At 37.0% G+C, this 144,179-nt stretch overlaps 5 protein-coding genes and 1 long non-coding RNA gene across 7 annotated transcripts in view; 2 read left to right on the top strand and 4 right to left on the bottom strand.

Moving 5' to 3' along the window:
* Window positions 1-45,815: 45,815 nt before the first annotated feature.
* LOC126712437 (uncharacterized) lies at window positions 45,816-46,448 on the bottom strand. The gene has a single exon (XM_050411768.1). It carries the CDS (start codon window positions 46,446-46,448, stop codon window positions 45,816-45,818), a length of 633 nt encoding a protein of 210 aa, XP_050267725.1.
* A 36,249-nt stretch (window positions 46,449-82,697) lies between these two features.
* LOC126712428 (uncharacterized) lies at window positions 82,698-83,567 on the bottom strand. Its single transcript, XM_050411756.1, has one exon. It carries the CDS (start codon window positions 83,565-83,567, stop codon window positions 82,698-82,700), a length of 870 nt encoding a protein of 289 aa, XP_050267713.1.
* A 401-nt stretch (window positions 83,568-83,968) lies between these two features.
* On the bottom strand, window positions 83,969-84,934 carry LOC126712420 (uncharacterized). Its single transcript, XM_050411745.1, has 2 exons — window positions 84,863-84,934; window positions 83,969-84,697 (listed from the first exon to the last, which is right to left on the bottom strand). The coding sequence occupies exons 1-2, from the start codon at window positions 84,932-84,934 to the stop codon at window positions 83,969-83,971; spliced, it is 801 nt and encodes a 266-aa protein (XP_050267702.1).
* Window positions 84,935-105,326: 20,392 nt separating this feature from the next.
* On the bottom strand, window positions 105,327-107,849 carry LOC126690471 (uncharacterized). 2 transcript variants are annotated; one of them, XR_007644641.1, is made up of 3 exons: window positions 107,722-107,849; window positions 106,523-107,543; window positions 105,327-106,386 (listed from the first exon to the last, which is right to left on the bottom strand). It is a non-coding gene; the product is annotated as an uncharacterized LOC126690471 (long non-coding RNA). The 2 variants fall into 2 exon arrangements; XR_007644639.1 differs by lacking the exon at window positions 107,722-107,849 and having other exon boundaries at window positions 106,523-107,646.
* Window positions 107,850-126,444: 18,595 nt separating this feature from the next.
* LOC126690465 (AP2/ERF and B3 domain-containing transcription factor RAV1-like) lies at window positions 126,445-127,744 on the top strand. Its single transcript, XM_050385631.1, has one exon. The coding sequence runs from the start codon at window positions 126,587-126,589 to the stop codon at window positions 127,718-127,720; it is 1,134 nt and encodes a 377-aa protein (XP_050241588.1). The 5' UTR covers window positions 126,445-126,586; the 3' UTR covers window positions 127,721-127,744.
* A 12,987-nt stretch (window positions 127,745-140,731) lies between these two features.
* LOC126690454 (methionine aminopeptidase 1B, chloroplastic) overlaps window positions 140,732-144,179 on the top strand; it is a 14,200-nt gene continuing 10,752 nt past the window's right edge. The window contains exons 1-5 of the mRNA XM_050385621.1: window positions 140,732-140,956; window positions 141,265-141,346; window positions 142,546-142,783; window positions 143,695-143,856; window positions 143,936-143,977. Coding sequence (XP_050241578.1) covers window positions 140,848-140,956; window positions 141,265-141,346; window positions 142,546-142,783; window positions 143,695-143,856; window positions 143,936-143,977 — 633 coding nt within the window. The 5' untranslated portion in view covers window positions 140,732-140,847. The remainder of the gene's footprint in view (window positions 140,957-141,264; window positions 141,347-142,545; window positions 142,784-143,694; window positions 143,857-143,935; window positions 143,978-144,179) is intronic.

Here is a 144,179-nt window from a genome sequence, read left to right as displayed (position 1 = left end):
GGTGTACAAACACAGCAGCTTCTTCAAGAGAAAGATAAACTAGGCCAAATTCTGCCTTCGGTCACAATTTGCATGAACACAACTTTGCTTCACACTTGCGCAACCTTTGACAGCCCTTAAAAAATCCTTATATATGTTTAGGGTTGTGAGAAAGGAAAGCCCAAACATGTATTCATGGATTGAAGTGAAATCAACTTTGAAAAACTGATTTTCATAAACCTCAATAGATAGCTTATTTATCGAGAAGCTGTCGAGCATCGGGCTTTAGCAGCTTTTTAAACCTCGATAGATACTAACTGTCGAGCTTTAAAATCCAACACTTCTTCACTTGATTCTTGGACAGACTTGTATGACTTTAACACGTGTACTTGAAACCTTATTCCTTGAAGCATTAAACACATCCTAGATCTACCCAATTACAAGTAAAGTGCGTTTTGTCAAAGGATTAGCCAATTCAATATTGACATATGTTCCAAACATTGATTCACATATGTCCTAACAGCTCTTTATGATCGAATGAACTTAGTCAATCTCATCTTTTGATTCCTTATTTGGATTAACCAATGTTTTAGGTTTAAAGATTCATTCATTTCAAAACTAGCAAAAGAGATCACATGATACATGTCGTATTTGAATGACCATCTTTATTGAAAGTGAAACAACATTGATTTGAAAATTCAAAAGAATACGACTCAACAACACAACAAGGGAAAGACTCAAATAGACTCAACAAATTGGAGACACGACAATTGAAAAAGACTTAACAAAATTGAAATGGCTTATCCTCTAGCAAAGGTGTTCACATGGATCAAATCTCTTAGGCGTATCCCTTTATTCATTCTTGCTTGTTTCTCACTCGCCTATTTCTTGAGGTTATGGCTTGGCGATCACCCCTTGATCTATTAAATCTTGAACTTCATGCTTCAACCTTAGGCAAGTATATGCCTTTTGTCCTATCCTTTGGTGGAATGTACAATGATCATTTCTATTCCAATTTGGAGGTGGAGGGATTGGATTTGGAAGAGGAGTAGGATCAAGTGGCTTAAGGTGCCCTCCCCCCCCCCCCCCTAGTCAAGACAGCTAGTACTTCTGATAAAGGCATTTAGAGATCATCAAACACCCTTTTTTTGTGGTCGAGTAAGAATAACATTCACATTTTTGAGAGCACCACCCTTTTCTCCTTCATTGAACACTTTCTTGGCTTGAAACATGGCTTCACTTAGGTCTAACTGCCCAGTATTGATGGCATTCTCAATTCTCATATTGCAATCACATAACTCCGCAAAGGAATTGATAGGCGATTAGAAAAGCCTATTATTGTATACTGGAAGCAAGTTCTTGATGATCATGTTAGTTTGATCCTTTTCATTTGGCCTATTAACCATACTTGAAACTTTGCTCTTCCACCTCATCATGTACTTAGAAAATGTCTCGTTGAACCCTTGCTTAGTAATCTCCAAGTCTCTCAAAGTCACATTAATCACGGTGTTGAAGATGAATTGGTCCATAAGCAAATCCACAAGCTCATTACACACCTTAGTCTTGCTTGGATCCAAGTTGTAGTACCATCTTAAAGCATTTTCGATGAGAGACATAGGGAAGGCACACAAAGCTTGCTTCTCAACCAATCCCTTCATTCCAACTAAGCTCAAATATTGTCGAATATGTTGCCTTGGATCACCACTTCCATCAAACTTCAACATCAGAAATCTTGAACTTGGGAGGCAAAGGTGCCAATGGGGTTGAGCCCAATCCACCCATACTATACAAGAAGTCATCCATCCCTTGGGCCCTGTGAAAGGCTTGTTGCATCTTTTCCTTTATCATGGTGGTCTCAACAGCTATCTTGTCTATCTTCCCATTCTTGCCATGATTTGTTAGGATTAGTGCCCTTAAATCCTATTGTATGATGCTATGCATGATATTATGTATGGCATGATGTATGACTTGATATTGTAATTAATAAAGTTGTTTTATTATCATCTGAAATAATGGTAACATGAATATTCGGACATTATCATATAGTCCATGAGATGCATAGTATGTGATTTATGTGAAAAGTTACAGAAGATATAAATCACAAGTTCTTTGTAAACTCAAAATTTAGTTCGTAATTAGTGATGAAATTGGGCATTTCATTTGCGAAGACTATAACATATTAACTAAGATGATTTGTCTTGATCATGGAAGTGTTGACTTCTAGTTAATATGTTGATATGTTTTAAGAGTTAAAACATATTGAACTAGACCGCTGTGAGATATATTATTCTCCTAACGACTGTCAATTGAATAATAAATCTCACGACTTATATTTACATGAACTCTTAATCTTGAGAGAATAATGGACCAAATCATGAAGTGTAGGTTGCTTTGATATATTAGGAATGAGATCTGAGATAACGGTCAAAACCTCAGTATGTTGGGCAGCCACATTTACTGTTGATGGAACATTTATTCTCAAGATGGAATTCATAGTCTCCTAAAGGAGGTACAAAATATTCCCATGAGATAAGTTTAATGGGTTTGTTATTCAAAATGTTAGGCCTAACTACTTTAGTAAATAGTTACTAAAGTATATATTTATGAAATTGGATTTCATAAATATATGATGAATAACTTAAAGGATTAAACTGGGTACTCAAGGATTAAGATGTAGTAATTCACAAAGTGGCAGTCTAAACCAATGTTATCAATTCCGTTCCATTTTGGCTAGAACAGCAGGGAAATACCGTACTGGTAAACAAACCGAAATGGTAACCCCTCCTATTCCACCTCGGAAAAAATTTCGGATCATTCAGGTTCATTTCGGTAAATACCGACCAAAATTCAAGATTCAGCCGGCATGGAGTCTGGATTGTAAAACTAAAACCTCAACCAAAAAAATAGAAGAAGAAAGAAATGAGATAAACAAATGTACCTTACAACAAAAACAAAAGCAAACAAGAAAATCCACGGTGAGAAACTTGAGTGAGAAGTGGAGAAGACAGATGAGATGAGGCAGTGGTACTTTATTGTCATTAGGTTGAACTATTGAAGAAGACGCACAGGGGAAACACAAAGAGGAAGACAACATAAATTGACAAAGATGAGTGGAAATTTAAAATTGAGAAGTGGAAATCGAGGAGTGTGACTAGAAGTGTGTGGATGAGAAAATACAAGAGAAAAAAAAAATTAAAAATGAAAAAAGAGTGAAACAGCTGGTGAGGAAAAAATGAGCAATAAAAAGAATAAAATATTGAAAATACTGAGTGGTTAGGGCCATTGGGTAGTGTGTAAGCTGACTTTCTAAGTTTCATATTTTCATTTTGCTTTTTTTTTTTTTTTTTTTTTTTTTTTGAATTAAAAGAATTAATTAGAATACTTTAATAAAATAATAGTAATTTAAGTGAATAATCAAATTTTTTTTTTTTGAAAATGTGAATAATCATATTAGTTCTAAGATAACAAGTTTTATAAATGTATTAAAAATATAATTTTTTATTTGTAAATAATAGGATATGAAATTGTATATATATATATATATATATAGTTCAGAGGGCACTGGGGGCGGAAGCATAAATAGGTTACAAGTGTAGTTCTAGTACAAGTGTAAACTAGGGGAGAAAAGAGAGCCATTCTGATTACTAAGTATTTCAGAGTACAAAGTAAAGAGCTCTGGAAGAAAGGACTTAGGAGTATTAAGCCTGCTGAATACTGAGGAGAAGGGTCCCTTTTATAGCAGGAGGGAGCCTTGGATCAGATCAGGAGACCCCTGGAATCACGGGAGGTGAAAATGCTTTTACCTTCAGGTGAATATCTTTTCAGCCGAAAGCAAACAGTGATTTCCATGATTCTGTCTGGGTACTGTAGAGTGAACAGTAACTGGTCACTGTTTATAAACAGTATTTTGTCCCCTTGCTTTTCTGAATAGTAACTCTGCATAGTGTTTTGGACTGTGCAGTAAATAGTGATTTGTCTACATGCGGGTACTGTTCTGAATAGTAACCGGCCCTTTGCAGAGGTGATTTCTGAGCTTTTGGAGGCCGTTCTGGGGCTTCAGGAAGTTTTTATGGAACTTAATCGGTATCATGACCAGAAGGATAACCATCATAAGGATCCCATGGAGGATCGTAGTCATAGTTATGCTCATGGTATCTGGCAAACTTGTCACAAACGCCGCAGTACAGGATAGGTTCATAATCTGCTTGTCTCATTACTATCTGTCCGGGCTCTATGTAGTCAATCCCTTCGGTATGGAGAGATTCAGAATACGGCCTGGTGGTGAATACTGTAATTCTTCCAGTATTTCCAACAAAGTGGTAATTCTGCCATAACTCATGGGTGACATCTATAATCTCATTGTTGAAGTAACCACTCCAGCAACTTGCAAGAGCTTTAGGGTCTTCATCATGGAGATAAGAGTCTCCTTCATACCAAGGACCATTGTGGGTGTACCCGTTGATGAGTACAAGGTGGTGCGCAGGTTGGATATCCATCCAATTGTTCCAGTCCTAGTGGGGGAGAGTACTCCAGCATCTGATAGAGACAAATGGACTTTTGATTTTTGAGACAACCTGTCGGATGATCTGTGGGAATTGGTTGATCTGATCATGGCTTGTGAGCTTGATGAGTCGGACGAACCCATATTCGAACATTCTTGAAAGCCAGCTTGGATCTTCTTCGACGGACCAATCTTCATAATTGATTATTAGGCCGGGGAAGGGATGTTTCTTCTCATAGATCCTTTGGCTGCTTCCAAAATATTTTTCCCAGGTTGATAGGATGAAAGCAGCATCTTCTGATTCATCGTAAACTGGAAAATGGGTGATGACCATGATTTTGAAATGTTTGAACCATTGGTCACATGATTCAGACATAGCCTTGCTTCTAAATATACGTTCCTGTATATCAGAAGGCAAGTTGGCAACAACACTTCTTAGCTGGTTTTGAGTCTTAAGACTTAACCTAGCATAATCGGTGCCCATAATAGTCGTTTTATCCATTGAATGGATATCCTCTTTGCCAAAGAGTTGACTAATAGAATTTTTTCCAATCTCGATTTCTGCCTCAAGGTTTACTAGGTGCAATTCTAGTGCTCTGAGGGTTCTCTGGAAAAGGCGATTGTTGTTTTGGGTGAAGGCTCTTTGAAGGTTATCGAGGACAATTTTGATGGAGGGTGGAAGCCCTGTATACACTCCATTTGCAAATTGAAAATTCCTGGATAAAACTTCATGCAAAGTGATAGTTCTATTACCACCTGAAAATGTTATTTGGAGCGGAACATGTTCTAGAAGGGATGTTACTTCTCTGGGTTCTGGTCCAGAGGAAGCGCCTTCATGCTTTTGAGAAGGAGAACCCTGAATAGGGGCTTTTCCTTTGTTCCTGCTTGAAGATGCCATTTCCCCCTTACTAGTGGGGCTAGTATAGAAAATTATTTGCTTATCTTCTTGCCATGTATTAACAAAACGGTTATTTTCTGAAACATATTTGTTAAAATTGGGAGATGTCATGGAGCAAATGCTTTTATATGTAATGTGATGGGATGATAATTCATGAGGTTCATGGGGACTCAATGATTTATCAAATATGGTGGATGGTGTAATTTGATCAAGGTTCTGGGCTTGATTTGGACCAAATGAAGAAGTCTTGACATTGATGAGGTCAAGATTTTTAGAAACAGAAACTTTTTGGAGACTCTCAATCTCTTTAGGTTCTGGGTTTCTAAGAAACTTAAACTTAATTGGTTGGTCAAAAGGATGGGTAGTGATTCCTTCACTATCCGTGGTGAAAGGATACAATAGACACATGAATGGGTTTCCTAGGATGACCCTATCTGTTATATTTTTGACAAGAACAAAGGTGGTTTTGAAACACGCATTGTCTTGGCAAACTTGTGCTTCTGGGATTTTAAATTCAATCTGCATTTTTCCACCGCTTGCGGAGGTTAACCTTTTTCTGGTTTTCCGGAAGTACTTAGATGGAATAATTCCTTCTTGAATGCAGTTGAGATCAGCGCCTGAGTCTATTAAGGCAACTACCTCGAATTGAAAATCCTTTATGACAATCCTGACTTTGGAATGCCATTTCTAAAAGTTAATGCTACTGATGGTTTGTAAGAACGATCCAGTGGATGGTTCGGGCTCCATATCTGCAGTAGGATTAACAGTTTCATCAACTTCATCATCAGAAGGGTTCTGGAATGAGATTCTATCCTCATTACCTTGATGTGAAGTACACTCTAGGTTTTTTACTCTTAAATCCATGAGGCCATGATCAACCCTAAGGATGGTTAATTCCTGCTTAAGGTTTCTCATTTCTGCTTTGTGATCCTTGATCTCTTTCTGGAGGTCTTGGATGGTGATCTCTTTCTTGGATTTGGTAAACCTATTGTAGATTTTTTCCAAATCAACTAAGGGTTCCTGAAACCTAGGTTTGGATGTATTGGCTTCCTTGACTAGGGTTTTGTGGAACTCACTAAGTCTCTGAGCTTTTTCTTCTGGGTCCTTGATCTGTTCTATGAGATCGAGGAGCAGCTCTTCTTGTTTGGAAAGGACATGGACAGTTTTGTTTCTACAACAACTATCCTGACAGGCTAGGATTTCATCTGTGTCACTAGAGGAACTAGAAGATACCCTAGAGGTTTCAGAAGATGTCCTAAACAACTGGTGCTTCTCCTGGTCACTAGACTCACTGCTTAGGTGATCGAGTTCTAAGAGTCTGAAGATTTCTTCTCTGTTGGTTTGGTCACTAATGAGGGTATTGATAAGGGTTTTGGCCTTAGCTTTACACTCTTTTTAGAAATGACCTTTCTTTCCACACTTAAAACATGTTCCTGATGTTTTAGGTATGAATTTACCTATGGAATGGGATCTGCCTTTCTTATAGAAATCATCAGTCTTGAACTTCTGTTTTCGATAATGTTTAGAGGCAGGTTTCTTCCTATGGGATTTTTCAGAGGGTTCTTCGCCTCTGTGTTTGGATTTCCTTTTGGGAATGATTGAAGGTAAGCCATACTGGGTACAGAAATTTCCTATTTCGTACTTGGCTTTGCTCTTGTTGGCCTGACTCTGGATTTTAAGATCTCTACACATCTTCATCCCTTCATTTCGGATTGTGCTAGAGATGTCTCCATAGGTTAGGTTATCATAATCTATGACACCCAAAGATCCTGCAAGAGTTTCTTTAACCTTCTGTCCAAACAGTGTGGGTAAGCCATTGATAAACTTCTCCTTCCAAAATGGAGAGTTGCAATCACTTCTATGCATTACTCGAGTGGTGAATACATCTTCATACCACCGGTATTCCCCAAGGTTCTTACATCTAAGGTTACTCAATTGGTCGTAAATCCTAGATGTGATATTGCTGGGTTTGCCTATGAAGTGTTTCATGATCGTATAGATCAGGGTATTGACTCCATCGAGAACTCCTCTTCCTATGCGTTCATCAAAGATGGGGTTCTCATCCGCATCTTTTTGAACAGCATGCTTAATATCTTCTTTGGAAGCATTTGTTAAGCAATTGTTCCACCAAAGTAGCAATTTTCCAGTAAATCCTAAAACAATGAGCTCTACAACCTCGGTGTTTGGAATACCATCATTTAGATAGTTATTGGCTACCATGGTTATATGCTGGATTTTGTTTTGGATTTCTTGTTCAGATAAACCATCTATGTTCCATTCATAGAGTTTAGCACTAGAAACTGTGAACTGAGTGGTCCTTTCCTCATATTGGAGGTCAGGGGGTGTTGGTCTGGGGTACCAATTTTTGGTAAGGCTGGTTGGGTTTACCTTGGATTGGTAAAGCCTATTTACCTGTAAACCTTGAAATTGGTCTTCTATTTGTTCTATCTCCTTTTCTGTTTCGGAGGAGGTTCTACTAGAACTGCTGGAAGTTGTATGAGCATGCAAGGTTATTAACCTTGAATCTCTGCTGGTTGAGGTGGGATCTAGTGAAGGGTTGACTGGTTCTTTTTTCACGAGATCTTCAAGTTTCTGGGCCACAATTTTTAAGGCTGTTTGGTCCTTAGGTTTGAGGCTGGCTTGCCTGGTTGTGGGGAGCTTGACAAAGGGTTTTTCTAGAATTTGGATTGGTTTGCTAGGGTTTCCTGGTTGAAGGAGAACCTTGTTATCAATACCATCTTCTATCCTATCAAGCTGTTTTCCAATGACTCCTAAACACTGATTGGTATAGTTGTTTTGCTCTATTACCTTCTTGACAACATTTTCCTCCGGGGTAATTGCACATTTGAAGGGAGAGGCAATAAAATTGGTACCACGGTGGTTGAAGAGTAGGGCTTCTTGGGGAGGATGGCTGGACCTAACAATTTCTGGTTTGCTAGAGCTTGGTGCATCCTTTTTGGGTAGGAGCGTCCAGTTAGTTTTGGTAATGACACAGTTCTTTTTATGCCATTGGAAATGTTTCTCAAAGTATTCAAAGAAAGGATAATCAGCTTTTACCTCTTTCATGAATAACTTCCATTTCTCCAAAACTTCAATCTTTTGTTCCTTGGTATGGTTGGCTCTATAGGCTTCTCTTCTAATCCTGTTCTTTTCAGAATTAAATTCTTTTTCAAGAGCTTCCATATCAGGGATGAATTCTTTTGTCAACATTAGGAGCTGATAGTCATATTCAGTTTCCTGCTGAATAGGATTCTTAAAATCAGATCCTGATGGTGAAGGGGGCTTAAGGCTATCCTGACTAGTGCTGTCTTCTTCTTGATCAGCAACTGAGTCTTGTTTGGCTGTGTAACAAGGGGTACTAACCTGGGAGTGGTCTTTAACACCTTGAAACTGCGGACCTAAGTCTCTTCTAGAGGTAGGAGCTCGTGTTCTAGACGAACTACACTGGGATGCAGGTCTATCTTTTAAAAGGATAGTTGGCTACCTAAAGGGTTGGCGTAGATCTATGGATCTAGACCTGTGATGTAGATCTATGGGAGATCTGGGTACATCATAATCTAAGGGTGACCTAAACCTAGACTGATCAAAGCTTAGTCTAACCGTTCCATCGGCTAGCTGCTGGATGATATCTAGATCTGGGTTCCTAACAGGGTTCTGGACCTGTAGAGGATAATTCTCATTTTCTAAAGTCCATTGTGCTGGGAATGTTATTTCAGACCATTTCAGGGTCTTAGGTACCTACACGGTGGATCTAACATCCGAGGTTTGGATAAGAGTAGTTTCTCCTGGCTTTCTCTTATCGAATGCTTGAATGGACATGTTGGTTCTCATGCACTTATAATACACCCTGTATATAAGAGCAATCTGTCTGGTACCATGTAACACAAGGTTTCCATGGGTTTTAATGTTGAGAGTGAGGACCTTCAAGATGTGAGGGTCGTCAAGTGCAACTGTGAGGTTTGGGTAACAATCGAAGTGAACTGGACCATTACTCAAACTGGATTCTATGGTTCCTAGGAGACTATCATTAAACCTGATGAGGTGGGTGTCTCTAAGGGCCATAAGGATTGAGTTGTTCAACCCTTCTCTGATCAATGGTTTTACTCCAAATAACAGGTTTCATTTCCCTGTGAGCTTTCACGGCTGTAGGGGACAACAAATAACAGGTTTCATATTCCTTGTTAATACTGTAAACTTGTTCTATAGTCCTAACAAGGTAGTCTGTTTTGAAAGACTTTTTTAAGGACCATGATGATGACTTATAGACCTGGGTTGTGGGAACTTTGGGTATGTTCCAATCTCCTAACTTCTGATCTAGATCTGAAAGCTGGTACGACTCTGAGTTGATTGTTCCATCTTCTTGTGGAATCTCAGGAGGGTTTGTACTGCTAGATCTAATGGAAGTGGAAGAGTCACTCCTTCTAAACATCCTATTTATCATTCTGGATTGAAAGCCTAAGAAATCAATTACAACCTAGACAATCTTTATCTTCCAATTTCTGGATCTATCCTTAGATCTGAAACAGGGAGTGTATGGACGCCTTCTGTGACTAGTTACCAACTTACTGCCGCTCGGACGCCTCTTGTGTCTTCTGCTACTACTAACCGCCGCTTTTCCCTAATACTAAGTGTATACGAACCTTTACTTTCCCTCAACAACGCCTCAACGCCCTCCTGGCTAACGGCTAACAGGGGAAACTCTCGGTTCACACTTAACCTCGGTACTTTAGACTTACTGGGTAGCAAACGAACACAAAACCGGGCTTACTCCTAGACTTACTGGATAACATTTCTTCACAAGACTTGGCTTAGTACACATCTGCAACAAATTGTGGGGAAAGAAACAAAGAAAAGAAGGAAAAGATAGCTGGGAAGCAAAGGATTAGCTTAAACAGATAATCTCAAAATAATAAACAGTTTGAATGAACGGGAGGCTCAGCCTACCACCAAAAGAAAGAACAGTAAAAACTGACTAAGATGAAGTAGTAGATGTAGAATGCAACATATAGGAGTGGAAGTGCTATCAGAAAATAGATGTAAAACAGAATAATGTTTGTTAGAGATAACATACTTCAAAGTAATGTATAACCACAAAAATAATGGATAACTATGGCGGTATCACCGGCCAACTTGATTGAAAATCAAAATAATTACAGTAGCTTACAACACTTACGATCGGCCAAAACTTGGCTCTGATACCAAATGGGGGGTAAGTTACAAGCAAAGGGTGCCGTTCAGAGGGCACTGGGGGCGGAAGCATAAATAGGTTACAAGTGTAGTTCTAGTACAAGTGTAAACTAGGGGAGAAAAGAGAGCCATTCTGATTACTAAGTATTTCAGAGTACAAAGTAAAGAGCTCTGGAAGAGAGGACTTAGGAGTATTAAGCCTGCTGAAGACTAAGGAGGAGGCTGCCTTTTATAGCTGGAGGGAGCCTTGGATCCTTTCAGGAGACTGCTGAAATCACGGGAGGTGAAATGCTTTTACCTTCAGGTGAATATCTTTTCAGCCGAAAGCAATAGTAACCTCAATGATTCTGCTGGGGTACTGTAGAGTGAACAGTAACTGGTCACTGTTTATGAACAGTGTTTTGTCCCCTTGCTTTTCTTGAATAGTAACTCTGCATAGTGTTCTGGACTGTGCAGTGAATAGTGTTCTGTTTGTAGCTTTGCTGGTGCGGGTACTGTGCATGCAATAGTAGCCGATTTTGCAAAGGTGGTTCTTGATCTTGTCTGGGCTTCTAGGGCTGTTCTGGAGCACCTGGGAGCCGCTCTTCAATCGCTGTCCAAGTTATAACCTTCATAAGGATCTTGAGAATCCTGAAATGGGTCAATTGGGATACGGTTGCAAGAGGCTTCTGAAGAGGCAGGAGAGTTCTTTTCTGCTGACTCTAGCTGTGCGGATTGAAGGAGTAGCTGCTGGGCAAGATCCTTAAGTTCTTTACTAGATTTTCCGGAGATCTGAACGGAATCTAGGCTTGATTGTGATCTTGTGCAATGAGCTATAGGTTTCTGAACTGGAAGAGGAAAGTCTTTATATAACTTGGAGATAGCATCAGTAGGTCTGAATTTATCCCACCATTTTGTAAAGAATTCCCTATCGAGTAGATTTTGATTGATAGCATAACTCCACATGCTAATCCAGTGGATCTTGTATTGAACTGTCATATGCAAGATAGCCGGAAACTGTGAAGAATGCTTATTTGTCTGGAATCTGGAACTGAAATATCTTAGTGCATCCTGTAGGGGTTCTGGGAAGTTCTGTGGAGTTGATCCAAACATTTCCCACCACTTAAGGAACCAAGAAGGTATTTGTCCTTTGAAATTCCTGTCAAACTGGATGAACCATGAGTGATCATAGGTCTCATTTTGAAAGAATAATACCTTTTCAAATGCATCCATGTAATCATAATAATTGTACAGGGGTTCTGAGCCCTTGAGTACTGTAAGTGTTCTGAGAGTGGAGGGGTGTCCTCAATCTTTGCTGCTTACAAAACTCTGGATTATGAACTTATGGTATAAAACTATTGAAGGATTATTCCTGTCTCTGATATCTTCTATTCGGGCAGACTTTTCTTGGGTGAGGATGCCTTTATAGAATTTGATGCTCTTTTCTGGGCTTTTGGGAAAGGAAATGCCATTCATGAGGCAATACTTCCATTGCTAATGCTAGCGGATCCGTTATATGGGCTAAGTGGGGCTCAACATAAGAGATGTTCTGAACAAAAGGTTTCTTGATGTAAGAGGCTCTACCTGTTCTTGGAGGGAGAGTGAAAGAAGGTTGCTTAGGCACAATCGGGCCAAAGGGTTCTTCAACTGCATATGGAGAAGATGCTTTGGAAGGAAGTGTGGCTAAAGCAGAACTATAACTGTGTTGTCCTTGGGGCCTATGGTAATTTGCTTTCGGGATTGTAGAGACCAAATAACGATTGGCAACAACGGATGGTGACACAGGTGAAACCTTTGATGAACTGGAAAAGGGTACTAAAGGGCCAGGGTTCTGTGCCTGACTGGTACTCCTAGTGGTTTTAGGCAATTTAGGGGGCTGGGGTTGTACGGGTTTCTTCTCGGACATTTTGTTCTGGATTCTGCAAAAATTCACGGGTTAGGAAGTCAGGGATGCTATTCTGAGTTCCTGCTATGAATTCAATGTCAAAATCGAAAACTGAAAGAATGGCTTGCCAACGTGCAAAAATCTGTTTTGATGCAATGTTTTGAACATCCTTTTCTAAAACATGTTTTGCAGATTTACAATCAATTCTTAACAAAAACTTTTGATTCAAAAGATCACTTTGAAATTTTGAAATGCACAGTACTACAGATAAAATTTCTTTTTTAATAGTACTATAATTAAGTTGAGTGGGAGTCCAAATTCCTGAATGAAAGCAGACAATCTGTTCAGGGGAAGTGGGACTAGCACGCTGAAGGAGGATGCCACCATAACCAATGTTAGAGGCATCTGTCTGGACTACCTTGAAGGAATTTTCAGAGGGGATTCCAAGGCAAGGGAGTGTCTTGACATACTTCTTGACCTGTTGAACAACCAATGTATGAGTGGGTGTCCAAGGAGGAGGATTGGTTCGGAGTCTATCAAAAAGAGGCTTGCATTGTTGCCTAAGGTTTTGATAGAAATCAGAAATGTAATTAAGGGATCCTAAGAACCTTTAGAGTTGGGTCTTTTCTAGGATTTCATCAGGGAACTTTTCTGCAAACTGGATGGCTCTATCTATGGGTTTAATGACTCCTTGTCTTATATCAAAACCTAAGAACCTTACATTTGTTTGGAAAAGCTTAATCTTCGAGGCCGAGACAACAAGACCATTTCTTTTGATGGTTTGGAAGAATGTTCTGAGATGCTTCCAATGTTTGTCTAGGGATTCAGAGAAGATTAGTACATCATCAATGTACACAATGGTATGGCTAGAGAATGGATTAAAAATCTCATTCATGATGTTTTGGAATTCAGAAGGTGCATTTTTAAGACCAAAGGGCATTACATTCCATTCGTAATGGCCAAAAGGCGTGGTAAAGGCTGTTTTGTACCTATCAGACTCACTGATTTGTATCTGCCAAAAACCACTCTTCATGTCAAACTTGCTGAATACCACTGCTTTACTAAGCCGGTTAACTAAGTCTCTTTTGTTGGGAATAGGGTACCTAATCCATTCTAAGACTTTGTTAAGGGGCTTGTAATTGATGACAAGTCGAGGAACACCTCTTTCTATCTCAGCGTTTTTCTGGACATAAAAGGCTGGACAGGACCATGGTGACCTAGAATTTCTGATGATTCCTTTTTTAAGAAGATCCTCAATTTCTGCCTTGCAAGTATCCATAAGTTCTTGACTCATTTGGATAGGCCTGGCTTTGGTGGGGATGTTCTTTTCATGGAAATCTTTGACATAAGGTAGTGCAACTTCGTGCCTTTTCCTATGCCAAAAGGCTGTGGGAAGATCAGAGCAGACTTCTTGCTTAAGTTTTTCTTCAAACTTTCTAATGTCTGATTGATAACTTTTGCAAGTTAATTGCTCATCAACTCTTTTGTAACTCAGTTCATTACCAAGGTACTTAAGGTGTTGGGTTTTGGCTATAATAAGGTTAAGGGTCTTGGAGATGGAAACCTCTTGAAGACTATTGATGTCTTTAGGTTCTGGGCTCCTGAGAAACTTAAACTTGACTGGTTGGCCAAAAGGATGGGTAGTGATTCCTTCACTATCCGTGGTGAAAGGGTATAACAGACACATGAATGGGTTCCCTAGTATGACCCTATCTGTCATATTCTTGATAAGAACAAAGGTGGTTTTAAAACACGCATTGTCTTGGCAAACATGGGCTTTTGGGATTTTGAATTCAATCTGCATTTTTCCTCCACTTGCGGATGTTAACCTTCCTCTGGTTTTCCGGAAGTATTTAGAGGGAATGATTCCTTCTTGGATGCAGTTGAGATCAGCGCCTGAGTCTATTAAGGCAACTACCTCGAATTGAAAATCCTTACTTATGACAATCCTGACTTTGGAATGCCATTTCTGGAAGTTAATTCTACTGATGGTTTGCAAAAAGGATTTAGTGGATGGTTCTTGCTCCATATCTGCAGTAGGATTAACTGTTTCATCTATTTCATCATCAGAAGGGTTTTGTAATGAGATTCTGTCCTCATTGCCTTGATGAGAAGTAGACTCTAGGTTTCTGACTCTTAAATCTATGAGACCCTGATCAACCCTAAGGATGGTTTATTCCTGCCTAAGGTTTCTCACCTCTGTTTTGGTGTCTCTAATCTCTTTCTGTAGATCGTGGACAGTTATATCTTTTTTGGATTTGGTGAATCTGTTGTAGATTTTCTCCAAATCAACTTTGGGTTCCTGGATCCTAGGTTTGGATGTACTGGCTTCCTTAACTAGGGTTTTGTGGAACTCACTAAGTCTTTGAGATTTCTCTTCTGGATCCTTGATCTGTTCTATGAGATCTAGGAGTAGTTCTTCTTGCTTGGTAAGAACATGGACAGTTTTGTTTCTACAACAACTATTTGTGCATGGTATGGCTTCATCTGGACTACTAGAGGTGTTATCTGTAACTCTAGGAGAGGATGAAGATTGGTAAACCTGACAGATTTCTCGGTTAATAGAACTATTGGGAGACTCACTTTCTGGATGGTCTAGTTCTAGGGTTTTAGAGATATCTTCAGATACTAAGGAATGGGTAGGAGAGAGCTCTGGACATTCTTTCTTGAAATGTCCCTTTTTCCCACACTTAAAGCATTTTCCTTTTGCTTTAGGTTTGAGGTTTTCTATAGGATTGGGGTTCCCTTTTTTATAAAAGTCATTGTTTTTGAACTTCTGTCTTCTATATTCTTTGGAAGCTATCCTTTTCCTGTGGAAATCTTTGAAGGCTGGGTTTCCTCTAAACTTGGATATCCATTTCTTAGGAGGAAGTAAAGGTGTATTACTGAGCTGGTCGTCTAGTGGTTCTTTCTCATTTTCACTTTCTGAGGAGGGTTCATTAGAACTGCTAGAGGATATGTGGGCTTTTAAGACATTTACTTCTGGTGAGGGAAAGACTAGCTTCTCAACTTTCTGCGTTGAATGTTTAGTTTTGGTCGTGACACACTTCTTTTTATGCCATTGGAAATGTTTCTCAAAGTATTCAAAGAAAGGATAATCAGCTTTTACCTCTTTCATGAATAACTTCCATTTCTCCAAAACTTCAATCTTTTGTTCCTTGGTATGGTTGGCTCTATAGGCTTCTCTTTTAATCCTGTTCTTTTCAGAATTAAATTCCTTTTCAAGGGCTTCCATATCAGGGATGAATTCCTTTGTCAACATTAGGAGCTGATAGTCATATTCAGTTTCCTGCTGAATAGGATTCTTAAAATCAGATCCTGATGGTGAAGGGGGCTTAAGGCTATCCTGACTAGTGCTGTCTTCTTCTTGATTAGCAACTGAGTCTTGTTTGGCTGTGTAACAAGGGGTACTAACCTGGGAGTGGTCTTTAACACCTTGAAACTGCGGACCTAAGTCTCTTCTAGAGGTAGGAGCTCGTGTTCTAGACGAACTACACTGGGATGCAGGTCTATCTTTTAAAAGGATAGTTGGCTGCCTAAAAGGCTGGCGTAGATCTATGGATCTAGACCTGTGGTGTAGATCTATGGGAGATCTGGGTACATCATAATCTAAGGGTGACCTAAACCTAGACTGATCAAAGCTTAGTCTAACCGTTCCATCGGCTAGCTGCTGGATGATATCTAGATCTGGGTTCCTAACAGGGTTCTGGACCTGTAGAGGATAATTCTCATTTTCTAAAGTCCATTGTGCTGGGAATGTTATTTCAGACCATTTCAGGGTCTTAGGTACCTGAATTGTGGATCTAACATCCGAGGTTTGGATAAGAGTGGTTTCTCCTGGCTTTCTCTTATCGAATGCTTGAATGGACATATTGGTTCTCATGCACTTATAATACACCCTGTATATAAGAGCAATCTGTCTGGTACCATGTAACACAAGGTTTCCATGGGTTTTAATGTTGAGAGTGAGGACCTTCAAGATGTGAGGGTCGTCAAGTGCTACTGTGAGGTTTGGGTAACAATCGAAGTGAATTGGACCATTACTCAAACTGGATTCTATGGTTCCTAGGAGACTCTCATTAAACCTGATGAGGCGGGTGTCTCTAAGGGCCATAAGGATTGAGTTGTTCAACCCTTCTCTGATCAATGGTTTTACTCCAACTTGGACAAGTCCTATATGGAGGAATTTATGATCTTTTTCCCTGTGAGCTTTCACGGCTGCAGGGGACAACAAATAACAGGTTTCATATTCCTTGTTAATGCTGTAAACTTGTTCTATAGTCCTAACATGGTAGTCCGCTCTGAAAGAATTTTTCAGGGACCATGATGATGACTTATAGACCTGGGTTATGGGAACTTTGGGTATGTTCCAATCTCCTAACTTCTGATCTAGATCTGAAAGCTGGTACGACTCTGAGTTGACTGTTCCATCTTCTTGTGGAATCTCAGGAGGGTTTGTACTGCTAGATCTAATGGAAGTGGAAGAGTCACTCCTTCTAAACATCCTATTTATCATTTTGGATTGAAAGCCTAAGAAATCAATTACAACCTAGACAATCTTTATCTTCCAATTTTTGGATCTATCCTTAGATCTGAAACAGGGAGTGTATGGACGCCTTCTGTGACTAGTTACCAACTTACTGCCGCTCGGACGCCTCTTGTGTCTTCTGCTACTACTAACCGCCGCTTTTCCCTAATACTAAGTGTATACGAACCTTTACTTTCCCTCAATAATGCCTCAACGCCCTCCTGGCTAACGGCTAACAGGGGAAACTCTCGGTTCACACTTAACCTCGGTACTTTAGACTTACTGGGTAGCAAACGAACACAAAACCGGGCTTACTCCTAGACTTACTGGATAACATTTCTTCACAAGACTTGGCTTAGTACACATCTGCAACAAATTGTGGGGAAAGAAACAAAGACAAGAAGGAAAAGATAGCTGGGAAGCAAAGGATTAGCTTAAACAGATAATCTCAAAATAATAAACAGTTTGAATGAACGGGAGGCTCAGCCTACCACCAAAAGAAAGAACAGTAAAAACTGACTAAGATGAAGTAGTAGATGTAGAATGCAACATATGGGAGTGGAAGTGCTATCAGAAAATAGATGTAAAACAGAATAATGTTTGTTAGAGATAACATACTTCAAAGTAATGTATAACCACAAAAATAATGGATAACTATGGCGGTATCACCGGCCAACTTGATTGAAAATCAAAATAATTCCGAAATGGTACATTGAAATGAGCCGGTACCGAACTGGTACCGAAATATTCCATTCTAATAGACAAACCGAAACGAACACCGAAACGGTATTCATAACATTGGTCTATACTCATGACTTTATATTACTACGAATATTTTATGAAGGGTTTACATGTATAATAAAGTCTTGGGATATAATTTATTAGTAAGGCCTAGAGTGCAATTATATTTATATAGTGGTATTAAATATAATTAATGGTAACTTTGGACTTGTCAAGAGTTGACAGAAAAGCCTAAGGCCCATTGGAGCTAGTGTCTTATTTGTTCCCTTTTGGTCTCACTTCAAGCCACATACTAAAGCCCAATTGGAAAGGCCCAAAAGGCTAGCCCAATTAAATAATCAGTTTTAAGGAGAGAAACATACAAAATTTATATAAGATATGAAAAGGTTTGTATGTGGTGTTAGACACTATTCTTATTTCCCTAGAACAAACTGATTGAGAGACCACACTTCTTGGGCATAAGTGGAATTGAAGTGAAGATTGAAAGTATTCTCAAGAACTTCTGATCTTCAGTTTTGAAATTCACCACACCAAGGTACACTCTCTTGCTCTTGAATTTTGAAAATTACATAATACATGTTATAGATTGCGAATGAAGTAGATCCATTATTTTTATTTTTTCCGCTGTGTACACTCATATTTCCATCAAATGGTATCAGAGTGGTCTTCAATTTCGAATTTGTATAACATGTTTTGTGAGTTTTGGAATTAAAGATGATAGTTTCATGATGTTAGAAAATTAGTTTTTGCATTGTTGTTGAAACTGTGATTTGATGAAAACTGATATTAATGTTATGATGTTGTTTAAATTTGAAATTAAGTCTGTTAAATTGATCTTTAAGGCTATAGCATCAATGGAATTCAGTTTTGATATCAAATACTATCTGTCATGTTCATATGGTGGTTGTTCATTCATGAAAGCCGTTGAAAACTGTTTAGTTTTTCCCTTCAAAAACTGAAAACACGGGTTTTTCACGGGTTAGCTTCCCGCGAAGTTACTTGCAAAAAATGCCTCTGAAGCACAAAAACTTTTTGCAGGTAAGCTTTACTAGCGAAATAGTCACGAGACAGTAGCGAAAGTTTCTGTCTGAATTTTGTGTTTTCACAAAACTTTTCGCGGGTAAGCTTTACTCGCGAGTTACTCGCGAGACAGTAGCGAAAGTTTCCGTGTGAATTTTGTGTTTTCAACAATTTCTCTTAACTCATTTTCGCGGGAAGAGCTTAGTCACGAGATTCTCACGAAAATGCCACTGAAGGGAATTTTGAACTTTTTCTATGTGTTTTCAAATGTATAAAGTGCAAGGCTGTGTGAGATTAGTTTACACATGTTTATAAAATAAAAACCTTTAATTTAAAATATCTAGTGGGAGAGAGATACAAGGGTTGGATCTCACGGCCTCCATTGTCGGTTCATAGTAGTGTGAAATATATACTTTGTCTTTGCTTCGAGCTTAGCATTCCATGCAGAGAATATTTATTTCATGGTACTATAGGATTGAATTTATTGGTTTATAGTGGTTTAGTCAAGCACCTTGTCTTATCCTTGAGCTTTGCATTCCATGTGGAGGGTGTTTTGTATCATGATACTACAAAATAAGCCTGTTAAGGGGATGAAATGTGGCTACACATGATTCTAGACAATGGTATACACTAGACTAAATATTATAGTATCCTTTATGCTATAATAGAATGAGCTACACCAATCTTTCAAAATGCATGTTTTCCCCTATGCTTAAAGCCCAATTACATCATTCACACTTCTCACGCTCTCATCTTTCCTCACTTAGATCCAAGCCCAATATTCTTTTTCTTTTTTTTAGGATTTTTTTCTTTGGACTTTGAATCCAATTACAAGTCACTCATCTCGCCCTCTCATTCTCATTTGGGCTTAAGCATAGGTTGTTCATGAATTTTGCAAGGTTAGTCCACATCTTGTGCTCTATTTGACCTTATGAAAATGGTCTTATCAAACAATTTAAACGCAAAGATCAATGCCCCATTTATAATGCAAGCCCATCATGCCTTGGAAAATTTCCTTTCTCATGAAAAACTTATTTGAACTTGTATTTAAAATAAGTCATGACATTTAGAAGTCCACATCTTTTCTTTTCTTTTTGGATTTTGAAAAAAAAAGTGACCAAGTTTTATCTCAACACATCAAAATCTTTTACTTGTCCCATTACAAAGCCGATCTTGAATGTTCACTCCCTCCCCTCATGAGGGCCTTGTCCCTAGTTTCAAAAGTTTGATCCACTTTTATCTTTCATTCTCAAATGGGCCTTGCTCCTAGTTTGAAGAGTTTGGTCAATTGGCTCAAAACGATTTCCCTTTTTAATCCTTACTGGGCTCTTGGTGAGCCTACCCATGTCTTTGGGCTTTAGGGTTTCAAAACTTTCCCAAAGCATGGATTGGTTCACAACTTTTCAATAAAGTCAATAACATACTCATGATCTTGGGCTCTCTTGCTTTTGAAAAAGATTTTTGGATTTTGACCCAAAAGCTTGGGTATGTTATAATTTTATGACACAATGCCTTCCTCCAAAGTCTGTGGTATACTCATGATCTTGGGCCCTCTTGATTTGAATGGGCCCAAAACTTTGGGTATATCATGGCTTTATGTATCATCCTTCATCTCTTTTTTAATTTTTCTTTTCAAAATTTTTTTTATCATTTTTTATTTTTTTCTCAAAAACTTTTCCCCCCTTTTTTTTTTTGAAAATTTCACTTCTTAAAAAAGTTATTTACAAAAAAATTTTTTTTTTTGAAAACTTTTCTTCTTTGCAAAAAAACTTTCTTTTTTTTTTTTTTTTTTTTGAATTTATTTTTTGAAGTAGTCTTCTAGCTAGGATATATTGTAGCCTTCCCCTCAAAGTCCATGAAATTCTCATCATTTTGGGCCTAGGCATGCAACAAAGAGGACCAAGATTAGGCAGTTTCATTTTGGGCTTTAAAGGATGTTGGATGCTAAGTCCATAGCATACTCGTTACCTTAGGCTCAAGGCCTTTTGATTTGGGCTTATGATAGCAATTAGGCTATGGTCTTATGAACGTTTCAAGTTAAGATATATACCTTTGGACTTTGGGATAAGCTTCTCATATGTGAGAACGTCTTTTCTTTTCGTCCCAGTATCTTATGGTATGTCATAACCTTTGGGTCATCCTCCAATTCTTTACATCTATTATTTGTCCTTTAGAATTAGGTGATCACAAGATATGTGATTGAACAAACAAGAGATATCAAAGGGTACCCTCTTATTAATAGGATCTTGGATTTCTCTAAGTGTGGGTAGGCTCCCCAAGGCTAAAGGGATAGATAAATAGGTCACTCACAACTTGGTGGGTTATGATTCCAACTAAGGATCTAAGTGGACCCCATAGTGGATTGGTAGCAAACCTTTAACGTACTCAAAGCCCATTATAGGCGATGGCACCGATTGTGAATTGGTGGGATGAACTCCAGAAGATTTAGGCTCGAATGGAGCCTTCCATATTCCCACTCATCACCAACCACGGTTAAGGGACAATCAAACCATGTGAAGTGTGTGCAAACAAGTATTGAATAAGCCTTTATTAAGGTTAAGGTATAGGACACATAGGAATTAAACTCACAATCCCTATTGGAGTTGCCACTAAGGACACAATGGAGGAGTTGCCACCTAGTATTTGCAATGGCCTAGGAACCATGAATATAGCATCCTTTTGAGGAAGGACCTTTTTGGTCTTACTACCAAAGATATGGGTACGGAGTTAAGGTATGGTCTTGGGAAGGTGTTAGGCATCCAAAACCGCTCAACCCTAAGGTTAGCTTCCCCTCATTATGTCTTATGTTAACCATATTAAAGGCACACTTAATATTGTTATTCTAACTCTCACACACACTAGCATACATATAAACACACAACATGGCATCAATCATCCCAAAAAGACCTAATCATACATCTATCATGGCATAACATAAACCTTAGCATGTTACTATCATACATATCATATCCAAGGTAGCACATAGATATAGAAAGATCCAAGCAAACATGTGATTGCATCTACACTTCAAGAAGAACCCAACCAAACAAACATGTTTATCTCCATCATTAAGGCAAAATCCTATTCAAAATAGAGGCATAATATGTGAAACAAATGAAGAAAACAAAGCGGAAAACTCAAACTAGGGTTTTTGGGTAGCGGTATGCGAGCGCATGAACAAGCCTGTGTATGTATAATCTAGCCTACGTATGTAGCCAAGATTATGCGCATGTGGGTTTCAACCCAGAAACCCTAGCCACGAACACAGAAAATAGACTAAAACTTCAAAACTATAAATCTAACAACCTATCATGCTTTAAAATATAAAAACTACACAACCTAAACTAAGAACAAATATATCAAAGATACACAAAGCAAAAAATATTCTTAACATGCATTGGATCTAACAACAAACGAAAGCAACACTTAACATATTAAAACATATTCATCAATATATCAAATCATTCAACTCTCCAATCAAAACATAATGAGACTCAACAAAACAAAACATATCTCTAAGAACATATAATATATAAATCAAATATGAACAACAAGAACACAAGTTATACAAAACCAAAATTAAGGAAGAGCCATAAAGAGAGACTCACCTTGCTTATGGAACACAACTTGTTAGATATTTCACCAGCCCCTCTATGCCTACACAACAAGATTCAATGATAATCAAGGGAATCAAAATATTCAATAGTTCATAGGTAATCACAACTTAAAATAAAAGATGTTCTTGAAAAGATTGTTTGAAAAAGGTTTTTTGATTTGGATTAGAAAATAGTTTCTGCCTTAATGGGTAATAGAGTGAGGTTTTGAAAAGCCAAAAATGTGCCCAGTGCTTGATGTGCAGAAAAATCAGAGTTAGAAAAGAGTTTTGGAGAGGTTTAGGTGAAAAATTCACTCTCTCTTGCTAGGGTTTTAGTTTGGAGGCATAAGGATGTATTTATATGTTAAAGCTAGAGTTTTCAGACTTATTTTAGGGTTTTGGACGTTCCAAAGGATCTAGGGGCTAGGCCCCTTCAAAGAGGGAGGGTTCGGGCCCTAAAACATGAAGTGTTGAGGTTCTGGAATGGGCCCTACGTACGCAAGTTTGTGTATGTGTACACAGATTTGTGCATGCGTACGCATAGCTTTGATGGCCCGACTTCAAATGGTCATAACTCACTCATTTAAGTCCAAATTAGAAAATATTTTTATTCAAATTGAAGCAGTGGATGTCTACTTTCCAATGAAATAAACCACACTAAAAAATTCTTTGTGGATAAAAAGTTATGGTAAAAACAATAAGCAAAGGTCATTTTTTACCAATGTTTTCAAAGCAATTTGAGCACTTTTGAGTTGTGGTTACTTCCAAACAATCAAAATAACTTCAATTACCTTTTGTAGACATGTCAAGCTCATCATTGGGACCAGGGACTAAAGTTTATTAACCGGGTACAAAATGAGGTGTCTACAAAGGCATGACATTGTAGTGGTAATTGCCCGTGGGAGTTATGAAAGAAGTTTTTTCTTGATCTTTGGGGACTAAAGCTATCTGGTGATACCCTTGGAAGGCATCGAGGAAACTCATTCTCTGGTGCCCAAAGGTGGCATCTACAAGCTGGTCAATCTTTGGTACTGGTAAGGGGTCTTTTAGGCAAGCCATGTTCAAATCCGTGAAATCCACAAATACCTGCCACTTTTCATTCTTCTTCTTTACTATCACAATATTTGCCAACCATTCTGGGTAGAAAACCTCATTGACAACCCTTGCCTCTTTTAACTTCTCCACATTTTCCTTAACAGCCTTGAAATGAATAAAGAGGATCTCCTCGGCTTCAACTTCTTTGTGATGCAATTACGTTCCACATTAAGCCAATGGCATATGAATTTTGAATCTAACCCTGGGGCCTAATATAGACTCCATGCAAAAACTTCTATATTACAAGCCAAAAATAGTAGCAGTTGAACCTTTTCCGAAGCCGAAAGGCTTCTGCCAACCTGGAAATACTTATCCTTCGCATCTATATACACTTTCTCCAACTGCTCACTCTACTCTTCCGAGGTGAATTGTAACTGCTATAACTCCCTGGGTGATTCAAACTATGCTAGCTGCTCGTGCCTGATGGTGATGATTAAACATTGTCAGGCTGCACTTTGATCCCCCCAAAGCTCATAAATTCCCTACTCAATAGGGAACTTCACCTTCTGGTGTAAAGAGGAGGGCACGACTCCCAACAAGTGGATCTAGGGGCTACTAAGAATAGTAGTGCATGGTGAGTAGGAATGCACGACTATGAAGTCCACATACTCCTTCCTTCCTCCAATTTCCACTAGAAGCCGAATCTGTCCTGCTGGAGTCACCATGGTTCCATCAAATGCCACTAAGGGGGTAACATACTTGGCCAAATATGCTTATGTGAGTCCCAGGCCTTGGTATAAATCAGGGTACAAAATCTCAACCCTACTCCCCTAATTACCATCACCCTATTTACATCGAAACTGATGATTCTTAAGTTTACCACTAAAGCGTTGTCATGGGGCTGCATGGTCCCCTCTTTATCTCTCCTTGAGAAACCTAGGAAGTCCTCTTCGTACCTAGCTCTTTTAGCTGGTTGGGAGCCCATTTCCACCTCCGAGGTGGGTACCATAGCCAAAATCCTTCGAGTCACTTGTATGGGTCCACCTACGACCTTGATAGCATGTATCACCTAAATAAGGCCTAGCGAGGGAGATGAGGCCTGTGACCCACTTGCCCCTTGTTCTCCTTGAGGTCGGGGGTGATCTTGAGTATGAACTCCTTTAAATGTCTGGCTTTCTCTAATTGATTTAGATGGTCTTTCAAGGTTCTGCATTCTTCCGTGGTGTGACCTCTCTCTCGGTGATAGGAAAAATAAAGACTTTGGTTCCTCTGAAAAGGGTCTCTGCTAATTTTTTTTTTTTTTTTTTTGCCATTAAAAATAGGGCTCATTCTTGATCTTGTCCACAATTCGATAAATCAGCTCCTTGTTCAATGAGCTAACTACCTCTATCGTTGTCCCTGGGGGTAAAAGCCTCTTCCAAGTCGAGGGGGGTGAACTACCCTAGCCACTTTCATTTTTGCCACGGGCGCCTTAGATTTGGACTTAGCATGTAGCTGGTCATCCTCCAATCTCTTATATTCCTCTACCCTTTCCATCAATTTATGCATATCCATAACTGGTCTTAATGTGAGCGAGGCTCTCAAATCGAAATCGATGTGAAGCCCCACCTTTAAAGTACTAGTAGCCACCCCTCCGTTAATCCCCTTGATCTTATTGTACAGTTCCTAATATCTATCAAAATACACCCTGAGAGTCTCCCTTTCCTTCATCAACATAGTAATCAAGGATTCAAAAGGCTTTGGGACTCTACTTTACATGTCATAAACCTGGCACCAAACGCTTGGATTAGCTCATTATAGCTATAAATGGAGCTCTTCTCCAGACCTTTTAACCACTTCATGGCATTGGGTCCAAGGTTGGAAGGAAAAATTTTACACATCAGCGCTTCATTCTTAAAGTAGATAGCCATGCCCTGATTGTAGTCACAGCATCAAGGTACACTTTCTATTCTTTGTTCTAGAATTCAAGGTTACATGTTATCTCTCATGAATGAAGTAGATCCATGTTTGTTGCTTACGCTGTGTGTTTTCTATGAGATGCAAAACCAAATTTTCCAACAGTTTCTGCATTGATCTACATGTCTATGTGCTTTTTGCCTTTTCCATGTGCTCCTTGCCATGTTTATGCCTAGATCTATATGTTCATGTGCTCCTTGCCATGTTTGTGTGTCTAGATCTTTTGGTTAAATGCTAGGCCATGTGCTTCTATAGCCGTTTTGTCTCTTGATATATCTATTTCTTGTGTTTTGGCCCTTTTGGTAGGGTTTAGATCTAGATCTTGTGGTCTAGGACTACATCCATACACCTAGGCCTATATCAAAGGGTTTGGATCATTTCCTTTATGCATGTGCACGCTTGCTTGCTTCTATGCTTTACATCCATGTTTGCTTGCCTAGATCTGGGTTTTACCATGCTTAATGCCCTTTATGGGCCTATGCTTGTCTTTGGGGACACTTGCTTGTGTATGGTTGCATCTATCCTGCATGTGGCTTGTTTGGGTGTAACCATTTGTGAGAACACATCCCCATGATGTCAGTTTGCATGAAGCATGCCCTTTCTCCACTCCGTGCGATGTTAAGCTTGCCTTACTTTCTTTGTGCCACTCGTTTGGCTTTCTTTGCTCCTTTGCATCTTCGCACGCTTACCTACATATTCATGTGTGAGTCCTTGCTTGCTTGTGTCATCAAGCCTAATTCCTACTATCTCTTGTGGGTTTACACCTGTCTTTGATACACGAGACCCCGAGTCCCTTTTGGGAATTTTGTTTGATGGCACATGTGTCATCCATACTCCAATTTCATGAAACTATGGAGACCCAATCCAAACCTACATTTGTCCTTCTAGGACACCCCTTTTTGTTAGTCTTTGTGATTATCTCGATCCATGTCACCAAGTGACATTGGTTTCCCTGTGTATGCGACATGCATCAATATGTTTGATGCTTTAAGGGGGGCTTCAGCTCGTTCTAGCACGAGCCTGTTGGTATGTGCCATATACATAGGCATGAAACCCTGTCAGTGCGCCATAGCGCACCAAACGCGAAACTCTGCTCGATTTTCGTCATGGAAATGGGACATCCCTATTGCCATATTCTCACGACGAAAAGTTAGTGAGAATAGCATTTTGTGTGCTATGATGCACCAAAGGTGAAGCGCTACTGGATTTCAGCCATTAAAATAAGGCAAAATGTTGTCGGATTTTCGTCGTGGAAATTTGGCATCGATTCCAAACACACTAGGGAAGCATCAATCGAGACCACACCCTTTCCAAAATTAAACCTCAAAGCCCAATTCGTTTAAAGCCCTAAAAGCTAATGTTAATAGCTCATTTTTAATTGCCAATGTTCTTAAATTAAGATTTTACCAAAACAAATGACTATCTATGGACAGGCATTGTGGGGTGTCTAACACCTTCCCCACACGTAACCAGACTTCTGAACTCAAGAATCAAGATTTTTTTACCCATCCACATTAGATTAGGAAAAATGCCATTTTTCTTAGCCTAAGATTGGTAATAAAATCAAATAGAGTTAGGTGAGCAATCACACTTTAGAAAAAAAAACCCAATGATTGGTGGAAACTTCACTTACCTTTGGTAATTATCTTAAAATTGAATCATTTTCCAGTCACACACCAGAGTTGTACCCTTCTTGACAGCACCTGAGCTCCCGAGCCAGCAAGCTCCCGTGGGCGCATGCTGAGTGTCGCCGCAATGGGTGGTCGAATTGCCACAAGGCATTGACAATCAATCTCTCCCCTTAGGAAGGAGGTTCCTGCTCCCTACTATAATTCCGTGTGGACTACTCTCGGACTTCCTTCCTCACCTTAGACTGAAGTCACCCATTCTCAAAGATAGATTCCTCTAAAATACTTAACTGAGATGGGTTGGGAGCCCAATTCCTTCTTGGTTTGCCATCTTTCTACCTCTATTGACTCTTAATCCTTCTGCTTGGTGGATATTCCCACAGTTAGCACCAATTGTGGAAGTCAAAAACATCCAAAGATAGAACAATGACAGAAGTTCTTGATCTACACAACTAATTTCTAAAAGATGGAAAAAACAATATCCACAATAGAAGCATTAGACAGTAAATTAAAAGATAGAAATAAACAGAATCAAGCTTTCATATATGGAGGAACATTGTTTCCAAGGTACACGAGAAGGATTCAAGGGTAGAAATCTTTAACTCCCTCTCCCTTTATTTTTCTGAACCTCCAATTATGTTGCTCCCCTCCTTCTTCTATAGCTATTTGTCCTCATCCTCCAGCTGTCCAACTCTTAGCTAGATTTGGGGGATACATGTCCCATCAAACCTCTGCTCTGCCATTTTTCGATCATGAGGAAGGACTTTTAGGGGTGTTTCCACTGTTCAGCCAGTCATTTAGCATTTAATGTGGCTGACATTAGGTAAGGGATCCCATTAATACAAAGGTGGCTGTTTCATTGGGCTTTGCATCTTCTTCGTCATATTCCTTGGGGAAAGTGTGGAAGACGGGTGGTTATAAGGGAGGAAATTGTTATCCGAGATACCTCTGTGACCTTGGGATAAAGGTTTAAGGGATTACCTCGGATATGGTCCTCGGGAAGGCAGTCATCTCAAATTTCCATGGACATAAGCCCAACTAGCTCCTTGCCATTAACAGATTACATCATCTAGAACTATGTCATGGCCTGGCCTCTTGGACTTTGGTCTTTGGGTTGAGTTTAAAGTCCACCCCCCCCCCCCCCCCAAATAGTATCTATCAGTTAAGCACCCACATAAATTTCATACAAGATTCTTTGAATCTGTTTAGTGGAAAATTATTTACCTCAATGCTCAAAGTGAGATCTAATGGGGTTAACACATTTGGCTCAGCAGACTTCAATCTATAAGAAATATTGATGCGGAAAGAAAAAGAAAAAAATTATTTATAATCTTGTTTTTTTGGACATCAATTGTATTTTTATTTTAGGTCCTTTAATTAGGTTAATTAATATATTTATCTAAAGTATAGGGTGTTTTTGTCATTCAATAAGTAGGGTTTCCTACACAATTAGAATTAGGGTTTCATATTATCTATTTAGCAAACAATGTACTCCTATCAAAGGGAGATGATTTTGATGAATGAAAGTTTCTTTTAGTTTTTGGTCTGGTGCCAACTCCAACCAGGCTTAAGTGTTGATTCCTAGTGGTTTTTTTCCGCTTGATATTGACTCCAAGCTAGAGGCAGGGCTACACTTATAAGGTATATCTATTTTGCAATTTTTTTAGATACTAGACCTTAAAATTGATAGCTGGCCCCTCCAAAAAATAAAAGCTGGCCCCTGCAAAAAAGTATTGAATAACTAATTAAACGTTGGGTTCTAAAAAATAATTGTTAAGAATAACAAACTATCTGCCTTGTAACGAAAAAAAAAAAAAAAAAAAATGTTTGTAGTAGAGTTTTGGTTGAAATAGTAAGTTTTTAATAAAATAAATTTCCTAGTAGAGTTATTTTATTTTATTTTATTTGGGATTAAGTTTTTCATTGTTGTTAATTTTCAAATTGTTTGTCAATACTTGATTTAGTCACAAAATGTTAAATGAAAAAAATCTGGTGAGGATATATAAGTGACAATACTTAAAAAGAAATTTTCTTTTGGATGTAAATATATAATTTTTATTTCCCTTTTCAATTTGGGACCAAGTCTTTTGTTGTTATTGCTATTCTTATTAAGTTTCCAATTGTTTGTCAGTGCTTGATTTAGACTAAAAATGTTGAATGAAAAAAATAGAGGATATTTAATGCCGGGTTTTGATAACACTCCAAAAATAAAAGATTTAAAAAATTATAATTAAATAATGGTAAAACGTTTTGTACATATTGGTGGCAAAGTAGACAATTTGCGTATATGCATTAAAGTTTATATGAAATGTATGTATCAATATATGTAGTTGTGTAAATGTATGTATTTATGAATATGTAACTCGGCCTCCCCAAACCAAAATTCCTGACTTCACCCCTATCGAAGCAAATCTAGGTGATGATTCCTAGGTCTGATCCTTTATTTTTGTGTCATTTAATTTTATTGTTGAATCGTTCTAGTTTCTCCTGTATCAAATATTCACGCCAGTAGAGCCAAGAATCTGGTCTGCAAGAAGACAGAGGTCCAAATTTGGTTTTGCAGAAAGACATTCATGTATGTAAAATATAAATGCTGGTCTTCAGAAAAGAGATACAAGTCTGCAGAATATGGAATCCAATCTGCATACATGTAGAAACGCATTTAAGTCTTTAGAATACATAATTCGGTCTGCAGTACATGCAGAAAGGTATTCAAGTCTACAAATCCAGATCTGGCTTAAATGGAGATGTTTAGAACTGCAAAACTCAGATTTAGTTTACGAAAAAGAAAAGTTCTCTCAAGGAAAGATTGGTTTGATAGGGAGAAAATGACATATGAGGTGTGCATGCTTTTGTGTCTAGTACTTAGACACTAAGATAGGATATCTTTGCAATAAGGGGAAAAGATAAAGAAGGGGAGGCTAACACATTATTAGATGACCAAAAGGAGGGTTGTCTCTCTTTTTTTTTTCTCCCCTCCCCCGCATTTCATAACACAGGTCTGCTTCCTTATATAATAGTTTGAGATTTTGTTTCATGTGAGAAAGACATCTCTTAAATGTTTGAAAATTCATATCGGCTTTCCCTTGGTTTTTGCGGTGTAAGCTTTATTATTAGGATTGGTAATATATACAATATTTTAAAACTGAATGTAGTATTTAGTGTTGCTAAACTCCTGTTGAGTCATATTAGCTTAACATTTTGGTGAATTCAGTCCACTTCAATTCTTTCGGTCCACTTCAATTCATTTCACTTCAGTCCACTTTGGTAATGCTTTAGGAGGAGAGGTTTGTGTAGAAAGAGAACTTGCTACATTGACAATTATGAATTATGTTACCTTCTCAGTGTAATGTTGGTAGATTCTTGATAAAATTACATTTTTCTTATGTTATTAAAGTCTTCTTCTTCTTTTTTTTTTTTTTTTTTTTTTCTTTTTTTTTCCTAATATAAGTGATGGATTTACTTATATTTTTCCTCTTTAGGTCATTCAAGACATATAGAAGATGAACCATTTGTAAGGAGTGCTAGAAATAAATTGCAACAACACATTACATTATTTTCAAATTATCTCTCCTTATATAATAATTGAATGTAAAATGTGTTAGGCTCTAAGGAATTAAGAACTAATGTATTAGAACTTCATTATGTATATGTTGGCAAATCATGATCAAAACATTCAATCTAGATTTAGGCTGCTTAAAGTGTGTTTATGTGTAAAGTTGGAATCGAGTGTACTACAGGATTTAATGTGTAAATCTGTAAAGCTCGATTGATCGAAAATTAGACTCAATCGATCGAAGCTTGTGCAGATTGTTTTTCTGCAGAATTTTTCAACGCAAGCCCAAGTCCATATGATGTGTAGGGTTTTATGTTTTGCTTCTAGTATAAAAAGAAAAACCCTAACCACGTTTTAAAGGTTGTTGATATGCTGTGTGTATGAATCTCTTGTGAGATCTAGAGGTGTTTGCCTTCATACATACTTAGGGTTATCAAGATCAAGATTGATGTCGAGAGCTTGGTGATTGCTTCAGTTGCTACATAAAGAGCTTAAAGAAAACACAAGTGGGAATGCTTGTGGTTGCTGTGAATCCAAGAAAGAAATAGTCCATGGACTCGGAGCTGTCACGTGGTCGTGGTAGTAAGTTTTCTACTCGAGGTAACAATAGGATGTTAATGGTCTAAGTCGTTATTGTAAAACTTCAATTCTTTCATAGTGGATCTGTTTTACCTTTAGGATAGATAGGTTAAATCCTCCTTAAGTTTTTTACCAGTTTGGTTTTCCTGGGTTATCATATCGTTGTATTCTTTATTTTCCGCATTATTTACTTGATATGATTTACTTGTGCTAACCTAGACTTGAATAATTTATCTAAGTAATCACTTTGCTAAATAACTAGGTTAATAAACTTATGTTTTAAGGGGTCTAAAAACGTACAAGTGGTATCAGAGCGAGTAGCTCTTGTGTTAGATCTTTTGATCTAAGAGTTGATCCTTGATTCCTGTTATCATGGATAATTTTAAGTGTCTTACTGTTTTTGATTGTGATGATTTGAATAAAAAAGGCACTGTTGTTTCTATTGATCTTATTGATGCCTGTGAAACTCTTCGTAAGGAATTATTGAAATCTATGAAAATTGCTAAGAAATTCAAGGAAGAGTTAAAATTGGCTAATCTTGAAAAAGAGGAATTGGTTGTTAGATTAGATGAATCTAATAAAAAGAATGAATTTTTTTGAAATCAAATTTCCTCTCAAGATGAGAAGATGAAAAGCTTGGAACAAGAATTAGTTGAATCTAAAGCTAAAATTGAAAATTTGACTAGTACCAAGACTGTTGTTAATAACAGAAGTGTTTCTGTTTCTCTTAAGCCTAAAACTGAGAAAGTTTATATCCCTCCTTTCAAGAGGAATAATAAAGAAAAGGCTTATTTTGCTAGGTTAAATAAAGGTAAAAGTTCTGATGTAGACGCTGAAGTTTCTAAACCTATATCTAAACCTACTGGTAGAGAGCATAATAAATATGTTTTTGTGCCTACTTGTCACCTTTGTAATGTTGTTGGTCATATTAGATCAAATTGTTCTTTGTTGAGAAAAAAACCGAAATCTGAGATTAAATTTGTTGTTAGGAATACTGATGTTCCTAAATTTGTTTTTGTTTGTCACTTTTGTGGTGTCTTCGGTCATATCCGTCCTAATTGTCATAAATTGAAATTTAAAAATTCTGTATTTCAATCTAGGATATGTGATGATATTTCTCCTACCATAAGTCCATACAAATTGTTTCATATTCTTTTGAAAAATTTAAGCTTGTTGGCTTGTTAAAGGAATTTACAGGATTTCAGTCTTTCTCAGAAGATTGGTGTAATCCCTCAAATATACTCTGCTTCTCATGGATTTTCACCTACAAAGCCGAAGACTCGTGCTATATGAGAGAGAAAAGATTCTCTAAGGTGAGTGTTGTTTACTTGCCCTTGATTTAATTCTTTCAATTAATTGTGGACATGTTTTCTTTTAGTTTTTGGTTGTTTTATTTTCTTAGGTTGTTTTGATTATTCAAAAATCCAAAAACATTGAAAAATTTCAAAAAGAAAAAAATATTTTATTTTGTGTCTACTTTTATTTTTCTTGAGGATTACATGAATTATGATAACTCTATCTTGATTTAGAACATGCTTGACATTGTGGAGAAACTTGAATAGTATGTGTTATATAAGTGCTAAGCTATTTCTGATTTTGTGTGAGTATGTACTAGTTTGTACATGTACTCGTGGGCTAATTAAGAAATTGATATTTCTTATTTGTGTACCTTCTATAGCTTAGTTTAACACTATCATGCATTTTTTTTGCATTTTATTCATTAAGCATAATGTGTTCTTTTAGTTTTAGTCATAAATTTTTTTTTAAACCAAACAGATTTTTATGTGTTTTGTATTACACATCATGAATATGTAATTGAGGTTGGCCTATTATCTTTGCATAACATGTGTATGTACTTTGTTTAGCTTGGATGAGCTTATTTTACTGCACCTTGCTAGTTTTAGCTTTGTAGTGCATGTTGTGTGGGAGTGTTTATAGTTTTTGATCACATGATTTTGATTTTGAAGTCACATGCTTTTGATTGTAAGGACTAAAAAATCCTAAGAGAAAGACATAAATAACCATCTCACCACTGTTTACTAGTCAATTATGAACACCTTAATGCATATCATATGATTTTGTGCTTGAGAAAGTGTAGCACATGCATAAAAAGAGCATAAGGTGTAGCCTTGGTTTAAATAATAAAATTGATATGTACATTATTGGGCTATAATCTAATAATTTCCAAATAAAATAAAATTGGTGTGTACATTATGAGACAAAACAAGAAACTTACATGATTGCAAGCTTGTTTTCTAGGAGATGTGAGAGTTATATGATGTAACTCTTTAGGTGATAGTCACTTTCAAATTTATGTGATGAATAATGTAGAAATTGTGATTGATTACTATCTATATATCATCTCACATGTATCTTATGCTTTTACTAGTTTGCACACACTTCACAAGTTATTCTTTGCTAAGCTTTGTACATGGAATTGTGTGTGAATCTAGTTTGGCCATCCAAGATTATATTTTCTATGGTGTTTGATGCAAAATATGTTTAAGGGTTGGCAAAAATTGTGTTTTTGATGATTAAAAACCTTGTTTTGAAGTTCTGGGTTGAAAACTCATGTTTTTGAAAAACATTTAAACTCATTCTCATGCTTTTCATTCATGAAATTCTTTGGATTAAGTGTTTTCTGCGTAAAAATTCTGCTATTTTTCAAAAAAATCCAGTTTTCTAGAATTTCAATCGATCGAATGTGTTTTTCGACTGATCGAAAATCCCTTGATTTTTAATCATGACTTTCTGTCTGACTCGATTGGTATTCGATTGATGCTTGATTGATCGAAACTGAAAAATTTTCAGTTTTTAAGTATTTGACCAAAAAAAATTTCATGCATCATTTATGTTTAGGATTCAAATGCATTGCACTGTTTTTTGTATGCATCTTGCAGTTTTGCAGTCATATCTCTCATTGTTTTCACACCTAACATGCATACACTTTGCTAAATTGGGTACTCAACTTGATTTAAAAATTGATTGATTAATTTTTGAGTTCTCTACATTTTACTATATATTTTTATGTGTAAACTGCGGAAAATATTTTTCTTAAAAGATATGATGAATAATCAATGTGCAAATTTTTTCTCTTAAACACATTGCATGCATATGTTTATGGGCCACATAGTGTCAAGTTTGCATTTATTGAAAGAGAGAATATTTTTTTTTGTGTATCCTCAACTTAGTTTTTAAGTTTGGTTTGCGTCTTTATTTTCCCCACCTCCTAAATTTTCCCCAAAACTATTTTTCCCAAAACATGTTTTGTTTTTCCTATTTTTATAGGAGGAGAAAAGTTTTTTTAACCTTTGTTGTTCATAGAGGGAGTTGTTGCTCTTCATAGGGGGAGTTGCTTCTATTCTCTATAGAGTTGGATTCATTTGTTACCTTGATTCTCTATTTTCTCTTGACTTTTGTTGCGTATGTTTTCTGTTTACTCTTTGTTTGAGTTGTCTTTGTCGATACGTGACAAAAAGGGGGAGAAATAGATGAAACGTGGGAATCCTAAGGTTTTTTAAAATGTTTTGTTTAAGAAGAAATAAAATTGTTTTTGAAAGGGGGAGAATATAAAAACTTTTTGATGTATCTAACTTAGGGGGAGAGTTAGAATTTACTTTTGTTTTTATATTGTGTTTCATACTATTTTTTATATGTCTTACTTTCCACACATGCGGTGATGTGTTCTTTTGAGTGCTTTTAGGGAAGACAATTTGTGTGTAATTGGGCTGTTTTGTAACTTTGAGCATTTTTGTTTTGGTATTTGTTTTGTCACTGATGGCCAAATGGGGAGTTTATTAGGTTCTAAAAAATTAGGAACTAATGTATTAGAATTTCATTATGTATATATTGGCAAACCATGATCAAAACATTTGGTCTAGATTTAGGCTGCTCAAAGTGTGTTAATGCGTAAAGTTGAAATCGAGTGTACTGCAGAATTTAATGTATAAATCTGCAAGGCTCGATCGATCGAAAATTAGACTTGATCAATCGAAACTCGTGCAGATTGTTTTTCTGCAGAATTTTCCAACTCAAGCCCAAGCCAATATGACGTGTAGGGTTTTATGTTTTGCTTCTAGTATAAAAAGAAAAAACCTAGTCACGTTTTAAAGGTTGTTGATATGTTGTGTGTATGAATCTCTTGTGAGATCTAGAGGTGTTTGCCTTCATACATACTTTGGGTTATCAAGATCAAAATTGATGTCGAGAGCTTGGTGATCGCTTCAGTTGCTGCATAAAGAGCTTAAAGAAAACACAAGTGGGAGTGCTTGTGGTTTCTATGAATCTAAGAAAAAAGTAATCTGTAGACCCGGAGCTGTCACATGGTCGTGATAATAAGTTTTCTACTCGAGATAGCAATAGGATGTTAGTGGTCTAAGTCGCTATTGTAAAATTTCAATTCTTTCATAGTGAATCTGTTTTACCTTGAGAATAGCTAGGTTAAATTCCCCCCAAGTTTTTTACCGGTTTGGTTTTTCTGGGTTATCATATCGTTGTGTTCTTTATTTTCCGCATTATTTACTTGATATGATTTACTAGTGTTAACCTAGACTTGAATAATTAATAACTAGGTTAATCAACTTGTATTTTAAGGGGTCTAAAAACGTGCAAAATGTATTATGTTTCTTTGGAAAAAAAAATAAAAATAAATAAATAAACTTGCAAAATTTAGAACTTTCAAATAACAAATATAGATAACTTAATTTAGAAAAATCTAATAGGTTGTATCAAATATACTTTGTTAGAAATCATTTTAAGAAGAGTTTGGGAATGATAATTATAAGTCTTATTTACTATTTTCATTTTTCATTTAATAAAAAAAAAAAATCTTTAATTTTTTTTTGCACATCGTGTAGGTCTGCAACTGTAGGTCTGCGACTAATTAGGAGAATGAAAGTGGCATTCAATTTTAGCTGCAAGAGGAAAGGTTGGATTGACTTCCTTGGAAATGAAGATGGTGTTTGGGATCAATTAATCCTTATAGATGCCAACTTGCACTGATGACGGGTTTGAGAAGAAATAAAATGGACAACGCAGGCACACTTAGGCTGAATTGAGCTTTGTCCCTTAGTGTATGTGTATGGGCCCCTTAGTGGACACAATAATCAAAGGGTGCAGTAGACATCCAGCCACTTTTAGAAGACATCGTCCATCCTGCCAAACCAATCCTCCATTAGCTTACTTTTGAAATTGGACCCATCATGGGATTGAGCCATGAGTTTGTGGGCACCATACTCTTATTTATGAGTGGCCATCTGTTTTTACGGCTCCTGTGTTGGGCCTAGCATGCAGATATGTAGTTTTTGCTAAGAAGGCCCATTTTCCTCTGTAAAGAGATTTGCCGCCTAAGTGTCCTGATCCTACTCATTTATGGATTTGGGCTTGTAACAGCATTAGCATTGGGGTGTAAAACCTCCGAGTTGCTAAAATACCACTGACAATCTAAAAAAGAGATCCATATGAGAGGATGTATATCTAAATTTTTTTACAACCTGTGAATATTAAGTTCTTATATTTAGAACTTACTATTCATGAGTTTGTAAACTAAAATAAATTTTTTTTTTCAATCTTTTTTCTCTCTCTTTCTCACTTTGTCTCACTCACATTATATTTATATTATTATTTGATGGGATAGTTTATATTATTTTAATAAGTTATATGTAAAAATAAAAACTGGAATGTTAGGTGAGTTGTAAAATAAGATGGTAAAATATAGATAAGAGCATTAGCATTAGGGGGTGTAAACACCCCCCAATTGCTATTATACACACTAAACTCATAAAAATGAGCTCCATCCTAGTATGGAAACCTAAAAAGATTTTGCAACCTACTACGGTAAGTATTGGTATATACAACCTACTGTAGTAGAGGATGGATAAATAAAATATTATTTTTTCTTTCCTCTCTCTTCTCTTTCTTCCCAATCTCTAACTCTCTCTCTCTTCTTCTTTTCCTTTTCAATCACTCTTAGTCTCTGTCTCTAATCCCTATCTTTTCTTCTCCAACTCTTCTCTCTTCTCTATTCTTTTTTCATCTTTCTCTCTTGATTTGGAGGTATTTTTTTCTTGGTTATGGGTTGTGGGTCAGGTGGGGCTGTGGTGAAGACGTGGGTTGTGGTTTAGATGGGGCTGTGGTGGAGACGAGATTTGTGTGTTTCTGGCGGTCATGCGCGATGCAATGGTGGCAGCGTGGGGATTAAGGGTTGAATGGGCTATAGGTTTTGATGGATCTTGGTGGGCGTGGGATGGGCTATGGGTTGGTGTTTAGGTGGCCGAATCGGTGTTGGTATGGTGATTGGGTGGCCGGATTAGTGGTTTTGGTGTTTGGGTTATCGGATTGGTGGTGGTTTGGTGTTTGGGTGGTTGTTGTGCTTGGTGATTGGTATTTGCTGGTTTTTTTTTTTTTTTTTTTTTATCTTCTTCTTCTTCTTCTGCTTTGTTAGTGGTTTCTGCCTTGGTGGGGTTGTGTTGGTTGCTGCCTTGCTGGGGTGTATGGTGGTGGTGGCTACCTTGCTGGGCATGTGTGGTGGTGCAGTGGTGGTTGTGATTGGTTTGCTTGGAAGATAGAGACAGACTGGAGAGATAAAGACAGAGTAGGAGAGAAATGGAAGAGATATAATTTTTTTCTTTCTTTTTGTATGGTTTATATTATTTTAATCAGTTTAATGTAAAAATAGAAATTGAGATGTTGGAGAAGTTGTAAAATGAGATGGTAAAATAGATAAAGTAGGTTTTTGAGGATGCGAAATATAACTTTTTTGCATCCCGGTTGCTAATGCTCGGTATTTGAGGATGTAAAATAGATTTTTTTTTTTTTTTTTTTTTTTCGCATCTCGGATGCTAGTAAAATCATTTTACCTTAAGATTTAACATGTAAGTTTAATTACAAAGGACAAACCTTTGCATTCTTTTTTCTATTGGGAGATACTGTAGCAATTTATATGTTTTTTATTTATTTATTTATTTTTTTAAATTTCAAAGTGATACATAAGAAGATTCGGAGCATGTTTCAATGTACGACATAAGCTCGAATTCAGAATCACCAAAGTTGCTCCAATAGCTAGTCACTTGAATATGAAAATCAGAAAATAGCCCCAGGTTTCAACCTCTACTACAAACCGGAATTAAAATCTAGAATAATTTGAACACAAAGGAAATAAATGTAAGATATTTGTAATTAAATTTTTTTTTTGTTTTGTTTTGTTTTTTTTTTTCTTGATACAAGATAGAATTTTTACTCTAACTTAATCTAAGTGTATATGTGTGTGAAATTCCCTCCTGGAGTGTTGAACCCCGACCTTTGCCCTTGCACCCCACAAGCGTTTATACTTGTGGAGTGACCACCGCATCAAAGGTGCACGGTGGTTGTAATTAACTTTTTAAAAGATCTTCTTTGTGTGCATTAATTAAAAGTGCACCAACGTCAAACTTTTGACCTTGCTTGGGGCAATGTTGCATTTATCTATTAAGTGTAAATAACAAAGAAGCAAGCCTCCGCATTCCCCAAGTTCTGTGTTGGCATAGGCTGCATCAGTTTCATCTTCACCACTTAGGGGTGTCCAACGGGTGGGTTTGGGGTGGGCATAATTGGGTTGGGTATATAAAAACTCATTTACTCATTTATTACTTATTTAACAAATTACTTCTAACTCAAACCCAACCCAACCCAATTATTATGGATAAACCCCAACCCACCCAATTACCCAATAATCAAAATTACCAAAATGCCATTAAAACTTGAAAATGACCAAAGTACTCATAAAATCCTTTAAATTTACCAAAATACCCCCTAAACTTATAAGAGACCAAATATGCTAAAAAAAAAAACTAAAGATGACCAAAATACCCCGAAATCTAAAAAAAGATCAAAATATCCCCGAAAAAAAGAAAAGAAAAAGAAATTGACCAAAATACCTCCAAAACCTAGAAAAGGACCTAAATACCCTCGAAACTAAAACAGTGACCTAAATACCCCTAAACCTAAAAAATGAGCAAAATAACCCCAAAACGTAAAAATTGACCAAAATACCCGCTAAACCTAAAAATTAATCGAAATACTACTGAAATCTAAAAATGACCAAAATACCCTCGAAGCCTAAAAAATGACTAAAATACCCATGAAGCCTAAAAATTGATCAAAATACTCTTGAAACCTAAAAATTACCAAAATGCCCCATAAACCTTAAAAAATTACCAAAATAACCCCGAACCTAGAAAATGACCAAAATACCCCCGAAATCTATAAAATGACCGAAATACCCCCAAAACCTAGAAAATGACCGAAATATCCCAGAAACCTAAAAAATGACCAAAATACCCCCCCCCAAAACTAAAAATTACCAAAATACCCCCTAAACCTAAAAAAAAAAAAAAGACTGAAATGCTCCTGAAACCTATAAAAGGACCAAAATACCCTCGAAGCATAAAAATTGACCAAAATACCCACTAAACCTAAAAATTAATCGAAATACTACTGAAAACTAAAAATGACCAAAAAAATACCCCTGACACCTAAAAAATGACCGAAATACTCCTGAAATCTAAAAAATGACCAATATTCCCCCGAAACCTAAAAACTTATCAAAATACTCCTGACACCTAAAAGTTACCAAAATATGCCATAAACCTAAAAAAAAGACCGAAATAGCCCCAAAATCTAAAAAATGACCAAAATACCCCAAAACCTAAAAAATAGCTGAAATATCCCCAAAACCTAAAAATTAACCAAAATACCCGCTAAACCTAAAAATTGGCCGAAATACTCCTGAAATCAATGTTCTTTCTTTGCACAATCTAGCCAACATGATGAAACCTTGTTCAGACAACGCTTTTAATTTGGGGTATCGAGTACTAGTACGACCCTGCTCTTCAATTTTTTTTTCCATCAAATTATCTAAGTTTTTAAAACACTGAATGCTATGGTTATAAACTTATACTTCTTTTTACCATAACAATGGAACAACATAGCATACTTTTTAAAAATAATATTTACTCAATAATGTTAATGTTAGAATGGAGTAATTATATAAGTTTATCTTGTATTAGTAAGGTAAAATTTATATCATACTTTAAATAAATGTGTATAATGTTATATACATTTGTAAAAAAAAAAAAAAAAAAAAAATATTCATGTTATGACTATTCTTCAAAATGCTAATATGACATGTTAGGTAATAGTAATACAATGGCGACAAAAGCTAAATATATGTGGATACACGTGAATTTAGCCTTTAAAATGTACTACAGATTACATACTAGAAGGTGAGTTCGATTGAAGAACAACTGTTTGAAGTGTGCACATTTTACCTAACTAGTATGTTCACACAAGTATACCGTATAGGTTAGTCAGACTTTAGTTCTTTACCAGGGTCTTCCACTTTGAAAATGATACAATATTGTCCAAAAATAATACAATATATGTGTATATTTGTTTTTCTAAATAATGCATCTAAACATGTGTATATATAATATACAAAATTCATATTTACTCTACTTCAGGGGTCCTGCCTTTTGGGCTACAGATACAAAATATTTCTTTTTTAATTTGTGTCAACTATAAATTATAAAACCTTTTGGTCAATGGTCAATAATGAGAGTTTAAAGCTATTTCATTCTTGTTCATTGTTATTTAGGGGGTATTTTGGTCATTTTTTAAGTATATGGGTTATTTTGATCATTTTTAGTGGTTTTGGGGTATTTTAGAGTTGGGTGATTTGTAAAAATGATACTTGGATTATAATTGGGTCTAATTGAGTACCCCAGTCAAAACCCAATAAACATTAATATTAATTGAGTTTCATTGGGTTAATACCCATTTAACCCAATTAATAATTATGTGGGTTTGAATCTCATTTAAGTAGATGGGTTCGGGTTGATTTTGCCACCCCTAATCACAGTCCATAGCAGTACCATATGTTCTAGTGCACACACTTAACTATTTTGGGTAAAGTGTAAAGCATAAAATGAAGTATAAAAAAAGTCATGAACCATACTAGTACTCTATAGAACTCTGTGCACTATTCACAAAAAAAGAAGTGCACCTTTTGCTTGTTACCATTGTATATACCTCTAAAAATTTATTTATGGTATATACTAGTACAACTTAGAAATTGTCCAATTATCTCATATGTGGAATATCTTTCAAATAATTCACTATATGAGTTTTTTTTTTTTGGTTAAATATGAGGACCCAATTTAAGTTGTTCTTTTCTATACTATTTAATCCCATCATCAAAATAGCTTCTTACTTGTATGTTGAGGAACTACCATGTACATCTTGTCTCTTATTTATCAAGAGAGATCTGATGCACTTCCTAGTGCCCACAGTTGTGCCATCAAGATGCTTCATCCTTTTAAAAAGTTAGATTTTTTTTTTTTTTTTTTTTTTTTGGGTCTTTTGGTAGCGTATGTCATAGTAAGGCATTTCAGCTTGCTATCAGCATAATCAAAGGTCTCTTCCACTGTATTTAATTTCCAATATAGCAGTTGGATATCTTCTCATTGGTGCCATTAATGATTAAATGCACAATTTCATGTAAGTTTAGGCTTATGCAATACGTAATAATTTTTCATAGTATCATAACAAGTGGTTAGGAGTTCAAACCGCACCTCCATGTATTGCATCCCACTGAAGGAGAGTTAATTAATTAGACTTTCCTCTTAGTTTATGCTTTTAGGATAAGTGTTAGTTTGTCAAACTTACATCACTAGTGATAACTCTAAAGTGGTTAGATTGTGCAAAAAAAAAAAAAAAATTCATTCTTCGGTTGCTTCAAGAATCAATAGACTACAATGCTTGCATTATCCTTGTTTGAGGTAAATTTGGTGTACTTATCTCATCACTGAATACTTGGTTACCTGCACTGAATTAGTGTTTCACATTATGGTCTATTTCCGCTTCTTCCAATCTTAGGCATATGTTTAAAAGTCTTGTGGAGACTAAACTGCTTAAAATGTTTGCCACCTAAGCAATATTTTATAGATAAAACCACCCCATTTCAGAAATGGGTAGTCATTTACATCGATATGTTACTGGATTTTACGGTTGAAAGCTTTTGAATTTTCTTAAACCTGGCCCCAAAAATCAATTTCTTATTTTACGGTGCCTTTCCGAATGTGGGGCTCGGGATTAGCCCAGTGTATCCAAAACCTCTTGTGGTGCCTTGGCACTGTGGTTCTAACCCTACCAGCCCCCTCCCCATATTTGCCTTTCAAAACAAATGATTCCTTTCCGAATGTAAAACTTCAAATTTCAAATTTCAAATTTCAAATGCTCTCTAAACTTATCCAGCCATTTCAGTGTCCAATTGATGACCAACATTCTCTTAATTTATGTAGGTGATGATGCTGAAAAATCAACAATAAGTCACACGGTCCTCACGTGCTCGAAACAACACCTGCACAACACAAAAAGAGAAGACCTAGCAAAGAGCACTGGTGTGGTGCCGGCCAAATACCCTCCGAAGGTTAAGTTAGAACTTCTCACAACTCTAGAGTGCTAGAGCTGTGGTGAATTATGCGTACCTTGGTTAATGAGGGTATTGGGGTTTTTATAGTAGTAGAGGGTTGACATCTTTTCCTTGGTTTAGAAGTATTTTCCTTATAGGAATCCTTATGATCGTATTTTATAGAACCTGGGGCTGTTATTAGGGTCAACTCTTCGAACGGCTGTCTGATGATATTGCTGAACCTTTGACATTTGTCGCAGGTTTTAACATAAGTCTGGGTGTCCTTCTGCATGGTGGGCCAGTAGTATCCTGTTCGCACTAGTTTTTGCACCAACGACCTTGACCCTGAATGGTTTCGCATATCCCTTTGTGCACCTCTCTCATGATGTAGTCTGCTTCTTCATGACCCAAACACCTTAAGTATGGGCGGGAGAAGCCTCTCTTGTACAAGACGTCCTTTGTTAAGACAAATCATGCTGCTTGTACCTTCAGCTTCCTCGCAGCCTCCTTTTCGTTTGGTAAGATGCCATTCTTTAAGTATGAGGCTAATGGTGTGGTCCAGTCGCTTTTAGAACCTATCTCTTACACATTGTTTGAATCTATTAGTGGAGAAAGTTGAACAAAAGAGAGTACATTATCAAAGGCAATCATATATTCTGCTGAAGTGGCTCTAGCAAGGCGGTCGGCTTGTTCATTCTTTCCTCTGGGAATTTGGATGATTTTGGCTTTTAGGTCGTCTACCCTTTTTCTTACTTGCTCTAGGTATTTCTTCATTCTTTCGCCCTTGCACTCATAATCCCCGTTTACTTGGTTAGTGACGACCTATGAGTCGCAATAAAGAACTACATTTACGGCTCCTGCCACTTTGGCAAGGTCAAGTCCTGCCATTAAAGCTTTGTACTTCGCTTCATTGTTGGTGGTAAGGAAATCGAGGCAGATCATACATTCGATCTTGTCTCCTTTAGGAGAAAGGAGCACAACACCTGCATCCCCGACCTGCTTGTTAGACGACCTGTCTGCATGTATACTCCACTGAGAATACTATTCTACCCCTTTATCTTCGCCGTTGGTGAACTCCGCTATGAAGTCAGCGACAACCTGTCCCTTGATAGCGGTACGCGGGTGATATTGGATGTCAAACTCACTCAACTCTATTGCCCATAGCGCCAATGGACCAGCGGCTTCAGGATTACTCATTGCCTGTCGTAAGGGCTTGTCGGTCAAGACAATTACTGTGTGGGCTTGAAAGTATGGTTTGAGTTTGCGGGCTGCCGTAACCAAAGCGAAGGCGAGTTTCTCCATGGGTGGGTACCTTTCCTCTGCATCGAGAAGCGCCCGACTGGCATAGTACACGAGCTTCTGAACCTTGTCTTCTTCTCTGATTAAGGCCGCGCTGACGACCACTGGGGAGACAGCTCGGTAGAGGAAAAGCTCTTCCTCGAGTTGTGAAGGACTTAGCAGCGGTGGGGAAGAGAGGTAAACCTTTAAATCTTTGAATGCATGTGGCACTCATCAGTCCACTCGAAGGACTTCTTCAGTGTGCAGAAGAAAGGTAAACACTTGTCCTTTACCCTCGACACGAACCTGTTTAGCGTTACTATTTTTCCGTTGAGGCTTTGCACTTCTTTCACGTTTCTTGGGGGTGCTATCTCTATTATGGCCCGGATCTTGTTTGGGTTGGCCTCGATACCTCTCTGAGACACCATGAATCCCAGGAACTTTCCTGCTGTTACTCTGAAGGCACACTTTCCTAAATTGAGCTTCATTTTGTAGGAGCGAAGGGTGTCAAATGTTTTCCTGAGGTCTTCTAAGTGATCTTCCTCCCTTCGGCTTTTCAACAGCATGTTATCAACGTAGACTTGGACATTTCTCTCAATCTGCTGTGCGAACATCTTGTTCATGAGCCTCTAATACATCGCGCCCGCATTCTTGAGGCCGAATGGCATTACTTTATAACAAAAGAGGCCTTGGCTAGTCACTAACGAAGTTTTCTCCTGGTATGCTTCATGCATTCGGATTTGGTGGTAACTCGAGAAGGCATCCATGAAACTTAACAACTGGTGCTAAGCTGTAGAGTCAACTAGAACATCAACCCGAGGGATGGGGTAGCTGTCTTTGGGGCATGCTTTATTTAGGTCGGTGAAATCTACGCACATCCTTCACTTTACGCTAGCTTTCTTGACCATTACTACGTTTGCCAGCCAGTCGGGGTAGTAAACCTCCCTAATGAAGTTCGCTTTTTGTAGCTTGCAAACTTCTTCCGCTATGGCTTTATCGCTCCAGAGCGAAAACTCACTTCTTCTGATGGATGGGTGAAAAGGAAGGCAACACATTCAGCCTATGTACCATGACCGAAGGGTCTATTCTTGGCATGTCTTCATGGCTCCAAGCGTATACATCCCGATTATCTCTGAGAAAAGTCATAAGTGCTTGGTGGACTGTTGGGCTAGCAAGGGTTCCAATCTTGGTCGTTTGGCCAGGCTTGGAGTTGTTAAGAAGTATCTCCTCGAGCCTCTCAACGGGCTCTGTCATCGTTCAGTGTTCTTCTATGTTCATAGCCTGGAGGTGGTCGTCCATTCCCATCATAGCTACGTAGCATTCACGTGCAGCCACCTGATTTCCGCGCAGCTCTCCTACTTCGTAATCGGTAGGGAATTTATCATTAAGTGGTAGGTTGAGGTTACAACCTTCCATGTATTGAGGGTGGGTCGTCCGAGGATGGCATTGTAAGTGGACGAACAGTCGACCACGAGGAATGTTACGTTCTTGGTGATCTGTTGAAGGTAGTTGCCTACCGTTACTAACAATGTGACCGCGCCTAGGGGGAATATCCTTGTTCCTCCGAAACCAACGAACGGAGCATCCATCGGAATCAATAACTCTCTGTCAATCCTCATCTCCTGGAATGCTAGGTAGTATAGGATGTCTTCCGAGCTACCATTGTCGACCAATACCTGGTGCATGTTATCATCCCCTACTTGTATGCTATCAACAAGTGCATCTTCGTGTGAGTGGTGAAGACGTCGGACATCTTCTTCCGAGAACCCAATGACGGGGTTGTCTATCCGTGCCATCTTAGGTACGGAACCTGTCAGCTGGACGTTCTGAACCATCCTGAAGTAAGTCTTACAGGTTTTTTTGGACGACCCCATAGTTGTGCCCCCTATAATCATTCTTATATCTACTATGGGTGGTCTGGGACGCTTATTATCCCGTTGGGGGGCCTGCACTTGGGGAGGTGGATCCGTTCTCTCCCTGCTGACGAACTTCTGTAATTTCCCTTGCCTGATGAGGGCATTGATCTACTGTTTTAAGTCGTAGCAATCGACTGTGTCATGACCATGGTCACGGTGGAAGCGGAAATATTTGTCTCTAGATCGCTTATTGGGATCTCCCTTCAGCTTTCCGGGGAAGGTTAGAGCCCCCTCGTCCTTGATTTGCATCAGGACCAGGTCGATCGGGGTAGTCAGTGGGGTGAAGCTCGTGAACCTACTCGTTAAGGGCTTAGAGCGCCTGTTATCCCTTCGTTCTCCCATTCTTGCCATCTTCCGTCCTCTGTCCTGCCGCGAGCCTTCCTGTCTCTCCCTCTTTTTAGGCCTTTCCTCGCGAGCCAACAGCACATCTTCAACATTCATGTACTTAGTGGCTCTGTAAAGTACGCCCAACATGGTTTTCGGGTTGTTCTTGTATAAAGAGAACAGAAACTTACCCTTCCGCAGCCCGTTTGTAAAGGCTGCTACAAGTATCTTGTCGTTAGCCTCATCAATTGAGAGCGCTTCCTTGTTAAAACGAGCTATGTAGGATCTCAGCGTCTCGTCCTCTCGCTGCTTGATACTCACTAAGCACGCAGTAGACTTTTTATACCTATGCCCCCCAATGAAGTGCGAAGTGAATTGGGCGCTTAGCTCCTTTAAAGTACTGATGGAGTTAGGCATTAACTGGCTGAAACAAATTCTCACAAGACCCTTCAGCGTTGTAGGGAAGGCCCTACACATGATCTTGTCTGCTACTCCTTGAAGGTGCATCAAGGTCTTGAAAGTCTCTAGGTGGTCTAGGGGGTCTTTGGCTCCGTCGTAGCTTTCTATTTGTGGCATGCGAAACTTCTGCAGTAGGGGGAAGAAATTGACGGACGTGGTGAACGGTGAATCGGTTTGGTGGACTAAATCATCAAGGTCGTTGGACACCCGTCCTTTGAGGGCGTTCATCATAAAGTCCATCCGTTCTTTCATCATCTGCATCTCCGCAACAATGTGGGGTGGAGCCGTATCAATGGCGGATGGACGACTCATGTCTTGTCGCTCCGGTCTGCTTGGGGCATTACTACCTTTCGACCCCTCTTGGTCTCTTCTCTCAGCACTGATACCTTCTTAGTTTTCCTCTTGGGTACCCATAGCGGCGTTCTTCTGCCGTAGCTGTTCTTCAAGGTCTTGATTCTGTTTGATGAGACATTCCACTGCTGCTGTGAGGGTTTGGACCTGCCTCTCTAGGGCAGTGGGTCGCGACTCGTCTCCCGAACATTATTGGTGGTCGCCATCGAGCGAGTAAGTACCATGCAACTCTTTGTCCGAGAAGTGATAGTATGGCTTACAAGCTACTAAAGTGCTTTCCCACAAACGACGCCAACTGATAATACCAAAAAATCAACAATAAGTCACATAGTCCTCAATTGCTCGAAACAACACCTGCACAACACAAAAAGCGAAGACCTAGCAGAGAGCACCGGTGTGGTGCCGGCCAAATACCCTCTGAAGGTCAAGTTAGAACTTCTCATAACTCTAGAGTACCAGAGCTGGGGCGAATTATGCATACCTTGGTTAATGAGGGTATTGGGGATTTTATAGTAGTAGAGGGTTGACATCTTTTCCTTGGTTTAGAAGTCTTTTCCTTATAGGAATCCTTATGATCATATTTTATGAACCCTTTCCTTGTAGGAGTCTTTCTAAACGTGGGGCACAAGATATTTCCTTGTATACATATGCGTGGAGGCCAAGTTATGTCAGATCCGTCAGTCTCGTGTATACCCTTCAGCTTTATGTCGTCAGCTTTTTATCTTCGCCCCAAGTTGACGCCATCAGCTTAGAGCTGTAGACTCCATACTATTGCCATATGTTAGTGCATACAAGGCCGACGGGTTTTTCTGGAACATTGCTCTACGCCTCTATATCAGTGAGTACATTTATATTTTTATCCTTATCAGTAGGCGTTATCATTTTATGGGCCATTTTTACTTAATAATACTTTTTTTAAAAAAAAAATTTTAGTTAGGACTATTCTAAAAATATTTGGGAATATAGTCTTTTTTTTAAATCTCGTCTCTTTATGAGACGAGTTCCACTTATTAACAATATTAGATAACCCGTGTTATCTACAATACACCTCTAACTTACTCACATATTTTCTTATATAATTTTGATCACGGTAGTTCTTCAAAGACGTCTATAATATTGTTGGTTGCAGTTACTTGTCTAAGCTCACTAACCATAATGTGTCCAACACTACCAAGACACTCTTATATAAGTTAATAGGATATTAGCTGTAAGGACCGGATTTGAGTCCCTAGCCCAAAAGATGGATGGACTTAGGCTCAAAACAATGAATTTGTAGAGAGTGAGTTAGAAAACTGGGCTAAATGAGTTGGACAACAAATAATATGGGTTCAAATGACAGAAACAATAAGATAGATTGATTTAAACTAAAGTAAATCATTCTCGGCACAGTCCGAGGAGAATAGTTCTTATATATTTCTCACAAGTTTGATTACAAATTTGGTTCCCAATTGCTACAGTGTTTCTCTCTTCATTTCTCGATCTCCATTTCTTAGGGGTCTCTTACATTATATATCTCCATTCGATTGATTTTGGCCCTCCAATTGTCGATCGTCCAAGCCACTACTTGAGTGCTTGTCCTATTAGACACCCTCATAAGCTCTCTGTGAGTTGGAGTAACCAAGGCAACACTGTTCAGGAGTCTTCTCTACATAAATGTGGCTAGAGAGTTAGCTGCAGAGTATTAAATGCGGTGGTAACAACTTTTTCTTAGATATTTCTCAACTCCCACTTTATCTTGTACGTTCACTGTGCGTACCCTTATCAACAGAACTTCCTAGAATGTCACTTTGGATAATAGAACTCACCTTCTGACCCCTTTTTTGTTTAGCCGAGGTGATACTCCTCCTCGGCTTACCTCTCCTAGCCTTCACAACCATAGCTTGCTTGTGAAGTTCTTGTTCTTGCTCCTTCCTTACTGTTGGTCTATTCTCGGTCCACCGTGCCTCCTCGGACAAGTCCAAGGCCCAATATATATTTGGGCCTGTGTCCCCACATTAGCAAATCCCCTCTTCTTTCTATGCCATGTCACCCCATAATGGTCTATAGTTGTGACTTAGTCAGAGTTGCACAAGATGCATATGTTGAATGAGATCCTAACTCTTTTTTCCACATGATTTTGAACAATTGGAACTCATCCCTTCTTAAAGCATGTAAGTGTGCTATATAATGAGTACGTTATCTAATATTGCGCTCCATTTACGGCGTCGGTTCAACTTGCTATTAATAATAATATTAGTAAGTGGAACTTGTCTCTTCTACAAACAAGTTTCATGTCTTGAAGAGATTAGTTTCATGTTTTTCAGCGAGTTCACTTGGACTGCACACAATGTCAGCTTACGGGCAGAAATTGTATCTCGTATCTTGAAGAGACGAGTTCAGGCTAGCTAGGACTTGTCTCTCTTCGATAGACAAGATGCCAGAAAAGCTATTTAGTCAAAAAAGAAAAGAAAAGAAAAAAAGAAAAAGTTACTATTTGGGCAAATAATTTTTTAAAACAGTATTATTAAGAGAAAATGGCCTCATTTATAAAATAATCATTATTTCAGTTGATATGATGTTATAAATCAAGCACTTGTTTTTCAATTTAATTTGATGACGTTTTTTTTTTGTTTTTTATTTTTATTTTTTATATATATTTTTCTCAGCCCTTGCCTCAACAAGAAATAGGAATGAGAAGAGGCAGAAATCTTGATGGTTCTTGAAATTGAGAGCCGACATCCCTCACCATTTACTTCCTATATACTTATTGAGTTTACAGAAAAAGGAGCGTATTGACATTGATGGTCTTGCGGTTGCCTCTCCCAAAAGGTGTAGAAAGTGGATCTTTAGTGTGATTATACAAGATGTGAGATATGATGCGAAAGACCCACTGCATGATTTAGAGTTTTTTTGGCGTTTCTTGATTATTTGTCCTGAAATGGGGTCAAAGAATTAAATGCAATGTACCTATTTGTTATTTTTAACTAGAAGAAAGATGTAACCCCACAATGTATCATACCCAATTTGCATCATTTTGATGAATCGATGATGTAAATAAATCTGTAGTGCAATGTATGTAATGGCACTGCTCTGTTATACCGACTGGTCCTGTCTGCATTATTGCTGCATCATCAACTTTGGTCGATTCTTTTCCTAACATTATGTGCTGACTTGCTTAGCCTCAGATGTATACCCTTAATGCCTTGTTTTATATTTATTGTAAATGACAAAAAAAAAAAAAAACTTAGATATTCATAATTTTTTTTTTTTTTTTTTTTTTTTGTGAGGGGGTGGTTGCTTTGATGCTCTAAATTTTGTAGTTGGGTTCATGCTTTATACTGATATTGGTCCTATTACATTTTTAGATGTTCTCTGTGCTTGTAATTAAGATTAGTGGTACTTTAAAGAGCCCCAATTTGTTTAGTGTTCATTAATCAAGAATGATGGTTGTTGACAAAAATTGAAGGTCAAAAAGCCTGCACGTTTTACAAACTTACAATTTTAGAAACTCAAATATCATGTATGCTACGTATTAAGGTTTTACAAAAAACAAATTCTATTGGAGCAGTCTTGCTGTCATATGGACCCTCATGAATAAAAGGCATCTTCTTTTTTCCTGTAAAATAAAGGAATCTCTTTTGCTTTCACATTTGTATGTGCCAAAAATGTCAAAGAACGAACTAGGAACTTTGAAGATAATTACTATCACAGAGAGTGTGATACAGCATTAGGTATTTTGTATGCTAATGACTGAAATCTTCAATTATTTCATAATAATAATAAGTTGTCAACTTGTGAGGGAAGATAGAAACAAATATTGCTACAGGTCACTAGCTCAGTTTTAATAGAAAACCGCGTTCCATTTAATACGCTTCAAAGTTCAACCTTTTACACCAGAAACCTAAAATATGTGTGGCTTACAAAAATATGCATTCAAGTCACAACAACAACTTACATCCAATAATAACTTTGAATTGAGTTTGGACTTTTGACCCTGCCAAACAGCCAATCACCCAAGTTGAATTTTTACTAATAGACTTTCTGTTGGTTTAAACAATAATATTGACTTTTTTTTTTAAAGCGTAATTAATGCAAAATATATTTATATATTGTCTTTTGGAGTGTGATTTTTCCACTTCCAACTCGTGCATCCTCTTTGACCATCAATTTAGACTTTTTAAGTTCATTAAATTTAAAAGTAGTATACTACAACCTTGTGTTCAAAGTAAATCATTTTTTTATTTCCCAAAAAAAAAAGTCAATCATTTAAAAATTAGAGGTAAAACCTTGCAACATTGTATAGGCATAACTGGAGAGATCAGACTTGAGATAGGATTTAAACACAGAACACTACCGTGTTAAATTCAATTTGTTCTGAAAGTTTAAACTAACAAGTGATTACAATTTTTAATCATTTTTGCCATTACTTAAAATGAATTATGTGCCTTATTAAGAGTTAATATAGAAAAAAGAGCCAGACCAGGTGGGGCCCGGGACCCTAGGTCCAAATTTTTTTTTTTTATTTTATATAATAGCTATTATATATTTTAATCATTCTCCTCAATAAACCTAGCTAGCCTCATCTATAAATAGTAATTGTTCAACCCAAAAATTTAACAAAAACAAAAAAAATATTCACAATGGACTTAGGGTCGTAAACGAACCAAGCCCTTCATGAACAACTCAGGCTCAGCTTGATAAAAAACTTGTTCATGTTCGATTGTTTACAAATAAGCCAAACTTGAGCCTTAGTTTTAGACTTGTTTGATAAACAAGCTGAGCTCAAGCAAAAAAAATTATTCGTGAACAATAGGGCTCGATACAAAACATGCCAAGGTTAAGCTTGTTTATAGCTTGATATATGTTTACTAAATAAACTTATTATTATAACATTATACATATGTTTTGAAATGTTAATTTATAGCTTGTTTATTCATATATATATATATATATATATATGTTTTGGAATGTTAATTTATTTAGATTTGTGAAGATTATAGTTGTACAAATAACAAATATGGATGTAAAAATTGTATTTTAAACAATTACTCAAGCTATAGACAATAAATGATGATGGATGGATATAATTATGTAAAGTTGTAATTTGAACAAATTCTAATCACGGGTGTTAGAAGTATGATAAAATGAGTATGTTATATATATATATATATATATATATATATATATATATATGTTTACTTGATTTTTGATGATATAAGCATTTGATGATGCAAGTTTTTTGGATCCCAAGCTAAAAAGCTTGACTTGAGCTCGAGTTTGAGCTTGGTATTAATCTCGAGCTTGGCTTAACTAATTAATCAAGCCAAACCAAGCCGAGCTCAAACTTTTTGGCATTCTCACAAGCTCGAGTTCAAACATTGTTCTTAGGCTTGTCTCAAGCTCAAGCCAAGTTTGAGCATTTGATTTTTATTGACGAGCCAAGCTCAAACACACACTACTCGGCAAAGCTTGACTCATTTACAGCCCTATCTAAGACTATATGGACAATGGTAAAATAAATAAAATAGTTTTTTGAGTTGCTAAATGCTAAAATTTTTAGCACCACCACTGTGAATGCTCCAATTTCAACCAAAAAAAAAAAAAAAATCCTAACCAGCTTAGTATTAGACATGATTGGACATTTTTTTGTGGGTGGGTGGGGGGGTGGGCATTTTCGCCTAATTTTAAAACATTGCAGTAAAATACCATTGTTTTGAAACTATTTAGCAAAATGACCATATTTTTGAAACTCGATTTTGTTAAAATCGAATTTTGTGTAAAACTTGATATTCTCAAAATCAAGTTCTTGTATATTTTTAAGTGTAACTTGACATTAACAATGTCAAATTCCACTTAAATTTTTTTAAAATTTAAGTGATGTTCTTACCTAGAACTTGATTTTTAGAAAATTGAGTTTCAAAACAAAGACAGGGTACTTAATAGTTTCAAAACATGGACATTATGCTAAATATTTTTAAAAATAAGGGCAAAAGCTCATTTTCTCCTAATTTTGTGGTCTTCATTTAGTTTGCTTTTCCTCGACAAATGAAATAAGAAGCGGATTACCATATAGTATACTGATGGTACGTAAGTAATGACAATATGCAGTTTAGTACACAATAATGAGAGCCTCACTTACTATTAAGCAACTAAGAAACCCTTGGTGCTCACATAGGTTCGTCTTAGTTGCTTATTATGATTTAAGGCTTTTCTATTATCATTCTTAGTTGCAGGTGACAAAACCAGAAATCTTCCCTTGTGGGGATCCAAGGACCACAATGATCTTGTATGGAACCCATATCACAAAATGTAAATTTACACAAATACACACATTTGTACGTAGTTATGTATGCTTTTGCCATCCGTTGAAAAGTTGAGCAGATTTTTTATATTTTGTGAAAGGTAACTAAAGAAAAATTATAGAAAATTCCCTAATTCGGATTATTTTTTAGATGTTATAACATCATAAATTTTGTTCATATACTGATTTATTTCCTATTAAATTGAATAAGTCATATGTTATTGAGTAATTGAAAGATCTATACGTTTTATATAAAAATTTGAATTTAAATTGAGCACTTATGTTGTATTTGTAATATATTTTAGTTTTATTCACATGTTATGTTAGGAGATAAATTTCGCTTTAGTGAAGCTTTTAAACATTAATACTAGTAAAAATTCAAGTTTTTGCGGCGGTTTCAAAAACTGCTGCTATATGTCACATATTATGGCACTTTTTTGAACAGTCCCTATATATGAGATATATTGCAGCGAACTATTAGACAGCCACGATAGATAGAGTCTCTTGTGGCACTCTACAGCGGTGGTATAAATCCGCCGCAATATATGTGTTTTAGTGGCATTTCTCTTAGTTATAGCTGTGGTATACTGAACCGCCACAATATATGCCTTTTTGCAACATGTTTTCTTAGTTATAGCGGCGGTTTTAGTGACCACTGCAATAGACCTTTTAATTGCCCAAGCACATTTTAGGTCCAATTTTTTCCCTCTGTTATTTATTTTTTTATTTCCTTTCCCTCGCCTAAACCTATCACTTTAGTGCCCAACCTTTTTCATTTCTCATCCGTTTATCTCCCTCTAAAAAAAAAAAAAAAAAAAAAAAACTCTCTCTCACTCTCAAAATCTCTCGTCATGGACGTACTACCTCTTGCATGGACGTTCTCAAGAGAATATTTTAGGGTTTGAAGAAATTTATGCAATTGTCTTTGAAACCTAAAAATTCTTGCTTACAAAATTCTTAAGACTAAAGCCTCTAGAATCTCTTTAACGTAAAAGAGAGAATATCAGAAAGGGGAGTTAGAAATATGAGAAATTTGGGAGAATCAAAAAGTGTTCTAAATCTTGAGATGCAGACTCTATTTATAAAGGCTAGGAGACTTGAAAAAATAGCTTAGATGATTAAAATACGAATCGGGACGCATCCTTCTGCTAAAAAGTCGAAAATGATGTGTTTTAACGTCACTTGAAGACTGTCGGGCCAAAAACCTAATGTGTGCAATTCAGCACTTTGAAAGTGCCAAATGGCACTTTTGGATGCCAATAGCACTTTCGTATTCGGGTGCGTTTTGGACTCCTTTTTTAGGTTTTCTTAAGCCAGGACTTGCGCTTAGACGTGTTTTTTTAATCCGTATTCTAAAATTTTAACTCTTTTTTGGATAATTCAGGTCTTTTCAGCAACAATTATCTTGTAAATAAATACTATAAAATAAATCTTGATAAAGTCTAGATTATCCACAATTTTATTGTTATCCAATTATCCCATTTATTCCCATGTAAGCAATCCTATTTTAGACACTAACTATCAACCAATCACAAAATTATTTAATTAATTTTAATTGTTTAACCAATCATAATTAATTTAAATTAATCATGCGTGGTTGACTCTATCTAGACACAATGCACGTTGACCGTGCAAACTTGATCATGCAATATCTTTTGATCCGACAGTCCGATTTGGAAACAGGGCATATCGTCGTGACCATTAGAACCTCAAGATCATTTTTATGATATGCAATGAACAAATTAATGCATGTAATGCAATCACGATTTTTGGGTACATGAATGGTCATTCTAATCATTCTCCTTGATTAAATTATGGGTGCAAAATTGAGTGTCTATAGAATGCCTTACATTGACAGAGCTTGGAAAGCAAATGTCAATGTAAAACAAAGACACTGATTTTAGCGGCTATAATTTAATTGAGGTTGATTTTCAAAAATTACCTAGCCCTCAAACCTAAAACTTTGGAACATGGAACTAGTGCTATACCTTTTAAAAAGAAAATGAAAATTCTTGACCTACTTGATAGCTGAGGAACTTTGAAATGATTCTTGATAATTGAGGTGGCTGAAAGGCTTTTCTATCTCAGTCTTGAATGTGGATGGTAACCAAGGGGTTTTTCTACCTTGGATCTTGATGAAACGTAACCAAAGGGCTTTTCTTCCTTGGAACTAGAGTTGTGGTGACCAAGGGGCTTTTCGACCTCGATCTGAATTGTTAAAATGTTGATCAAAGAGCTTTTCTATTTCCATCTAGACTATTGAAATGGCGATCAAAAGGGCTTTTCTACTTCAATCTGGACTGTTGAGATGGTGATCAAAGGGCTTTTCTACTTTAATCTGGACTATTGAAATCTCAATCAAAGGACTTTTCTACTTTAATCTAGATTGTTCTTGAAATGGTGATCAAAGGGCTTTTCTACTTCGATCTAAGTTGTTCCTGAAATGGTGATTAAAGGGCTTTTCTATAATCTGAACTTGCTGGAATGTTGATCAAATGGCTTTTCTACTTCGATCTGAGTTGTTGAAATGTCGATCAAAGGGCTTCTCTACTTCGATTTGAACTATTGAAATATCGATCAAAGGGCTTTTCTACTTCAATCTGGACTGTTGAAATATCAATCAAAGGGCTTTTCTACTTTGATATGGACTGTTGAAATATCGATCAAAGGGCTTCTCTACTTCGATCTGAATTTGCTATTGAAATGTCAATCAAAGGGCTTTTCTACTTCAATCTGGAATGTTGAAATTGAAGGAAAAATGCATGTACGCAGCGGAAAATTAACGGATCTACTTCATTCGAAATTGATAACATGTGCTATGTAAATTTCAGAATATGAGAACAAGAGAGTTTACCTTGGTGTGATGAATTTCAAAACAAAGATTGTAAGCACTTGGGAATACTTTTAATCTTCACTCCAATTCCACTAACGCTCAAGATGTGTGATCTCTCAATCAGTAATATGAATTTGTTCAAAAGAGAATTAGAGAGTGTCCAACACTCACATACACCATTTCATGCAAGTTGTTCTTTTCAAAATTCTGTATGTTTCTCTCCTTATAACTGATTATCTAATTGGGCTAGCCTTTTGGGCCTTTCCAATTGGGCTATAGTATGTGGCTTGGAGTGGGACCAAAAGGGACCAATAAGACACAAGATTCAATAGGCCTTGGACTTTTCTGTCAACTCTTGGCAAGTCCAAAGTTACCATTAACTATATTTAATACCACTATATAAATATAGTTGCACTTTAGGCCTTATCTATAAATTATATCCCAAGACTTTATTGTACATGCAACCCCTTCATAAAATATTCACAGTAATACAAAGTCATAAATGTAGACTGCCACTTTGTAGATTACTACATCTTAATCCTTGAGTACCTGGTTTAATCCTTTTAAGTTATTCACCATATATTTATGAAATCCAATTTCGTAAATATATACTTTAGTAATTTCTTACTAAAGTGGTTAGGCCTAACTCTCTGAATAACTGAACCCATTAAACTTATCTCAAGGGAATATTTTATATCTCCATTAAGAGACTATGAATTCCATCTTGAGAATACATGTTCCATCTCACTCCTGATATATCAAAGCAACCTACATTCCATGATCAGGTCCATTATTCTCTCAGGATTAAGAGTTCATGTTAATATAAGTCATGAGATTTATTATTCAATTGGCAATCGTTACGAGAATAATAAATCTCACAGCGGTCTAGTTCAATATGTCTTAACTCTTAAAACATATCAACATATCAACTAGAAGTCACCACTTCCATGATCAAGACAAATCATCTTAGTTGATATGTTATAGTCTTTGCAGATGAAACGCCCAATTTCATCATCGACTACGAACTATATTCTGAGTTTACAAAGAACTTGTGATTTCTATCTTCTGTGACTTTTCACATAAACCACATACTATGCATCTCATGGACTATACGATAATGTCCGAATATTCATGTTACTATTATTTCAGATAATAATAAAACAGCTTTATTAATTACAATATTAAGTCATACATCATGTCATACATAATATTACATATAGCATCAAACAATAGGATTTAAGAGCACTAATCCTAACAGAAATATCGATCAAAGGGCTTTTCTACTTCAATCTGGACTGTTGAAATGGTGATCAAAAGCGCTTTTTTACTTTGATCTTGTTGTTGCCTGCAAAAAGTCAAAATTTGGGATTGGACTTTTAAATGATGAAGGATTTGTGGTCCCACTGTTTTTTTTTTTTTTGAAATGTGTGCTTTTCATTTGTTTGTTTCAAAATTTTTCATTCTTATCTTGTAGTTCCTTGAAAAAGATTTTATTTTTGAAACTTGAAGCTTGGAATTGGAAATTGGAAATTTTGAATTTGAAACTTTGAAAATTGAAACATTGGAATTTTGAGACTTGAAATTTTGGGTTGAAATTTGGAACTTGAAATTTGAGATTTTGAAATTTTGCAACTTGAGATTCTGAAAATTGAAACTTGATATTTTGAAAATTTGTAACTTGAGATTTTGAAAATTTGAGATTTTAAACTTGGAAATGAAAATTTTGAATTAAAAATTTGGGATTTGAAAATTTTGGAATTTAAACTTGAATCTTTTATCCTTAATCTGCTCTAAGAATTTTTTTTCTCTCTCTCTCTCTCTCTTTTTTGGAAATCGATATGATCCTTCTCTTTTCATGATTTGATTTTTGATTGTTTAGAATAAGAAAAGAAAAGAAAATAAATAAAACAAAAAGGAAAAAACAAAATATATATATATATATATATATATATATATATATATATTGTTTTGGAGTTGACTGAATCAACTCGATTTGACTGAGTTGACTCAGCAACTTGAGTTTTAAGTGGGGGCCGAATTTTGGCTTCCACTTTCGCTTGTCTCTCTTTTTTTCTTTTTGCTTTTGCTTCCTCCTTCATCTTTTCTTCCACCATTAACACTATTCATCTTCTTCTTCCCCTTGATTTTTCTTCTTCACCTCACCATTTCTTTCTCCAAAAAACACTTTTCTAAGCTTCTGAACCTTCCTTTACTCATCTCCCTCAATACTTTTTTAGATCCTTGTGGTCTTGAATACTTTTGCTACACAGCCATTTTTGGTGAAACCCATTTTCAAACCCATCTTTTCATTGCATCAAAATGTCACTTTCTTCCAATGGACCCTCTTTTCTCACTTCTCATGGCAAGAAATATCATCCATCATTTTGAATGGAATGATGAGGGGGGCTCCTTCAAGACCCCAAGACCCATGCTCCATATTCTCACATGGACATCAAGGTGAATTTTTCTTTGGTTTCTTTGTTTGGAAAAATGTTGTTTCATGCTTCATTGAAAGTTTGATGGTGAGACATTGTCATTTTGTTGTGTGATCTTGTTGGAATTCGGGGCATTGTATGATTGATCATGTTGTAATGTTGACTTTGGAGCATTTTTGAAGTGTTGTATTTTTTTTGGTCATGGTATAATTTGGACAATGTTGGTAGCTTATGAAATTTTGGTGATGTTGATAATTTGTGATGTTGTTGGATGAATTTTGGCTTGGATTTTGGGGGCATGGACATGATGAAAATATTGTGTGCTTGGATGAATTTATTCATTATGTATGTGGGAAATTTTTGTTGGCATGTGTAAATTTTACTTCATGAATCATGGCAAAATTTTATGGGTATGAATATGGATAAATTTGTGGGCCCGGAAAATTTTAGCGGATATGGAAGAATTTTGTGGGCATGAAATTTTGGCTATGGAAAAATTTTGTTGGGTATGAAATTTTGGACATGAGGCATTTTTTGTTGTGCATGGACATGAAAGAATCTTTTATGGTTACTTTGGACATGTAGGAATTGGGGAAAAAAAAAATTGTTGGTATGGAAATTTTGGCATGGAATGAGAGATTCTCTTTTTTCTTGGCATGTGATTTTTGGCAGGGAATGATGGGCTAAATTTTTGTATTGCAGAGCTTCAAGAGTCAAGTTAGTCTCCAAATGTTGAAGAGCATATGGGAAGCATTGTCTCCTGACATCAAGATATCATCAATGATGTGGGCTTTGGTACTTTCTTTGAAACTTTATTAAATCACGAGACTCATGAATATAAGGACCTCCAGCTACTCCTTGCCTTGTCTGAGCGCTTCTGGGACACCACGTGTACTTTCCATTTTCTGAGCATTGGTGAGGTAATGTTGACACCTTATGACTTTTCCGTCATCACTGGCTTGAGGTTGGGTGGTGAAAGAATCCATGTCAATGACTCCATCACTCCAAAGGAAATCAAGAAACTTCTAGGCATAGTGCCTTCCAAAATGAGGAGTAAAAATGTCCCTTTGATGTGGCTATGTGAGAGCATTGCAAAATGTGATACTGTGGCAAAGGGTACCCGCATATTCATGCTTCTTTTCATTGGGACTTTCTTGTGCCCAGATTTAGGCAGTACAGTGAATCTGCGTTATTTATGGAGCTTGAGAAGAATTGAGCAAATCAAGAATTATGACTGGGGCAGTATGGCTTATGCTACCCTTTTGCATTTCATGACTCAACTTTCGAGGTGGGGTCTCTCAAGCTTGAGTGGTGCTCCATTCGTGTGGCAAGTGAGGTTTGGAATTTTTGGCTATGTGTCGGTTTTGGAAATTTATTTTGGCTAGATTGTAATGGTGTTGTGAATTTTTCAAGTTTGGATGTATGAATACTTTGGAGTTGGTCCTGAAATTCAGGGGGAGGTTGATGACATTTTTTCTAGATTTCTCCGTTGGTTGCCCAAATACCGTTCGTCAACGCCCTTTAGGCGTTCTTTGAAAATTTGGCATATGGTGATTGACAATTTGACTATTGATGGTGTGAGTCCTTTTCTTTTGTATGGGATCTTTGGTGTATGATTATGGCTTGGTCTTTTTCTCATTCTGGGGTTCTTTTGTGATTTTTCAGATGTCTTTAGATCCTTGGGTCGGATGTGAGAAGTATGATGAGTGTAAGCGGGCTTTGGAGCTGAATAGCCATTAGGCATTGTTTGAATGTGAGCATGGGAGGTATTGGTGTCTTGGTGATCGGGTGTTGCCCCAAGTCAACATGTATACCCTCCTAAAACAATTTTAATAGCTTTCTAGATGTTACACCAAAAGTGCCCTTCTTTGGATTCAACCGCAACTTGTAGAATCGGATTCTTTCAAAGAACTTCTTCAAAGCCGGTATATTCCTTTCACAGTCCTTGGACTTGACTATCATATCATCAACATAAACCTATACTTCTTTGTGGATCAAATCATACAACAAAGTGGTGGCTGCCCATTGGTAAGTAGCACCAGCATTTTTAAGGCAAATGGCATGACCTTGTAGCAATATGTCCCCCATTGAGTAATAAAGGAAGTTTTCTCCACATTTTCTAGAGCCATCTTAATCTGATCGTACCCTGAAAATCCGTCCATAAATGATAGCAAAGCATGACTTGTTGTTTTGTCAACTAGGATGTCAATGTGAGGCAAAGGAAAGTTATCTTTTGGGCTGGCCTTATTCAAATCTCGAAAAATCTACACACATTCTGACCTTCCCATCCTTCTTTGGTACCGGAACCACATCAGCTAACCACTCTGGATAGTTGACCACCCTTAGGAATCCTGCATTGTACTGTTTCTCAACCTCTTCTTTGATCTTGAGAGTCCATTATGGCTTCAACCTTCCTAATTTTTGCTTAACCGGCTTCATGGTTAGATCTGTTAAAATGCAGTGTTGTACTATATCTTTATCAATCCCAAGCATGTCTTCGTATGACCACGCAAAGACTTCTTTGAATTCTGTCAACAGTGCCACTAATGCATCTTTCTTAGAAGTGGTTAGGATATTTCCCACTTGTATCATTTTAGGTTCATCATCAGTTCCCAGGTTAATGGGTTGGGTTTCTTCTTTTATGGGTTCTAGGTGTCCTTGTTTTAATTCCTTATTATTAAGAATTTCTTTACCAATTTCAGAAATTAAAACATTCAAAGCCAACAAATAAGCAGAATCAGAAATCATATTATAAGAAAAGGAGTTCTTAACAGACTCAACAAAAACCGATTCTATAGGAATACTACCACAAACAGACTCAACAGGAATAGAAATACTAGTAGAAATAGACTCAATGGGGACAGAAACAATATTCTTGGCAGGGGTGACTAGCTCGACGGTCTTGATCTTCTTGGCAAGAGTGACTAACTTAACGGTTTTGATTTTCTTCATGAAGTCCTCCATGGGGTGGGCGGCTCCCTCCCATGCCCAATTCTTCAACTCAGTTGTGGCTTCAATGATGGCAGGCGTCTCCTAGTGAGTTCCTTCTTCTCTCAGCATCAGTACCTGGGGGTCTTCATCCATATAGTCCATGCCTCACCACCAATCTCCATATTTGTGGGCTTGTTAGTCTCCAAATGTGGGGGTTTGAAGTGTCTCCCCTTATTTGTGGATGTTGGGTCACTGAATTGTGGTTCGAAGTGCCTCCCCCCGTTTATAGGTGTTTGGTTATTTACTTAGGGTTCAAAGTTTCTCCCCTTATTTGTGGGTGTTTCGTTATTTATTTGGGGTTTGAAGTGTCTTCCCCCATTTGTGGATGTTGAGTAATTTTTGGGTTCTGGTACCTCTTCATTCCATATATCATATCCTATGGTGGTGGTGGTGGTGGATGTCCTATCCATCAGTTTTTCTCATGTCATCATCAAGAATTCGGGTAGGTCATAAATCAGTTCAAATGGGTCTTCTTCACTTTCCTCTTCGGTCATCAGGCAATTAATCCTTGGTCCTTTCCCAAAATTGTGATTGGGTAAGGGATTATTAATGATGCTAGGCCTTGTAGGTGGCACAATCACCTTGTTGTCTATTAGGTTTTGAATTGCATGACGAAGGCCAAAACAATTGTCAGTATTATGGCCAGGGCTTTGGTGGTAGGCGCATTTCTTGTTCACATCAAACCTTGAGGGTAACAGATTTGGAATCGGTCTTGGGTCCAAGGGTTTCAACAACCCTTTTGCTTTCAGCTTGTCAAACACTTGACTCATAGACATATACAACTCATGAAACTCCCTCCTAGGTCTAGGCCCTTGTGATACTTGCACAGGTGCAATGGGAGCAATCAGTTGATAAGAATCATTTTTATGGATATTAGAAATTTCTGCAGCCTTAGAATTAGATCCTACATTCTTTTTAAACCTCAGTGGGTCATCATTCTTTAAACTGCCATTATTTATCATCCTCAATTTGGGTTCCAGCAGCAATCAAAGCTTTAAAATTAGGAAATTATTGTGCAAACAAGTACTTATGGTATACAAGTAATAAATTCTTTACAACCATAAGTTCTTCTTCACTTGGCCTATTCATCATCTATGCTGTCTTGGCTCTCCACTTGGTAATGAAAGTAGAGAATGATTCTTTCAGCTCTTCCTTAGTGGTCTCAAGATATCTTCTTGTTATGTCCACTTCTATATTGTACTTGTATTGCTTGTGAAACTCTCGGCAAATGTCCTCCAAACTCCTTGCTCTAGCATCATCTAGGTTAAGGAATCACCTAAGAGCGGCTCTGATCAGAGTGTTTTGGAACATTTGAGCAAGTACTTCTTCTATCGCTCCTAGGGGCTGCATATCCCTTATATACATCTTCAAGTGGGACTTTGGGCAACTGGTCCCGTAAAACTTGTTCAAGGTCGGCATCTTGAACTTGGGAGGCAATCTCACTTCAGGCAAAAGTGAGAGGGATTTGTAATCCATAAGGTCTTCCATCTTACAAGCTCTTCTAATCACCTCTTCCATTTTGTTCATTCTTTCATTGATTTTCTTTTCACTTTCCATGATTGGTGGATTATGGTCAACCTTGTTCTCCTATTGGTTATTCTTCAAATTATGAACTTGTTACACCATATGGTTCATGTCCTCCCTCAACTAGATTTGACTTGCTACCATGGTGTTAAGTAGTTCTTAAGTGTTCATAGGTTCCTCGGTGTTTGGATGTGTAAGGTTGAATTTAATCAACCATTTTGTTGGCTTTATTCCATGCTGATGTGTAAGGTTGAATTTAATCAACCATTTTGTTGGCTTTATTCCATGCTAATTTGCTTGTAATTTAGCATTTAGAAATCTTGTATTTAGGTGGGAATCATGTAAGGGTAGTGTGTGAGAGAGTGTGAAGAAAAGTTCAAGATTGTGCACTCAGCAAGGGACTCGCGACTGGATCTCGCAGCTTGCAAGTTGCCAAAGGATGCACACAAGTGAAGCATGCAAAGAAGCTAAATAGTCACGCTAGCTAGAGCACTACATGACAAAAAGTCCAATCTGGCTATTCAGTTAGCTCGCGGCTTGAACTCGCAACTTAGTCAAGTCGCGAGGCCAAGTCGCCAGACCACTCTGTTTGGGAAAAACTGACCTTTCGCATTCCAAACACACACCAGTATGTATACCCCTTATACCCACAATATGTAGAGAGCTTCCAGAGAGAATTTTGAGAGAAAAAACCCTAAAGAAACCAAGATTGACTCATCCACAATCTTCATCTTTTGATTCTCCAAATTCCTCTACTCTCACCCTCTCCATTGTTACATCCTTGAGAGGTACATTAGCCAAAAATTTTTCTCACCAAACCCATATCTGTGAGGAGACTGTTTGGTGCTTGGGAAGCAGTTAGGAAGGGACCAATTGATATTGGTTAATGCTATGGGCTATAGCGGAATCTAGTAAGCTAGAGAAGACAAAGGTTCGGCGAAACCTCGTTGGAGCAAGAAGCTTGGAGGGCTTAGGTACACTGGGTAGATTAGGCTTGGAGGGTCTTCTGCTGTTCATGTATCCCAACTTGATTCTCTAGTGGATTATTGACCACTTGGAGGGCGGCAGAGAGGTTTTACGCCGAGGACTTCAATTTCCTTTTCGATAACACATCGCTGTGTTGTGTTTATGTTTGCATCTCTCTTCCCTTAATCTTTGCCATTTAATTTCTGCTATGGTTTAGATTGTTTTATCAATTCTATATCAAGCTTATGTTCATATTCCTCACATACATTGTTTGATAATAAGCTTGAATTGGTAATTTGTAATTTGGGGGTCTAAACATTCAAGGTGTTTTACACACTAATTGAACATTCAAGATGTTCTCCTTCTTCTACCATAGTGTTGGGAGGTTCAGACTTCTTATGGCTTGAACTGTCTTGTAGGTCGAATATGAGACTGTGATGTTGTAGCAGCAAAATATCTTCTATGCTTACGGGCTTTAGTACTGTAATGAGAGTGATAGGCTTGAACTGGAGCTACTGGCTTGAGTGTTGGCCTTAGATTCTCTTTGCAGCCTTCCTTCAGATCTTGACCAAATTCTCCCCTAATGACAGGCTTAGTCGGGTTAATCAAAGCTAAGTCCCCATCCACATCAATTAATCAACCAAACAAACACACACAACATGCAATGCAATTTTAACATGGACCGGCCTAAGGGTAGGTTCTAAGTCATTACGTTGTAGGGTGGGTTTGTTATTTCATTGTTTCCCATAGCTAGGACGTTACACCTCCCAACTTGTAATGTAGTGAACATTGTGTTGGTCCAAACGACATGGTCTGTCCTTTACAGTCAACAAGAAATGATCCAGTGACTTTAGGCTATGAGTTGGTGAGTTCGCCATTGGGTACCTGAATCTAATGAAGACCGGTGATCCATGGTTACTACCACCACAGGTTGTTGAAAGAGGTGCATACATATTGTTTTGATGGCACACACTATGACAATTAGGGAAAGCTTTTAACAAACAATACACACAACAAAATATCATACAACATCTCAACAAACATGAATAAACAAATAAACAACAATATCATGTAAGACCATGCAAAACTAGGGTACATATTTGGTCACTTAAGTCTAATACGAAGCTTAGCCCTCAACATCCCCAGTGGAGTTGCCACTATGAGAGACTTCAAAAGTGCCTCTTAAAAAAGATATTTTTGGGTGCTTTGAAAGACACCTCTCTTTTTGGGTAAGTGGTGTGAAGTCACCACTTATTTATTTTATACAAAAAAAGAAAAAAGAAAATAAAACTAAATACAAAATACATGACTGAATTGTTCCATTCTCATTGATTTAATAAAAAAGAATACATGTTTGATAATTTGAGTATTACATGGCTTTAGGTCCTAGTTACAAACTACCAAATAATTACATGGCTTTTTGTCCTAGTTACAATCTACCCAAAAAAAAAACAAACAAACAAACAAACAAACAAAAACAAAGATAAAGCCTAGGTTTACCTATCCAAAGACACTAAATTCGGAGGCTAGGTTACGGAATGGGAAGACGTTAGGCACCCATTCCGCCCAGACAAAGTCTAGTCTTCTAGACTTTTGTTGTAAGGTTGAATTTTATCAACCATCTTGTTGGCTTTATTCCGTTCCAAATTTGTTTGTATTTTAGCAATTAGTAACCCTGTATTTAGGTGGGAATCATGTAAGGGTAGTGAGTGAGAGAGTGTGAAGAAATGCTTAAGATTGTGCAAGATACAGAGACTCGCAGCTGGAACTCGCGGGTGACTCACGACTGGCAAGCCGCCAAAGCTGGCACATGTGTAAAGCATGTAGGGGAGTTGAAGAGTCATGCCAGCTATTGCACTACAGGACAAAAGTCCCAGGCTGGCCAGGCCGTTAGCTCGTGGCTTGAACTCGCGACTCAACCCAGTCACGAGGTCAAGTCGCCAGACCACCCTGTTTGGGAAAACTGACTTTTCGCATTCCTTCTCACCCTACTATATATAGACCCTTATACCCACGAAATGCAGAGAGCTTCTAGAGAGAATTTTGAGAAAGAAACCCTAGAGAAAAACAAGATTGATTCATCCTCAATCTTCACATAGAGACTCTTCAAATTTCTCTACTCTCTTCCTCTCCATTGTCAAATCCTTGAGAGGTACATTACCAAAACTTTTTCTCACCATACTCATATCTGTGAGAAGGTCATTTGGTGTTTGGGAAGCAGTCAAGAAGGGACCAATTTCATATTGGTTGATGCTATGGTCAAGTAGCGGAATCCAGTAAGCTAAAGAAGAAATAGGTTCGGCGTAACCTCATTGGAGTAGGAGCTTGGAGGGCTTAGGTACATTGGGTAGATTAGACTTGGAGGGTCTTCTGCTGTTCATGTATCCCAACTACATTCTTTAGTAGATTGTTTACCGCTTGGAGGGCGGCGGAGAGGTTTTGCACCGAGGGCTTCGGTTTCCTCTTCGATAACACATTGTGTGTTGTCCTTGTTGTTTACATCTCTCTTCCCTTAATCTTTTCCATTTAATTTCTACTGTGAATGTGATTTTATTTGGTTTAGATTGTTTATCAGTTCTGTTTTAAGCTTATGTTCATATTCTGCACATTAATTATTTGACATTAAGCTTGAATTGGTAATTTGTAAATTGGGGGTCTAAACGTTCAAAGTTTTTTATACACTAATTGAACTTTCACTTGTGACCAATGTACCCTTTATGCATAACATGAATGATATGTTGCACACATGAACAAAACTAAATCACATAAGTTTATTTATGAATGCATCCTCTTCTTTATTAAAAATTCAGATCTATATTGTGATAAAAATTGATTTTGGTTTAGACAAATGAGATCTGTTTTTTATGTGTAGGAAAAAATAGTTTTTGGAGAGAAAAACTTAGATCCATGTTTATTAAATAAATTAGTCTTTTGGTTTTAAAAAATATCAGATCTGTTTTTTAGAACTAAAAATATTGGTTTTTTGGTGAAAGAAAAATAAGATCTGTCTTATAATAAAAAATAAAAAATCAGATTTGTATATTGAAAAAAAAAAAAATCAGATATGTTTTTATATGTGTAAAGAAAAATAAGAAAAAGATTTTTTGAGAAGAGGACTATATTCATAAAATAAATCTATGCTACATGCACTGAACGAAACAAACACAACTATTCATGATCCCTTTATTTTCAAAATCTGCTATGCTAAAAAATCAGATCTACGTCTAAAGAAAATGTAGATCAGTTTTTTAAATAAGAAAATTTCAGATTTGTATCTAAGGAAGATATAAACCAGTTTTTGATTGAAAAAAATTCGGATCTACATCTAAGGAAGATGCAAATCAATTTTTGATTTGAGAAAAATTCAAATATGCATCTAAGGAAAATGCAAATTAGTTTTTTGATTGAGAAAAATCCAGATCTACATCTAATGAAGATGCAAATCAGTTTTTTAATTAAGAAAAGATATGAAAACAAGTAGATTTTTGAAAAAAAAAAAAAATAGTTCTCAACAATAAAAGCATCATAAACATGTTCTAATAAAGAAAATATTGACAACATATAAGATGATCATTGGAAAATCAAAATAAACACATATTTATTCATGCATCACAAAATTAAAAGAAATAAAAGAAAAGTAAAGAAAAGCTACCTCTTGCATGGATGTAATCTTTTTTTCTCAAGAGAATATTTTAGGGTTCAAAAAAATTTATACAATTTTCTTTAAAACCTAAAAATCCTTGCTTACAAAAAAGAAATTCTTAAGACTAAAGCTTCCAGAATCTTTTCAACGTAAGAGAGAGAATATCAGAAAGAGGATTCAAAAATATGAGAAATTTGGGAGCGTCAAAAAGTGTCCTGAATTTTGAGATGTAGTCTCTATTTATAGAGGCTGGGAGACTCAAAAAAATAGCTTAGACAATTAGAATACGAACCGGGACGCGTCCTTCCGCTAAAAAGTCGAAAATGATGTGTTTTAACATCACTCGGAGACTGTCGAGCCAAAACCCTAATGTGTGCCACTTGGCGCTTTGAAAGTGCCATTCAGCACTCCAAAAGTGGCAAATGGCACTTTTGGATTCCAATCGTGCTTTCATGTTCGAATGCATTTTGGACTCCTTTTTTAGGTTTTCTTGAATCAGGACTTGCACTTAGATGTGTTTGTTTAATCCGTATTCTAAAATTTTAACTCTTTTCTGGATAATTCAAGTCTTTTCAGCAACAATTATCTTATAGATAAATACTCTAAAATAAATCTTGATAAAGTCTAGATTATCCACAATTTTATTGTTATCCAACTATCCCCTTTTATTCCCATGTAAGCAATCCTATTTTAGACACTAACTATCAACCAATCACAAAATTATTTAATTAATTTTAATTGTTTAACCAATCAAAATTAATTTAAATTAATCATGCGTGGTCGACTCTACCTAGACACAATGCATGCTGACCGTGCAAACTTGATCATGCAATATCTTTCGATCTAACAATCTGATTTGGAAACTGGGCATACCATCGCGACTGTTAGAACCTCGAGATCATTTTTATGATATGCAATGAACAAATTAATGCATGTAATGCAATCATGATTTTTGGGTACATGGATGGTCATTCTAGTCATTCTCCTTGATTAAATCATGGGTGCAAAATCAAGTGTCTACATAATGATGATGGTATTGTAGACACTGTTATGTATATTGATAATATATTTCTCTATTTGATCTTATGTTAATATTGTGTTAGTTTGGAAACATTTGTGGTGTTGTATTAGTTACATTTGTGGTATTGTATTAGTAGGGCCAAAATTATTATAGATTTTTTGTAAACAAGTTATTAGTATTATAGGTTCTTTGTAAATAGGTTATTGGGGGAAAAAAAGTTGCCTATAGCAGCGGTCAGAAGCACCGCTAAAAGTATACTTGGAATGTTTTAAATGAAACCCTATAGCAGCGCTTATTGCGTGCCACTAAAGGTTGATTTAACCAAATCCTAACCTTATTTGGTAGCGGTGGAAAGCCCGCCGCAATAAACAAAATTCGCTGCCAGAAGGTACCTATACAGTGGCGGTTCTTATTACTACAGCAATAGGTCTATTACGGCACCTTAACTGTGGCGCTTTGAAGCGTCGCAATAGCAATTGCTGCTAAAGGTTAGATGTGCCTTTAGCAACACTTTTATTGGTTTTAGCGGCGCTTTTGGAGTGCCACAATAAACCGTGTTTCTTGTACTGACTTGAATTTTTATTTCAAAAAAATAAATTCATATACCATTTAAATTACTAAGAAATTTTTGGAATACACTAGATACCTAGCATATATCTCACTTATTTTTTACCCAAAAAATAACAAAGCAATACACCAATTAAGAATCATTTTTTGGAACTATCATTCCAATTAATCTCTCAAAAAAAAAAAAACTCATTCTCTTTTCAATCAACATCTTATGTAACTTTGCACTTTTTTATCCCAAGATTAAAAATAAATAAATACTAGAAAATATGAAGAACAAAAATCACAATAAATTGATGGAAAAATAATTGACAAAACTAAGCATATTGAATGCATAGTCTAAAGAGTGCTTTATTGGAATTAGATTGACAAAACTTGAAACTTCTCCGGACAATATTTTATTACTCATACCAAACAAGTATTTTATTTTAGATTTGAAAATGAATTTTATTTAGCCACATGCCTTAAATATAATTGTATTAGAATCACTAAAGAATAGTTATGTATTATTTTCACAAAAACATTGAATTTGAGTGGAATGTTTTATACAATTTACATAACCTATTTGAAGTCTCACTATTTTTTTTAATGAGATACTACAATTTTTTCTTTGGGGAGGGGGGGGGGGAATTCATATTTTTTGAAAGCCTAACAATTAAAATTTTGAATTTTAACAAAAAAAATAAAATAAAATATTTTTACAAATTTTGGGACTAGGGGGGACGTGGTCCCTCTTGATTCCTAAATAGCTCAATTTCTATCATGAATGTCTTCCTTGAAAACAACTAAAATTTCCGTTGAATTATAAGACTCTTGACAATTTAAGACTTCATTTAAGAGGTAAAGATAACACATAAAATCAATATTGTGGCATGACTCTAAAGATGATATATGTATCTAACGCAACTGATTCTACATGAAAGAAGGTATTCCAAGATTCCCCACAAAACAGAACTTAGTCCAACATATTGTCCTGGATAATCCGATCTGTGATCACTATTAGGCAAATTTGGAGACTCCACTACATGCCTTTTGGTTAAGCCCCGGGCTCGACGTAGTGTGCTCTGATCAAGCTTCATGGGAATTTCGTAGGACTCACCAATTCCTGGGCTTTAAAGAATTGCTCTCTTAGATCATAAAATGTGGAAGAGATTCTTAACTATTCATGACAATTGCATGGTCCATCTAGAATCAACGCAATCAGGTACGCTTATCCCAGCCTTCATGCAATCTCCATTTAATTGCCCAGGTATATAGTATGGATGAATTCTTGACGCTGTAAATTCCTCACGTTCCACCTTAGCAGCATCGGCCTTGTACTATCTAGCATCCCCCTCCATCTGGTTTGTATAAAATCAATTTCAATGGAGCTTCCTTCGTAGCAGAGAATATGTTGGGTATTTAAGTCGTTATCAGGGATCATCAAAGTCTGGTTATGGCCTCACTTTCTCAACAACTCTCCCAAGCCTATCTCACAGTGGAAGTTAAAGCTTTGGCGGCAGCAAGAGCTTTGGAGTTTGCCTCTGAACTGGGAATTGTCAATGCTATCTTAAAAGGTGATTCTGAAGTCCCCATGAAAACTATATCCTAAGATGGTGAGTCTTTGGCTTGCTATGGTCCTCTCATTGCTGATGTCAAAGTGTGTTGTTCAGCTGGTTTCTTTCAATTACGTTACACTCTTGTTAAAAGAGAAGATAATAAAGTGGCTCAGAGCTTAACTAGGTGTGCTAGGTTTGTGTTGGATTTTATTGTGTGGTTGGAGGATATTCCACAACAATTTGTTTTTGTTTATCAGGTTGATTTACCCAAACTTCCTTAATAATAGTGCTTCAAGTTTTTTCCTATAAAAAAAGAAAAGAAAAAAAAAGAAGAAAAAGATTCCCTACAAGCTTGATTGATCTAAGTAACATGACTCTTGTGGGGCCCGAAATCTGAGATCCCAGCCCACTTTGTGTTAAGGGCCCAAAGTCCAGGCCGAGGAGCCCTATTGTCGAGGACGCGTGATGAAAGCCCCTTGAAGACCCAAGGATATGGCCGAGGACGATCTCACGCTCAACACCTCACAAAACCCCTGAAGAAAATGACGAACTCAGTACAAGAGCAGTACAAGGGAGAAAGCTGCCAACACCGTAATGTGGAGCCCTGCACCTGACAAGCCCATACTCCAGACCATGTTATTTAACTTTTCCCAACCACCCCCAACCACTCTGACGTATGGATTGATAGGACGAGTCATTACCCCAAAAAGGCAAAACTGACACGTAGATGAAGAACGGGAAGTAAACACTAGTATAAAAGGGAAAGAGAGCTGAGAGAGAGGGGAGGATGGAAGGATCCTACAAAAAAAAGAAGAATGGTAAGAATGTGATGCTCCTCGGACTAAGTCCGAGGAGTCAAACCCTTCAAGCCACATCGATGTAAGGCTTAGCTATTCAGGCCAAACCTACCTTTGTAGGAGCTCCCATTAAATTAGGACCATACCGTTGTCCAGCGACTAAGGGCAAGCCTTTCAAGCCCACTCTCTACAAATTATATTGTTCGGGCCCATTACACACGAACCCAATGTCATTATTGGGTCGTTAAAAATCGTGTCCCTATAATTGGCGCTGTCTGTGGGAAAGGCTTGTGCGTTGGCATAGGTGGCGGTGGAGTTAAGCCTCTGTCAAGCAAAGGTCTGCGAAGGTTCCTCCATTTCCAACGACATGCTGTTGTTGTTCCGACATAACTCTCCGCTAGGGGCTTCTAACCTCAAGCTAACTCCCCCCACCTTGGTCGAGGGGCTAACCTTCGAAAAATAAATAAATAAATAAATAAAAACACACACAAGTTTTGGACAGAACCAAGGCCTTGTATAGTCCTCGAACTCAAGCCTATGGGGAAACCAACTACTTACAAGAAAAAATAAAAGTTTTGGACAGAACCAAGGCCTTGTATGGTCCTCGGACTTGAGCCTATGGGGAAACCAACTACTTACAAGAAAAAATACAAGTTTTGGACAGAACCAAGGCCTTGTATGGTCCTCGGACTCGAGCCTATGGGGAAACCAACTACTTACAAGAAAAAATACAAGTTTTGGACAGAACCAAGGCCTTGTATGGTCCTCGGACTCGAGCCTATGGGGAAACCAACTACTTACAAGAAAAAATACAAGTTTTGGACAGAACCAAGGCCTTGTATGGTCTTCGAACTCAAGCCTATAGGGAAACCAACTACTTAACAGAAAAAATACAAGTTTTGGACAGAACCAAGGCCTTGTATGGTCCTCGGACTCAAGCCTATGGGAAAACCAACTACTTAAATAAAAAATAAATGATGCAAGTTTTGGGCACAACCCGGTACAATCAAACCTCGGTCCTCGGAACAGAGGCCAAGTATTATCGAAAACACGGCCAAAGTTCCACACTACTCGGCAACCCTCTCGGATGGATTATTTTGGGTTCCTCATTCTCGAGCACCTACCTCACGCGCGTTGCGGTACACTCAACCGTTATCTCGGTTAGTCTCATAAGTTTAATTTGCTATTGATTGGTGTTGTTACATTTGATAGTTTCAATAGGTTCAAATTGGTAGTTTTTTGTCACAAGGTTTCCTGTCCTAACTATCATTAAAGGAAAATATACATGTAGCATACTCATTCACAAAGTAATTGCCGTAGAAAAGAAAAATATTTAGAGGGAAACAAATTCATCTTTTATTAAGACAAAGAAACAGTACAGCGTACAATGAAAGAGCTTAATAAGCTCATACTGAAACTAACTACATAAGCAGAAAGAAAAGATACAGGGAAATGAGACAAAAACAGAGGAAGAGGTGCATAAAAGAGAGATATAGCAGCTCCAACATGTTGTCTAAGGAAACCATTTCTCAATACTTTTACATGCCTATAACTCAGGCAGCAAAAGAGCCCAGCTTCGGGCTAGCACCGTTGAAGAAAAGGTGCAGGGAGCCCAACTTGAGGCTAGCACCGTTGAAGAAAAGGTGCAGGGAGCCAGAAGTTGATGAGCCTCCACGTAACCACGCCTGCGATAGAGCAGACGGCGCTGATGGCGGAAAACCTTACTTCTGACGCACCAAGAATCTGATGCGACCAGTACTTGCTTCGGATTTTGACTGAAAGAGGGAGAAATACCATTTCCCCCTTGTCAAAACGGAAGATTATCCTGAATCTGTGCCTCCCCTGTCCAGACCACACCACCTTGAGTCTCGGAAGGACCCGGCGCTTCTGTGGCGGATGTAGTTCCTTTACCCCTACCCGTGTCTTAAACATATTGCCCTAAAGGTAGATAGCACTGGATATGGAGACTGTGATTAGAGCTAAAGGGTTATGATTCTGAAAAGAGCCGAAGGATTTGTATGTAAGGAGAATAACCTCCTATCCTACTTATATAAAGGGTAAGGTGGTGTCATTCAATTGGTGCAGCTTTCCAAGGAATGCTACGGACAAGGCAGACTTGGCTCAATTTCCAACACCATCCACAGCCGTAGGATCTGAAGATCCTCGTGAAGGCGCGCCTCGAGTACTGAAACGTCAAAGGACTCCGCGTGAGTGAATAAAGGAGTGCCTCTTAATTTGGCACGTCTCACATGCAAAGGGAAAAACACAAATATTAGTAGAGTACAGAATTTAAGTGAGCCATGATGTGGGCCCAACATCACCAAAACCCTCCTCCCCAACTAAAAATCGGGCAGCAGGATTTTGAGGGGCTATTGTGGGGCCCGAAATCTGAGATCCCAGCCCACTTTGTGTTAAGGGCCCAAAGTCCAAGCCGAGAAGCCCTATTGCCGAGGACACGTGATGAAAGCTCCTTGAAGGCCCAAGGATGTGGCCGAGGACGATCTCACGCTCAACACCTCACAAAACCCCTGAAGAAAATGATGAACTCAGTACAAGAGCAGTACAAGGGAGAAAGCTGCCAACACCGTAATGTGGAGCCCTGCACCTGACAAGCCCATACTCCAGACCATGCTATTTAACTTTTCCCAACCACCCCCAACCACTCTGACGTATGGATTGATAGGACGAGTCATTACCCCAAAAAGGCAAAACTGACACGTAGATGAAGAACAGGAAGTAAACATTAGTATAAAAGGGAAAGAGAGCTGAGAGAGAGGGGAGGATGGAAGGATCCTACAAAAAAAAGAAGAATGGTGAGAATGTGATGCTCCTCGGACTAAGTCCGAGGAGTCAAACCCTTCAAGTCACATCGATGTAAGGCTTAGCTATTCAGGCCAAACCTACCTTTGTAGGAGCTCCCATTAAATCAAGACCATACCGTTGTCCAGCGACCAAGGGCAAGCCTTTCAAGCCCACTCTCTACAAATTATATTGTTCGGGCCCATTACACACGAACCCATTGTCATTCTTGGGTCGTTAAAAATCATGTCCCTACAACTCTTTACATTAATTGATTTCCTTTAATGGTAAAGAAAGAAAAGTTTATGTGATGACTGGTGATATCCTCATTTTGCTTTAAAATAAATAAATAGAAACCATTTTATGATTAAAATATATAGTAAATTTCACAAATCTAAAAGTGTGTATGATATCACAATATCTTCTATCAAATTTATATATAAGCAAATAAATTATAAAGTAGAGAAATCCTTCTTCTCAACAAAAAAGAAAGTAGTGAAAATTCTAATCCCTCCAATAAATATGCTCCTCAACAAAAAAGAAAGTAGAGAAAATTCTAATCCCTCCAATAAATATGCTAAGTAATAATACATGTACTCTTTAGTTAATGACGTCAAAAATTCTATTTCATTACAAAATCTTTCAATAATAAAAAAAACCATATTGTTTATATGGGTAATTCTACCATACCCCTTTTTTCGGGGTATGGTATCCACAAGCAAGTAATCTACTATACCAGATTACCAAAACATTATATTTGACAGTTCCACCATCACATTCAACGATACCAACAAAACATATGACCATACCTTTTTGTCATATTTAGTAGTTCCATTATTTTATTTACTCACAAGGTTCCAACGTTACGTTAAGCAGTACCAACATCACATATGATTGTACTTATATCACATTCAATGCTTCTCCTTTTTTTTTTTATTCACATTTGATGATTTCATCTTCACATTGACAGTACTAACATCACATATGACCATACTTATGTCACATTTGGTGATTCCTTTATTTTTTTACTCACATTTGACAGTTCCATAGTCACATTGGCCAATATCAGCATCACATATGACCGTATTTTGGCACATTGGGTGGTTCCCTTTTTTTACTCACATTTGATGGTTTCATAGTCACATTATGCAATACCAACACCACATATGACCGTATTTTTGTCACATTCATTGGTTCCGTAATCTTTTACTTACATTTGACAATTCCAACATCACATATGACGGTACTTATGTCACATTCAGTAGTGCCGTTATTTTTTACTCACATTTGATAGTTCCATCTTCACATTAGACAATACTAACATCACATATGACTTTAATAGTTCCTCTACTTTTTACTCACATTTGATAGTTTTATTATCACATTACTCAATATCAACATTAAATGTGAATGTACTTTTGTCACATTCAGTGGTTCATTATTATTTACTCATATTTGACGGTTCTAGCCTTATATTATATAGTACCAACATCACATATGACTTTATTTTTGTCACATTCAGTTGTTACTTATATTTGATAGTTCCATTGTCACATTGGACGATAACAATATCACATATGACTGTACTTTTATCACATTCGGTGGTTCCTGTTTTTTTTACTCACATCAGATGGTTCCATTGTCACATTAGACAGTACCAATATCACATATAGTCGTATTTTTGTTACATTTGATAGTTCCCCTATTTTTACTTACATCAGATGGTTCCAATGTCACATATAGTCATATTTTTATTACATTCAATAATTCCGTTATTTTTACTCACATCGAATGATTCTAACGTCATATTATCAACATCACATATAACTATATCATTATCACATTCATTACAAACTTGAATATGAGAATCATTGTCTTGTACACTAGTGATACTTTTTTCCTATTTTAATATTTAGAGATATAGGATTCAATTCATAATAGGTGATGATGCAAAAAATCAACTGTTAAGCTCCTCGTCATAGCAGATGGACAATGCTGTGAATGGGATCATCTCTGTGGATGAGAATCCTGCAAAATGAACTAAGGGGAAGAGTAACACATCAGTGTGGCGTCAACCAAACCACCTCTGATGCTTAAGTCAGTAAGGGAGAATGATTCCAGAGAGAAAATGAGTTGAGAGTGATTTTGTAGGGTATTTGTGTGTACCTTTAACTTTTGTTGTCTTCTCTTTTATAGTTATGTGCCTCATTAATAGGCAATGATGTACTACATTTATGCTCAACGGCTAATGTGTTACAAAATCTATGTCTGGAGATTACAGCTCATTCTGTAACCGTTGCTCTATCCGTTACGTTTCGTCATTAATGTGCGTAATAAATGCATAATGTCTTCTCTAGGTGAACGATGATCTTCGTGTAATGACTACCATAAATTTCTGGTTCATCAGTTGCCCCCTTTGTTCATTTCCTCGTCTTTTAGACGAGATAAGAACAAATCCGTCTAACGCTTCGTATTTCGTGTGCTACGCATTTATGACGGTTTTGATGTTTGAGCGGTTGAGCGCCACGTGTATGGCCAGGATGCACTCGTCGTGCAGACATGTCTCGGTTTTCCTGCGCGTATTTTGGCCACTTGTTTTGCATTTTTCCCTCCTCTTTCCTTTTCCTTGTATTTTTTCCTTATTCAATTTCCATTTTAGGGTTTGTTTCTTCTCTAAGCTCCCTTTCTCTGTCCTGCGTTCCCTTTAAGTCCTTCATGCTTCTATTTCTTTTTTGTGGTTCTTCCATGGTAGATTATTCCACTGTTAGGGTAGCTTGTCCCTCGATAGCATTCTTTTTTACTCATTTAGGCTGTTTGCTCGAGTCTGTGGAGTGGGAGTGTCTTGAAAGAGTTAGTTTCTTCGTAAGGGCGGACTATCCATACACTTCTGTTCTTTCTTCATTATTCCCTCTAGTTTCTCGTTTTGCTAGGGTAGCCAGGTTATTAAAGATGTCTGAAATAAGGTCTAGTGATCTCGAGATGGGGTTATCTTCGTCTGATGATCGCGTGATCTCGGAAGTTGCTTCTGTTTCCACCCCTATAAGGCTTGGACTATCTTGCATTCCCTCTCGAGGAAGGACGAGCAGCGGATCAGGGATAGATTTTAGTTCCCCGATTCTGTAAAAATTAGGATCCTGAGTGACGAAGAAAGAGCTTGTCACTCTTATGCCACTGAGGTTTGTTTTTATGAAGCTGATTTTACCAAAGACCTTCGTTTCCCTGTTCACCCCTTTGTTAGGGAACTTTTTTCTTACTTGCATCTTGCTCTGGCACAGTTAGTGCCTAACTCCTTGTGGATTCTTGTCTCTTGTATAGTGGTATGGATGTCTGCCAATGATGGGGATGTCATTAGTAGGGATGAATTCCCCACTTTTATCGTCTGAGAAAATCCAAGGACCCCAACTATTATGAGTTTAAGCCGTGGGATAGGGCTTCTAAGAGATGTCTGAGAGATGTCTAAAGCCCCCAAGTTTTTTTGTAGTTGGGGAGTTCCTGTGTCTGGTGCGTCTTTCTCGTCTTTTCGATTGCTTTCCTCTTTCTTTATTAGTGACAATGATAGATGGCTCATTGGTGCCCTTGTTTTGTAGTTTCCTAGCATCCTCGTCTAAAGAAGAGGTATCAACACCGTGTTGAGAAAGTAAAGGAGTATCCGAGTCCATCAAGGATTTTGACGAGCTCGTTTTTCCTCAGACTTTTTCTTTGCACTTTCTAGGTCTGGAACCGTCTACTAAGGTTCGGAAAAGTTTGGAAATTGTGAAAAAAAGTGCGTGTTTCTGCCTTCTTCATTCTTTTCTTCTCTCTCTCTCTCTTTTTTTTTTTTTTTTTACTTTTGTTTCTTCCTTTCAGGAATGACAACTAGGTTTAGCAAACAGAAATTAGTTAAGGTTCAAGAGAAGAAGGCCAAGGGTGGAACCGTTAGTGGTCTCTTGTCTAAAAAGAAGACTGGTGATGGTTCTAAGAAAGACTTTGTGACATCAATTCCTCCTGCTGACTCGCCTGCTAAGCGCCCTGCCTCTCCTACTTCGTCATTGGAGATGATTGCCTCTGGTGGGAAAGAGATTAAGAAGAAGAAAAAGGCTAGTGGTAAATCCTTTCTTCCTACCTTTTGGGATGAACCTGATGCAACAGCTTTGAAGGCCCACGAGGCACTTTCTATGGATGATCTGAACCCTCTGATGGTGAAGTCATCTGATAAGGTGATGTCGTCTCACATCCAAAAGCTTGTGTAGGTATGTGTTGGTGGTCGTCTCTGCTTCTTCTTTTTTCTTTTATTTTTCTTCTGCTAAGAGCAAATTTCTTTGTAGGGTTTGGGGGAGACCCTATTCGTTTCTGGGAAGCTCTTGGATTTAGAAAAGAAGGTGGCCATGTCTGAGCCTTTGGCCAAGTCATAATCCTTTGAAAATGAGATGCTTAAGAACAAGGTAGCCATCCTTACTATTGAGGTAGAGAATGATAAGGAGCCCGTGGTAACCTTGGAGAAGAGCCTACAAATGGAGAAGGATTTCTGCAAGCTGAAGGACAAGCAGATTGGTGACCTAGAGCTGAAGCTGGAGAACATTGGGGCCATGGTGATACAGGATTTCAAAGACTTTGATGAGTACTCTGATGAATTGTCCAAGTACTCTGTGGAGGGCTTTGATCTTCTCGTGAAATGGATAGCAAAACACCACCCTAGCTTGGACCTTTCTGGTCTGGCCGTGGACGACGTTGTTAAAGAGCTCCTGTCTGCTGAGGCCACCACGGAGAATGTGACGGAGGAAGCGATAAACGTTGCCGAGGGAATGAAGGAGGCCACTGTTATAATCCCCACAAATCCTGTCCCAAACAAGCAGTAACTTTACCTTTTTCTTTTCATTTCCTTGCAAGGCAAGAACAATATTTCTTTTTGGGCCCGTTGTTTTGGGCAATTAAACAACTTCTTTGATGATGATAGACTAGGTTACGGTTTTCCTGCTTTTAGTTGTAGTAACCAACTCTTTTATGCTTTGAAAACCTTATTTGTGCTGGGACAACTTTTATTTCTAGTTCATATTTGAACAGCTCTCTCGTACTTAATCTACATTTGAACAGCTTTTATTGAGTCATGCTTGAATGACGACGTTAGTTGTGTTCGAATAAGTTAACATTTTTTTTAGCTGTTTTATTGAGTCATGTTTGAATGACGATGCTAGTTGTGTTTGAACAACTTAGTATTTTTTAGCTGTGTTTGAACAGCGTTTTATGGAGTCATTTTTGAATGATGATGCTAATTGTATTTGAACAACTTAGTATTTTTTTAGCTATGTTTGAACAACGTTTTATGGAGTCATGTTTGAATAACGATGTTGCGCTCTACTCGCGACTTAAAGTCATGTTATTGGAGCATCTTTTAGGTTAATCGTTTTTTATTTCGTCTTGAATGACGATTATGTTGGTTGTATTCAAACAACTCTGATTTAGTCAGCTTTGGTAGTTGTGTACCATCAGATTTAATGGCTATGATACCGTTAACTATGTGTGAATAGCTTTTGTTTGTTGGAAATTCTAATGACGGAGATCCTTGAGATGTCTCCCAAGGATGACTCCTAAGCGTTACACACATTTTGATAGTGATAGATCATGGATGACTGTTGATAAGTATGTATTGCACATGGCAGATCATGGCTAATCATTGACAAATACGCATGGATAATGCTTTCATGTATCATTGACTTTATGAATGACGAAAGTAATGGTCGTCATACATACTGAAATGAAAATTAGGTAACTTGAAATGTAAAGTGTTTCTTACTGGTAGTACCTTTTCAAGTGTTCTATGTTCCATGGTCGAGGTAGTTCCTAGCCATCTAAAGACTTCAAGTAGTAAGAGCCTTCTCTGGAATGACGAATTACCTCATAAGGGCCTTCCTAGCTTGGTCCAAGTTTTCCTTAGGATGGATCCTTTGTTGCTTGTGACACCTTCCTAAGGACGAGGTCTCTTGTGTTGAACCTTCTCACTTTAACCTTTATGTTATAGTATATGGCCATTGGTTCCTTATGCTTGGCCATTCGCTTTATAGCTTCTTCTCTAACTTCATCAATTAGGTCCAAATTACTGTTAAGCTCTTGCTGATTTTTCTGGTCTTTATATGTTTTGACTCGGTAGCTCGTCAGTCCTACTTCCACCGGTATGTCGGTCTCAATGCCAAATGTCAGTCTGAATGGTGTTTCTCCTGTTGGAACTCTTGCGGTCGTCCTATATGCCCAAAGGACATTTTGTAGTCCTTCAGGCCATGCCCCTTTTGCCCCCTCTAGCCTAGTTTTGATAATTTTGAGCAAGTTTCTGTTCGTCACTTCTACTTAGTCGTCGGCCTGAAGGTGTCTCGGAGAAGAATAGTGATTCTTGACTCCTAAGTCTTGGCAAAATTTTCAAAACTTGGGGTTGTCAAATTGCTTTCCATTGTCTAATATTATGACATGTGGGACTCCAAAGCTGCAAACAATATTTTTCCACACAAAGCTTGTGACTTTAGCCTCTGTTATTGTCATCACTGGCTCTGCTTCTACCCATTTTGTGAAGTAATCAACTATGACTATTAGAAATCTGAGTTTCTTTTTCCCTAGAGGGAATGGTCCCATAATATTAATTCCCCATTGCGCAAAGGGCCATGGTGAAGAGATGGGCGTCATTGTCTCTCTTGGATTCGTTTGGACATTTGTGAAGCGTTGACACTTGTCGCATGCTCTGACGATGTTGTACACGTCTTTCTGTAGGGTTGGCCAGTAATATCCTACTTTGAGCACCTTTCCTGCTAAAGATCTTGCCCTAATGTGGTTTCCACAGGTTCCCTCATGTATCTCGCAGAGCACATAGTTTGCTTCTTCTGAACTATCGCACCTTAGATATAGGAGTGAATACCCCCTTCTATACAGCACGTCGTCAATGATGATGAAGCGAGCTGCCCTGATCTGTATCTTCCTTGCCTCCATCTTATCTTCTAGGAGCAATCCTTCTTTCAAGTAACGGATGATGGGAATCATCCACTCATCCTGCTCTTTTATCTTCATAACTTACTCACCTTTTGTGCTCAACTGCCCTCTTATCTCTACACATAGTTCGGGGGTCACATTCTAATCGTCTGACAAGGCTAATCTTGCTAGAAAGTCAACTTCTGAATTTTTGGCTAGAGGGATGTGCACAAATTCTAGACTATCAAAGTGCTATTAGAGTCGTTGGACAATCTTTAAGTACTTCTGCATCCTTTCTTCTTTGGCTTCATAATCTCCTTTCACTTGTCCAATTATTAGCTGAGAATCAGCTTGGACGATAAGGTTCCTTGCTCTTAGAGCCTTTGCTAGACTCAGCCCTGTTAGCAATGCTTCATATTCTGCCTCGTTATTTGTTGTTGTGAACTATAACCTGACTGCATACCTCAGTATTTCTCCTTCTAGGGGTATAAGAACTACTCCTGCTCCTCCCACTTTCTTTATGGTTGATTTGTCTGTTTGGACCGTCCATATTTCCATGGGGGGTTCTTCTTCCTTGAAAGGGTAAGTGAATTCTGCAATGAAGTCTGCCAGTACTTAGGCTTTGATTGCTGCTCAAGGCTGATATTCGATGTCAAACTAGCCTAATTCAATTGCCCATTGAATGAGTCGTCCTGCTGCCTCTATCTTGTTCATTGTCTTTCTTATGGACTGGTCTGTCATGACAATGATGGGGTGTGCTTGGAAATAAGGACGAAGCTTTCTGGAGGTGACCAATAATGCGAAAGCTATCTTTTCCATCCTTGGGTAACTCGTTTCTGCTCCTTGGAATGCCTGACTGGTATAATAAACTGGCATCTGAACGTTCCCTTCTTCTCTGATCAGTGCTGAACTTACTACAATATTGGATATTGCTAAGTAGAGGAATAGCTTTTCTCCCATCACTAAGAGGCTTAATAGAGGTGTTTCATCAAGTACTCCTTTAACTTGGCAAGGGCTTCCTCACATTCGTCATTCCATTGAAAGGCTTTTTTCAATACCTTGAAAAATGGCATGCACTTGTCTGTTGCCCTAGAGACGAATCTGTTTAGGGCTGCAACTTTCCCTGTCAAGCTCTGTACCTCCTTCACTGTTTTTGTCGATTCGACCTCAATTATTGCTTTTACTTTGTCTGGATTTGCCTCTATTCCCCGTCGGGGCACCAAGAATCCCAAAAGATTTCCTAAAGCAACAGTAAAAACACACTTTGCAGGGTTTAATTTCATATTGTACTTACATAGTGTATTGAAGGTTTCTTTAAGATCATCCAAGTAGTTGGCTTCGTCCTTGCTTTTCACTAGCATATCATCCACGTATACCTCCACATTCCTTCCAATCTGGTGAAAGAACATACGATTCACCAATCTTTGGTAGGTGGCTTTTGCGTTCTTCAGTCCAAAGGGCATAACCTTGTAGCAGTATAATCCTTGGCTAGTGATGAACGAGGTCTTCTCTTAATCGTCTTTGTCCATAAGAATCTAATTGTATCTAGAGAATGCATCCATGAAACTCAATAGCTTGTGTCTAGCAATAGAGTCTACCAGCTGGTCAATCCTTGGCAAAAGGAAGCTGTCTTTTGGGCAGGCCTTATTCAGGTCTATAAAATCGACGCACATTCTCCACTTGCCATTGCTCTTCTTTACCATAACCACATTTGCTAGCCAATCTGGATAGAATACCTCCCTGATGAAATCCGCCTCTAGTTGCTTCTCTACTTCTTCAGTCACAGCTTCGTTGCATTCTGGTGCAAATATTCTCTGTTTTTGTTGCACAAGTTTGCACTCTAGGTTGACGTTGAGATGATGTTGTATGATCTTCCTACCAATCCCGGGCATATCCTCGTATTTCCAAGCGAAAACATCTTGGTTTGCCCTTAGGAAGGAGATCATTTTCTCTTTCTCTAAGGTTGGGAGTGCTGTTCCGATCTTCAATACCTTTGTCAAATCTCCTGGGACGATCTTAACTTTTTGTGGTGTTTCTGATGGTTCAAGAATGGGTTCTGGTTCATTGATCACCCATGTGTAGTTCTCTCTCGATGCCAGGGCAACTTGATAGCACTCTCTTGCCAGAACTTGGTCTCCTCTGATTTTTCCTACTCCATAGGCTATTGGAAACTTCAACTTCAAGTGATATGTTGACATCACTACTTTTAGTCTGTTAAGTGTAGGTCTTCCCAGGATGATGTTGTATGTTGAAGGGCAATCAACTATGAGGAAATCAATTTCCTTGGTGACTTGCGCTAGGTAAGTTCCTGCAATCACAGTTAGAGTGACGATGCCTCTAGGGAAGAAATCCCTTGTGAGCTTACCAGAGGCGAGGAGAAAGGCCTGATCCTTTTCTAACTTCATCTGCTAAAACGCAGGCAAGTAGACGATTTCTGTCGAGCTTCCGTTGTCAATGAGCACTCGGTGGATATTAAATTCTTCTATTTTGAGCATGATTACCAGCGGATCATCATGAGGTTATCTGATGCCGCGACTGTCTCTCTTAGAGAAGACAATATCAGGCTCGTCTTTCTTTGGCATCTTCATTGGAGGGACCCTCTAATTGACGTTGTTTATTTCTCTCCCCTGTGCTTTTTTCAGAGACTTCAGCGTTCCACCTGTCGTCAATCCTCCTAAGATCGTCTTTATTTCTCCTGCAGGGGGTTTGCTATCCCTTACCTCTGGAGTTCTGTCCTAGTCATCCTTCTGTTGGTGCCTGTATGGCTCCGTCTTTCTGACGTATTTTTGCAACTTCCTTTATCGAATTAAAGTTCCACCTGGTCTTTAAAGTGCCTACATTCGTCAGTATGATGCTCGTGGTCCTGTTGGAATCTATAGTACTTGTTCTTGTCCCTTCTTTCTACATGAGTGCTAATTGGCTTCAGCCATTGCAAGGAAGGATCGTCTTTTATTTGCATAAGGACCCGCTCAATTGGCATTATTAGAGGAGTAAAGTTGGTAAACTTGGGTTTCTTATCTGGAAGCTCCTTCTTTTTCCCTGTGGTCTGTCCGCCACTTCGTGTCTCCTTATTCTTATCCCGATTGCTATTTGTTCCTTCATCTCTCTTCCTTTTCCCTTTCATCTCCTTTGCGAGCATTGCGTCCTCCGCATTCATGTATTTTTGAGCTTTACATAGCAACTCTACTACTATTTTTGGTGGACTTTTAGTGATTGATAAAAAGAAATCTCCTGGTAGCAATCCTACTGGGAAGGTTGTTAGGATGACTTGATCTTTAGTGTCGTCTACCTGCAGCAGCTCTTTATTGAACTGAGTGACATACTGTCTTAGTGATTTTCCTTTGGCTTGCTGAATGTTGATAAGATAGCCAGTTGGCTTTTTGTGCCTTTGCCCCCCAATGAAATGACGAACAAAACCCTTGTTGAGTTGTTCAAAGTCTGCAATGGTTCTTGGGGGTATCTTGCTGAACCATACTCTAGCTGCTCCCTTCAGCGTTGTTGGGAATGCCCTACAAATCACTTCGTCTAGGGTCATCTACAATAGTATCAATGTCTTGAATGATTCAATGTGATCCAAAGGATCCTTGGAACCGTCATATGACTCCAATTGTGGGAGACAGAATTTTGGCGGGAAGGGACGGTTCAGTACTTCAATGGAGAAAGGTGAGTCCATCCTTTAAATCATCCCATCCAGATTCACTTTGCTTTTGTCCTTCATAGCACTTTTTAGTTCGTCCACCTCCTTCCTCATGTTGCGGAGCTCATTCTCCATTTTAGTAGTATCTTCTCCTGACGTTCTGTCTTGCCTATTGGCTTGAGAATTCGATTCTCCTTCATTTTGGTTTTCACCTGTTCACCGACATTCTGCGTTTTGAGACTCCATCGTCTTTCATAGCTCTTCATTCTGGCAAGTTAGCTCTTCCACATTAGCCAAGGGGGCTTGGATTTGTTGTTGTTGTTGCACAGCATCTGGCTGAGGTCCAGGTTCTGCTTCCATCTTACACTTCGAAAAACTCTTTTGTTACTGGGAGAGATGGCTTGAATGATTAGCGTTCCCACAGATGGCACCAAACTGATGATGCAAAAAATCAACAGTTGAGCTCCTCGTCATAGTAGATGGACGATGTTGTGAATGGGGTCAATTCCGTGGATAAGAATCCTGCAAAATGAACTAAGGGGAAGAGTAACACGCTGGTGTGGCGTCAGCCAAACCGCCTTCGATGCTTAAGTCAGTAAGAGAGAATGATTCCAGAGAGAAAATGAGTTGAGAGTGATTTCGTAGAGTATTTGTGTGTACCTTTAATTTCTGTTGTCTTCTTTTTTATAGTTACGTGCCTCATTAATGGGCAATGATGTACTGCATTTATGCTCAACGGCTAGTGCATTACAGAATCTTTGTCTGGAGATCACAGCTCATTCTAAGACTGTTGCTCCATCCGTTACATTTCATCATCAATGTGTGTAATAAATACGTAACGTCTTCTCTGGGTGAACGACGATCTTTGTGTAATGACGACCATAAATTTCTGGTTCATCAATAGGTATATCTCTAAAAGTAAATATCAAATGTTCATATATCTCAGTGTATATGATGCCTCATTATTTAAAATTAGTTATCATATTGCGTTTCAAAATGGTGTAATACCATACATAACTTTTGATTTACCAAACCTTCTTACCTTGGTTTTTATCCATTTAGAACAAAGAAAAAATCAGTTCCATATTGGAGGTTATGACTAAATTAGCTAAGGCTTTGTTTAAAAGTATCCTTATATTATTAAGGATACAACAATAATTTACAATATTTAAGGACCAAGTATTATTTTTCTTAGAGATGGACTTATTGAAAAATAAGATTTAGACTTTAAAAACCTAAGCAGTGGATAATGAATTGATTATGGTTAAATTCAGAGTTAACAAACTGATTGATTGCACAGCCACAACAAATATCACAAAAATTTATAAAGAAAGAAAACATAGTACAAGGCACATACAAATTAGCTGACGAAATGAAAAACTTTTGATGAATTCTTTAAAAGAAAAACCACGTACTCTTGGGATAACCAACCCCATTGGAAAATTAAGTAATTAACCAGAGAAGAAACAATTACAATTAATCTATACTCACAAAACCTTTACAGTCTAGAGTCTATCTGATTTATATCCTCAACAAAAGATTTAAGTTATGTTTGGTAACAATTTTTATTTTTTGTTTCCAAAAACTTGTTTTTAAGAATAAAAACGAAAAACAATTTTCTTATATTGTCGAAATCAAACACATGTTTGGTTAGTTAAAAACAAAAATTGTTTTTCAAAAAAAAAGTTTGAAAACTATAATAACAATAATTTATTGTGATTTGGATTGGGCTTAACAAGATTATATGCTTTACACAAAACGCAAAAAAAATTATTATTCAAATATGAGATAAATCAGATAGAGGGATTAAAAATTTACAAAGAAGCTATATGGTATATAGTTTATACTCAATTCTCGACGGGCATTGCACAAAGCTTTTGGCCATATTGATATAGGTGACACCAAATTTTGCTATTCAAAAATATTTGCTACTAGTTGTCTACACCGTTGAGAACCAGAATTGTACCAACATTGTACATGCAATGAGTCATCTCCAAGATATTAGGATTAATTTTTTTTCTTTTATGAAAACAATGGAACACTTTCAATTTTATATTTTTATTAATCAACTAATGGAATATATCCACTGAAAAAGCAAGAAGAATAAAACTTGTGGCCTCTTCTACCCAGGTGAAATAGTTGTCTACATCCTAATCGTATTGAGCCAAAAGAATGTCTGTGAGGGAGAAGAAGAAAATCTTGTGCGAGAGAAAAGAGAAAAAAATGTTGAACTTTTCTGTTAATGGGAGTCGAACTATAGCGCTATCTTATTAAATGTGGTGGGTTCATTAAACAAGCACAAAGACAAAGTCACAAAGAGATAAATAAAGGCAGACCAAAGACAAGAAAAAAACAAATCATATAATATAGAAAATTGTTACACAAATTTAAGAAAATAATAGTGATTCACTTGAGCCTATTGTTAACTCATAATGTTAAATTAGATAAATTTATAAATTGAAAAAAAGTGAGAAATACTAAATTTATAATTAAATGCATCATGCATATTACCTAGATTCTAGTATTTGTCTTTAGTTAGTAACAACAACCGTGATAATATATATGATTCTTATTTTATTTGTAGATCAAGAAAAAATCAACTACAATGCTTGATTTTTTCAAAAGAAAATATTCAAATTCTTCCAAAGTCAACGTGAGATTGCTAACAACTAATGTTGCTATTCCAATTCTAGAAAATGTGGATATTCCAATTCTAGAAAATATTCATTCTCCAATTCCGGAAAATGTCGATGTTCCAATCTCAAGAAATATTCATTCCCCAATTCCAGAAAATGCCAATATCCCAATTCCGGAAAATAACCATATCTCTCAAACACAATTTCAAAAAGTTGATAGTTTATTAAGAAACAATGATTTTTGGGTATTTGTCTTGATTGATAGTTTATTAATACTATATGGATGCGTATTTGAATTTTTTTTTTTTTTTTTTTTTTTTTTTGCTTATCTCTAGTCCCCCGATCTTGAAATCTTGGGTCTGTCCCTGGTTTGCAGCATGTTGTAATTATTTCTCAAAAAAAAAAAAAAAAGTCATTCAATTGTTTTCAATTTCCTTCAAAAATTGAGATTTGAGAAATTTTTTTTTTTTTCTATTAATTTTGGGTTGCCAAATAAATTTTCTAGTCTAAAAAATAGAAAACTATTTTCTGAAAATAGAAAATAGAAGTAAAAAATAGTTAACAAACATGCCCTTAGTTCTCCTTCCACCCCATTAATGGCCCAATAACTATGGAATCTTTTTGTAGAACTTCCTCTACAAACAAGCTTGTCCACAACTATCAAAACTCCAGTACTCCAAATAACTCTCTTTAAGGGATGCACCAATGAACTCACTGGTAAAGATTGTGTAAATTCTATGTTTTTGCTGGGAATAATTTTGGAATATACTCACAATGAAAACGCTCAAGGATAAGCTCACGGTTTTAAGGATAAGCTCCCGGGGAGAGGTTTTTTGATAGTTTATAAAAAAGAAATAAATATCTCTCTCTCTCTCTCTGTCTATCTCTCTCTATCTATATCTATATATATATATATATATATATATATAACAAAGGGTTGTGTTTATATAGAGGGGAAAAAGTTGTTTCTACTTGACTTGGATTTTTGCTCAAGTGATGCCTAATTTCACTCAAGAGAATCTTCATTAACTCTTGATTTTCAATTATTAACTGACTCCATCTTTACTTATTTGATTTTGCAATTGTCAAAATCGTCATAAACACATATGTTGACATAGAAATTAGCACACAAATTCAAAACCTAAAGAAATTAGCCCACACTCTTATAAATAGCATTAAATTATTATGCCGTATAAAAGTAAAAGAAAAATCAGAAATTTTGAGGGCATGATCCCTTAATCCCTATCTTATTGTGGCTGCGGATTGAGTTTAATATTCTTTTATGAGTTGGATTCAAGTTACACCTTAAGCAATGTTATACCAATTGTAAGGACTCAATTCGTGACAACCTCAAAATAGTATTGGGTTCGCACGTAAAAAGGCCCAAACAATATAATTTGTAGAGCGTGGGTTTGAAAGGCTAGGCCTTGGTCACCAGACGGTGGTTAGTCGTGGTGTTCTAACACAAAAGTAAGCCATGTTCGCTCGAGGAGTCTTTCCCCTCGATACGGCTTGGGAGGCTCTGATACTTGGCCTTTTTTCCCCAGCCCCTTTCCTGGACTGCTTATTTTTCCTTTTATAGTAGCTTTCACTCCCCTCTCATCGTCCACGTGTAGATTCAACTTTCCAAGACTGATACTTGTCCCATCAGCCCATACCCAGAGTGGTTGGGGGTGGTTGTAAAAGCTGAAAAGTATTGCTCTGTCTAACGCAGAGTATTTAATGGCAGTAATGGCAGCCTTTCTTTTGTCCTTTGTCGCCATACTGTCCAGGACTGCTTTATCTATCGATGTGGATTTGTTCTGTTCTTCCCAAAACTGTTCCTATGCCGTTCTTGTCATTTCTTTTAGGAGGGCCTCAGGGACGCCGAGGACAGAGTCATCCTCGGCTATGTCTCAAGGTTACTTGGACTTTTATTATATGTCCTCGGCTATATCCCTCCTCGGCTTGGGCCTTAGGCCCTAATATAAAAATGGGCCAGGGTCACAAATTATTGGGCCCCACAATAGCCACTCAAAATCCTGCTGCCCCACCTCTTGGTCGAGGAGGAGGATTTTGCTGATGTCGGGCCTGTATCATGGCTTGCCTAGCTTTGTCCCTCATTAATGTTGGTGTCTCTTCATCTGCTTAGAAAATGCGCCAAGTTATGAGACATTCTTCTAGATTTACTCACGATGCACTCCTGCCGTTTCCGTGTACGAGGCGCATTTTTAATAACTTCCCTTTACGAGGCCAATCAAATCTGACGGTTGTAGTTGACGTTGGGGAGTTGAATGGACACTATCTCGTTTGCAGCTCTTCTTGGAAATCTGTACGGATTAAATGCCACTGAACCTACCTTCCATATAAGAAACAAGACAAGAGGATACTTCCTTTGCATAGAGACCCTCTAACCTTTCTAAAGCCTTAACCCTCAAGCTACGCCCAAAGTTTTTCTTATCAGCACAATCAAACCTTAGAGTGTGATATGTCTGAGGTAAAAGCGGGGGTGAAGAATCCACATCCTCTCCAGAAGCACCGTGTCCCTCCGAAGCTTAAGATGGCTCGATCAGGGCAGGGTAGGCAGAGACTCAAGATATTTTTCATCTTCCTTCAGCCAAAATTCGAAGCAGGTCTTAATCACACCAAATTTTTGGTGCAACTGAGCTGGGATTGCTTGTCATTAGTACCATCCGCTCTCTTTCGAGCATAGCTAATATGGTACCAGCGTGTTAGGAGTCAGGGTTGACGCAGGGATTAAGTATCCCTGCTTCTTCCTCTCTTCCTTCACTGGTGCCTCCTTTTGCCTCCCCTTCTTCTTATTTCCCATCACCGGATCCATCCTGGTGCTTTTACTTCTTCCTCTTCTTCTTCTCATCCATCAAAAGGGGTCACCCTCTCATACACGATCACTACTGGAGTAGAGTTTAGAAAGATTCGTCGTTTTATTGTTTTTTTTTTTTTTTTTTTGCTTTTGTAATTAGCTTCCTGTATAGGCTTATTTAAGCCCCTCATTGTATGTTGTACTACTTCTTTATATTAATAAAAGTTGACGTTATTCTACTCTATGTATTCTTTCTTTTCTGCAATAGTTATGCTGTAAATGGATGTGCTATTATATGATTTTTTCTTTATTATTCTGAACAATACTTAGGGCCGAAACCCCTGTTAAGAAAAAAATATCTTTATGAGCTTATTGAAACTATTCGGCATAATAACACCGACCTAAAGAAAAATGATACTTAGGGCCGAGGCCCTTGTTAAGAAAAATATATTATTCCGAGTTTATTGAAACTATCCGACACAATAATGCCGACCTGAAAAAACGATACTTAGGGCCAAGGCCCTTGTAAAGAAAAATATATTATTCCAAGCTTATTGAGATTATCTGGCGCAATAATTCCGACCTGAGAAAGGTTACGTACCCAAGACTAACCAGGATGACGGCTGAATGCTCGGTACTAAGTAAGAGGTAATCATCCGAGGAGGTGTAACCCGAAATGAGCTGCCCATGCGGGTCGCCAAGTACTAGGATGCTTTGCCACCATCTTGATATCCTTCATAGCCTTAGCCATTTTTGGCATCTGGTCCGAGGATTGAAGTACGATCGTACTGAACTTAAACGCTCGTTTGCATCAGTTCCCTTAGAACTGATGATCCGAGGGAACTAATGATCCGAGGACAGGTCGGGATCTTCATTCCGTCTAGGACTTAATCCGACTTCTGGTATATGATCATCCCATAGGTCTGAGCAATTTAGAATTCTCCTTAAGTAGTTGGTTTCTCCATAGGTTTGAGTCCGAGAACCATGCAATACCTTGGTTCTGTCCAAAACTTAGCTTTTTAAGTAGTTGGTTTCCCCATAGGTTTAAGTCCGAGGACTATACAATACCTTGGTTCTGTCCAAAACTTGATTTTTAAGTAGTTGGTTTCCCCATAGGTTTGAGTCCAAGGACCATGCAATACCTTGGTTCTGTCCAAAACTTAGCTTTTTAAGTAGTTGGTTTCCCCATAGGTTTAAGTTCGAGGACCATGCAATACCTTGGTTCTGTCCAAAACTTAGCTTTTTAAGTAGTTGGTTTCCCCATAGGTTTGAGTCCGAGGACCATGCAATACCTTGGTTCTGTTCAAAACTTGATTTTTAAGTAGTTGGTTTCCCCATAGGTTTGAGTCCGAGAACCATGCAATACCTTGGTTCTGTCCAAAACTTAGCTTTTTAAGTAGTTGGTTTCCCCATAGGTTTAAGTCCGAGGACCATGCAATACCTTGGTTCTGTCCAAAACTTAGCTTTTTAAGTAGTTGGTTTCCCCATAGGTTTAAGTCCGAGGACCATGCAATACCTTGGTTCTGTCCAAAACTTAGCTTTTTAAGTAGTTGGTTTCCCCATAGGTTTGAGTCCGAGGACCATGCAATACCTTGGTTCTGTCCAAAACTTAGCTTTTTAAGTTTGGGGAGATTAGCCCCTCGGCCAAGGTGTGGGACATTGGTTTGGGGAAATTAGCCCCTCAGCCAAGCCCCTAGAACCATCTGCTCTATTGGCGCTTCGAAGCGTAGCCCCTAATGGAAAAGCATAGCCCCTAATGGAACTTTATGCTAGAGCACTATAACGGGCCATTGGAAGCGCCGGGGGGACTTTCTCGACCCACCGCCTGTGCCAACACACAAGCCTTCCCACAGACGGTGCCAATTGTAAGGACTCAATTCGTGACAACCCCAAAATAGTATTGGGTTCGCACGTAAAAAGGCTCAAACAATATAATTTGTATAGCGTAGGTTTGAAAGGTTAGGCCTTGGTCACCGGACGGTGGTTAGTCGTGGTGTTCTAACACAAAAGTAAGCCATGTTCGCTCGAGGAGTCTTTCTCCTCGATACAGTCTAGGAGGCTCTAATACTTGGCCTTTTTTCCCCTGCCCCTTTCCTGGACTACTTATTTTTCCTTTTATAGTAGCTTTCACTCCCCTCTCATCGTCCACGTGTAGGTTCAACTTTCCAGGACTGATACTTGTCCCATCAGCCCATACCCAGAGTGGTTGGGGGTGGTTGAAAAAGCTGAAAAGCATTGCTCTGTCTAACGCAGAGTATTTAATGGCAACCTTTCTTTTGTCCTTTGTCGCCATACTGTCCAGGACTGCTTTATCTATTGATGCGGATTTGTTCTACTCTCCCCAAAACTGTTCCTATGCCGTTCTTGTCATTTCTTTTAGGAGGGCCTCAGGGACGCCGAGGACAGAGTCATCCTTGGCTATGTCTCAAGGTTACCTGGACTTTTATTATATGTCCTCGGTTATATCCCTCCTCGGCTCGAGCCTTGGGCCCCAATATAAAAATGGGCCAAGGTCACAAATTATTGGGCCCCACACCACTCAATATTTTTTAATTTGATGTGAATTTTGAAAAATCTACCGTTAGATTACATTACCTTCATATATTCTCCATACTTGCCAAATTTTAAGGTAATCAATGATTAATAATCATGTCATCAATCAATTGTTTAAATTCAAGTTTTTGTAGTTTAAAATAATGCATGAAAGATGAGTTTATAGATCAAATGGTAAATAACATCCAATTGGCATGAATGTTAAGAACATATAGAACATGTAATTCAACGGTGGGATTTTCAAAACATGAATTCTATAACAAGTTATTGGGTGGTGTAACATTGCTTAATGTTATATTAGGTGTAACTTGAACCCAACCCTATATATATATATATATATATATATATATATATATAACGAGGATCCAAAGCTGCTAATTAAATGGGCAAGGGGATTTCCGAGGAAGAAAACTTCATGAAGAATCCTTGAAAAGAGCTTATGTGACTTGTAGAGAAGTTAAGCTATTGCATTTAACAAAGACTCCGAAGACTCCCACCTAACCTCAAAAGGACGAGGATCCATGATAAAGGGAGCATAGTGCAACTTGAAGAGAGAGTAGACTAACTTGGCACTAAACCAGAGAGAGAGGAAGGACATAGAAGCCATTCCCTCCACATTAAATGCATTGCAACCACTTGCCTGACTGCATTAATGGGGAAGTGACGATGAACAGTGCCCACACAGCTAAAAACTTCAATGTAAAACCTACTAGTAAGGCCTTGATGGGATAAATATCAAGGAACTGTGACCCTAACCGTCTAAATTTAGAGTCCAGATGCATTTTGGCTAAATATATAAAGCCAGGAAACATCTGGATCAGGGGAGGAAAAGGGAGAGAAAAAGTAAAACAAGTGAGAGAGAGAGAGAGAGAGAATGAGAGATACATTGACCAACTGTAAAACCCTTCCTCGGACTGAACCCGAGGATGAACACTTAGCTAATAAAGGGCCTACTTTCTTTTAGCGTGCTCACTTCATACTACGAGTTGATCTGTTTACTATTAGCTACATTGTAGTTGGGCACTCTAAAAGTTGACTTTGCATTCCACCTCTAAAAATTTATTATGTGTGCAAAAATAACACGTCAACATCCACTAGGTTTATTAACTGTCAATTTTTTCCTGCCACATATATATATAGACACACACATACATACATACATAGTTGTCAGTATCGTATAATACGTATCGTATCGTGTGTAAAAAGTTCTTTATCATATTGGCATATCATAAGTACTCATGAATCGTATGATACAATATGTGTATCGTATGAATCGTATCGTATCATAAAATCATATGAATCGTACGATACATAGACAAATGTTTTAAAATGAGATTTTTTGTTAAAATTTATGCTTTTATTTGAATCTAACAAGTTGTTAGACTTATTTTAAACACAAAATTATTAGGTTACTTAATTTAACCTAATAAAACAACATATTTATAAAGTTTATTTTTCCCCTCTCTTCTACAAAATTTGGACTACATAGTACACACTTACATCTCACTTTAATATTTACAAATTTATTTTATATACTATGAATAATGTAGGGACACAATTTATTTAACGGCCCATGAATGACGTTGGGCTCGTATGCAAAGGGCCCCAACAATATGATTTGTAGAGAGTGGGCTTGAAAGGCATGACCTTGGGCACAGGTGGACGGTTTAATCGTGGCATCTATGGAAGTTCTTATATGGGCGGGCCTGGCTTGACTAGCTAAGCCCTTCATTAGTACGGGTTGTAAAACTTAAGTCCACGGACGCTGTCCAAGGAGCCTTATATCCTTCCCTTTCTTCCTTTTACCGGGGGAGGGAGTCCCCCTTTTTCTTCTGGGGGGTTTTTTCTTTTATACTAGTGTTTGTTTCCCCCTTTAGAGTTCACGTGTAAATTTCACTTTTCTGAGGTGCAGACCTGTCCTGTCAACTCATACCTAGAGTGGTTTGGGGTCGTTGGGAAAGTTAAAGGATATGGTTTAGAGTATGGACTTGTCAGATACAGGGTTTTGTATTATGATGTTGGCAGCTTTTTCCCTTGCCCTGCCCCTACACTCAGTTTGCCCCTTTCTTCAGGCATTTCGTGAGGTGCCGAGCATGAGGTCGTCCTCGGCAATGGCTTTCCTCGGCTTGGGCCTTGGGCCCTAATGCAGAATGGGCCTGGCCCGTGAATTCTCTGCCCCCACAAATAAGATATTAATTGAAAATATTTTTATTTTTTATTTTTTTTCATTATTGTTATAAGTCCAAGAAACTAGAATGCCAAGAAGAATTTTTTTTTTTTAATTATTAAAATAAAAAAAAAAACAAGAGGAGATAGTAAATGTTAATGACGATAAAGAAAATTTTAATGACGAAATAAATTTGCAAATTGATAAACATGATGATAGCATTGACTTAGATGGGGTTGATTAGTCAATATGATGAAAATTAATTAATTTTTGGGTCATTTGTAATATATTATCACTTTTGAATTTAAACAATTTGAATGTGTATGTTATAAACACGTGCTAGTTTGATTTATTTTGTTAACTTGTTAAATATTATTATATAAGTGATGAATAAATTAGTCATTAGCTGAATATATTTAAAATTTATAATGAATATACCTTTTATATATGTATATCTATAATTTTTTATAAATTTTATCAAGTGTTTATGTATCTTACGATACACGATACGAAAAAATCAAAAATCAATTCACGATACGATTCACGTTTTGACAACTATGTATATGTATGTGTGTGTGTGTGTGCATATATATATATATATATATATATATATATAGTTAACAGTATTGTACGATACAGTGTGCGTATTGTATGAATTGTATCGTACGATATATAGACAAATACTTCAAAATAAGTTTTTGGGTTAACTTTTGTACTTTTAATTAAATATAATAAGTTGTTATACTTGTTTTTAACATAAAAATATTAGGTTACTTATTTAACCTAGTAAAATAACATGTCCAAAATTATTTTCTCTTTCTCCTACAAAATTTGGACTACACACTTGCACTTCATTTTCATACTTACAAATTTCTTTTTTCCATACTATGAATAAGGTATTAACTAAATATATATATATATATATATATATATATATATATATATTGTTATTATTGTTATAAGTCTAAGAAACTAGAATGTCAAGAAGAAATATTTTTTAAAAAAGATTTAAAATAAAAGAACAAGAAGATGTAGTAAATGTTGATGGCAATGAAGAATTTCAGTGAAGAAATAAGTTTTCAAAATGATGAAAATGATGATAACATTAACTTTTTTTTTTTTTAAAAGAAGAAATACGTGTTGTGTGCACGAGGATCCCTAATCCCATTTAAATGGGTTGCCAAGATTATTTCCGAGGATGCATCTTGGACCTCAGGGACGAGCATTGGTTAACCACGAGACGAGCACTAGCTAACCTTGGGGATGAGCAGTAACCATGAGAAGCGCGTGAAGTTAAAATATCATAGAGGGAAGAAAGTAGACTCGACACGGGTTACGAAAGGAATGAAAGAAGAAGGGTGTAGAAGCTATCCCCTCCACATTAAATGCAAGACAACAACTCTTCTGGCCGCATTAATAAGGTGAATGTTCAAATAGTGTGTAAAACACCTATGAACGTTTAGACCCCCAAATTACAAATTACAAATTCAAGCTTATTATCAAACAATGTATATGCGAAATATGAAAATATGCTAAAACAGAATTGATAAAACAATCTAAACCAAATAAAATCACAACCACAGCAGAAATTAAATGGAAAAGATTAAGGGAAGAGAGATACAAACACAAAGACAACATAACGATGTGTTATCAAAGAGGAAACCGAAGTCCTCAGCGTAAAACCTCTCTACCACCCTCCAAGCAGTCAATAATCCATTAGAGAATAAAGTTGGAATACATGAACAGCAGAAGACCCTTCCAACCCTAATCTACCCAGTGTACCTAAGCCCTCCAAGCTTCTTGCTCCAACGAGGTTACACCAAACCTTTGTCTTCTCTAGCTTACTGGATCCCACAATTAGCCCATTGCATCAACCAATATCAATTGGTCCCTTCCTAACTGCTTCTCAAGCACCAAATAACCTTCTCACAAATATGGGTATGGTAAGATAAGGATTTGGCTAATGTACCTCTCAAGGATGTAACAATGGAGAGGGTGAGGGTAGAGGAATTTGGAGAATCAAAGTATAAAAATTTTGGATAAGTCAATCTTGTTTTTCTCTAGGGTCTCTCTCTCAAAATTCTCTCTGGAAGCTCTCTACAATACGTGAGTATAAGGGGTATTTATACTGGTGTGTGTTTGGAAAGCGAAAGGTCAATTTTTCCCAAACAGAATGGTCTGGCGACTTGGCCTCACGATTGAACTGAGTCGTGAGTCTGAGTCGCAAGCTAACTGCCTGGCCAAATTGGAAGTTTTGTCCTGTAGTACTCCAACTGGTGTGACTCTTCAACTCCTCTGCATGCTTCACACTTGTGCCTCCTTTAGCGACTTGCCAGCCGCGAGCCAGTCGCGAGGCCCTGCTAAGTGCACACTCTTGAGCTTTTCTTCACACTCTTGAGCTTTTCTTCACACTCTCTCACACATTACCCTTACATGATTCCCACCTAAATACAGGATTTCTAAATGCTGAATTACAAGCAAATTGGCACGGAATAAAGCCAACAAAATGGTTGATTAGTTTCAACCTTACATGAGGAAATGACCATGAACAGTGGTGGCATAACTCAGATTGCACTACAGAAGCTTACTAGTACGTTCCGGATGAGACAAAAGTCCTGGGAATGCGATCTCAGCCCTCCAAGTGTAGGACTAAGATAATCTATGTGTAAATATAAAAGAAAAATTAAGATCCTTATGGGAGGGGATTTAGAAAAATGAGGAAAAAGGAGAGAATAAAGAGCTTTGTAACGAAGAACTGAAATATTTGTTCAAAGAAGTAAGAAATACGTATATATAAAATAGACATTCCTTGGGCCTGACCAAGGATCCTTTTTTCTTCATAATTTGTGGTCTAAGTCATCTCATTGGCGTCTTTTCTCATTGTGATTAACGTTAACCTGTTAAGCGAATAATATCCAACTTATTCTCCAACAAATCTATTGTAGTGGGCTTATTGGGCCATAGTCTAGGTCATTCTTTGGCCGCGGATCAATTCACCACTACAATTGGCGTCGTCTGTAGGAAATATCAAGCATACCTGAGTTAATTTAGTCATGGAGGATTCAAAGGAGTTAGTGGGGTCGCAATATCGAGATCATTTTGTGAATCTTGAACGAAGAAGAGATCGTGAGGTTAGTGTTCACACAACTCGTACCAGTAGGAGTCATGTGTCACATGGGGAGGATACCAAGAACATGCAGAGGGAGATAAATTATTTACGTAGGAAGTTACGTCGGAAACAAAAGGGAGGGTCACCATCAAGCACAAAATCTCCATCTAATGATGATGACAGTTACAAACCCCAATCAAGGACTCCCTCTATTGAATCTTTCTCCTACAAGGAAGAGCGCCATCATAGGCAAAGGAGCAAGAGCCCAACCTATAAAGGCTTAGGGAATGATGCTATGAGTAGGGCTTTGCTTCAAATCTCAAAGTCTCCATTTACTAGGAAGATTGATAGGGCAAACCTTCCTCAGTGGTTCACATAACCCACGTTCACCATGTATAATGGTAGAACAGACTCGATGGAGCATGTCAATCATTTCAACCAAAGAATGGATGTACATTTGAGGAATAAAGCCTTGTTGTGTAAGGTGTTCCCTTCTAGCTTGGGGCCAGTCGCGATGAGGTGGTTCGATAGTTTGGAGGAAGGGCCAATCAACTCCTTTCAAGAACTTACTAGGACCTTTGAAGCCCGATTTGTCACTTGTAGTAGGGTTCCTCGTCCCTTGGACTCTTTGCTATCTATGACTATGAGAGAGGGTGAAACTCTGAGAACTTACTCAAATAGGTACTGAGAAATGTTTAACGAGATAGACGGAAATATTGAAGATGTCGCCATAAGGACGTTTAAGGTTGGCTTGCCCACTAAGCACGATTTGAGGAAGTCTTTGACTAGAAAGCCTGCCCGAAGTATGCACAATTAATAGACCGAATTGATGAATATAAGTGAGTAAAGGAGGATCAGCAGCAAGGAAAGGGGAAAGCAAAGGTAGTTCCCCAAGAACGAAGAGATTTTAGGTCAAAAAGGTACAACAATAATCGGCCTAGAAGAGATTTTGCTAGGCATGCAGGGCCTACTACTGCCCAAGTGGTTAACACTATGTTCAGGGAGCTTGTACATCAAATCTTGGGGAAGATAAAGAATGAGCCATATTTCAAATGGCCAGATAAGATGGGAGGAGATCCCATGAAGTGAAACCAAAGTCTTTATTGCCAGCACCACCAGGACCAAGGACATAATACAGAAGATTGTAGGACCCTGCGTGACTGCCTTGAGTAGTTAGTCAAGGTTGGGAAATTGAATCAATTCCTATATCAACCCACTAGGCAGCAGGATCAAGTCGGGTCAGCATACTAGAAGGATGCCTCCTCAAGACCACCCCTGGGAACAATTAGTGTTATTCTTACTACCCCAGGCCTGACAAGTTCATGTCCATCAAAGGTCATGTCTATAGTGAGACCGCATGTTGATGATTTGGCCCCTGATTCTAAGCATGTGAAGATGGAGATTCGACCAGCTCTAAGTTTCTTTAATGAGGATAAGGTTGGAACTTTTCAACCACATGATGATGCCTTGGAGGTTACCCTTTGTATAGGGGGTATGATGTGAATAGGGTCTTGGTGGACCAAGGTAGCAAGGCTGAGATCATGTACCCTAATCTGTATGAGGGGCTTAGGTTGAAGCCCTAGGATTTGGCTAGCTATACCTCCCCTTTGGTAGGAATTGATGGTAAAACAGTTATCCCAAGGGATCAGATCAGATTGCCTGTCCAAGCAGGGTCTGAGGGGGTTGAGGTAGATTTCACTGTGGTGAATGCATATTCCCTCTATACTGCTATCATGGTAAGGCCTTGGCTTCATGCCATGGGGGCTGTTTCTTCAACTTTGCACTTAAAGGTGTAGTATCCTTCAGGGGATCAAGTTGAGGAATTGGTAGGAAATTAGGACATGGCCAGGCAATGCCTGGTGGCAGCAATTAGACATCAATTTAAGGGTGAATCCTCGGCCACTATAGAGAGGGCCTTGTAGCAACCAAAGGAAATGGGTATGTCCTCGAAGGCTACAGTTGAGGGGGCGAGATGCGAGGAGCTGGATAGTGATGATGATAAGTATTTTCAGGTGGGAGTTAAGTTGCCTCCATAGGAGAAGGAAGAGTTGGTTGCCTTCCTTAGAAAGAATATTGATGTGTTTGCTTGGAGTGCTTATGAAGCTCCGGGGGTGGATCCAAATTTCATTTGTTATCATCTAAATGTTAATCCAACTGTCATCCCTAAGAAACAACCACCTCGACATTGCTCTAAAGAGTATTCCGAGGCTGTTAAAGAAGAGGTGGTGAAACTTAAGCGTGAAGGGCAATAAAAGGGGTTTTTTACCCAAAGTGGTGGTAAAAAAGAAAAGTGGAAAATGGCGAGTGTGTGTGGATTTCATAGATCTAAACAAAACTTTCCCCAAGGACCCTTTCTCTATACCTCGGATAGACCAATTGGTGGACGCAACGGTTGGTCATCCTCGAATGAGCTTTTTGGATACTTTTCAAGGGTACCATCAAATACTATTAGCTTTGGTTGACCAAGAGAAGACTGTTTTTGTAACGCCTATCGGGAATTATCATTTCAGGGTGATGCCAGTTAGATTGAAGAATGTCGGGTCTACTTACCAGAGAATGAAAACAAGGATGTTTGAACCCCAGCTTGGCAAGAATATTGAAGTCTATATTGATGACATAGTGGTGAAAAGTAAAGCAGAGACCAAGCATGTGAATGACCTCAGAAGTGTCTTTAAAGTGCTGAGGAAGCATAAGTTGCACCTGAATGCCTCTAAATGCTCCTTCGGCGTCAGTTCAGGCAAGTTTTTCGGTTATATGGTTATCCACCGAGGGATTGAGGTAAATCCTGATCAGATTAAGGCAATCAATGACTTACAACCTCCTCAAAATGCTAAGGAGGTCCAAAAGTTGACAGGAATGACTGCAGCCTTGAACAGATTTATTTCTCGGTCCATAGATAGATGTAGGCCATTTTTCCAACTCCTGCATAAGTGGAAAGGGTTTGAGTGGAACGAAGAGTGTGCCTTAGCTTTTCAACAATTGAAGGACTACCTTTCTCGACCACCCATTATTTCTGAACTCGAGGAGGAAGAAGTCTTTTTTGCCTACATTGTCGTGGCATCTCATGCAGTTAGTCTAGTATTGGTGAGGGTAGAGAACTGAATATAGCGGCCAGTCTATTATGTGAGCAAATCATTGCATGAGGTAGAAGTTCATTATTTCCCCTTAGAAAAAGCCATTCTAGTAGTGGTGCATGCTACGCGAAATCTTCTCCATTATTTTCAAGTTTATACAGTAGCAATTTTAACTCAACTCCCCCAGTAGTTCTCGCTTTAAAAGGCTGACTATACAAGGAGAATCGCCAAGTAGGGGACGATCTTCGGAGCATTTGACATAAAGTACATGCCTCAGACCTCTATTAAAGGGCAAGTCCTTGCAGATTTGGTGGCCGAGTTTGCTGAGTCTCCCGCAGAGGCGGAAAACAAGGACTGTATTTCAGGAGGGGAGCAAGTTCAGACAATTTCTCAACAAGGTCCCATACCCTAAAAACTTTATGTAGATGGTGCGGCGAATTAAAGAGGATCTGGGGTTGTATTGGTCATAGTATACCCAGACAAGATCACCATTGAGAAATATTTAAGATTGGGCTTCTTGGCCACAAACAATGAGGCTAAGTATGAGGCTTTAATAATAAGGGTTGCTATGGTTTAGAAGATGGGAGGAAAGGTTGTCGAAGTGTTCTTGGATTCAAGGTTGATTGTAAGACAAGTAAAGGGAGAACTAGAAGCTAAGGACTTAAGAATGCAAGATTATTTGAATCAAGCTTGGTGTTTGCAATCAAGCTTTAAACTTTTCACTATACAACAAATCCCGAGGAGTGGTAACACTCATGCTGATTCCTTAGCAACTTTGGTGACCTCTTCTGGACAAGACCTACCTCGAGTTATACTTGTTGAGGACCTACATAAGCTTGTCAAAGAGAAGAAGGGTAAAGTTCAAGTTCACCAGATCAAGGTTGGACCTAGTTGGATGGATCCTTTTGTTCTTTTCCGCAGGAAGGGAGCCCTGCTTGATGAGAAAGGAAAGGCGGAGACGATACGGAGGAAAGCTCCTCGATTTTGGTTGTCTGAGGAGTAAAAGCTATATAAGCATTCTTTCTCTGGACCATACCTACTTTGTGTTAGTCCTGAAGCAGTAGAACCACTTTTAGAAGAGTTGCATTAGGGAATATGTGGGAGCCATACAAGAGGCAGGTCGTTATCACATAGAGGCTCTTACACAAGGGTATTAGTGGCCAAGTATGCAAAAAGAAGCACAAGAGTACGTCAAAAAGTGTGACCAATGCCAAAGGTTTACTCCAAATATCCATCAACCAGAGGGGTACTCAATCCCTTGTCTAGTCCATGGCGATTTGCTTAGTGGGGTTTAGATATTATAGGGCCATTTCCTAAAGCTATGGGAAATCAAAGATGGCTCTTGGTCGGAACTGATTACTTCACGAAGTGGGTGGAGGCCGAGCCATTATCTAACATTAGGGATAAAGATGCAAAAAAATTCATTTGGAAGAATATTGTTACTCGGTTTGGGATTCCTCACACCCTCATCTCAGATAATGGGCTTCAGTTTGATAGTAAAGCATTCAAGAGATATTGTTATAAGATGGGCATTAGAAACAGACATTCAACTCCAACCTATCCACGAGGGAATGGGCAAGCTGAAGCAGATAACAAAGTTATGGTAAATAGGCTCAAGAAGAGATTAGATGATGCAAAAGGTAGATGGGTAGAGGAGCTGTGATCCCCCTAGAGTCTGGGTTCCTGACACTAAGGAAGAGCTTACTCACCCCAAATAGTAACGATCAGCTGTTGGAAACAAGCCTAGACTTGGTTGATGAACAAAGGGAGGCAGCCATGGTTCAAATGGCATATTATTAGCAGAAGCTTAAACAGGGGTACGATACCAAGGTGAGAGCAAGGCCATTAGCCCCAGGAGATCTAGTGCTAAGAAAGGTGGTAGGTACTACAAAGAATCCATCATAGGGAAAGTTAGAGCCCAATTGGGAAAGGTCATATCGCATCACTTTGGTGGCTAGGATAGGTGCCTACTTTTTGGAGGATCTAGATGAAAATTGAAAGTTCACTTGGTGTATAAAACACTAGTGAATGTTTAGACCCCCAATTTCAAAATAACCAACATAAGCTTATACTCAAACAATATATGTGCGGAATAATAAGTACAAGTAATACCCAAATAAACAAACTACTCTAAACCATAAATAATCATAACACAACAGCAATTAAAGGTAAAGAGTAAGGGTTAGAGAGATGCAAATACAAAGATAACACCGGCACGTGTTATCGAAGAGGAAATCGAAGAACTCCGTGAAAAACCTCTCTGCCGCCTTCCAAGCGGTAAAATGATCTTCTAAAGAATAAAATTGGGATACACAAATAGCAATAGACCCTCCAAACCTAATCTACCCAATGCACTTAAGCTCTCCAAGCTTCTTGCTCCAACAAGGTTAAGCTTAATCGTGTCTTCTTTAGCTTTCCGGATCCCGCAATAAGCCTATTGCATCAACCAAATAAAGTGGTCATCTCTGAACTACTTCTCAAGCACCAAATTACCTCTTCACTGATATGGGTATGGTGAGATAAGGATTTGGCTAATGAACCTCTCAAGGGTATGTCAATGGAGAGGGTGAGAGTAGAGAAATTTGGAGAATCAAATGTCTAAAATTGTAGATGAATCAATCTTGTTTTTCTCTAGGGTTTCTCTCTCAAAATTCTCTTTGGAAACCCTCTAAATTTCGTGGGTATAAGAGCATCCGTAGCAAATGTTCCAAAAATTATGCCATTTTACCATATCAAATGCCTACTTTATTATTTTACCAAATCATTTTACAACATCTCATTTATCAGATGTTTTATAATTCAATTCTATACATTAAAATAATATTTACTACACATTAAAATAATATTTACTACTCATCAACACAATAAACAAACAATAAACAATATACCACATCTCTTCCGTACCGTGGCAAATTTGCCACGGTACTGTTCAATGTTGCAAAAAAAAAACAATATACCACATCTACTAAATGGGCTAAAATTGGGTTTGGTGTGGGATATGTGCCAAATATTTAGCATTTGGCACATATCCCACATCTAGTGTGGGTGCTTTAAGGGTATTTATAATAGAGTACGTGAGGAATGTGAAAAGACATTTTTCTGCAAAATAGGGTATTATGGCGACTCACTCGCTACTGGGATGAGTCGCAAGTTTGAGTCGTGACATAACTACCAAGCTAGACTATCTTTTTTGTCCTGTAGTGCTTCAACTGTCGTGTCCTTTCAGCTTCCTACACGCTTCACACATGTGGATTTTGGCGAGTCGTAAGTCACTCGTAAATCCAATCGCAAGAACCTCTCTGAATGCTCACACACTTGAATTCTTCAAACTCTCTCACACACAACCCTCACATGATTCCCACCTAAATATATGGTATCTAATTACTGAAATACAAGCAAATTTGACACAGAATAAAACCAACACATGGTTGAATAAACTCAACCTTACAAAAATGTTGTACCACGTCCATGGAATGTAAATAATCTGTGAAAGTACTACTATTAATAAAGAGGCAGTTATGCCAGCTTCCATTTCAACAATTGTTTATTAATGCTCTCCATTATTCGTTTAAATATTAAATAGAACCTCGGTCATGTTTGGTTCCTTGGACCACATACCTTGGGTAAATTAATGCTCTCCATTATTCGTTTAATTGTTAAACAAAACTTTGGTTAGATTCAACTCCATGGGTTATCTGCCTTGGGTAAATTAACACTAAGGTCATTTTCCATGTTAAACAGAACTTTGGTTAGATTCAACCCCTTGGGTTATCTACCTTGGGTAAATTAACGCTAAGGTCATTTTCTATTTTAAATAGAACATTGGTTAGATTCAACTCCTTGAGTTATTTGCCTTGGGTAAATTAACACTAAGATCGTTTTTATGTTAAGTAACACCTTATTTGGATTCAACTCCATGGAATTCCTGTCTTAGGTAAGTTAACACTTAGATTATTTTTACGTATTCAAATAAGCCTTTACTAAGTTAATTTCCTTCAATCACTTGCCTTAGGCAAATTAATACTTGGATTATGTTTGTGATATTCAATATAACCCTAGTTATGTTATGTTTCTTGGGTGACTTACCTCAGGAAATTAACACTTAGTGTAAGCATTTCTTTATACGAGAATATGATAAATAGAGCTTAAGATTATAAAAATGTAAGTACAGGGATGAAATGACAAAAAGCCAATAAGAGTTTCCCATTAATCCAAGCTTCAAAAGATACATAGGACAAGGAAGGGAAGTAAGAACGAAATGCCTTCTGTTTAATATAAATATAAATATATATATATATATATATATATATATATATATATATAAAACTAACAAACAACTATAAAAATAACAAAATAGCATGGGAATCCACTGCACATACTTTTAGCTTAGGAAGTCTTATGTGCCTTTGGCCCTGTACTAGGTTGCACTTCAGGAACTGAAATTGGGGCAGGAGGAGCCACTGTGGTCGGTGGGGCGCTCTTGGAGAGATCTTCTGCTCAATGCTGTGGGCAGTGGCAGTACTGGGCTTGGAAGTGGCTAGCTCGATCTGCTTGGGCTTTGCAGGTGCAGTGGTGAGGGGCTATAGCTCAGTGGATTTGGCCTTAGTAGAAGCAGTGGTTTTGAGTTGCTGCTCAGTAGACTTGGTTTGGGTGGGAGTAGCAATGTTGGACTTGGCCTGAGGGTTCTTAATGGAACCCCTAGGAGTTGAGGCAGAGGTGCTGACAAAAGGCTGGCTGACAGGACGAGCTCTAATAGCTAGAGGGTAAAAGGCCCTCACGAGGTTCCTCAACTCAAAGTTGGGATCTACTCCAGCAGCGTTTAGAGCCTCAATCCAAGTCTGGAGGCAAAAGCTGTGGCACACAATGGGGAGTTAGGACTTGAGGTGGGCCGCAGTCTCATTTTGCCCTTGGTCATATGCAGTTTGCTCGACCCTGTCCATCTCCTTGTCCTTCTTGCCAAGTTCCTTTTTCAGCTCGGTGATGGTCGTCCGAGTGATAGAGAGTTGACTCTCAGCTTCCCTCAACTACATAAGCTACTCCTAAGCTTGCCTCTCTGAGTTTTCAATAGAAGCCTCGGCACTCTTCCTGGCCTTATCACACTCCACCAGCTTGAGAAGGGTCTCTTTTAGCTTTTATCTGTCATAGCTTGAGATTTTTGTGCAGCCAAGCACTTAAATTCCTCCTTCTTCACATCCCTGAACGCTTGGTCAACCCACTCCTCCGCTACATGTGCAGCTTGGGTAGCCTGTAGGTGGATAATTAGCATAAAAGTCAATGAAAGAGTATGCAAAGAAAGGATTTTGAAGGTAATATAAATATATATATATATATATATATATATATATATATATATATATATAATGAGTGTAGGGAAACTTTACCAAGGCTAAGTCCCTCTTCACGAACAGGAAAAGCTCGTGCTTCTTTAAATTTCGAAGCTCGTCCATGTCCCTTGGGAGAAGAAGGCTTGTTCAACGGTATTGGCTATGTAGCCTGCTCTTCCACTGTCAAAGTCGCTGATGGAAGCATCCTCCTGAAGAGGCGAATCATCCAAATCAAAGGTAGGGTTCCAAACTGGAACCTTAAACCTACGCTCAAAGGCAGTGCTTGAGCTTTCCATACCTTTTCCTTGTTGGGCGCGGGTCATTTTGACCACCTTAGTAGGCTCTGGGGGAGTTTCCTCCTGAAATTTGCCTTCTTCTACAACTCCCCTACCCCCTCTTCTGTCCCTCTTTCACTTTTTATCAACTATCTCTATTTGGACAAGGGCATGAATAATTAGGGTTGGAGGCCTAGGAATAACTGAAACCTTGGGAACTGTGGTTCCAGCATGGGATTCAAGTAGAGAAAGCAAGTTTGGTAGCCTTTCTCTATCACCATGCCTTTTGGTACTTCAGTGTCCTCTTAGTCCTCACTAACTAGAGTTGTAGTTAGCTGGGGGTTGATTGCCTCCTCCTCGGATGCGTGTGTGTGGTAGAAGATTTCAAAATCCCCGTCTCGGACAAGATTTTCAGTGTCTTCTTCCAAGACGATGTCTTCTGATTGTCTCCTCTCCTTCATCCGAGGAAGTGATCTCTTCTATGACAGGTTGAGGATTCTCGAGAATAAGAAGTTTTATGGGATCAGGATCTTTGAAGGTAGGGAGCTCGACTATCTGTGCTCCCTCCAGAGGAGGTTTGCCTATAAAACCTTCAATGGCCACATCAACCAAAGCGAGGCGGGAGTCTCAGGCCTTGATCATATGCTTGGATATTTGGAAGTGGTTGGATATAGGGGTGAAGCCTAGGATCACGTGGACTGCATAGAGCTGACCGTCCTTATGCAAGAAAATTTCAAATCTTAGGACTCGGTTTGGTAATTCAAAGTTCACCAAACTTTGTATTTTGGCAGTGCCTTTTTTCTCTGAAAAGAAAAAATTAAGAGCTAAGATTAGTTTATAGCTCGGACAAGCCTAGATCTAAACAAGTGAAAGACAAATGAACACATGTAAAGGTAAAATGGCAAAATGGCACATAAAAAGGTAGTTTATAGTTTCCTAAGCTAACACTAATTTTTATTAAGTTTCCCTAAGCCATCCCACCTGGGGTTCCGTCCTTGGTAGGGCAATGGAGTCCGTTGTGCCACTCCCCCGAAACGATGAGAAAGTCCTCGTCCATGCCTTTGTTCGTCTTGGGGAGATAAGAGATAAGTCTAACGACAGGAGCCCTAGTTTTTAGGTAGTAAACCCACCCCCCCCCCCCCAATCGGCACCTTTTTGACAACTATACACCCAATTCACGTCATGATGGGTAAGTTGTATACCCAATTTTTCGTTTAGGGCATCCACACTACCTAATATTCTAAACATATTGGGAACGCATTAGGTGGGACACAATCTAAAAAGATTTAAAAAATCCCTAGTAACTCTACCCATAGGAATCCTCATACCTCCTTCAGTGAAGGCAATCATAAGAATTACAACTACACCAATAGGCCTCCTTTCATGCCATTCACCCTGGTTGCAGTGTCGTATAGAGACACACTGTTGGGAATCCCATAGTATTTCTTAAACTACTCTCAGTTTTAAGGAGTCTCAACCAAACTAAAAAATCTACCCATTTGGGAAAAAGAAAAAATCAACTTGTGTGAAAGAGTAAGGGAAGAACTCTGGTTAACAAAAGTACGCACTTATGAGTTTAGGGAAGAAAAAGCTCCTCAAGCAAAGTTATCAGGTGAAAGAAGCGTGTTTGAGTTCTTTTCTACTTCTAGGGAGACAAAATAGAGAGAGGAGCTTTACATCTCTCTCTATATAAACAATGGGAAAAGAAGGAGCGATAATCTTCCCGCCCCTTCCATTGGTAAATTCTGAGTCATTCGATCAGGATCTCACCATAAAACGTGGGAAACAGCGGGCCGTCAGTTGCCTTTATTGCAAAGTTGGGGATTTCAAAGTGTCAGGAGCGTGTCGTAGTCAGTTGAAAAGACGTGTTCATGGAGGGGACCTATTTACGAGCGTACCCTTGTCAATGACTTTGTTGACCAAAACCTCATCTTTCCTAGTTGGGAGTGAAAAATGAGGTTCTAAGGGGCTATTATATGGACGAGGATCCCTAATCCCATTTAAATGGACTGCCAAGATTATTTCCAAGGATACATCTCGGACCTCGGGGACGAGTATTGGTTAACCACGAGATGAGCACTAGCTGACCTTGGGGACGTGCAGTAACCATAAGAAGCGCATGAAGTTAAAATATCACAGAGGGAAGAAAGTAGACTCAGCACGGGTTTCGAGGGGGATGAAAGGAGAAGGGTGTAGAAGCTATCCCTTCCACATTAAATGTAAGACAACTACTCCTTTAGCCGCATTAATGAGGATATGACCATGAACAGTGGTGGCACAGCTCAGATTGCACTACAGAAGCTTACTAGTACGTTCTGGATGAGACAGAAATCCTGGGAATGCGATCTTAGCCCTCCAGGTGCAGGACTAAGATAATTTATGAGTAAATATAAAAGAAAAATGAAGATCCTTATGTGAGGGGATCTCGAAAAAAGAGGAAAAAGGAGAGAAAAAAGATCTTTGTAATGAAGAACTGAAATATTTGTCCAAAGAAGTAAGAAATTCGTATATATAAAACAGACATTCCTAGGGCCTGACCGAGGATCCTTTTTTCTTCATAATTTGTGGTCTAAGTCATCTCATTGGCATCTTTTCTCATTGTGATTAACGTTAACTTGTTAAGCGATCAATATCCAACTCATTCTCTAACAAATCTATTGTAGTGGGCTTATTGGGCCATAGTCTGGGTCATTCTTGGGCCGCGGATCAATTCGCCCCCCCTACACGTGTAAACTTTATTACTCAATGGACGAAATATCCAACATAACAAAAGAGTTTATGTCTGGAGGAACAGACTCCATCCAGACTACAATAGGAAAAGAATGCCTTGCTCTTTGGGCTAAGGCATGGGCAACGGAGTTGCGGTGTCTACCCACATGAGAGAAGGAAAAGCTCTGAAGAGAGCTTACATAAGACATTGTGTCTTTTAAAAGATAACCAATAGAGGAATGCAGCAACTCTCCATGTCTTAAAGAATTTATCACAAACTCAAAATCTCCCTCGAATGAGGATTGTTGAATACCACATTCACGAGCAAAAAGGGCTGCCCTTCTGGCGGCTAGCATCTTTAAGGCCACAATAGATTGTGGTTTTTGAATTTTTTCTGAAAGTGCCACCATGATTTCTCCCTTACAATTTCTGATAACAACACCAATCCCCACTTCACTCAACTCATTGAACATAGCCCCATCAAAGTTCGTTTTGTATGAATTCAGTTGGAGAGGATTCCATTTTTTGCTAACTCTGCTCTGTATCCATGGGTGGCTATATTCCAGGCTCTTCAAATTTCAGATATAGTCTTTAGCGTGAGTAGCAATTTTGTCCAACGACATCGAGTATTCCTGCAATTGAGACTTGTTTCTATGGTGCCAAATTGCCTAAGCCGTGATAGCAAAGAGTGCCAAAGTCTGAGACTTTTCCCTTATTTTTTTTAAACTAGGTCCTTGAAGGAAAAATCTACTACTGCGGTCCGATCCACCCAACCAAAGTCTTGAAACCAGATATGTTTTATTTTTTCACAACCCCAGAGAGCATGAACCACATCCTCAGGTGCTAATGAGCATAAATGACACACCGGGTCTTGTAGAATTTTTTTGTTGACAAGATTGGATTTTGTAGGTAAAGAATTTGAAACATATTTCCAAAGGAAGTGTTTTATTTTACAAATTTCCAAACACATTAACTTAGATTGAGTTGATTAGACAATATGATGAAAAAAAAATTATTATTTTTGGTCATTTGTAATATATATCACTTTTGAGTTTAATCAATTCGAATGTGTATTTTACTTTATTTTGTATACAAGATAGAAATTCTACTCTAACCAAATCTAAGTGTATATATGTGTTAAGCTTCTTCCTAGAGATTTGAACCCTGACTTTTTCTCCCCACACTCCAGTGACTTCACAAGCACTTATACTTGTGGAGTGACTTTCGCACCAAAGATATGTGGTGGTGAATGTGTATTTTATAAACACATACAAGTTTGATTTATTTAGTTAGTTTGTTAAATATTATTACATAAGTGATGAATAAATTAGGTATTAGTTGAATATATTCAAAATTTATAATGAATATACCCTTTATATATTTATATCTATAATTATAAATTTTATTAAGTATATGAGAATCTTATTATACACTATACGATATGATATAAGATACATAAAAATAAAAAATTAATTCATAATCCAGGTTTATATATATTTGACACTATTAAAAATGCAATAAGGCCATGAAAACAAAGGCTTCTTCATGGCCCCAAATGATGGTTAGTAGAAATCCATGCCGGTCAACACCCTCAAATCAATTTTTGTTTAAAGTTCCAAAAAGCACATGCCTAGATTAATTAATTGATTGTAGTGAGTTTCAATTAGTTCAATTAGTAAAGTCTTTGAGGGTTGAATAAGAAATTTGAGATTTAATCCTTACCTACACTAAAACTGATTGGTGTCTTGGAGCTATCATCAGGAGTAAACACCATAAATTAAAAATCTCAAAAAAAAAAAAAAAAAGATTAATTGATTGTTTGAAAATACCAAAGATATCAACTTGCCTTCTTCTCCCTTATTCTATACAATTAAGTTAACACCACATACTAACTAAAAATTTTAACAGTTTAACTATAAAATATTAGGAAAAAATTGACTGTGATTTGTTGGTATCACAACAATCACATTATTTTTTAAAAATTTTAATTTTTTAATCTAATGCTTAAAAAATGATAATATAATACATTTTACAGTGTTGGTCAATACGCTAATAACATGCTTTACGATTACAGGTTGAAACAGCAATGCATTATAAACATTGTTTATTGCACTTTGTAGCGAAGAGTAAATACATTTTATGGCTTAATTTTTTTTTTTTTTTTTTGAGAAACATTTTTTATGGCTTAATTGAATTGTAATATTTGCAACCAAAACATCCAGTTTTATTAAAAAAATTAAATGAATAAAAGAAAGAAGAGTAATTATGGAGCCCCGGGTGTACAAAAAGAAAAATAGAAAGATAAGATAACTTCTATTGACTTAGTTGACCTCGAAATGTGTGCATTGGTCAGGTCTCCTCCATGATGCTATAACTGTCTCATAGACATAGTCCTCCACATAGTTGATTGTTCTACATAAAAATAAATAAATAAAATCCATGTTTAATATATTTGATTGACAACTAGTATTAGATGACGATTGACTGAGATCGATGAGTGCATATCTGCAACAGAAGAAAACAAAAACAATATGTCTTTGCATATATATTGTCATATTGCAACATCCAAGTTGCCAAATTTTTTTTGACTTTCCAACATTGCGTTTATGCGTGCCATGTCGGCAACATCATCTTCTAGTAATTTTTTATTTCTCTTATTTAGGAAAATAATAAATAAACAAAACGTATTTTATAATCTGCTTAGCCTTATGTTTCATGCACGGTTTGTAGATAAAAATAAAAATAATAAAAATTTAAAAAAAAAGTACAATTACGTTATATATCATATCGATACTGAATGGGTGATGGAGTCGCACCAGACAATATTACAATTGCAACATAAGCATCTTCTCTACAAAAATAAAAATAAAATAAAATAAAATTAATCACAACAACAAAAAGAAAAAAAAAGTCCTATAAATGAGACAAAGATTAAAATATTCTCGAGGAATAGCCTAACTACAAAATTAGGTGTCATATATTGAGATTCAAGAAAGTATCTCATAAGCCCACTTTATGGAGCAAATCTCTCTTAGGCATTGAGTCTCACTACCTTACCGTAAAAAATTTGTTCTATGAAATGGACACGTAATATCACCTCATAATTAGAGAGTTGCTTCAATGGAAAGATTGGGGTAAAGTTTATATTAATAGAGCCACTTTTAATTGTCTCGTACCTTGATATTAGTCTAGGACTCGAGAGTGACAATATTTTGGCAATGTTGTCATTAAATGAAATGTGTCATTCTATTTTAATATTTAATCTTTTCTCAAAAAAAAAAAATAATAATAATCTTACTTAAATCATGATCTACCAATAAGTTATTTATTAACCCGATAAAAAAATTGGATCCAAGTGACATAAGAAATGGAATCAGTGAGAATCAAATTAAGAACCTTTGATAATATGTGACTAAATTAAGATCCAAGATTTGAATACTCCGGAATCTATATATCTGCTACCTCCTCCATCGATCCAATCATCCTCTTACACTTATTATTAACCTTCTTCTTGGAATCATTTCTCAGAAGTTTTATTAGTTGTTGTAATGAGTTTCTCCAACTCCACTCTCAGCTGCACTCTAGCTAGGGCATCTGCTAAAGATATTTGATCCCACGTGCTTACAATGGTCAAGGCGGCGTTGGAGTCTGGACTCTGGACTATTGAAGGCACCAACAAAAAAATCATCAAACTATTTCAATCCTGGAACGCACTATTGAGATTGAATTGGTCCAAATCTCTAACCCAGCTCCAACAAACAACAAACTATTCTATCAAGTCAAATTCAGTGAGACCCATTAATTGATTCAATTTGTGCGTGGGTCCAAAACAATTATATGAGTCTAGCTACAATTACAATTACAAAGAGAAAATTATTATGGCCGGGTTTAATTTTAATATATGTGAGATTGGAAAATAAACAACAGGAGAGGAGACTTGCTTGAAGTTGTATGAAAAGTAAAAAAAATGTGGTTCTCGATCATTTTCAAGTCTCACTCACCAGTCACAACCCCCACAGAATTATAATTTTTTTTTTTTTAAAAAAAAAAAATTTATCTGACACAACACAGCCTCCCAACCCAATAAAAATGACCAATGATGCTTTTCTTAGTCAACAAAAGCAGCTTCTAGTTAACACGAACGAATACCTGCCCAACTTTACAGCCTAGTGGCTCAAGTGAAACTCATTATTGCTTGCTTCTTGCTTCTCCAAAACAAAAATAATTATATTTGGGTCTTCTAGCCGTAGTTTTTATAATACTCCCAAGATATATAAAAGCTCATTAATTTTGACTCAGTCCGCTCGAATACTTTTCATGGACTTGCATACAACTTGGCCTCAATTAGGTTTTATCCCTATTTAAGCTAGCAAAACCTTCACGTCGGTATGTACATCTTTTTTCCAAAATAAAGCTCATTTTATTTGGATTTTTATCCAACTTATTTTAAAATAAATTTATCCATATTGTCCAATCTAGAACAAACACAAAGATATAAGAAAAGCATACATTGAGCGAAATATTTTTGCACTTTAAAATAAATCGATTATGGCTCTGTTGATTATATTTCAATAATTGAAAATTTTTAAGGATTTTGTTTAATTAATAGGAAAGTGTTATCTTAATACCGAAAAGATTGTTTTTCGCATTCTCTTTGTCATGTGGGAGAAGAATCTATTATATCATGAGAGAGGAAACAAATAAATATATATATTAGTCTCACTAATTAGTAGATCTAATTAGGCTCACGTGGTTTGACCCGAAAAGGTGGGTCACTGTCCACGTCGGTGGAGAGGATGAAGCAACAGTCAAAGATCACTTATATTACTCCACTCCCAACCCCACTCCCACTCTCAAAATTAATGGGATTTTTCATAAACACTTTTATATTTATTAATATAATCAGTTTTCTTTTTCCTTGCTTTTTGATTGTGGACTGGTTGCGTTGCGTGTGAACGGATTGAAATAACAAGCTGTACGTATGAAAAAAGAAACCAAAAGGTACAGGAATATGGCGTGTTGCTTACGCGGCAGAAAGTTCTACTAAATTTTCCAATGTTTGTCCTGTCAAAGAAAAATTTTCCCTTTTTTATTTTTATTTTTATTTTTTAGTGGGTGTGTGAGGATATATATATATATATATATATATATATATATAAACATGGTACAAATTTAAGTTTATGGTTTTTTTTTTTTTTTTTTTTTGATAAGAAGTTTATGGTGTTTATTTTATAATTACTTTTTTATTATCAAACTAAGATATTAATTATTTTATATATATATATATATATAAACAAGCTTTTATTAGTTGGGCTAAGAGAAAAAGAACATTTTATAAAGTTATTGTACTGAATTTTATTTGATGTGAATAGAAAGAGAAACTTTTTTATGATAATGTTAATTTGTGTTTCACTTGGTGCATATGGCAAAGTAAAATAGGGTTTTAAATTAATTCTGTGGGACTAGTCAATGTGATCCACCACGTTCTGTGCCAAGTGGTTTATATTGTTCTCAAACACGTATATAGCAAGTCATCTTTTTGGTTCCATCTTAATTGTACATTATCTTCAAAGATCTTATTTAGGAAAAAAAAAATTCTTGAAAGATCTTGTTCTGTTAGCAAATCCAGGAAAACCAGTAACTTATTAAAGCTCAAAGAAATGCCATAGCTGCTTGGAGAGATTACAACATTATCTGGTTCTATTTTAGAAGCATGACTGCAAAAATTACCCAAAAGGAAATGTCCCAGTAGCTGGGTCTCAGTTCTTGGAAATTACTCAATTCTAGAAGAGATTTTGATGAAATTGGAACTTAAAATTTTCTTTGATTTTTCCATCTTAATGTAAATGCGTCAATGGTTGGAAGTCAATAACTATAGGCTAATACCGGATACATAGGTATGCTAGATGAAGAAAGTTCTTATCCCCAATGTCACTAGCAATGTTTGTCCAAGACTTTGCTTTGTCCCATGACCACTTGTCTCACTCTCAATTCTCAACCTACGGTTTCAACAGAATGTTTACTTATGTTATTTTTATTTTATTTTAAACAATTATGTAAAATACAATTACATTTGAACATAAATTGAATGCGTAAACAAACGTACGATTTTAAGTTATAACATACTTTGACTAAATTGCAATTTGTAATTTTAAAGCTTGGAGTCATTTTTTATTTTGCCCTCTAATATTCAAATTTTTGAATTTTCACACTTAACAGAATTTATCTTTTTAAAATCAGCCACTCTTCCCATATTTATAGACAAGGAGGCAGTTTCTCTCATTAAACTCAAACAATATTACATTTCATTGCATTCATTTCCTTTCAAATATCAAAACAAGAGACAAATAAATATTTACTTCCTTTCTATTATTATATATTCTTTATATTCATTTCTTTGTTTTATGAACACCCAAATATGATGTAAGGTTAGCAGATGTTTAAAGCAAGAGCTATCCACGGGTTGGTTTTGGACTCAACCTGAAACCAATCCACTCAAGCTAGGTGGAAAATGATGAGACCCATCATCGATCTCTAATCACCACGGGTTAAGTTGCATCAAGCTTAGGCGGATGATTGGTCAGTTCAGACGAAAACAATAAAGGAGTGGCAGTGGGCGGCAATCTGTAGATCTTCACCGGATCTAAGTGAAGGAGAACAAGACGTTGTTAGAACTGAGTGAAGGAAAGCCCAACGTTGTTAGGTTAAGTTGAGGAGAGCATGACGTGGTCAGAGCCGGATAAATGTTAGAACAAGAAATGCGGTCGCCTAAGGCACCAAAAAAAAAAAAAAAAAACCAAATTTTAACCAATAGGGCTATTTATAATCAATAAATAAAATAATTTTTTTTACCATATGAAAAACAAATAAAAAAAAAGAAAAATGCAACGTCCACAATATTATTCACAACACTTTTACAACTAATGTTAAGTAGCAGGTTGTTATTAATGGCAAAAAAATAATTATAGTGATGTTTTCAAATAGAAAACAAAAGGCAACTTAAAACCTAGAATTTGTTGTAAAAAATATTGTGAATATTGCACTTCTAAAAAAAAAAGAATAATAATAAGAATTGAGTTAGCAAACTTTTACTAGTTTTCATTTAAGTTTACAACTAACATTGCTTTTTTACTTACCACTATCAATCTGCCACATCAACAAGTATGAAAAATTTTGTCAAACTTTTTATGTTTATAAAATTTCTTTAAAAAAAAAAAAAAAATCTACGTAGTTCATATTAATTAGTAGTAATTTTGCATCTAATACAAGATAATCAATTTTCACCTTAGGCCCCTAAATGCATCAAGCTGCCCCTATACGTGGTAGAATTTAAGAGGATTTGAGCGGAGGAGGGCCAAAAATGGCATGAATTGGGCGGAGGAGGCCTCATCATTGCTTGATTTTGGTAGATTTGGCCTCAATTTGAAGGGTTGCTTAGTCGAGTCAGGTGGCTTGAGTTTTAGAAGAGGAAACCTTCCACTCGACCCACTGGAGTTGGTTTTAAAGGGCTGAGACTCGATGCCTACCGTTGGAGGAGTCAGATTGAGCAGCGACGAGTTGGTTTGCTTGGTTGCTTAGACAGTTTATTTAAAACTTTATTAATTTTTTAATAGAATTTACTTATTAAGGCTCTAGGCATATAAATGATTGCATTAGGTTCATAATTAATAGGATATAATCTTATAGATGAGTAAAGAGAAGAGAAAAGAAGATGAATGATCTAGAAAAGAGTAAAAGTGTTTTTTTTTTTATATATAAGATTTGAAAATTTTAAAATAAGTTAAAAAAAATGGTAAATTGCAAATTACACTCCTGAAGTTTAGAGTTACTTAGATTTTACATCTTAAAGTTTCAGAAGTTTGATTTTACACCCTAAAATTTAGTTTTGTTAGTAATTCGCCCATGCTTAATTTTTGCTATTAAGTGACACATATATGCTGACATGTTTTATTTTGCCAAATCAGCCCCAAAAGTTAGTTTAGGATTAGAGTTTTGTGTTTTTGCTGTTAGTTTATTTAAATCATTGGACAAAAACTGTACAGTTAGCTTTGGGAAAAATCAAGCTTCACAGGTTGGGGTGTAATTAATATGTAAGCAATGAAGATTCTGGTGTTGCCATGCTTCTTGGTGTCACGGATTCTTGAGAATTTCGCTATGGTCTCCTCTCAGGTGGATGGGTACACAAAATCAATTTCTTTCTCTTATTCTTTCAATGAAATGAAACTCAACTCAATTTTCCCTTAGATCCATGCAAGAGAAAACCCACAAGCTTTCTCTCTAAATTCTCCAATGCCCAGGTCTATTATCTCCTACCTTTTATGGTAGACCTCACCGTTTCTAATTACTCACCATAAAAATCCAATCTTTTTTGTTGTTGAAGGCAAATTCAGAGCCTTTGGATCAAGACCCATCACCGAATATGAAAGGTACAAGCAGATTCTTCATGATCAGGCTCGTCGCAGCGTTGTACTCCTCCAACATTGGGGTCCTATTGTTAAACAAGTACTTGCTAAGCAATTACGGGTTCAAGTACTTGATCTTTTTGACCACGTGTCACATGACGGCTTGCTCGTTGCTCAGCTACATGGCAATCGCATGGATGAAGATGGTGCCTATGCAGACAATTCGGTCTTGAGTTCAGACGTTCAGTTCTTTGAAATCGCGGTGCAGGTGAATGGGTTCTCAGGATGAGGCCTGCTTGAAAATTTGGGAGTAGCTGATGTGATGGTATGAGTGATTTGGGATATTAGACTTTGGCTGAAAATGTGTGTACGTGCAAGGCAGATTTGAGTAAGGCAGATTTGAGCTTATTTATGAGAGTGAAATAAGTTATCTAACAGAATACCTACATGAGAAAGCTTGAAAAGATGTAAATTTTGACATGACATTTAAACAGGAAATAAAGAATGTGATGATAGGACATAAAAAAGACACATTTAAACAAGAAGAAGAAGCTGACTATCAAAACAACACAAGATGTACGTGGAAAATCCTAGAAAAATGATAAAAAAAATCATGATTTGAGCAAGAAGATAATATTCTTGCTCGGCTCAAGTTGTATTATGTATAAAAGGAGATCAGTTTACAATGAAGTTGCCTTTCTTTCCCACCAACTCTTTACTTTCATCTCAAAATATCTATTTGGGTTCTTGCCCTAATAGCACAACTATATATTCCTTTTATACTCTGAGAAATATGGTTGAATACAAGAATAGGTGTCAAGTCATCATTTTCTATCTTTGACATTTTCACAGTTATAAGATTATTTGTTGACTAGAGGATAAGAACTGCGTCAACATGGCATTGGGACTCGTAGGTAGGTAGTTTTGCCACTGCTTAGAAGACAAGTCTTGGACATTGGGAGGGACATCAGAAGTACTGTAATTGGTACACGTGTTTCTAAGGTGACTCATTGTGCACTCAATCAATAAGGGGTGTCCTCATATCCTCTAACTTTAGAAAGTCACTATCTCACTTTTTGTGAATGTTTAAGTACCATGTTAGGTGTAAATTTTACTTCATTCCCAAGACAATCATGCCTTTAGTACTGACCAAGACAAAATCTCTTAGCCAACACCTACTCTCCCTTCCCTCACAGCTACTTCACGTGTAGAGTTTAGATTCAACCACTTATGCATTCTCCCATGCCATAGTGGTGTTATGTACAATGTGTAGTTTAGGTCTAGGATTAGAGTTTTGTATTTTAGTTTTGGGCAAAAATGTACCATTTGGAAATATAGTGCTAGGTAAGCTTTTATTTTTAATTGAAGCAGCATAGTTTTAGAGCTGATTTGGTAAAAATAAAACAAGTCAGCATGTAATGTGTTACTTAATAGTAGAAACTAACCATGGGATGAATTGCTAACGGAACCAAATTTCAAAGTGTAGAATCAAAGTTTTAAAACTTTGGGGTGTAAAATTCAAATAACCCCAAATGACAATAAAATGAATGATCATAATGACAACTAGTCACTAACCCGTGTGATGCACGGGATAGTTAAATAAAAATAAAAAGTATTTATTTTGCTAAAAGTTCTATGACTTGACTTAAAAAAAAAAAAAAAAAAAAGTATAACTTGAAAATGAATGAAAATAAGTAATTTTTTGTTCAATATAATGGTTTAGAAAAATTCTTTTTCTTCCATATCATTGGTTTCACATAATACATCCCTACGTGGGCTATTCTATGGTGATAACTTCACATAATACTCAACTGCAATTAAATCTAATATCTATTACCAATCTAATATATCTTATCTTGATAGTAGATCTACAAATTACATTATCATATTCTTAAAGCTTGCCACATCATTATTATTATCTATATATAATATAAAAATGAAGTTTTTGATTTTTTGTGAGACTTATGTTAGAATTAAGATTAAAAAATAATTATATATTTTTTTAATTAGACCTCACGTTAGAATTTAAAAAGAAAAAAGAAAAAAAAAAAAAAAAAAAAAAAAGGACTCACTTTAGTCACATGAACACAACCCGCCAGGTAGCAACCTTCAGTGTTAAGGAAATTGATAACAACCGCAAAATCTCCTTCAACCTCAGTCACATTGGTGTCAATCTTCAGAGCAAAGACAATGGCTCCCTTCAGGGTTTTGAGTTTAGGGTTATAAAATAGAGTCGAGGCTTTCACCGTTTAAGTATGAATTATTTTTGTTATTTAAATAATAAATATATAAGGTATAAAATCTAAAATAAAAAGAAAAAGAAAGTAATGGTGACGTGGAATAATAAATATATAAGGTATAAAATCTAAAATAAAAAGAAAAAGAAAATAATGATGACGTGGAAAATTGTAGGAGCTTTAGAAGCTTCGGTTTTATATATATATATAGATGATCGTAAATTGAGAGAAGAAAAACTTAGGGTCAAAAAAACAATTGATCCAAATTTAAGAGCTTTAATTACCTTTTATCCTAAAATACAATCACTCTTGCCACGAGAAGTCTTGCTCTCATTTGCAGAAATCAAATATTCAACTTTACACTTAATCCATTTCTTAGGTTTTAATTGCATTGTAGTTATTTTGATTTGAAAATGTTAAATTGACATTTTGTGTTGTGCTATTTAGGTAGGTTTTTGGGTGTGTGGGCGCGTTTTTTTTTTTTTTTTTTGTGCCGTTATATTTAAGTGGAAAATGAAGGATTTATATCTAAATTATGCTCTATGGAAGAACTTGACAAATACCACCAAACTACTGAGTTATAAGGTCGTTAAAGTATTATTCAGAAAAATTAACCGTGTACTTTACTATTCACTTTAATAATTAAAATCAAGTCGGCTGCGTTTTTGTGATCAGTTCCTTTAATGTAATCATTTATAGTTATAACATAGAATGATAGATCGAATCCTTCCAAAAGAAAAAAAAATTTTGATGACTCAAAAATCTTTCTATCCTTTCCTACCTACAAAAGCAATACCATTCAACTTTCTTACACTGTGAGATCATCCTCAGATTCTTAAAAAAAAAAAAAAAGTCAAGCTTGTGGGTTGTGGGTATCATTGTAGTAAGGTTACATGTGTCATGTCTCTGGTCCTTATTAGATGTTAATTTCTGAGAGGTGCCTTTTTATAAAGCAAATGTTTCAGTGTAAATCTACGAGACGAGAGCATCCAAATCAGAGATTCCCATCCCCCCATGGCCATGTATATTGTGATTTCGTCACATTGTCTTAATTTACACCTGTTTAGGGTGACATGGTACTTTCTTGCGTTTGCGCCGGCGGGTATGACGTGGCATACTAATCTTTTAAGTCATCTCATCCCCCACTTGAAAAATAAATAAAGCCCAATAGAGTGGGAAGGTGTGAACATGTCATGCACATAATAATAATAATATATATATATATATATATATATTATTGTGACAAAATTCTTTTAAGATAATCACAAAGTTCATATTTTAATGTACAAAAGCTATGCAAGTCGATAAACACATGCTTTTGCTTTTGACGGCATTATTATTACTAGTAAGGCACTACCTCAATTGGTATTGGTGACATATGAACCAAGGTTCTTCGCATCATCAAACACTATCCAATCTAAATATAGAAATCTTGTTTGGCTAATACACGATAAGGGTATGTCACATTTTTTATTAATAATCGAATACCCCTTATGTAGATTAGCTTTAATTGTTTATTAATTAGGAAGGTAAAGAGCATATTATTAACAATACATAGCTACAAGACACATCTCTTATCGTAGAATAAAATATTTAGAATCTTAATATACTTATATTAAAAACTAATTGATATTTTAGTTAATGATAAAAAACAATTATCATGAAATAGACACTATAAATTACTAAAATTGGTTATAAAATAACTATCCATAGAAGATTCAAAAAGCAATTTACATTTATGTTTAGAAAAGGAGCAAAAGGGGACAAAAATTATCTGATTGAAAAGGACAGGCGTGTGAGACAATCTAATAAGAGATAATACCATAATAGATAGATGGACTTTTTTGATGAGTAACTTCATGACCCATTATAAAAGATTTGTAGATGAAGATGATGAATAAAGAGAGGAAGGATGAGTAGAAGTGCACCAAATAACGATTGAGCTTTATCTGAACAGCAAGTGCTTTGAGCTATAATTGTAATTAGCTAATTGTACCAGTGTAAATTAGGTTTGAAGAGAGATTTAGACCACTGAGAGGACTGTTTTGTGGGATAAAAAAAGTGATACAAAGAGATAACATAGATAAATCTTAAGAAGCAAAAGGGGGTCGGTACAAAAAGTTCTTGACGTGTGTGATGCATGTTTTAGTGTTTAATATTATTTTTATGGTCTGAGATATATCACGGACGATGTATGATGTAAGTAACTATAAATGGTCTATATATTATAGTAATTTTATAATCTCAAAGAATCAAGATAAGGATGAAATGATGAGTTCTAGTTAGCTCAACTGGTAAAGTCTCCGATGATTGAATAAGAAACCTGGAGTTTAATCCCCTCTTACACTAAAAAAAACAATTTAGTATCTTGATCTGATGATGAAGAGTTAGTATCAAGAATAAACGCCATAAGTTAAAACTCACTAAAAAAAAGAAAGATAAGGATTAAATGAGAATTATTAGTTAATTGTTATGAGAATATTTAAGAGTAAGAGATTAGTGAACAGAAAATTTTGATTAATTTGTTATTTTCTTTTTTTGGCATTTGATAAAAGGTTAATGAAAGATTCCAATTCATATGTACGCTCATTGTGATAAATTATGAGTGGTGTTACATTTACAAAATTTTTACCATAAAGTTTAGTAGCTCATATGTTACTAGTTTTCATTTGAGTCTATCACTGATAGTTTGATATAACCTTTTTTAACTATTATTAGGAGTTTGTCTTCTTCCCTCTCCTTATGTGTATATTAAAAATATTTATTCTAAAAAAAAAATAGTGGGTTAATCTCGCATTAGAAAACGAGTGTGAGTTAAAAAGATTTAAAACTTGTATTGTGTATCCAAGAGTTAAGACCCTTTTAGATATACACAACTGTTAGTTTCATTAAAACATTTTCCCATCTCTCCGTGTATGTTAAAAATACTTAATATTCTTTTAAAAAAAAAATAGTTCGTCACTTTGTCACCTTACTTTAATCATAAATTATTAGATTTTCCCTTTTTTTTTTTTTTTTGGGGTAAATCTCTTTTACTTTTGGAAGAAAGCTAAATACCAACAATGTTTGGTGTAGTCCTAGTGATAAGTTTCCTTAAACTTGTCCCATATAAGTAGATATGAAATGATTCGCAACACATGAATTGCATTTATGGTTTTATAATTTGGTAAGTTACGTATAAATTTTGGTCATGGAAAGTTGCATTATTTGTTCGCACGCACCTATCAGAACTTTTTTTTTTTTTTGGCTGAATCCATCAGAACTGAATGTGTTCTCTAGCAACATAAAATTGTCTTTGACTTGGTTTCTTCATCAATGTCGATAGAGGATAATTTTAGCTGAACTTTGACTCAAATTTGGGCGGATAAATTAAACATTTTTGGTAATAACATATCATGTCATGTGTTACAAGTTACAATCACAAACAAAAAATCTTAAAGTAATGAATATCAATGAGACAGCAAAGAAATCCCTATTCATTAAAAAAGAAAAGAAAAAAAGAAGTGATAAATCTCTAGTCTATTCCATCACATTATTGGTCTCTTCAGTACAGCCAGCCGAACATCAAAAGACATTTTCACACGTTCCCTTTCTCAAGGAGTGGCGATAAAGGAAAGACAGCATTTCCGTATACAAGAATATCGTACGCCTATTTGTTCTTAAATCACATTCAAAAAATAATCAAAAACATTGACTTAGTCATAAAATCGGGACTTTTTATTTTTCTGTTTATACATGTAGAAAGAAAAGTTTAGAAAAATAAAACACAGTTTTTCTCATAATTTTTTTAAAAAATGATTGCCCGTAAATGGTGTGAAAAATTATAAAGTGATAGGTTAAGAAACTTTTGAAAGTGATTCTTCATAGTTCATAGTCACTGCTTCAATAAATTGTAATAAAAATTGGAGAAAATTTATGAAAACCTCTCTATACAAAATATTTTTACAATAATTTTATAATAAATTTTAAATAGTAAGTTGTTATTGGTTATTAACTAAAGTTACTTTTTAGCTTATCAATAAAAGTCAACTGTCACTAAACGTTTGTTGTAAAAATATTATGAACATATCTTTTCTCAAAAGTTTATATGCAAAATTTGACAAAAAAATTTAACACTTAATAAAAGATTAATAATGATAAATAAAAAATAAATATAAATAGTAAATTTATATAAAAATTAATAAAAAATTGCCAACTAAAATATTATAAAAAGTATGCTGTGAACCTTTTTGAGCGGTAGAAGTAGAATTGCCCCAAAAGTTGTGAAAATTTTTTTATGAAAAAGAGCTGTGTTATTATAAAAACTGTTTTTACACTCGTGAAAGTGAATGGTTGAAATTAATAATCATGATTTAAAAATAGGGGGTGGAAACTGTAAGAGTAGGGCCAGGAAACAATGCCCCAAAAACCAAAACCACATCCATAGCCCGAAAATACTGACCCACCGTCTTCAGCGCTCGGTTTTTAAACAACTTGCATTGCATGTGGGCCCTTCAAAGACCGAGGACTCATCCGTACAGAATCGCCCATATAATATCAATATCCACCACCATCTTCATCTTCATCTTCATCTTCATCTTCTTCTCTCCTATAAATATTATAATAATAATAATGAAAATAATAATATGGAACATTGACAACCATATACTATAACAATTTTCTTTTTATTGCAAGCCCCCCCCCCCAAAAAAAAAAAAAATTGCAATAATTGGACCCACAATCAATTTGATGAACTAGCTTACAATTGCTTGATTATTATTATTTTCTGGGTCCTCACTCTTAAATCAGAAGTTGTACATTGAAAATGGTGTTTTGATGAACATTGTCATCGAACTTTTACAAAATAGGTGGATAAAAAAAGAACCACTGTATTTAAAAAGAAAAAGGAAATTATATAGTATATATCAAATTTGAAATAAGCACCAACAAAAGCTAATTTGAGTCAGCATATTCTCTACAATTTGATAGTGTTTCTATTCAGCAAAAAAATAAAAAAAGATAGTGTTTCTGTTTTTTTACAAGGATTTAATCCGTTTAAATAAGTGGAACCCACAGGGGAATATCAATATCTGTATAATCCCACGGGTTTACAAAGAGGGAATTCATTCTCAACAAATGAATGGGTAAAACAAACAAGAGAAACCCACTTGGAGGAGAGATGTCAATGTCGGTTGGAAATAATGCAATGATGATTTTTGTATTTTTATTTTTATTTTTTTTATTTATATTTTATTTTATTTCATAGATACTAAGGTGAACCTGGCCAATAAGACAAAGCAAAAGTTAGAGAGGACTAATCAAATCAAGCCAGGTAAGACTTATGGGGGGAGGAATTTCTTGTTGGATGAGCTTTGTCTTGAATGCCTATCCATCCCCACCTCCTTATTATTAAACTTTAGCCCCACAACCCATCCTATTGGAAGTAACCCCTCCCCTCACTCTGTCCTAATGTTTATCTACATTCTAATTGGTCTAATAAAGGCAACAACAAATGATAAGAGTAGATTTGATGAACAAGCAGCAGAATCAGATAAGATATATATATATAGAAACACAACAGTTTCATACAAATTTTACAACATAGCCTAAATGGTAAGCTTATTTATTTTTATTTGTATTTATCACTAACATCATTTTTTTTTTTTTTTTACTATTAACAATTTGTCACTTAAAGTTTATTTTGAAAATGTTTAGTCGGTACTTATATATATATATATATAAAAAAAAAAAAGAAAAAAGAAAAGAAAAGAGAAGACTGAAAGAAAGAAGAGAAAAGTGGCATTTGTTTCAAGGGGGAAGTGGGGGTCAGCAGGAGCAGCAAAGCACAGGGGGGATGAACTCAACTAAAACACGGTCCACACTCATGTGAACCCCTTCAAGTTGCTTAGTGTGGGACCTACCTCACATACCACAGCCCACAGCCCACAACCCTCACATACTACCACCCCTGAACGCACACTCTTCCCTCTTTCTTTCTTTTCCCCTAAACTATTATACTATACTATTTCTTCCAAAAAAAAAAAAAAAAAACTATTCCTTCCCCCCCCCCCCCCCCACACAAAAACACACACTCTTTCTCTCTCCATGAATCTTCCTAGTAGTTCCTTACCCAATACCCATCTCTCTCTCTCTCTCTCTCTCTCTCTTAAGGGGTTGACCCACCACACTCACATCCCCATATCTCCAACACGCCCTTAACTATTATAATTCCAACCCACAACATTAAAATTTCATTTCTACATTTTCTTCCAAATATTATACATTCACTTGCATACCCAATTCCCAAACCAAAATCCCCCCCACCCCCCCTATATATATTCAACCCTCCAACGACTCCTCCATTCATATCTCTCTCTCTCTCTCTCTCTCTCTCTCTCTTATTTCCTTGTACCATACCATACACAAAAAACACCTTATTTCCTTACCTCTCTCTCTCTCTCTCTCTCTCTCTTTTTAGCTAAACCAAAAAACAAAACAAAAAAAAAAAAAACAAAAAAAATGGATGGAAGTTGCATAGACGAAAGCACAACAAGTGACTCTATATCCATTTCCCCAGCCACAACTCAATCACCTTTCCCTTCACCTACCAATATTACAAAGTCCCCTGAGAGTCTATGCCGAGTTGGAAGTGGCACAACCAGCACATTAATCTTAGACTCTGAAAGTGGCATAGAAGCTGAGTCCAGAAAGCTCCCATCTTCCAAATACAAAGGTGTGGTGCCACAACCAAACGGTCGCTGGGGTGCCCAGATTTACGAGAAGCATCAACGCGTCTGGTTAGGCACTTTCAACGAAGAAGACGAAGCCGCAAAAGCTTATGACATCGCGGCCCAACGCTTTCGTGGCCGAGATGCTGTGACTAACTTCAAGCCCTGTGGTACTACTGATCATCATCATCAAGGGGATGACATAGAGACTCTGTTCTTGAATTCTCATTCCAAGGCTGAGATTGTGGACATGTTGAGGAAACACACGTACAACGATGAATTGGAACAAAGCAAGCGTAACTATGGTTTGGATAGTACAAGGAGATCAAAGGGTGAGAGTTTAGGACAAGGGTTATTAGAGAGAGTGAATTATTCAATGAAAGCGCGTGAACAGCTTTTTGAGAAAGCTGTGACTCCAAGCGATGTGGGAAAGTTGAACCGGCTTGTGATACCAAAACAACATGCTGAAAAGCACTTTCCTTTACAAAACAGTGGAAGCAATTCTACAACTAGTTCAAAAGGTTTGCTTTTGAATTTTGAAGATGTTGGAGGCAAAGTGTGGAGGTTCAGGTATTCGTATTGGAATAGTAGCCAGAGTTATGTGCTTACAAAGGGTTGGAGCCGGTTTGTGAAAGAGAAGAATCTCAAAGCCGGTGACATTGTTAGTTTTCACCGCTCAACCGGTCCTGATAATCAGCTTTTTATTGAATGGAAGGCAAGAGCCGGGTCTTCATCATCATCATCGAACCCGGTTCAGATGGTTAGGCTATTTGGGGTCAACATTTTGAAAATTCCAGGAGTTGGGGTTGTAGAGAGTAGTAATAATTGTAATATTGGTGGTTGTAATGGTGGGAAGAGAATGATAGAGATGGAGCTTTTGGCATTAGAGTGTAGTAAGAAGCAAAGGATAGTTGGAGCTTTGTAACATTAAGTTAATTTTCTTTCTTTCTTTCTTTCTTTTTGTAATTTTTTTTTTTTTTTTTAAATTTTTATATAGCATTTTGTGAATGGCCAAGTACAGGAAGGAGGAGGGAATGGGAGGTGGGGAAAGGAAGTACTGGGGTGGGGTAGTTGCAAGTTGCCAAAGGTGAATTGTACATTACAAGACAAAAAAAACAAAAGGCTGAAGAAAGCTGAATTTAGATGCAACAAATTGTTAAAAAAAAAAAATTTGGATAACTGTCATTATGTTTCTGTTCATGGTTTCTTTTCTTTCTTAAATTCCCATGTTTTATTTATTGGGTAAGTTTTATTCACCAGTTAATGCCTAGTGTGTTTTTGTAGTTTTTGCTTTGTGGCTTTCCCAAAATATCTCCTTGTTGACAAACAAATACAATCTCCCCAACCCCCAATGAGAGAGAGAGAGAGAGAGAGAGAGAGAGGTAATAAATAAATACTATAATAATAATAATAATAGAATAATAGATAGATAATAGGTGTGGAAGGAACCTTTGCCCTCAAACAGAGGATGGTTAATTTATTGGGTTGGGAAAGAAAAAATACAAAAATTAGTGAGTGGAGTTGAAGTCATTTTTTCTAATAATAATAAGAAAGATGTAATTTGGCTTTCATGACATTTTTCACTTCACTTTTTTTTTGCCAACCTTAAAACAGGTCACAGGTGTACTATCTTCGTATATAAAAAGGACTGTACATTTTTATTTTTTTTTTTGAGAAAAAGTACTGTACAATTTGTTGGAGGTGATCGGTGGGAATAATAAAGATGAAGTAGATTTTTAAAAGGATCAAGGACACTGCCAGCCACTCGGTAAATACAAAATTATGAGGGGTAATCTTCTTGTTTTGATGATTTTTTTTTTTACTTACTTTTTTTACCCCCCGATTTTAACAAATTCAGTCGTTCTTTCTAGAAAAAAAACGTTAATAGTATATACTTATTTAACGACTATTTACTTAGGTGGCTTTGTTCCTAGACATGGCAAAACGGGCGGGGCGGGTCGGGTCAATCGGGTCACGGGTCAAACGGGTCACGGGTCAAAAACGGGTCATTTTAAGCGGGTTGAAAACGGGTTCGGGTCAATCGGGTTGTGGGTCGGGTCGGGTTGACCCGTATTTTTCACATGAAATTTTTTATTTTTTTATTTTTATTATAAAGAAAACAATATGTATTTGCCATTTGGATAGTTATGCAACATATTATTTGATGTAAAATGCATTATTTTGAATTCACTACTTATATCATGAATAAACTCAGTTAAACTTATTAATACTTATTCAACAATTTTAAAATTATACAAATCCTAACATTGCTATCTAAAACAAAACAACACAAAGATAAGTAAAACAAATATACAAGTTTTATTTTTACACAATATCAACATTCCAAAAAAAAAAAATTACAAATGACTTATTGGATAACTCATTTGATAAAGAATAAAAACATATAAGAAAGTTACAATTTTAAAATTTAATTTTATAATCTATTATCAATTGTGGTTGACACTCTATTTCAATTTGAGATATACATTAAAGTTTTATTGCTTACTTACTTATACCTAGTCTCTTTTATGAAGGTCATATCATTGTTAAGCAGCACACACTCTAGGAAATATCATAATTTATTTTGAAAAGCCATTTATTTTGAACATAAATTGTTAAAAAATAGATCTAAGCATTCATAATTTATGCTAATTTGATACTTTGGCTTTACTATTTTCACACTTGTGAATGTGTCTCACACATATTTACAATTTTAAATCTATTTTTAACTTTATTGTAACCAGATTATCTTGGCATGTACTTTGCTATTTAATATCTAAAAATCTTTACTCATTACAGAATGCTCAATCATTTATTTTTCAATTAATTTGCATGCAGTTATGTAAATGTATCAATTGTTTCCTTAAAACTCACAATAAACAATTAAACCAATATTGTCTTAATTTCACTATTTTTTTTACCAAAAAAAAAAAAGTTTTAAAAAAATGGTTCGGGTTTGGGTCGGGTTGCGGGTCGGGTCGGGTTGACCCACACAAAACACGGGTCGGGTCACGGGTCAACCCGTTTTTGCTTCGGGTCAAAAAAATCGGGTTCGGGTCGGGTTTTTTCGGGTAGGGTCGGGTCGGGTCAGAAAATTCTGACCCGTTTTGCCATGTCTATTTGTTCCTAACCATTGGCACCATAATTGACGGTGTGAGAAAAGTTCTTTTGAAATTATCAAAAATTTATCTTTTCCATCTTGCATAATGCATTCTACTCCATAAATGGTAACGAGTCTATTTAAATATATAAGAAATGTTATATTTATAATATTTTCACAACATTTTTACAATAAATTTTAAGTAGTATGTTATTGTAAAGACACGATTATTTAACGACCCAAGAATGACGTTGGGCTCGTAAGTAAAGGGCCCTAACAATATGATTTGTAGAGAGTGGGCTTGAAAGGTAGGACCTTAGTCACAGGTTAGCGGTTTGATCGGGGTTTCTATGGAAGCTTCTCTATAGGTGGACTTGGCTTGACTAGCTAAGCCTTCCATTAGTGCGGGTTGCAGGGTTTTAACTCCTCGGACAGCGTCCGAGGAGCATTGTACCCTTCCCTTTTCTCCCCTTTGCAGGATTTTTCCTCCTCCCGGGGGCCCCCTTTTCCCTTTCACTTTCTTTCCCTTTTATACTAGTGTTCCTTTCCCCATTTAGGATCCACGTGTAAGTTTTACTTTCTGGGGTGCAGACCCATCCTGTCAACCCATACCTAGAGTGGTTAGGGGTCATTGGAAAAGTTAAATGGCATGGTTTAGAGTATGGGCTTGTCAGATACAGGGTTCTATATTACGATTTTGGCAGCTTTCTCTCTTGTCCTGCCCCTATACTGAGTTTGCCCCTTTCTTCAGGCATTTTGTGAGGTGCTGAGCATGAGGTCGTCCTCGGCAATAGCTCTCCTCGGCTTATACCTTGGGCCCTAATGTAGAGTGGGCCTAGACCATAAATTCTTTGACCCCACAATAGCCCCTCAAAATCCTGCTACCCGACTTTTTAGTTAGGGAGGAGGGTTTTGGTGATGTTGGGCCCACATCATGGCTCGCTCAAATTCTGTACTCTACTAATATTTGTGTTTTTCCATTTACATGGGAGACGTGCCAAATTAAGAGGCATTCCTTTAATTTTTCACTCACGCGGAGTCCTTTGACGTTTTAGTACTCGAGGCGCGCCTTCACGAGGATCTTCAGATCTTACGGTTGCGGATGGTGTTGGAAATTGAGCCAAATCTGCCTTGTCCGTAGCATTCCTTGGAAAGCTGCACAAATTAAATGCCACCACCTTACCCTTTATATAAGTAGGATAGAAGGTTATTCTCCTTACATACAAACCCTTCAGCTCTCTTCAAAATCATAATCCTTCAGCTATAATCACAGTCTCCATATCCAGTGCTATCCACCCTTAGTGCAATATGTTTGAGACACGGGCAGGGGTAAAGGAACTACACCCGCCACAGAGGCGCCGGGTCCTTCCGAGACTTAAGGTGGTGTGGTCTGGACAGGGGAGGCACAGATTCAAGATAATCTTCCGTTTTGACAAGGGGGAAATGATATTCCTCCCTCTTTCAGTCAAAATCCGAAACAGGTATTGGTCGCATCAAATTCTTGGTGCGTCAGAAGTAAGGTTTTCCGTCATCAGCGCCGTCTGCTCTATCGCAGGCATGGTTACGTGGATGCTCATCAACTTCCGGCTCCCTGCACCTTTTCTTCAACGGTGCAAGCCTCAAGTTGGGCTCCCTGCACCTTTTCTTCAACGGTGCTAGCCCGAAGTTGGGCTCTCTGCACCTTTTCTTCAACGGTGCAAGCCCCAAGTTGGGCTCTTTTACTGCCTGAGTTATAGGCATGTAAAAGTATTGAGGAATGGTTTCCTTAGACAATATTTTGGAACGGCAGCACCCCTCTTCTCTGCACCTCTTCTTCGGCTTTTTCTTCACTCCCTTGTATCTTTTCTTTTCGCTTATGTAGTTAGTTTCAGTATGAGCTTATTTAAGCTCTTTCATTGTACGCTGTACTGTTTCTTTGTCTTAATAAGAAATGGATTTGCTTCCTCTTAAATACTTTTCTTTTCTGCAACAACTACTTTGTGAATGGGATATTACATGTATATTTTCCTTTAATGATGCTTAGAGCAAGAAAAACCTTGAAACAGAATCCTACTAATTTGAACTTATCGACATTATCAAGTATAATAATGATAATTCCCAGTAGATTAAACTCATGAAACTAACCGAGATAACGGTTGAGTGCTTCGTAACGCATGCGAGGCGACCGTCCGAGAACGATGAACTCTAAATAATCCATTCGAGAGGGTCGCCGAGCAGTGAGGGACTTTGACCATGTTTTTGATAACATCTGACCCTATAACTGTCGCATCAGTTCCCTTGGTATTGAGGATCCGAGGGTAGATTGGGGATTCCATTCAGTCTAGGGATTAACCCAACTATCAATGGGTAACTCTTCTCCGGGGTAGATTCTAAGGGCCATATAACGTCCAGGTTGTGTCCAAAACCCATATTGTCTCTTCTAAGTAATTGGTTTCCCCAGAGGCTTGAGTCCGAGGACCATACAAGGCCCTGGTTTTGTCCAAAACTTGTAGTTTTTCTTCTAAGTAGTTGGTTTCTCCAGAGGCTTGAGTCCGAGGACCATACAAGGCCTTGGTTCTGTCCAAAACTTGTAGTTTTTCTTCTAAGTAGTTGGTTTCCCCATAGGCTTGAGTCCGAGGACCATACAAGGCCTTGGTTCTGTCCAAAACTTGTAGTTTTTCTTCTAAGTAGTTGGTTTCCCTAGAGGCTTGAGTCCGAGGACCATACAAGGCCTTGGTTTTGTCCAAAACTTGTAGTTTTTCTTCTAAGTAGTTGGTTTCCCCAGAGACTTGAGTCCAAGGACCATACAAGGCCTTGGTTCTGTCCAAAACTTGTAGTTTTTCTTCTAAGTAGTTGGTTTCCCCAGAGGCTTGAGTCCGAGGACCATACAAGGCCTTGGTTCTGTCCAAAACTTGTAGTTTTTCTTCTAAGTAGTTGGTTTCTCCAGAGGCTTGAGTCCGAGGACCATACAAGGCCTTGGTTCTGTCCAAAACTTGTAGTTTTTCTTCTAAGTAGTTGGTTTCCCCATAGGCTTGAGTCCGAGGACCATACAAGGCCTTGGTTCTGTCCAAAACTTGTAATTTTTCTTCTAAGTAGTTGGTTTCCCCAGAGGCTTGAGTCCGAGGACCATATAAGGCCTTGGTTCTGTCCAAAACTTGTAGTTTTTCTTCTAAGTAGTTGGTTTCCCCATAGGCTTGAGTCCGAGGACCATACAAGGCCTTGGTTCTATCCAAAACTTGTATTCGTTCATTTATTTATTTATTTTCCAAAGGTTAGCCCCTCGACCAAGGTGGGGGGAGTTGGTTTGATGTTAGAAACCCCTAGAATTGCTCGTGCCATTGGCATCGCGAGGCGTAGCCCCTAGCGGAAATCTATGTCGAAGCAACAACAGCACGTCGCTGGAAATGTAGGAACCTTCACAGACCTTTGCTCGACAGAGGCTCAACTCCACCGCCACCTGTGCCAACGCGCAAGCCTTCCCCACAGACGGCGCCAATTGTAAGGACACGATTATTTAACGACCCAAGAATGACGTTGGGCTCGTAAGTAAAGGGCCCTAACAATATGATTTGTAGAGAGTGGGCTTGAAAGGCAGGACCTTAGTCACAGGTTAGCGGTTTGATCGAGGTTTCTATGGAAGCTTCTCTATAGGTGGACTTGGCTTGACTAGCTAAGCCTTCCATTAGTGCGGGCTGCAGGGTTTTAAGGCCTCGGACAGCGTTCGAAGAGCATTGTACCCTTCCCTTTTCTCCCCTTTGCAGGATTTTTCCTCCTCCCGGGGGCCCCCTTTTCCCTTTCGCTTTCTTTCCCTTTTATACTAGTGTTCCTTTCCCCATTTAGGGTCCACGTGTAAATTTTACTTTCTGGGGTGCAGACCCGTCCTGTCAACCCATACCTAGAGTGGTTAGGTGTCGTTGGAAAAGTTAAATGGCATGGTTTAGAGTATGGGCTTGTTTTAGAGTATGAGCTTGTCAGATACAGGGTTCTGTATTACGATTTTGGCAGCTTTCTCTCTTGTCCTGCCCCTATACTGAGTTTGCCCCTTTCTTCAGGCATTTTGTGAGGTGCTGAGTATGAGGTCGTCCTCGGCAATAGCTCTCCTCGGCTTAGGCCTTGGGCCCTAATGTAGAGTGGGCCTGAGCCATGAATTCTCTGGCCCCACAGTTATTATTGATTGTTATGGGTGGATACAAAAGTAATTTAAATTTTTGATTCAAATTAGAATTAATAACAACTTACCATCTATAATTTGTTGTGAAAATGTAGTAAAAATATTATGGATGTAATACTTTTCTTTGAATATTGGTATAGTTTTGCTATGGATTAGTTAAATGATAAATGCATTACATTATAATGATTACAAACAGGATAACAAAGACTTTGCAATTAGGGGCGAAAGTATAAATATACATATATATATATATATATATATATATATATATTTATATATATATATATATATATATATATATATTTATATATATAATGAAATTTCAAATAAGTATTTATTTAGTATTAATAAACTGTCAATAAGGACTTACAAAACAAAAAATTAACTGTCAAATAAAGGTACAAAATCATTATTTTTTAATACATTACAATATAATCATTATGAAAAGATAGTTTGGTGTGCATCTTTGATGTGTGCGTCTGGTAAGAGCAAAATTATTTTGTTTAAAATTCTTTAAAGGGCACTGTGGGGCCAGAGAATTTGTGGTCCCGGCCCAATTTTCGTTAGGGCCCAAAGTCCGAGCCGAGGAGAATAGTTGCCGAGAACAAGTAGCGAAAGTCCAAATGGCCTAGAGATGCAGCCGAGGATGACCCTGTTCTCGGCATCCCAAGGACTAAAAGGGAATAACGGCACGTCATCAAAGGCAGCTTCCAAAGCGCTCCTAGAAGAAAAGGCGAGTGGAATGGGACTCGCACGGGGTGCGGTGTGGGAATGGTTCAAGGAAAAGACGTCATCTTCGCATTGAATGCGCCAACAAACGTCCTAGTCACATTGATGGGAAAAGACCCCTGAACAGTGTGACTTCTGTTATTGCAACTAACAGAAAGTGGGGGGAGGCGGCTGATGGGACAGACACTCGAGTAGGTATCTGCCTGATCGACAGATGGAAGGTTAGGATCAACTGAGAAGGGCTATATAATGTAAGGATTCATGCACCAAAAAGAGATGATACCCAAAAAGAGAAAGGAATAATAAGAACATTAAGTTTCATGGACAAGATCCATGGACAAACTTAGTTCACCTCTGTGCGTCCACCATGAGTATCATGACTAATCACTGTCTAGTGACCAAGGCCTGGCCTTTCAGCCCACTCTCTACAAATTTTATTGTTTGAACCTGAAAGTTCAAAAACGTGTACAAAAACACTTTTGAACGTTTAGACCCCCAAATTCCAACTTAACCAACACAAGCAATATGTCAAACAACTAGTGTGCGGAAACTTAACATATGCTATAATATGAAATTGGTTATAAACTATCTAAGCCATAACAAAATAAAATCCACAGCAGATAATATAAAGGCAAAGATAGAGAGGAAGGAAGATGCAAACACAAAGACAACACGCGATGTGTTATCGAAGAGGAAACCGAAGTCCTCGGCGAAAAACCTCTCCGCCGCCCTCCAAGCGGTAATCAATCCACTAGAAAATACAGTTGGGATACAAGGACAGCAATAGACCCTCCAAGCCTAATCTACCCAGTGCACCTAAGCCCTCCAAGCTTCTTGCTCCAACGAGGTTGCGCCGAACCTTTTTCTTTTCTAGCTTCCCGGATTCCGCTACTAGACCGTAGCATCAACCAATGAATATTGGCTCCTTCCTAACTGCTTCCCAGAACTCCAAACGACTGTCACACAGAGATGATGATGGTGAGAACCAGGTTTGGTATAATGCCTCTCAAGGATTTAACAATGGAGAGGAAGAGAGTTGAGGAATATGATGAGACTCTAAGGTAGGGATTGTGTGTGAAACAATCTTATTTTTCTTTAGGGTTTCTCTCTCAAAATTCTCTCTGGAAGCTCTCTTTCAATCGTGGGTTAAAGGGGTATTTATACTGGAGTGGAGAGGAATGTGAAACGTTAGGTTTTGGCAAAACAGGGGTGGCTCGCGGCTTGACCTCGCGGCTTGACCAAGTCGCGAGATCCAGTCGCGAGTTAACCGTATGGCCAGTTGTCCTGTTTTGTCCTGTAGTGCTCCAGTTAGCATGACTGTTCATCTTCCAGCATGCTTGGCACGTGTGCAGCTTCTGGCGGCTTACAGCCGCGAGTCCACCCGCGAGTCCCAGCCACGACTCTCTGTTTTCTTGCACACTCTTGAGCAATCTTCACTCTATCTCACTCACTACCCTTACAACAAACCCACCTAAATACAGGGTTACTAAATGCTGAATTACAAGCAAATTTGGCATGGAATAAAGCCAATTAGATGGTTGAATAAATTCAACCTTACAGAACCTTTAACGTACGAACCCAATACTAGTTTGGGATCGTTACAAATTGAGTCCTTACAGGCACAGTTGTTTATTTTTGGTAAAATTGAATGATTAGAATTAATTTTTTTTAGTTTTGATATTGGAAATTTTTTGTTGTTGGACTAATTTTTTGGGTTTGTTAAATTTGTTTTTGATAATCTATATATTTTTTTATGGCCATTAAAAGGATCAATAATATTGTTAAAGGGGGCCAATTGTAATTTTATTGAACCAAATTACTAAAATTAGTATATATATATATATATATATATATATATATATATATATTTACACACACAAGTTTTTTTTTGGAGCAATTTTTTTGTGCATTCAACATAAATTTGCAACAAACTTTTGAACACTAAAAACTAAGAGTCAAATGCATCAAAAAGTGTGTTTTGACTTGAAATACCCAACATACAAAAATATGACCTTAACAATAGGAATTATGTGTTATTATGACAAAGAAAAGTACTAGTACCTATATCTATAGTATAGGTTAGAATAATTAGTGTTATACCCTAAAATTGAAAGAGGTATGACAAGCAATTTTCACCCCCACAAAAGACTCACCCCACCTAAAATTCTTCATTATCACTTATTTAACTTGGATTGACTTAATACACAAGTAACGTGATATGTAATATACACTAAGGCAACACATTCATAGTCCAAATCCAAATATTACAACTCAGGTGGTCACATGGGAGCACCTTCCAAACACCAATAGCCAATGAAACACTTTGTGCTTTAATTACCTAAAGGCATTAGCTTAACACTGACTATCCCAATTATATATACAAATAATTAACGTCCCCATAAGATACACTTGCCTCGTGCATCTCATTTTTATTAATTTCAATTATAATATTCTATACATGACATCTGAATGAGAGTATGAGACGATCGATGTTATCTTCAATTTTTTTCACCAAAAATTTTCAAAACAACATTAACTATATAATGAACAATAATATAATCAAATATAAGACATTTCCATCTCAATGGCAGTGTCATCTCCTAAAACAACATGGATGTTTGACTTTATTTTGTTAATTATTTGACATAAATCTTTTTTCTTTTTTTGGTGGAGTTTCCAAATATTTGACAAGTTCAATGTCGAAGACTAGGTATTTAACTCATGAATAAATATTATTATTATTATTATTATTTAATATATATTCATACAGCTACTGGTATATTTCTTAGATGCTCTCTTACTCTCTTTACTTCATCTTTTCCATGCAGCTTCTTCGAGACTTCCACAGAGATATGAAGAAATATTTAGGCTCATTTGTTTCTTTCCTGCTAATTAATTCGGCTTTCCATTTCGTCAATCGTCAATGAATTGCTAAGAATGGAGATATTCAAATGGAAGATTCTGTGCATGAGAGTCAAGAAAACACATCCGCTCGTATCATAAAAGTAATTGATTGAAAGTGAAAATTAACAAGATCATGTTAATTCAAATAAATATCTTACTTATATATAGAGGGTTCGGTTAATGTATGTTCTTATAATATATATTAATTATTAATTTTAAGAAAAATTGAAAAAAATTATCAAAAAAGGTTAGTCCTCTTTTTTATTTAATGACAAACAAAATTCCTAAAATGGTTTATTAATAGATTCTCTAAAAGCATAAATCAATAAAACTCAAATATACATATAGACATATAAGTGCTATTAGTGATTCTGTTATTGGTTGAGATTAAGGTTTAACAAGAGTTTTGTAATTCAATTAACATTTTTTTTTAATGTTTCGAATGGAGACACCAAAAATTCAAACTTTCGTTATAAACTACTCAATTGTCAAAGATTTAAAAAAAAAAAAAAAGTTGAGATTAAAATTCCAATTTATTTTGTTATAAGTCTAGTTAAAGTCAGTCAAAATGATTGATACATAATATATCATCTTCGAGATTTTTAGGTTGATTTTAATCCTAATTATGCGGGTGTCGGAACGTGCATCTTGTAGAAACTTTGTTTTTATGATGGTTGACTGGCTCTTTGCCTATTATTTTCAATCAGAATTTAAAGTCTATGTTAGTGTCTCCTAGCCATGAAGTTGCATTTTCCACATCGGTTTCCATCTCTGTTGATATAAAAGCATATCTCCAGGTGTGCATGTGTTTCCTTTTGTCGAAAATGTAAAAAAACAAGAATAAATTTGATACATTGTCCCCCTAAAAAGTTCCTTAGGAGGACTAGGATCAGTACTTGTGGAACACTATTCTCTCTCTATTTTTTTTTTTTTTTTTTTTTTGAGAAATTGTGGAACACTATTCATTGCCTAACAATTTTGAATCTGCGGTCCTTGTCTTCGCCACGCGTCTTATCTACACGAGCAAATGCGAAAAGCTAATGTAATTTCGTTATAGTATTTTTGATTTGTTCAATTTGAATTATTTCACTAGCCGGTTTTTATTTTTATTTTTTGGAATGCATAAAGTTGCAATAGATCTATTACATTATTTTTTATTTGTTCAATTCATACTGTTTCACGTTATAATCAAATATTAATACAATAAATTGGCACAATATTTTTACAATTGAGGTGTTAATTCTTTATGGGTTAAATTAAAATAATAAAATATCATACTGGAACCAACCACAACTAAAAATGAAGATATTGTAAAAAAAAAAAAAAAGTGCTACATTCACAGTATTTTTCACAACATTTTCATAAAAAAAAAGGTGGTTAATGAAACTACTATTTTACCTACCAATAGCAACATGTAATAACCTACTACTTATAATTTTTTGTGAAAATATAGTGGACATAACATTTCTTTTGTGAAAATATTAAGACATTTTGTTTTTGACACCACACACACACACATATAATTTTAACTCCCTAATTTAAGATGAATCTATAATGTCTATTCTCCCATCTAAATAGTGTATAAATTTAAAAACAAAATTTAGTTACAAAATTAGTTGTAACCTTTAAAGTACAACCTCTTTACTCAATATCTTTTTTATTAAAGGTGAATTTTGACAAATCTACTATTAGATTACATTTTTTTCATCTGTTTGTTTCGCTGGAAAACCTTCTATAAAGATATTTTTACATTTTTCAATATTTGGTAGCATAAAAAAAATTGGTTAACGGAAAACTCTTATAAAAATAAGGCTTATTTTCTATAGGTTGTTTTCCAATTTTTTTTTTTTTTTTGGAAAACAATCTCTCTCTCACATAGTGTATAGCTTCTATAAATATTATCTTCTTCTAACCTAAGAAAAAAATATTTTTTTTTTACTCATTCAGCCTTTCTCACAATAAACTCTCTCACTTCTTCTCCTTCCTTTTCTTTTTTCTCTCTTTTCACACCCTCACTATCACCCCTTTTGGCATCTTCTCTTTCCATAGATTTCTCTCTCTATCTGCCTCTCTTCTCTTTTTTCTTCCTATTTATTCTACCCTCTATAACACCGTTCTTTAATAAGGTTTTTATTTTTTTTCTCCTCACAGTTCGGTCAACGGTTCTATAACAATTTTCGGTATATTTATCAAACTATTTGTACTGGATTAGTTTGCCAGTAAAACTATTTGGCCTATGTGGCATTTTGAATTATTTAAAATGAAACTTAAGGTTATACTGGCTATTTTGAATTATGAGAAATATGGTTTATATATATATATATATATTATGTATGTTACTGTTTATATACGTGAGCAAGATGAATATTTGAGATCATGAAAATTCAATAGCTAATTTTGATTGTAACCGTTGTCAAAATTTTAGTTTGAAAACCAAATTCATTCTTGTTTTTTATTATTATTATTTATTTATATTGATTGCATTAGGTGGGTTTACACAATACACATATTATACATGTTTTAAATTATACAAGAAATTTTATAAAAACTGTGAATACCAAACACCAGAAAACATTTTGAAGCTCACTTTCAAGGTTGTTACCAAACATCGGAAAATAAGATAGTTTTCCAGAAAATATTCTTTGAAAAATGAATCATTTTCTAGAAAACGTTAATGCTGAAACAAACAAAGCGTAAATCCTTCTTATTTGCAAAATTTATAGAAAATTAAAGATTAATAGTTATACCATCAATAAATTATTTAAATTGCAAGTTTTCATAGTTTAAAATTATGCATAAAATATAAACTTATAGATAATATAGTAAATAATATCAAATTGACACAAAATTTAACATGTATATTAAAAGCGTAAATAACATTCAATTTAACTGTTAGGTTTTCAAAATATATATTAATGATTTTGTTATTATTTTTAAAATTGTTATCCCAAAAGTTTTGGGCATTCTTGAGGATATTGCCATATTCCCATAATTATAACTTGGTCCATAAAACATTTAGCCCATTAATATAATACCCACTGAATTAGAAGTCACTGTTTCAAAATTGGCCAAGCCCGTATTGCAAAGCTCTGCATTCCTCTTTTCTGTTATCCACATTCCACACACGCTCTCTCTGTCTGTCTCTCTCAGTGACAGTGTGTAGTAGAGGATGGCATCTCTGCAACTGCCATCATCCTTGCATGGTGAACCTTTATCAAACTCAACTATGTTCATGGGGATGAGGGCCCCACTCACCTTCTCACCCTATACTCTCTCTGGTCTATTACTCACACTCTCTTTACTCATTTTCTGTCTCTATTTTTCTCCTGTTGCTAATGAAAATAACAAATTAGAAAAGGAAAGAACAGAAAATTTTGAACTATATTCTGTTTTAGCCAATGGGTCTTTTTTGTTTTCATCAATAAGAACATTGAAAGTTTCAAATTTGGTTGTGTTTTCTTATTTTCTCTGAGTTCACAGTAGGGGAGTCATTTGTTCATCTCTCTTTTGTTAATATAAAGTTGCTAACTTTGATTGCAATAATGGGTCTTATTCTGTATTATTAATATGTGGTTGTTCAATTCAGGAAAACATTTGCATTCTCGAAACCAATTTATTGTATTTTCCAAGAAGCTATGGGGTTTGGAGGAGGCAATGAGAATCAGAAGGTACATGACTTTGCAGGGTTATTAAGACCCCTTTTTTAGTTATGCAATAGTCAGTATGTGTGTTTCTTTCAGAGTTGAATCAGCTTTTGTGGCTTAGAAGCTCCCTTTATGGAATTTATAGAGGTTTTCTGAAAGTTGCTTGGGAATGATATTAATTAATTGTTTGTGCCGTTTTTGAGGGCAGCAACCCCTTACCTAAGGTTATCCAAAAATGTGAGCCCTAGTTATAAGTTCAAGAAAATGTGTAAATGATTTTAAAACAATTCAAAAAAGATAGTGAAGCAAAACCTCTTATGGTTCTCATTCAATGGAAAAAGAAATAGAGGCTTAGGTCCCATCAATGTGAACTCATTTCCTTCAATAGTACTACTGCATGAGTATTTCTCTTCCTCCAAATGTACCACATGAGACAAAGTGTGATGACATTCTATATAATGCAACTCCAATGAATACTAAAACGATCTTTCCAACAAAAAAATAAACCCACCACTGGTCCTTGCATAATCCAAGAAATCCTGACCAAAAATCAATATGAAAAACCAATAGGCTTCAATAATAAGAACAATGTTGAATAATTGCATTCAAGGTGGTTTAACTCATCTGCAACTACTACACTTTTTTACATCTTCTATTGCTATGGCATATTAGATGATGATTTGGGATTCTTTTTATTCTCTGCTCTGCCTGGTGAGGTAAAAATGATGAGGGAAACTATTATTTGATTTTACATAAACCTAGGAAAAGAGGGAAACCGCTAAAAAGGAAGAGCTGCACAGCCTGCACTATGCCAGTCCTTCAGTCCCTTTGCTCATGCATGTGTGTTCTTGATTAATTTTTTTTTTTTTTAATATGATTATGGTTTTTTTTTTATTATTATTATTTTTTTTATAAATTACTCTAATACTGATGTTGGCATATGGTGCCATGTAGAGGATATGTGTATGTCAATCTATTCTGTAGCTCCTTTCTATATCATAATTGTCACGTTGATTCTGTTTGAATTGTTAAGGTTGAAGTTGGAAATTCAACCTGCATTCTCTTTCAGGCACTTTGAGAAATGGAGTAGGGTCATTGTCAATTTGCTTTTTCAGGGCATAAAACGTTTGGACTATAAGTGGTTCATTGCATTTCATTGCTTCATCAGAAGGTTGAAGTGATTCTTAGTTTGTCTCCTTGATATATTCTTTGTTCGTATGTAGAGAACGTGAGCTTACAAGTGTGACAAAGGTCAAAAGAAGGCCACCATTGAGGCGGGGAAAGGTATCACCACGTCTTCCCATGCCTGATCACATACCAAAGCCTCCTTATGTAGGTTCAAATTTGTTGCCGGAAATTTCAAGTGAATACCAAATTCATGATTCTGAAGGCATTGCTCGCATGAGGGCTGCATGTGAGCTTGCTGCTCGTGTCTTAGACAATGCAGGAAAATTGGTTAGGGTAAGCTTTATGGCCCATGTGAAATTCTTTGTTGTGTTGTGTAAATAATAAGATCTATAAGGTAATAAGGTTCATAATGTTGTTCTACATGCGTAATCTGTGTCTGAGTATTGGTTCTAATGTATCCTACCAAAAAATATTTGTCTAAAATCACTTGCATATTTCTAGGCGGGCTCACAATATGAGTTAAGTTCTCTTTGTTAATTTAACTTAAAATGCAACTCAAGTTCAACTTGACATGTAACTCCAAAACCTTGCATGTTTATATTTGGGATTTTGGTTTCAAGCTCTGAGCAGCTGTTGACCTAACATTACATTTTAAAAGTGACTAAAATTTTCGAAGCTTAATGAACCCTTTGGTATGCTGGATTTGATCTCTATTACTTGGTGACTTCATATTCACATTTCAGCTGTGAATAGTTTGCAGTGGTTGTCAACTGTGGATTTCATATTTGCTGCTGTCTTCTAGAGATGTATTAGGTCAATGAAAGGCCTTTAGCATAAATTCAGGTGAGCTTTGATATAGAGTTGTATCCTGTCAGAAAGATGTCCTGGTTGTTGCAAGTTGCAACATATTTTGGGATGGTAGTTATTGAGTCTATGAGGTGCATTGTTGGATGAATGGAATGCCTAGTGCGTAGGCTATTGTTTCCTTCTGCAAGTGTCTTTCACAATATGATCAGGATGAGGAATATCCATGAGGATGCAGTTTTCTTTGATGTGAAAAAAAGAAAACGAAAATTTCTCTTTCATTTTGCCTCTTTAAAAGTGGAACAGGTCTTGGAAGTTCACCCTCCTTCCTTTATCCATTGTCATGATGGACCACATGCTTATTGTAAATCTAGTCATGCTATCTCTCCATTGGATTATTAAAATTGGTCTTTGGTTGACATGTTTTTGTATCTTAACAGCCGTCTGTTACAACAGATGAAATTGACAAAGCAGTGCACCAAATGATTATTGATGCTGGTGCTTATCCCTCACCTCTTGGCTATGGGAGATTTCCAAAGAGTGTATGTACATCGGTTAATGAGTGCATGTGCCACGGAATACCTGATTCTCGCCAGTTACAGGTTTGGTATGCTATGACTACGTATTGACACCTTCATAGGAAGCCATACCATTCATCACTAATAGTCTTCTCTTGTGCAGGATGGTGACATAATAAATATTGATGTAACGGTCTACCTAAATGTACGTTCCACTTAATGTGCTAATTTTTCATATTTGCTTATTTGTATATGTGAGCTAATTTTTCATATTTGCTTATTTGTATATGTGAATAACTGTTTGATGTCTTGATTGAATATCCTTACAGTAAAGTGTATTGAGCATTTGATTTGACCATCTGTGTATCCTATACTCCTGATTTTTAAGTTTTTTCATATATACTATT

This window comes from Quercus robur, chromosome 1, assembly GCF_932294415.1.
Source record: "Quercus robur chromosome 1, dhQueRobu3.1, whole genome shotgun sequence".
NCBI classification, from domain to species: domain Eukaryota; kingdom Viridiplantae; phylum Streptophyta; class Magnoliopsida; order Fagales; family Fagaceae; genus Quercus; species Quercus robur.
This window is presented reverse-complemented; position numbering and strand designations above follow the sequence as displayed.

Excerpts from the sequence above, each read along its gene's own strand:
- LOC126712437 (XM_050411768.1), bottom strand. The coding sequence starts at position 46,448 with ATGCCTAACTCCATCAGTACTTTAAAGGAGCTAAGCGCCCAATTCACT.
- LOC126712428 (XM_050411756.1), bottom strand. The coding sequence starts at position 83,567 with ATGAAGTTAGAAAAGGATCAGGCCTTTCTCCTCGCCTCTGGTAAGCTC.
- LOC126712420 (XM_050411745.1), bottom strand. The coding sequence starts at position 84,934 with ATGGAGAATGAGCTCCGCAACATGAGGAAGGAGGTGGACGAACTAAAA. Across the intron at positions 84,698-84,862 it reads CTATGAAGGACAAAAGCAAA|ATGACCCTAGACGAAGTGAT; the intron begins GTGAATCTGGAT and ends ATACTATTGTAG.
- LOC126690465 (XM_050385631.1), top strand. The coding sequence starts at position 126,587 with ATGGATGGAAGTTGCATAGACGAAAGCACAACAAGTGACTCTATATCC.